At 42.2% G+C, this 131,246-nt stretch overlaps 1 protein-coding gene across 2 annotated transcripts; it reads left to right on the top strand.

Moving 5' to 3' along the window:
• Positions 1–11,740: 11,740 nt before the first annotated feature.
• On the top strand, positions 11,741–102,557 carry LOC140906084 (sodium channel protein type 5 subunit alpha). 2 transcript variants are annotated; one of them, XM_073329592.1, is made up of 27 exons: positions 11,741–11,983; positions 13,739–13,857; positions 15,854–15,970; positions 18,472–18,600; positions 21,703–21,794; positions 22,724–22,945; positions 27,081–27,144; positions 29,040–29,181; positions 33,844–34,041; positions 35,045–35,227; positions 36,895–37,296; positions 38,805–38,934; positions 42,972–43,210; positions 43,640–43,831; positions 45,472–45,825; positions 49,419–49,865; positions 51,796–51,939; positions 54,384–54,507; positions 66,017–66,171; positions 70,470–70,643; positions 71,165–71,287; positions 89,850–90,128; positions 90,859–90,916; positions 96,403–96,540; positions 97,204–97,304; positions 98,833–99,103; positions 101,329–102,557. In XM_073329592.1, the coding sequence occupies exons 1-27, from the start codon at positions 11,741–11,743 to the stop codon at positions 102,555–102,557; spliced, it is 6,069 nt and encodes a 2,022-aa protein (XP_073185693.1). The 2 variants fall into 2 exon arrangements, with proteins under 2 accessions (XP_073185693.1, XP_073185694.1); XM_073329593.1 differs by having other exon boundaries at positions 49,419–49,876; positions 51,819–51,939.
• Positions 102,558–131,246: the final 28,689 nt, after the last annotated feature.

The raw sequence follows: 131,246 nt of genomic DNA, 5'->3' as shown, positions 1-131,246 counted from the left end.
TTGTGATTTTCTAATTAAGCTAGAAAGACGGTTACATTTTAGCTTGATAATATTTATCATATTTTGTTCAGACTGAAACAAAATTAAAGTGGATAAATGCATATGCAAATTTCCTGCACCCCTAAGGTTTCTGGTCATTTGCCAGTGTGGCCTTAAATGTTGCAAAGATTGCTCTTCACGGTCTTCTACAGTTCATGATTTTAACCACTTTGTCTAGTCCAAAGGATTTGTGTATCCTTAAACAATGAAAAATAATAATTGCATGATAAATAATTGAGAGTGCCAGAGACAGAAGTCCTGTCCTCATTAAAATTACAGCATGGGCATTGAGGCATTGAAGGTTTAAGCGTCCTCATACCAACCTGCCAGTGTTCGTCAAACCTGTCTCAAAGGGAGCACAGCTAGTAGCAAGAGTGTAATTTGCTTCCATACACATTCAGTCCTTAGTCTCTCTGCTAAGACCATCAACAGTGGTCCAAATTGTGATGGTCTCTTTGTGATTTAGGCAGCAGTCAGCTTGGAATTGGACTCAGACCACCAATGAATTTCAAATAAGACACTGAACAACTGTCAGGTGGTAATAACTTTTAGTCAGTACTAACCAGGACTGTATTAAAACTGCTTTGCTAGATCCAAAATGTTCCAAATACTATTATCAACCCTCTTACTCATCCAGTGCCTTCAATGGAATATTCTCTGAACCACTGTGGTGTCACTGCAAGTGGTTATATCTGAAAGATTCTGAACATCCAAGGAGTGCTTAGCACAGATCAGCTCAGAAGGGGGATCATAGAATCCTAGAATATCAGGATTGGAAGGGACCTCAGGAAGTCATCTAGTCCAACCCCCTGCTCAAAGGAGCACCAATCCCCAGCTAAACCATCCCAGCCAGGGCTTTGTCAAGCCTGACCTTAAAAACCTCTAAGGAAGGAGATTCCACCACCTCCCTAGGTAACCCATTCCAGTGCTTCACCACCCTCCTAATGAAAAAGTTTTTCCTAATATCCAACCTAAACCTCCCCCACTGCAACTTGAGACCATTACTCCTTGTTCTGTCATCTGCTACCACTGAGAACAGTCTGGATCCATCCTCTTTGGAACCCCCTTTCAGGTAGTTGAAAGCAGCTATCAAATCCCCCCTCATTCTTCTCTTCTGCAGACTAAATAATGCCAGTTCCCACAGCCTCACCTCATAAATCATTTGCTCCAGCCCCCTAATAATTTTTGTTGCCCTCCACTGGACATTTTCCAATTTTTCCACATCCTTCTTGTAGTGTGGGGCCCAAAACTGGACACAGTACTCCAGATGAGGCCTCACCAGTGTCGAGTAGAGGGGAACGATCACGTCCCTCGATCTGCTGGCAATGCCCCTACATATACATCCCAAAATGCCATTGGCCCTCTTGGCAACAAGGGCACACTGTTGACTCATATCCAACTTCTCATCCACTGTAACCCCTGGTTCCTTTTCTACAGAACTGCTGTGTAGCCGCTCGGTCCCTAGTCTGTAGCAGTGCATGGGATTCTTCCATCTTAAGTGCAGGACTCTGCACTTGTCCTTGTTGAACCTCATCAGATTTCTTTTGCCCCAGTCCTCTAATTATCATGATGGTGATGGGATGGTGATGCAAAGGTGGCTTTAAACCACCTTGTCACTTTCCTGATATTAAGCCAATATACAATGGGTACCTCCCTTTGCACAGAGTAGCATCAGGGCTAAGGACAGTGAGAAATCTTTCACACATATAATAGATACAGATTTAAGACACACAAGTGTAAATCCAGAGTAACTCCATAGAGTATACAATAGAGTTACACTGGGTTTATATTTTAGCGTAAATAAGATCAGAAGCAAACTTCTTGTAAACTGCTATAAATAGGTAGGCAAAATGAGGTATGATATTTTCGACTCTTAGTTTCTTTGTTTTTTCATCTTACTTTATACCTTTCAAATTATTATAAAATGTTTTTGCATTACACTTTCATTTTTTAAGAAACGGAAGTACAAAATACGTCTTTACACATTTCATTGTTTTCTTTAAAATATATTTTTAAAATTCACCAATATCGTGTCTGTTTGATATGTTCATTTAAAATTATCAGAGTTTCATGGAATATAACAACACATTTGAGAAAACAAAGGGCCTGATCTGCAGCAGCTTTGAACTGTTCTACCAGCCCCAATGCTGTCTTACCCAGCTCCCAGAAAATTCCTGTCAGTTGGCTTAGACCTACCATAGTGACTCCCCTGAAGCTAGAGCAAAGGGCATGACTAGGGTGGTCCTATACCATTCTATGCTGGCTGCTAGAATGGCCCCCTAGGGCCTAGGGCCTAGTCAGTGCAACTTAGAGCAGTCACCTTTGCAGTTGGTTTTCTCCATGGGCTGGATAAAATCAATATGTCTAGGAGAAAACAAAGGTGAAATCTTGGTCACATTGAAGTTGGTGATAAAACTAAAATTGACTTCAGTAGGGCTAGGATTTTCACTTCAAATCTTTAAACAACACTTAATTCCAGTTACTTACAATATAACATATGAACATATTATACAAAAGTCCTTAACTGATCAGAAGAAAAGTTTAAAAGGGTCAGGAGAAAATGACCCAAGAATTAAGAAATGTAATTCACTAGTGACAAAATTGGTCACTAACATTAATTATCTATCCTGTCCCTCTCCTCCACCCCAGTATCAGCCTAATGGGTCTCAAACCACAGTTCTGACCTCTGTTAAATGGATGTACTTCCACTGATTCAATGGCAGACAGAATTCAGACCATAGTCACTACAAGAAAAAGAGAGAGAAAATCTCTTCTACGATAATTTAGTTTATACATCAGAAGTAACATCCCTGAAAAAGAAAAATTGTGAGGGAAAACACCTTTACTGTAATATTTTAGGTACACATTTGGGTAATCATCTGATAGGTAATAATTTACAAAAATTATACCAAAAAGTTAAAATCTCAGCTCATCAATCATATATTTGGTGGTTTGCTCATTATTTTGACTCTTGATCTCAGTTTGAGCATTCAGGACTTGAAACTGTCTCCAACAAGAAAACTCTTCATTTTAAACACCAGCAAAGTATTTTATGAAAGGCCATAATATTTTCTATGTGCTGTTGTTGCCTCCATAATATCAGGGGGAAAAAGTTCTTTCTGGCCTTGGATTAACAATTTAATCCACAGATGGTCACATTGCTAAATCTACCCTTGATCCAATACAAATTCAAAAATAACCACAAGTGTACCTTTTAGATAACATAAATGACTTCATGGGATACTACTGAAGAGTTCTGAATAAACAAGGAACATTTTTCTTGAATCCTGTATATTAAATAATTATAAAGGTTAATTAGCAAAAGTTTAGGTACCTCACAACTCTCAGTGGTTGAAAAGTGTATTTTAGAAATACTTCTGTTCCCATTTAAGTCAATGGGAATTTTGCCATTGACATCTGTGACAGCAGGATCAAGCCTTTATTTCCTGTGTAGCACCTAACCATTGTCCACAGGTCAAGACAGTTGCACAAATATTTAGACCAGAAAGCACACTCTGGCTCTGAATCCCAGCTCTGGCCAAGGAGTGCTTGGTAAAGTCACCATCAGAAGGGATTCTAGAGTGCCTTGTGTACCCTACAGCCAAATTTGGGCCAGCCAGGCTCCACCCCAGTCCCTGCCTATATATTAGAGTAACTTTGGCACCAGCTACTAATAGTTCTTAGGAGAGGATGACATTGCTAAATCTAGCCTTGATTGGATACAAATGCAAAAATAATCACAAGTGCACCATTTAGGTAACATAAATTACTTCATGGGATATTATTGAAGAGTTTTGAATAAACAAGGAACATTTCACTTAAATTTGAAGAACTTTTATATTTTGAAGGATTTTTTTGATGCAGGAGAAGAGAGAAATCTGTAACAAAGTCTTCAACAAAACAATATGAATGGTGAGATCTGGGGAGGAAGTGTTTTAAATTATTTTTTTAATATCTTGAGTTTTTGAGGTTGGTAGTCTTTTATGGAAGCATTTTTGCTGATGAGCACCTGTGTAACATTTGGCAGATAGCACAGCAGAGCAATTATTGTATTCCCTCTGTGCACTGCACAGAAAGGGTATCATTTCATCCATCATTCACAGCTCTCATTATCAATACCACAACATCTGAATTATCCCAAACAACAAAAAAACAAATATTTGTTTGGACTTTCATACATTAGAGCAGATTTCATTTTAATTTCACGACAATATTATGAGCTGCACTGATTTCAAAGTCACATGCATGTAATATCAAGATGCAAAGAATGAAATATTGCAAAGATATATTGGTCCTGATTCAAGAAAGCACTGAAGGACATGTTTTCCAGAATAGGGATGTATTGACTCATGTACTCAAGTATTTTCTTAAACTGGGGTCAAAAGCACAAACTCATCCCTTTCTACTAAAAAAAAGTGATATCAACTACCAAACAAATTTTACTTCCCAGAATTCATTATTTTCTCCTTTTTTTTTGGTATTGTGACTCATTCTGAGCAGTCTTCTCTTCCTAGCCTGGTGTTACAGGCTCCAGTTTTAGAACATAACTCAGTCAAAATTCAAAGACATTGAAAATAAAAAATGGGAAGTTAAGAATGACCATACGCACTATTCTGCATTCTGCCTTCCTGGCCTCTGAAGTTTCTTCACCAAAGCAATCTGGCAACACCATGAGGAGTGTCTTGGTGAATATTCAGAGAATCATAGAATATCAGGGTTGGAAGGGACCTCAGGAGGTCATTTAGTCCAACCCCCTGCTCAAAGGAGCACCAATCCCCAACTAAATCATCCCAGCCAAGGCTTTGTCAAGCCTGACCTTAAAAACCTCTAAGGAAGGAAATTCCACCACCTCCCTAGGTAACCCATTCCAGTGCTTCACCACCCTCCTAGTGAAATTTTTTTTCCTAATATCCAACCTAAACCTCCCCCACTGCAACTTGAGACCATTACTCCTTGTTCTGTCATCTACTACCACTGAGAACAGTCTGGATCCATTCTCTTTGAAACCCCCTTTCAGGTAGTTGAAAGCAGCTATCAACCCTCCCCCTCCCCATTCTTCTCTTCTGCAGACTAAATAATCCCAGTTCCCACAGCCTCGCCTCATAAGTCATGTGCTCCAGCCCCCTAATAATTTTTGTTGCCCTCCGCTGGACGTTTTCCAATTTTTCCACAACCTTCTTGTAGTGTGGGGCCCAAAACTGGACACAGTACTCCAGATGAGGCCTCACCAATGCCAAATAGCGCAAAATGATCACGTTCCTTGATCTGCTATCAATGTTCCTACTTATACAGCCCAAAATGCTGTTAGCCTTCTTGGCAACAAGGGCACACTGTTGACTCATATCCAGGTTCTCGTCCACTGTAACCCCTAGGTCTTTTTCTGCAGAACTGCTGTCTAGCCACTCGGTCCCTAGTCTGTAGCAGTGCATGGGATTCTTCCATCCTAATATTGCCACCTTATACTTAATAACATTAAGGCAAGTGGCGAGCCTTGACTACTGCTCATTTTGCTACAATATGTTTTGTCTTGTCTTCTGAATAAAAGCTCTTGCTAATTGTTCCCATATTCCTGTGAGCCAGAATGCAAGCCTACAACAAGGGTTAAGAAAAGTAATAAGCAGGTAAGAAGACTATCTTTATCCTTCATTAACATGTTGACCAGTCTGGAGACACAGTAAACTGTAAGAGTACAAAGCTCCCTTCTGTCCATTTCATACATTTCATGTGTCTTGAATCACATTCCTCCAAATATTTCTATACTTCTCTGAGCTTAAAATATGTACTGTCATTGTGGGTAACATTTTTGTAAAGCACCTACGTCCCATTTTCAGATGTTATTTAGATATTTAGGAGCCCAAGAATAATTTAAAGTCAATGGAAATTAGGTTCCTAGATGCCCAAGTCCTTTTTGAAAAAAAATGGGACATAGGCTCCTAAATCACTTAGGTACTGTCAAAAATTTTGCCTTCTGTGTATAGTCGATTGATCGATTCTTTGCTCACGTAATCTAATTAAGCAAAACGCCATAAAATATGTGTGCAAGCAGAGTTTGGATGAGCTTTCCTCTGACATCTAGTGGTGAGCTGTGGAAAAAGACTTCAGAAGCTGATTTCGTTTGCATGGACATACCCACCCGGCCTAGGTGCTCAGCATGATGGGACTGCTTGCCCAAATGATCACTTGTGGCTGGTGTTGGATCCCCAGTCTCTTTGTTATTGGGGCAGGAGTAATAAAGGTTGTTATCCTTGTTGTGTGAACCAAGGGCAGCAGAACTGTACCTGGCATACCCCAATGGAGGGACTCACCCTCAACTGAACAGCACTCACTATGCAGGGGACATGGGTTCCAAAGCTCAATGAGTTGAGAGAGGGTAGGGACAGTACTTGTACCTAGTGGTGTGGGCCCTGTTTAAGGGTCCTAGACACCATTTGACCCTTTCTCTCTCCATGGTATAAGAAACGAGTTAATTTAGACTCAATTGAGAGTCTTGTTACATGCTGCAGAGCTGAAATCACTGATACCTAGGTCTAAGTATTAGACTTATTTTGGGACAGTGTCTCTATTGCAAGAGACTGCCCAATGTGCACCAGCAGTGAGGGTCCCCCACTAACAGCTGAAATCACAGAGAGCTGTGTTGTGTGTGTAGAGAGGGGGGCTGATGACATCTTGGTGAGTGGGCAGCCGGTGGAGAGGCGTGGCAAGTGGCTAGTAGCGTGGCTGGTGGAGAGGGTCAGAGCAGAGCCCCGCAGAGGCATGGCAATCAGCTGTTGGGGTGATGAGCGAGTGCCTGAGACATGCAGCATGTAAGGTGCCTCCTTACCCATCGTGCCTTCCACACTGGGTGGGAGGAGAACTCTGAGGATGAACCTCTGAACTCTGGGGCTGCACTGGCCAAGGACAGCAATTGAGAGTGGGGTACAGAGAAGGGACGGGCATGCTAAAGGGACTTTTGGGTTGTTTGACTTAAGATCCTGAGGGGAAAAGGACACTGCCCAACTTACTTGGGGGTGGGTCTTTTGCTCATGGTTTGTGTTTATGAACCCTAGTTGCAGTGTTTTCCCAAATTAATGCTGAGTTAATTCTCTCCTTTTATTAAAAGTTTTTGCTACACTCAGACTCTGTGCTTTCAAGAGGGGAAGTATTGCTTCTTAGAGGCACCCGGGGGTGGTGTGTAATTGTCCCAGGTCACTGGGTGGGGGCTCAAGACAGTTTTGTGTTGTATTGTTGAAAAGGAACCCCTAGATACTGAACCCCCTTGTTGCTGCTGGCTCCACCTGGCAGAAGGGTTACATGTGTATTGTCCAGCTATTGGTTCATAAATCAGAGGCACAGTGTGTTAAACAGCTTCCAATTTAGCTTTTAGAATACAAAGTAATACTTGAGAGTGCCTTCATATTTGTATGACCAGCATTGACAGAGGTTGTGTGTATAATATTTTGTATTGAACATGTTTGTTCTAGTTTTAATATATTTTCTGATATATCTTTATCTCTGTTACTGTTACCACAAATCATGGTTTGTGATTGGTTTTGTAGTTGTTGTTTTGTTTTAAGTGCCTGGAAGGTTAAAATTGATACTGAAAGGATAGCTGGATGTGTGGAGTGAAAATGCCCTCTTTTCCCCCTTAAGCGCAGCCCTTTTCCCTCCATAAGAACAGCCATACTGGCTCAGATCAATGGTCCATCTAGTCCAGTATCCTGTCTTCCAACAATAGCTGGTCCCAGATGCTTCAGAGGGAATGAGCAGAACAGGACAATTATCAAGTGATCCATCCCCTGTTGTCCAGTCCCAGCTTCTGGCAGTCACAGGTTTAGGGATACTCAGAGCATAGGGTTGCATCCTGACCATCTTGGCTAATATCCATTGATTAACTTATCCTCAATGAATTTATCTAATTCTTTTTTGAACTAAGCTCTACTTTTTGCCTTCACAACATCCCCTGGCAATGAGTTCCACAGGTAGACAATGCACTATGTGAGCAAGTACTTCCTTATGTTTGTTTTAAACTTGCTGACTATTCATTTCAGAGGGTGGTCCCTGGTTCTTGTGTTATGTGAATGGGTAAATAACACGTCCTTATTCACTTTCTCCCCATCATTCATGATTTTTTTAGATCTCTGTCATCTTCCCCACAGTCATCTCTTTTGCAAATTTAACAGGTCCAGTCTTTTTAATCTCTCCTCATATGGAAGCTGTTCCATACCCCTAATCATTTCTGTTGTCGTTCTCTGTACTTTCCCCAAATCTAATATATATTGTGACAAAGCTCTGTCCTTGCCTCCGTGGGTCGCGTGTTTCCTGGTGGATTTCGCTAGCCTCAGAGGCTCACTGTGACCTTCCATGTAACCCTTCTCTCTCTAGAGACAAGGGTCACAGTCTACTGAGCCATTTTCATCATAAGCCAGTGAGGGAGGTGAGGAGAAGTTATCCTTCCTTGCACAGTCTCTGTTGTCTCCCAGTCTCAGTGATTAAACAGGGGGCAAAAGGGGGGGGGGGGAGGGAGCCCGGGCCCACCCTCTACTCCGGGCTCCAGCCCAGGGACCCTAATAGTATCAGCTATGGTAGCTGACCTTTTAGAAACATGACATGTGCAATTCCCTGGGCTACTTCCCCCACAGCAGCCCTCACTTCCTCAAGCTCCACTTCACCCTTACCTCAGGGCCTCCTTCCTAGTGCCTGATATGGTGTGTACTACTCAGCCTCTCCAACAGCGCAACTTCCTCCCACAGCTCCTGACATGCACACCCACCTGACTAACTGGGAGGCTTTTAACTAGTTTCAGCCAGCCCCTGATTGGCTTCAGGTGTCCCAATCAACCTAGCATTCTCCCTGCCTTCTGAAAAGTTCTTAATTGGCCCCAGGTGTCTTAACTGACCTGGAGCAGCTGCCATTTCACTTATCCTGGTACCAGGGATTTGTTTAGCCTGGAGCTAATATATCTATCTCCCACTACTTTTCTATAGCCATCTGGCCTTGCCCCATCACAATATATATATATTTTGAGATAGCATTCAAGGTATGGGTGAACTATGGATTTTACAGTGGCATTATGATATTTTCTGCTTTATTATCTATCCCTTTTCTAGCTGTTCCTATCATTCTGTTAGCTTTTTTGACTGCTGCACATTGAGCAGATGTTTTCAGAGAACTATCCATGATGACTTGAAAATTTCTTTCTTGAGTGGTAACAACAAATGTAGACCCCATAATTTTGTATGTATATTTGGGATTATGCTTTACAATGAGTTAAAGGTCCTTTCTGTTTTCCTCAGTATGATTTGATTTCCAATTTTTAAAGGATGTCGTTTTGTCTACCTACCCCTTTTACTCTATTGTTTACTATGATGGCATTTTTTGGTAGTCTTAGTGTTTTTTTATTTGAGGTATATCTATAATTTGAGCCACTGTTCTTGTGTTTTTAAAAAGCTTCCATGAAGCTTGCAAGCATTTCACTCAAGACTGTTCCTTTTAATTTCCATTAAGGTAGTCTTCTCAGTTTTGTGGAGTTCCCTGTAATAGTGTGCACTCACCGCTTAGTGTTTCTTGGTGGCCATGTCTGGTGATTTGCTGCCCTCATGTCTGATACGCCCCCTTCTTCCCATTGCTCACACTGCATCCCCTCTCATTCTCCAGACATACAGTGTTCCCTTTTTGTGATTCATCTGCTCCTTCTTCGTGTGTTGGCCCTCTGGCCAGATCATTATATGTTTTCCCCTTCCTGTGGTGACAAAATCCCACAGGATAAACCATCCCAGGCACTCTTCATATCGACTGCCCTGACTGTGCCACTTTCCCAGTCGCTGGGAGGGTAACCTAGGCCTACCCTCTACTCTGGTTTCCAGCCCAGGGATCCTCTACTCAGTGGCCAAGGTCTGCAATGTCCCACTTTGCTGCTGTTTCCTTGAATCTTTTCCCACACCTTCTCTCAGGCTTCCACCCCACCACCTTCTGTGTAAAGTCTTCCTACAGGGCTTGGATTCCTGCGGTTTCTACTCTCCTCCAATAGGTTTCCTCCTTTAAATATCTAATCCCTAGAGAGTGACTGCAGGCTTACTCACTACAGCCCTTTTTTGCTGTCATCTTCCTGGCTTTATACTGGCCTCTACTGTTCCTTTTCAGCTGGGCTCCATTATCAATCAGGGGTTACTTAGGCCACCTAATTCCCCTCAGATGTAGCCCAGCTACTTAACTGGCCCTTCTCACCCTCATTAACACTTTCCAGTCTAGTGTGGGGTGAACACCCCATCACATTCACCTTTTTGAAGTTAAATGCTACTGTGTTGGGTTTCTTTGGTATTTTTCTCCCTACAAGGATGTTAAATTAAATTACATTATGGTTGTGATGACCAAATGGTTCAGCTATATTCACCTCTTGGACCTGATTCTGTGTGCCACTGAGGACTAAATCAAGAATTGCCTCTCCCCTTGAGGGTTCCAGGACTAGCTGCTCCAAGAAGCCGTCATCCAGCAGGGCTCCTATTCTCGGCAGGCAGCTTAAGTTGCTTTTACATTTTTGCTTTGCATGCCCCTTTTACAGGAGCTGGAGATAGAACACTGGTATCAACTGGTTCCATGGCAGTTGGAGTTTGGCAGTTGAGCTCCAATGCTTAGTTCTTAGAATGGTGGACCCCTGCTGTCCATCCATTTGGGGGCAAGTGGAATCTTACTGATTGGAGGGAGGGGACAGCAAGGGGGAACTTCCAGGCTTCAAGAAAGGAATCTGTTATCTCCTTTTTCAAGAGAAGGAGTACTTGTGGCACCTTAGAGACTAACAAATTTATTTGAGCATAAGCTTTGGTGACCTACAGCTCACTGTAACTCACGAAAGCTTATGCTCAAATAAATTTGTTTGTCTCTAAGGTGCCACAAGTCCTCCTTTTCTTTTTGCGAATACTCTGAAACCTGTCATTTTTCAAGACAGCAAATTTGCTACTCTTTGATGGAATTAATGAAGAGAAAGAAACAAATGTGGCAGGGCACCTCCTCCGTTTCGCTGGGCTTAGCACTTCCTCCTCTTGCAGTGGGAGGGGGGTACTGGAGTAAATCACTCCGACTTTGCAGAGTGTTTGTTTTCTCATGTGGGATTTCTCTAGCCATATTTTCAAGGTTCAAGGAGTATTCCTCCATCAAACAAAAGAAACAAATTCACAACACAAAATAAAAGGGATATCTTTTCCTACCCCCCTCTTTGAGGGAGGGTGCTGCCTTGTAATTGGCTCTGGTGTGCAAGTCCTTCCCCTAAACAGGGAGGAAAGCAGCCTCTCACTCTGGAGAAGCCTCTCTCCCTGCTGCCACTGACCCTGCAGCAGCTTGTCTCTCCTCCCACTCTCTCACCAGAAGAGAGTTTTGTAAAGGTCTCCAGAAGCCCCTGATTGACCTGAGATAAACTCTTGTCAGTTTACAGGGGGAAAGGCTAAAATATCTGTCTTCCACCACTCTCTTACAGCTGTCCAGCCTGACTTTGTCACATAAGACATCTCATTTAATAAGTAATGCAAGTTCTGTTTGGTGGTGGTTGTTTTGTTTTGTTTCCCTAGGAGATTGACAGCTACAAAAGCATGTGCAGTTATAAGACAACTGCAAAGCCAACTGTGGTTGGTTGTATTTGACAGGTTTTTGGTAGTCACTTACGTTGATACCTTTTGTTAGCTGTTTCCACTACTAGGGATACAATCTATCACAGGAGGAAAAGGATGAAAAGATGGCTGACTTCTCACTACCATGTTCTAACAATTTCTGCAAGTTCACACGTGAATCCTTGGCTGCTATTGAGAAGCGAATCGCTGCCAAGAAGGAATGTGTAGGTCAGAAGCCTGAAGAGAAACCTCGGCCCCAGCTTGATTTGCAGGCTTTCCAGAAGCTGCCTGCTCTCTATGGAACTCCCCCTCAGGAGCTCATTGGGGAACCACTGGAGGATCTTGACCCTTACTACAGTGATCACAAGGTTAGAGCCATCAAAAAAGTTTGTTGTTTTAACTTTGCTTTATTAAGAAGTTCAGAGAAGAAATGCTAATGCCGAGGGGTATGATTTTTATGCCTCCTTGACCAGTTATCAGTAGAGAGCCTTTTCTGGTTTAGGGGTCAGAAAGCTAAATTTGGCAGTGCTTCCTTTGAATGATTATATTAAGATAGCTGTATTAAATCAGGTTATAATAAAACAGGTACCTAACATACTTGGAGTACTAAGTGATAATATAATAAAACCTTAACTTTATAATCTACTAATCAAACAGAATGAAATTAATCAGCACGAGGCATATGCATCACTTATTTTCTGCTTAAGCCGTCCAAATAGGGTTCAAGTGGGACTTTGGTGGTGTATGTTAGCCCTCTTCACAAAGATGAATTTCACCCACACTGAATATAACATGGGACACAATATAAAAATCTATTACTACACGATGACAGAAAACTGAGTTATTGGTTTATCTAAAGTATCTTGTAGCCTACTAGACCTATGTGTAGGCTGATCAAAGACACTACATTACATGTAGCCTCTCTCTAAAGGCTGCTAATAGTCAGAATCACTTAATACAGTCTATTTTCCTATGTTACAAAGTTTAATAAGGAAATACAGAAAATAAATATATATATTTTTACAAAACCACCAGTTCTTTGACAATGTTTTCTATAGAATATATTTTAGCCTTTAAAATATACATGAAATTCTGAGACTTGAACCCACGTCTCCCACACTCTGGTTAGAGACCTATCCCCCAAGCTAATGGGATGGGTTTCTCCAAGTCTTTCCTGTTGCAGTTGTTACATCTTGTATAAATAATTAAATATTCATTGGCACAGGGACTTGAGCCCCGGTCTCCCATATCCCCAGGTGAGTGCCAAACAACTGAGCAATAGAGTCAGTCTCTCTCTGATCCAAAGAATATTTAGTTATTTATTCAAAGTGGAAGACCTCCAACTGGAGAAATTGAGAAAGGGAAGAAGAGCGGGAAAGAAATTGAGAAAGGGAAGTATATCCCAGTTGTTAGGGCACTCCCCTTTTCCAGTTTTTAGCGGAAATTCCAGGGTCCCTGTTTTTTCAGAAATTCCACCCTGGACCTGAGAAACCTTCCCGATTAAAATTTCAGCAAAACCAAACCAAAACCATCTCTTTTGTGGGAAAAGTTTCAGGTTTGACAAATCAGTATTTTTTGATGAAAAACTTTTATTGAAAAATTCTGGACCAGTTCTAATGTCAATATTAGTGAATTCTGAGAAAGTGGTTCAGTAAATAAAGGTCCTGATCCTGCAAATGCTTACAGGCGTATGTAGATTGACTCTCACATGAGTTGTCCCATTTATGAATATTGACATGAGTAAAATGACTTCTTTGGACATTCTTTTTAAGACCAGGGCTAAAGAAGAAAGTTTCCTACTGAGATCTTTCAACTGATTAATTAATAGCCTAAATTTTCCTTGGGAAAAAAAGGACATGTAATGTGTTCTCCATAGTACACAATATTTCTTATTGATTCATTGAAAATTGTGTGGTATAAATATATAAGAAATCAAAAGGAATAGACAAGATTTACAAAAAAGTCTTTCAGTTTAAACAAACAAAGTGCAAGTCCAGACATCAGACTTTTGCGTATAATCTGCAGCTCTGGCCATAAATACAAACCATTAACATCCTCAATTCAATTTCTGTAAAAGTTTAATTTATTTAATATTATCTCTCATTTTTTTGTTTTCTTTAAAGACATTTATGGTACTGAACAAAGGAAAAACAATCTTCCGATTTACTGCCACACGTGCCTTGTGTATATTTAGTCCTTTTCATTCAATCAGAAGAGCAGTGATTAAAATTTTGGTTCACAAATATCCTTTCAGTTGGCTTTACTCATTCTATTTTTTAAATAATAATACAAGATAATGATAGTTATACTGTGCTTGTTATATTTTAGAACATATGTTGGCTCTAGCCTTTTTCTAAAAGCAATAATACATGTGCTCCAGATAGCGCACAGATAATTTTGAATTATTTTAGAAATGACTATTATTAGTATATGAAACTGGAAAGTACAGGGATAGATAGATCTGTACAGAGGAAGGATGGCCATGGAAACCAGGTAACAGAGGGCCCAATTCTGATCTCATTATACCTGTGTAAATTGGGAGTAATGTCATTAAAGTCAATGTGCTTGGTTCACTAGAATGTTTCACCAGTTTTACATTGTGAAGTTACACTGGAGTACCACAGTGATACTTAGACCCCAAAGAGGGCATGATCCTGCCACTGTACAGCTCTCAGAGTGCCACCAATCACATGGAGCCCTTCAAAGGTGTTATGAGCACCCTGAGGAGAAGTATGTTCTGTAATCCAAAGCCCACCCTAGCAGCAGGGGACAGGCTCCGATGGAGGGGTGCTGCATATGGCTCTGCAATGGTACAGGGAGGGTGATTTTTGTCTAGGGTCACCTCTCCAGCATGCTGAAGTGTGGTCGCTTGGGCTGGCAAGCCTAGTTCTCCAGCAGGGCTGCCTGCGTTCAGGTCCATGGTGCTTTTGGTGCAGCTGTTGAGTCTCTGGAGGTCCCTGTCTGAAAGGATGGCTCCTAAACTTGTAGCTGGTAGGCATAGGGGAATTTGAGGAGGGAAGATCTTCTGCACACAACCGTGCTTCCTGGATTGCATGTCCACAGAGAGTGTGGTGTCCCACCCCTTCTGCCCTCTGCCCACTCCTCCAGAGCTGGGTGCACATGGATCACATCTGTGATGTGGTGACTATATCTGCTTCGCTTTCTGCACCAGTTGCAAGTGGGGATCTGCTCCAGTGATGCCATTGAGCTGTGCTCAGCACTTTTGTAGATCCCGTGTGTGTGGTAGTGGAAACCCCTGGCACCGCTTTCAGGCTCACACCCATAATTACTACAGTGTAAAATCAGTGTCAGTGATATCAGAATCAGCTCTCTGGATTATGTTCCTGGCTTTTTCTTTGTGATCTTGGATGAGTGACTTAATCACTCTGTTTCTTCATCTGTAAAAAGGGCATAATGTAATACATGCCTCAGAGTTTCATGAGGAATTCACTTGTTATTACCTTTACTTTTATTGCATTAGTGCCCAAGGACACCAGCCAGAAGCAGTATAAACACATACAAAGTCATGGTTCCTGCCCTAGAGAGCTTATAATACAATTTAAGATGGAGACTCCACAAATGAGTGTAACAAATTATATGAGGGAAGAGGAAGGGTAGAAGGAGAGTAGTGCCAAGCAGTGATCTATTTTCTACACATATCTTTTTGAACAAAAGGTTTGTGTGTGAGGCAGGATGGTCTTGTGGCTAAGGCACTGACCTGGGGCATTGACATCTGGCTTCAATTCCCACCTGTCACAACTATCTGTGTCACCCTGGGCGAGTCACTTCAGCCCAGTTCCACAAAGCTACTTAGACTCCTAACTTCCACTGAAATCTAAATACTTTTGTGGATCTGGGGCCTTTATCTCTTTGCACATCAGTTTCTCATTTGTAAAATGAGGATAAAAATACATCCCTTTCCCCTCTCTTTGTCATTCTTACCTATTTAGACCATGAGCCCTTTGAGGTAGGAACTGTTTCTTACTAAGTTTTACATGTGATGCCTAGTGCAATGAAGTCCCAATCTTAGTTGCTTAGATGGAACTGTATTTTAAATAATGTTAATAATAGTGTATTATGAGGTGACATTAATTAAAATGAATAACATCAAATTGTATGACATGCTTAACAATTTTATTTTGAAGTCAAATATTAAATTCACAACTGTTAAAACACTTTGTGTAGTGACATTTTCTGATTATACAATAATGTTCTTTACCTTAACTCCTGTTACTTACATTGTTCACTATGTTTATTATGTGCACTATTTTAACCAATTGTGTCTTCATGGCTATATCAGAGACTCCTGGGAAGTCTAAGTCACCTGAATCTCCTGTATGGAACAAGTATGTTGAGTAAGTATTTCTGTAGGAATTTATTTTTCCTAATTCTCTAGTTCTAATTAGTTAATTGGCCTAATCTTGTAGTCCTCTCACAAGGTAATGTCATATTGGGGTCAGTAGGAATTTTGCTTGTGTTAGACCTTCAGGATTATTGCTTTGTGGAAATAGGGCCATCATCTATTTTCACTTGCTCCATTGTCAATCCAGAGTAACTCATTGGAGAGCAGAATCTGAGCCATGAAGGAAAAAAAAGTGCTAAATTTCTTTTATTGTTTACCTTTCCTCCACCTTTCATTGCTCTAAGCCCTGAAGTCCTTCCTCAGTTTTTACTCAATGCTTACCCAGACAAGTCTCCCACCAATGTCAATATTGAATAAGGATTTCAAGAAGTTGTCCTTTGTCTTTTTAAAATTCTTTCAGTAATGTTGATTTGTGCACTATTTGCTCTAGTAAAATATTCTGTTAGATGCTTTTTGCTTTTGGAACTCTGTCAGTAAGTAAGGCCCTTGTCTTCAGCATTGCCAATTCTCGCAATTTTATCACTTTCACTAAATAGCACAATATTTAGTATTTTGTCTTAAAGCCCCAGCTTCTGGAGTCATGTTAAAACCTGAAAATCTCAGATTTCAGAAAAAAGGTACAATTCTAGCCCTCACAGTTGTAGAGGAAAACTTGAAAATGTGAACCCTAATGGCCTCAACAACAGAAGGCAAAGAAAAAGAACCCCAAATGTATTATTTCTAAAACATCATTATTTTTAGGCCAGTCGTGTGACTTTTTCGGGCCTTGCTTATGAGTTTTGAGCACTTGCTGCTGGCAATCCTGTAATGAACTCTATGTAGCTGGATCCCTGCACCTGCACAGATCCCATTAACATCACTGCATCTCCTGCTCTTTTGGAGCACATTGCAGGATCAGCATCTAAATTAACAACTTTCAGTCTATCACAGGGGTGGGCAAACATTTTGGCTTGAGGGCCACATCTGGGTGGGGAAATTGCATGTAGGGCCATGAATGTAGGGCTGGGGCAGGGGATTGGGGTGCAGGAGGGAGTGCGGGGTGTGCAGGAAGGGGCTCGGGGCAAGGGGTTGTGGCACAGGAGGGGTGCGAGTGTACACAGGGGCTCAGGGCACGGGGTTGGGGTGCAGGAGGGGTGCAAGATATGGTGGGGTTGGGGTGCAGGAAGAGTGCGGGGTGTGCCAGGGGGCTCAGGACAGGGGGTTGGGGTGCAGGGTGCAGGAGAGGTTTGGGGTGCAGGCTCTGGCCCGACGCCGCTTACCTGGAGCGGCTCTGGGGTGGTAGCGGTGCACACCAGGGCCAGGGCAGGCTCCCTGCCTGCCTGCCCTGGCCCTGGACCCGGACCCATGCCACTCTGGGAATTAGCCTGCACAAACATCCCTGTGGCCCCTGGCGGAGGGGGGCAGAGGGCTCTGTGCACTGCCCTTGCCTGTAGGTACCTCCCCAAAGCTCCCATTGGCTGGGAATGGAGAACCACGGCCAATGGGAGCTTAGGGGGGAGGTACCCACAGGCAAGGGCAGATCACAGAGCCCTCTGCCCCCCTCCCCCAGGGGCCGCAGGGACATGGTGCTGGCCGCTTCCCGGAGCAGCGCAGGGCTCATGGCACCACGGAGGTGGCAATCCTGTGGGCCGGATCCAAAGCTCTGAGGTTCCAGATCTGGCCCGCATGCCATAATTTGCCCACCCCTAGTCTATCAGCTCATCCACTTTGCTAACTGTAATATCTGAATAAAATTGTGGCATGATTTTAATATGCATCTCCATTTGTAATAGTGTGGCTCCCTAAGTTTCTATGTAAGGGAGTCAGAATTTAGACAGAATATTATATGCTGTGAGAATTGAAAATGCTGTTTGAATGAATTCAGACAGTATTTTCAGAATATTTTTTCTCAGTGAAAAGGGCTACATTACTGTTAAATAATTTCTGAACATATTTTCTGTGTATCAGATGCTTTTAGAATCCCCGCAGGAGACCTCGTTCTTGCTGAAGTGACAAGTGCACTCAGAAAAGCCAGCAGAGCATTTACTGACAATTTCCATTTAAAACAATGCTGCCTTTAAAATGAAGATCCTGTTACCAGATTCACAAACTGACCAACATACAGCTATTTTGGCACATTGACAAGTGATTATATGAATTACGTTCACAAATTTTAAAAGTGGCCTGTGATTTTGGTTACCTCAAATTTGGATTGCCCAAACCGAGACACCTTAAAATTTTAGCAAAGAAAACTGTCAGAGGTAAGTCAATATGCTGCAGACACAGATGTTGGTAACTGAATCCAGACTGCTGTCAGCTAATATCTCAAATTGCCTATGAGATAGATCCTGATCGAACACCCATCGAAACCGATGGAGCCTTTCCATTATCGTCAGCGGGGCCATTGGACTAGCTCCTGGGGGCTCTAAGGCAGCTCACAGAGTGCGTACGCTGAATGTGCCTCCTCCATTAATTGCTAATGTTCTCGCATTTCTTGAACACTTTACTCCCCAGGTACACTTTCACTGGCATTTACACTTTTGAATCATTGATAAAAATATTGGCAAGAGGATTCTGTCTGAATGAATTCACTTTCCTTCGAGATCCATGGAACTGGTTGGATTTCAGTGTCATTGTTCTGGCGTAAGTAAGAGTGTATATATATATTAAGGACAGGTGTGAAAGTAAGTCGAGTGACTTACCGGTACTCTGGGGCCAGCTCTGGCCCCCAGAAGGGGCGGGGCCTAGGGCGGAAGAGGCGGGGTTGAGGGGGTCAGAGCCAGCCCCAGCCCATCCTGTCAGGTAAGTGCCCCCCCCCACCGGGGTAGCAGCAGCAGCCCAGGGCTCCAGGGGCTATTTAAAGGGCCCAGGGCTCCCCTCTTCTACCTCCCTGGCCCTTTAAAGAGCTGCCGGAGCCCTGGGGAAGCAGCGGGGCTCCAGCGGCTATTTAAAGGACCGGGGCGGCAGAAGCAGCTGGAGCCCTGGCCCTTTAAATAGCCCCTGGAGCCCCTGCTACCCCAGGGCTCTGGGGGCTATTTAAAGGGTCCGCGGCTCCCCTGCTTCTACCGCTCTGGACCTTTAAATAGCCGCTGGAGCCCTGGAGTAGCTGCAGTGGGGCTCCAGCGGCTATTTAAAGGGCCTGGGCCCTTTAAATAGCTGCTGGAGCCCTGCAGCCACTACCCCAGGGCTCCAGCAGCGGGGCTCTAGAGGCAATTTAAAGGGTCTAGGTCTCCAGCCACTGCTGGGAGCCCCAGGCCCTTTAAATTGCCCCCTGGGGAAGCCGGGCTGCCCCTGTACGGTGCACCGGCTCTTACCGGTATGCTGTACTGGGGCGTACCGGCTTACTTTCACATCTGATTAAGGGATATCATGCCATTAAAGTATTTTTGCTTGTTTTGATTTTTTCCTCTAACTTTTCACTGAAGTGGCTAAATTGTTCTACTTTGCACCCACGACACAAAATCATTTTAAGGAACAATAACTGTATCTGGAAAAGCTATCTAGTGCTCCTGAATCCCCTTCGTTGTAGGGTGTAGAGGATAGCAACAGTATACCAATCCCTCAAAAAAGGATAAAAGGGACTGTACAGAGGGCAAAGACAGCAGTAAGATATGCTGTATTCCATCACATAGAAACCAGCAACCCCTTTATTTGAAATAGGAAAAGGATCTGACCTGACAGGCAGTGAGATTTAATATCTGTAGTGTCATGAAGTGTGTGTGTGTGTGTGTGTGAATGCATGTGTATGAAGGCACTATGGCCACGTACGTACAGACACCATTGTAGTCAGTGAATCAAATCTGGGATTTTGTCACCAGAAACACAATTTGAGCTTGAACTACTGAAGTTAGAAAGCTATTACAGTGGCAGCCACAAGAGGGAAATAAAATCAAACCCATTAAGCCACTGTATTATATACTCTTCCGACTGTTACACAAGCATGTCAAGAATATTTGCAATCCACAGCTCAAGACTCACAGGGGATATACATTTTTATGTTAGCTTCCTTTCAAATATAAGTACCAACCAGAGGTAGAACCTGTTAGTCCAGGTTTTATTTGATTACTCCAAACATTCCAGAGTGTTGTGAGTTCCAAAGATACTGGGTCTTTTAAAAACAACAAGGAGTCCGGTGGCACTGTAAAGACTAACAGATTTATTTGGGTATAAGCTTCTGTGGGTAAAAAACCCACTTCTTCAGATGCATGGAAGAAGTGCATGTCTCCATGCACCTGAAGGAGTGGGGTTTTTACCCACGAAAGCTTATGCCCAAATAAATCTGTTAGTCTTTAAGGTGCCCAAATAAATCTGTTGTTTTTGTGGATACAGACTAACACGGCTACCCCCTGATACTGGGTCTTTTAGTTCCTTCTGTCTTGGTTTCTTTTTATCACAGTAAGTCAATAAACAGGCAATACTATCATCCATAGCATTTCCAAATATTTCATTGTAGTAGATAGTACGAAGTGTACTCCATACCAACAGTGGCTGGAGCTACTCCCTACAGTGTTCCACTGAGCTGTCTGCACGGACAGCTTCTCACTCACTGTGCTCCCAGTGGCAGCACACTGACTGCAGCCCAGTCAATGAAGAGGAGATGAGGAACTTCCTACCACACACATATATATTTCAATATATATATTGAAACACATATATATTTCAATATAGTTGAATATATTCTGAACTTACACAAAAAGAAAAGGAGTACTTGTGGCACCTTAGAGACTAAACACAGCCATGGACTTTAGAGTTCCATCTTATCCAAAGGTCCCTTTTTGTTACTAGTTCACGTGGCACTATTGTTCTAAGGAAAAGAATATCAAAATGATACCATTAAAGGAAGAAAGAAATGTGGAGTTACACGTGCCTCTGTTAGTGTGTGTATGTGAAGCTTTGCTGTGGTCTTTTCCATCTTTGCTCCAAAAAAACCAGATTGCATGTAAAATAAACTAGGAGAAACATTCTGAGTCACCTCATTAATATCTCTGCCCGTGAAGTCGTGACTCGCTCAAAGTCTCACCCCTGACCTCCTGCTTGGCCAAAAGAACTGTGTGTGTGTGTGTCTGTCTGTGTCTGTATGTGTGCCTGCGTGTGTGTGTGGGGCGGGGGGAGGAAGGGCTAATATCAGATAGAGCTGAGAAGCAGAGAAGAGGAAAGGTTGTAGTTGATAGCTATTGGGGACTCTGTGTTATGGGAGGATGTTAGGCTTCTTTTGTGGAATGGGGCTATTTGGGGGGAGAACTGATTGGTTTGCATTATGGGAATATGGAATACAGTTCTAAAGGATAGATTTGATTCATTTTGTTTTAGTGAGGAAAATAGACTGATTTTTTTTTTTAGGAGGTAGGCCTGTGGCACAGGGGGAATTGAGAGCTTTATTGTGGGGTTAGGGAGGAGGCATACTTTGAAGTTTTACTTGAGGATCTGGTCAAAAAGAAATTATTTTCTTCTTCCTCAGCTTGAAATACATAATTTTGAATAATTTCTGTATTATTTTAGTTTAAATTTAAAAGTGTATTGTAGGAAGTTGGCAACATGCATAATCAAGCACTACCATGTAAATAGTTTCTATTGAAGTAACCAAGAAATAGATTTATAACACTTAGGATGAGAACTTGACATGCGGTTTACTAATGCACAAGATATTATATACTCAGAAGGGTTAGCAGTTGGGAAAACGCATATAAAGTAGTTGCTTTGTTCATTCAATTCAATAGCATGTTGTGTCACGTCTTGATTTTACAGATATGCAGGGGCGTTTAGTGATCTAGGCAGTGTTTCAGTCCTTCGCACATTCAGGGTTCTGAGAGCTTTAAAAACTATTTCAATAGTCCCAGGTAAGAAGCCCAGATCTTTGAATATTTTCTGCCAACTACAAGTGATTTTCTCCTCCAACTACTTCATTATTGGTTTGTTTGTTTTTTTCAGGTCTTTTGTCTTTTTTTATCTGTATAACTTTCAGCTGCTACAGATACCACTGAATTTGTGGGCATGGATGGTGTCTCAGGATTGTTGGCCCAGTCATTTAAGCACTGGAAACAATTTGCCATCTAATTTATTTTGTTTATTTATGTCTTTGAGGATTTTGTTTGATCTTTATAATGACTATTACACAAAAAGCCCTTCTAATTGTTCTTGTTTATCATTGTTTTGACTGTGCAATGTCAATACATCAACAGACTTGTGCTTTATAATTAATATTTATTATTATTGGTTCAGATCCTATTCAGTTTTTACTTATTCCTTAATCAGGAAAGTCAATTAGGTATTGCCTGATTAAGGAAGGGCTGTCTAAAACTTGAATAAGGTTGATGAATTTGGTCCATTGGTCTCTTTCTGGTCCGTCTGTATTATTTTCTGTATGTCTCTAGTGTTCACAGGTCCTCCCTAGGTAGCATCACTGTAAATTTTATTAGCATGATGCTTATTCCACTTTCTAGATTATGAAAGACAAACTATCCTGATCCTTGCATGGAAGAGGGTGCAATACATGGGGGAAGAACATAAGAAGTCTTCTGCCCTCCAGACAACTTGCTTTCCCTGCAAAAGTGCTAGGGATAAATGTGTGTAGGGGAAAAAACTACATTTCTCATGTTGATCACTTCTCTCTCATCTGGGCTTTGCTTGTATTGCAAAGATGCATGTAACACTGGCCTAGTAAATATGAAACGATGGCTGCTGTATCTTGTTTTAAATCTCAAAAAAATGGTATATTGTATGTGTATCAGTTTCTCAGTCCATACACTGTTGAATTTTATCTCTCTAGGACTGAAGGTCATTGTAGGTGCACTGATCCAGTCTGTTAAGAAACTTACTGATGTGATGATCCTGACTGTTTTCTGCTTGAGTGTCTTTGCCCTCATAGGCCTCCAGCTCTTTAAGGGCAATTTGAGACATAAGTGTGTCAGGGATTTTAACTACACCAACGGAACTATTACTTCAGATGATAAGTCATGGGACTCCTTTGACTTGTTTACTAATGATTCAGGTAAACTGTCCTCTTATTTCTTTTTAAAATGGTAGTATATATATGGAGAATCCTGCCCTGCAAATGATATTGAAAATACCAATGAACTGCTACCACAACACATTAGTCATCAAAATGCAAGAGCAGTTTGCAAATGTCCTGGGATAATTTCTTCTATTCATGATACAATTCTGTCTCTCTCTCTCTTCCCCCCACTCCCCATCAAAAGTATTGGAAATAATGTTCCCAACGTTTCTGATAATATTCATCTGTGTTTCCCAGTATGATAGCATAATAACTGAAATGCACATTAGCTCATTCTTTGATGTAATTCCCAGAAGTTCTGCCCTGTACAGTGTGCTGAACAGTTATAATTATTCAGAAAACTGTATGTTTAAGTAGGCTACACATTTATGTGTTCTGAAGTGGACTGAACAGTTTTATTAAAGATTCAGCTAAATTGCTTGCTTTTTTCCTTGAAATACATTCTATATTTCTTTATTCCATATGTATGTCATGACCACAGTTAGTGCTGAAAGTATGGATGAGAACAGAGGTATGTGAAAACACATCAAAGCATTCTCAGAGGACAGGCACTAGTTAGATGCACCAAGGGAAGAAAGAGGTTTATGCAGAAGAAATACCCCAAAATACACAAGAGGAACCATACCAGAAAAAATGTTTGCATGTGTGATGGGTTCCCCCCAGGGTGCCACTTGGAGCTGGGGTACCACTGAGCCCTCTGACTCACCAGCTTGGGCTCCCTCTCACACTGTGTTGCTGTGTCAAGCTGCAGAGTCCTCCAAGCTTGCACTTTCACTTTCACACAGGTAGGGACACACCCAGCTGCAGTTACATGCAGGCTCTCTAACCACCAGCCTCCTACCTAGGACCCCAGAGCAATACTGTCCTGCACTGGTCAAAATCTGGCCAGTATATGGATTTAATACCTGGTCCGCCTGATATTTCAATGTGAAGAGGACCATACACACTTGTGATAACCAAGCTGAGATTTTCCCCAGACACTTTAAAAAGACACACTCATTTGTATTAAAACATAAAATAAGTTTATTAACTACAAAAGGGTAGATTTTAAGTGATTATAAGTGATAGCAAACAGATCAAAGCAGATTACCTAGTAAATAAACAAAACTGCAAACTGAGCTTAACATACTAGATACATAGAATATGAATTAGTAAATTCTCACCCTGAGTGATAAACATGCTGGTAGATTCTTAATGTACAAGCTGTCTTTGCTTTGCAACTTGGGTTTCCCAGGTTTGCATTCACAGGCTAGAAATCCCTTTAGCCTGGGACCATCAGTTCCCCCAGTTCAGTCTTTGTTCTTCAGGTGTTTCCAGGTGTGTTGTTTTAGGGAGAGTGAGGTACCATCATGATGTCAGTTCCCTCTTTTATATCTTCTTCCCACTTGCTGGAAAGCTCTTTTGCTGTGACCTGGGTCAAACAGTTCCCATTGTGTAATGCTATCTGTGAGAGGTTTCTATGGTACACAGTTCCTGGAGTAAGCCTTGTGCTTGTGTGCTTTTCCTCAATGAGCCATGAACATTGTTTCATCTTTTTACTGTTGTACCTGAAAGGCTACTTGTGTGTGTTTTCAACCTCACATCATTTTTCAGTAACACATACATAGCCAAACTTCATAACTTCACATAGGATGATAGCACATACAATCCAATGAGATATTAATGTCTAGCACAGGGGTGGGCAAATGTTTTGGCCTGAGGGCCACATCTGGGTGAGGAAATTGCATGCAGGGCCATGAATGTAGGACTGGGGCAGGGGGTTCAGGTGTGGGAGGGAGTGTGGTGTGCAGGAAGGGACTCAGGGCAAGGGGTTGGGGTACAGGAGGGGTGCAGGGTGTATGAGGGGGCTTAGGGCAGGGGGTTAGGGTGCAGGAGTGGGTGCGGAGTATGGCAGGGGGCTCAGGGTGGGGGGTTGGGGTGCGGGAGGGGTGCAGAGTGTGTGGGGGACTCAGAGCAGGGGGTTGGGGGTTCAGGGCAGGGGTTGGGGTGCAGGAGGGATGCAGGGTGTGGCAGGGGGCTCAGGGCAGGGGGTTGGGGTGCAGGAGGGGTGCGGCAGGGGACTCAGTGCAGAGGGTTGGGGCGCTTACCTGGAGTGGCTCCGTGGTGGCAGTGGCATACAGTGGGACTAAGGCAGGCTCCCTGCCTGCCCTGGCCCCACGCCGCTCCTGGAAGTGGCCAGCACCACGTCCCTGTGGCCCGAGGTACCTCTCCCAGCAGTTCACCTTCTAGATCTGCAGAACACTCTGGCAGATAATTTGAGAAGACATTTCTCATCAGATCATGAGTGGACAAAGACTGTGATTCACACATTTTTCCAGGAATGGGACCATCCTTCAATACATCTGTTTGTGACAGAAAAAACCAAGTATCTCACCTTTTGTTCCAGACGGTTTCAGAGCCCACGATCCGTCAGATACATTCCTCATGCGGTGATCCTTGACACTGATGTACGCTTACTCACCATTTCTTTTAATTCCCAGGGTACACAGGAAAATCGAGCAAGATGCTGACAGGGTCATCTTGATAGCTACCACTAGGCCAACATCGGTTTATTACTCCAAGCCCCTTACCTGTAACACCAGACTTGATATCCCAGGACACTGGGAGCATCCTTCATCCGAACCCATCCCCCCTCCATCTCACTGTCCAGAGACAGTCCGACTTGTTTTTCAGATATCAAGACTATTCTGATAAATAGTAGGAAAGATTCCACCAGAGAAGCCTACACGGCTAAGTGGAAAAAATTTACAACTAGGTACATACAATACCCAGTTACATCCTGTTAACATACAGCTATCTACTATCTTGGACTATTTACAATATCTAAAGAAATCTGGACTTTCAATTATTTCTGTTAAAGTATGCCTTACAGCCACCACTTCATATCATTCTCCTATTGAAGTCTGTACAGTCTCTTCCTACCATACTATGTCTGAATTCCTCAGAGACCTAACTAGGATTTTCCCTCTCCCTGGACCTCAACACAGTGTTTGCAGGTCTAATGGACCCTCCATTTGAACCCCTAGCAACATGTTCACTATTAAACTTATCTATGACACCTCCTTTATGGTAGCAATTGCATCAACTAGGAGAACTGGGGAAATACAGAGATTCATGACAGGAAGTCTGTATTCAGTTTTTCATATTTCTAAGGTATCTCTTACACCAAACTCCAAGTCCCTGTCCAAGGTAGTTTCAGACTTCTGTTTAAATGAATAATATTGGTCATCTACCAATATTCTTTCCCAAACCACATTTCTAATCAGAGAGAATTCAGATTGCATACCCTCAATGTTTGTAGGTCCCTAGCCTTTTATCTGCAAAGGACTAAACCCTTCAGAGCTTCCCTGAGACAGTCTATATCATTTGTTGAGACAATGAAGGGCCAATCATTTTCTGCCCAGAGATTATCTAAAGAGGCTTCCTTGCAAACCATCTCCATTTTGGGTATGTTTAAATCAGCTCCTCGAGGTTCAGCATAGACTATTACCAAGCATTTTTCCGTAATGGAAGCATTCAAGTTGGACACTTCTTTTCGCAGATTGCTGCAATCTCTATTTAGATAGACTCTGAGCACCTACCTCGTCATATCTGATCACTGCTTGGGAGTTATCAAGAATGCAATATATATATATATATATAGAGAGAGAGAGAGAACAATTCAAAGACAGAAAAATTACTTACCTATACAGTAACTGGAATTCTTCGAGATATGTTGCCCATATATATGTATTCCATGACCTGCCCTTGTTCCCCACAACTATAGAGTCCTGTTATATATGGATTCTGCAGTGGCAAAGGAACTGAGTGGCAGTTGGGCATGCACCATGTTTTTATGCCCTTAGTATGGAAGCATAAGGACATTCAGGGTACATGCAGGGACACAATGGACATTGCTGGCCAAAAGATTCTAATCTCTAGTGCATAGGGTGCATCGAGTGGAAAGAACAACAACATCTTAAAGAACTCCAGCTACTCTACACATGAATAACTATTTTTAATAATCAAATGCCAATTTTATCTGTGTGTGTGTGTATTACAATTCATATTCATCTAGTGGGTTGATGTTTAAAAGTATTTTTGATTTACTCTGCTTTCATTTTTATTGTAGAAAATGTTCTCAAGAAGAATGGCACCAGTGATAGCTTGTTGTGTGGCAATGGCTCAGATGCTGGGTAAGTGCAATCTACAATCTTTCTTGATTCTTTTCTTTCTTTGCTCCATATCTTTTGGCTTAACTCAGTCCACCAGTGACTAATGTAAAAAAGCAGATTTCAGGTTCCTAACAACAACAGTAATTGGAAGAAGGATAATGAAAATATATACAAATAATAAAACAGTTTAATGAAGGATAGGGGATAAAGTTCAACCCTGTGGTTTCCTTACTCAGGTCTAAATTATTTCCAGGCCTCCTGGCAGATGTTCTTGCAATTACTTTAACTTTCTTCTCAGGAATGCATTTAATATACCTTTCCATTTAGTGAATTATATTTTAAGAGAATGAGCTGTGGAGAAGGAAGAAGGATTAACTTCAGTGTTTCTAATAAGGATGGGTGCATCATTTCAGACATAAAAAATCTAACCCAAACGTTTCCCCTCCCCAGTGGTGTAGGAAGAGAAGACTGAGAAAAAGGCTAGGGAGTTTCAGATGCGAGTGGGCTTGTGAACCCAAGGCTTCACCTATTCCCTGCCTGCTTTCAAGGCCTGAGTATGGCAGGGGAAAGTACCAAACATGTAGCCCCAGATTCCTTCTCTACCCAGTGCCCTGTCCCTGCAGTTGAGATACAGGAAGGCTGTGCAAGAGAGTTTCGGGAGTGAGGATCTTTATTCCCCTTTTGTTTTTGTGTGGCTGAATAAGCCTGGGCCACAGTCTGGCAAGTGCTCTGCTCTGTGAAAGACACAGAAAAGTCAGCCTCTGCCTTGAAGGTCTTATAATTCACAATCAAAAAATCATCTTAGCTCACAGTGCCAGAAATAGATGTAGAGATCGATCCTCTAAACAGTTACTCCTGCACCCATATTCCCTTTGATTTCAGTCAGACTATGTTTTAAGACAGGATACACTGGAAGACTCAGAGAAAGTGTTAATTTAGAATAGGAAATATTATATAGAATACACACACACATACATACATATACATAATTAAAAATGCACTTGTGTGCATCTGTTTTTGTATTACTGTCTCTACCCTTCCACTCTGTGTCCCTCTTCCCCACCAAACTATCGCAGGGCTTTGGAGAACATTTGCATAGCATGGGATACTGTTTGCAGGTCTCACAGAAGAAGTGAGTCCCTATATTTGAGTTTCAATATAGTTGAATATATTCTGAACTTACACAAAAAGAAAAGGAGTACTTGTGGCACCTTAGAGACTAACTAATTTATTTGATCATAGGCTTTTGTGAGCTACAGCTCACTTCATCGGATGCATAAAAGTGGAAAATGCAGTGAGGATGTTTTTATACACACAGACCATGAAAAAATGGGTGTTTATCACTTCAAAAGGTTTTCTCCCCCCACCCCACTCTCCTGCTGGTAATAGCTTATCTAAAGTGATCACTCTCCTTACAATGTGTATGATAATCAAGGTGGGCCATTTCATACACATTGTAAGGAGAGTGATTACTTTAGATAAGCTATTACCAGCAGGAGAGTGGGGTGGGGGGAGAGAAAACCTGGATTTGTGCTGGAAATGGCCCACCTTGATTATCATACACATTGTAAGGAGAGTGATCACTTTAGATAAGCTATTACCAGCAGGAGAGTGGGGTGGGGGGAGAAAACCTTTTAAAGTGATAAACACCCATTTTTTCATGGTCTGTGTGTATAAAAATATCTTCACTGCATTTTCCACTTTTATGCATTCGATGAAGTGAGCTGTAGCTCACGAAAGCTTATGCTCAAATAAATGTGTTAGTCTCTAAGGTGCCACAAGTACTCATTTTCTTTTTGTGAATACAGACTAACACGGCTGCTACTCTGAAACCTGAACTTACACATGAATTGAAGCTGCTTCCCTTTAAATTTGCACATTTTAAGCTTTCATCACTTTTCTGTTATCATCTGTAGCACCTGTCCAGATAAATATATATGTCTCAAAGTCGGGGAAAATCCTGATTATGGTTACACAAGTTTTGATACATTTGGCTGGGCATTTCTTTCCTTGTTCCGCCTGATGACACAGGATTACTGGGAGCGTCTCTATCAACAGGTATAAGATTTACTTATTTCAAATACAGTAACTCCTCACTTAAAGTCATCCCGGTTAACGTTGTTTCGTTGTTACATTGCTGATCAATTAGGGAACATGCTCGTTTAAAGTTGCGCAGTGCTCCCCTATAACGTTGTTTGGCAGCCGCCTGCTTTGCCCACTGCTTGCAGGAAGAGCAGCCTGTCGGAGCTAGCTGGTAGGGGCTTGGAACTAGGGTGGACCAGCAGCTCCCCTATTAGCTCCCTGCTCCCCTAAGTTCCCTGTGCGGCAGCAGCCCAGCAGGTTGTCAATTGCTGGGCAGTAAAGCTGTCCCTCTCACCACTGCCATGTGCTGCTCCTGCCATCTGCCTTGGAGCTGCTCCCGGGAGCCTCCTGCTTGCTGTGCAGGGGAGGGGAAAAGGGGTGCTAATGTCAGGATGTCCCCCCCCCCCGCTTCTGTATCTTATCTCCACAGAGGAGGGGGGGCACCACAGGGTTTAGGACGGAGGGAGCTTGCTGGCAGCAGCTGCTCTCGCAACTTGCTAATCTACTTAAAGAGGAAATGTACTTAGAGTGGGGTCAGCGTACTTTAAGGCGCAATGTGTGTGTCTCTCTCACACACATGGTGTATGTCTCTGTCTCTCTCTGCCATGCTGTCTCCCCTCCCTGCATTCGTGCTGCCTTGTAGAGTGTGAGGCTACATTAACAACATGTTAACCCTTGAGGGCTCAGCTGATTGCTAGTTCATCATTTAGCAGTAAGGCATTCCCTGGGAAATATCCCACCCTCTACCACCCTCTGACTCCACCATCTCAACCAAGCTTCACAACCATCATTGCTGTGTACAGTATTAAATTGTTTATTTAAAACTTATACTGTGTATACGTGTGTGTATATATATATATATATATATAGTCTTTTGTCTGGCGAAAAAAAATTTCCCTGGAGCCTTAACCCCCTCTATTTACATTAATTCTTATGGGGAAATTGGATTCACTTAACATCATTTAGCTTAAAGTAGCATTTTTCAGGAACATAACTACAATGGTAACTGAGGAGTTACTGTACTAAGTAAAGCAGTAACCTAACTGGATAAATGTATAAAGTATTTAAAATTTAAAGAGAGAAAAAGAAGTTCTCCTTCAAGTGATTGTGCACATTTACATGCCACTATAGATGTGTGCGCGCCCAGTGCCCTCAAGTCAGAGACTTTTGCCGGTAATACCATTAGGTGGCACATGAACCCCTACTCCCCTCATGCTATCAGGGGGGGCATAAAGGGTGTGACTGCTGTTTCTCTCTCAGTTCCTTTTAACTGCCCAAGGTGACAGTTGGAGCTCCCCATTGCTTTGGTTCAGTTAACCATCTTTCTGAGTCTTAGTATATATAGTTAGTTAGTGTCTTAATAGTTTAATAGTTCAGTTAGTTAGTCATTGTAGTTTTACAAGTTCCTGGGAGATTTTTTATAAAAATTCCCCAGAATTTAATCAGTGTGCAAGGTGTAGGGCTGTTTTTCCTGTCTTGGATAGGCACATCAGTTTAGGTGTTTAGATGAGGGACATGTGAATGACAAATGCTCCATTTGTAACTCCTTCCCCACCAGGACTAAAAAACAAACAGTAGTTTGAAGTTTCACCTCATAAAGGAGGTAATGCAGTGTGCATCTGAACTGGGCCCTGACCGTTACACAGTGGATTCTGATTAAACCTGCAGTACACCTCCAGCCATTTCTCACCCAAAGCACAAGTTGGGTGAGAAACCTCATGCTTTGTCTTCTTTATCATATTTGAAGCATTCCAGACTCTGACTTTGTCAAAAACTCATATAAGTCCTCTGATATTGTTTCTTTACCATACAAATCTAAGCGTTCCCCAGTACTGTCTGAGGAAGCACGCTTGACTCTGGCTCTGTTATGGCTTCCAAAACCGATGTCTTCCCCCATGCTGGATCCGTCTTCCTCTCCACTGGTTTAGTCTATTTCAGCACCATCCTTGGCTTTTCCTTACCTGACACCCCGTTGGTGTAGCTGAATCCTCAGCTTGCCCCATCAATGCAACAGATGCCATCAATGCACACTGTGGCTATCTCAGCTCTGCTAACTCCCTTGATGCCCTCTGTAGTCATGCCAGCTCTGTTTATGCTCTCACTGATTACGCCAGCACCAGCCATGCATCCAGCACTGCTGATGTATTCTGCAGCTATGCTGGCTCCACTGACAATGATGATGCATGTGGCATTGTTGATGCACTCTCTGGATTTACTGGCACCACTGGCACTGACAAGTTTTTCTGCCTGCTTTTGAACCTCATCTGTCTCCAATACCCAGACCTCCTAGAACTCTGACTGGAACTGCTCCTCCCTATCCTGAGGATGTTTCTGTTTCTTCTTTGGACTCTGAGAGAGAGGACTCTGTTTCTTCCTCCAGATCTTTTAGATTACCCTACAGGTCTTCAAATACCAGGCCAAAAGAATAGGGTTGTATTCCCTACAGGGGAGTTTCAGCTTGGAGTCCCTCACCATAGATGTCTCAGGTCATGCCTTTTCCTCCTTGGCCTTTGGATGCTCCAAAAGATTCTAGACCTCCATCTCATGCACCTTCTAGGAGAAAGTCTCCTCTTTCCATAGTGCAGGAGTCCTTCTTCTATGGAGGAGGGGGAATAATTGGAGGGGTCACCAGATGTTCCTCTACCCTCGTCACATTTCTTCATGTTTGCCAGATGAAGCTTAGACTCTGGAGTCAACTTCTCTCCCCACATGACCCAGAAGATTTCAGTGTTTTTCAGGACCTCATGAGGAGCATGGCTACCTCTGTAGAGGTCCAGGTGGAGATTGTGCAGGAGAACCTGCTCACTCTCCTGGACAATTTATAGACTCCTGTTGTAGGAAGGGTCGCCCTTCCTATCAGCAAAGTTTACTAAACCCAGAGAAGGCTCTTTGGCAGACTCCAGTCTATATACCTCCTAAGAGAAGGTCAAGATTTTCTCAAAGACACCAGCCATCTTCAACTGTGGCAGGCCCTTCTCACCAGATGACTGCATCCTTGAAGCAATCATTTTGATTCTTCACTTGAAGAGAGTGCACTGATAATATTGCCTCCTTTCAGACAATGCCTATCCCTCTTTTACTGTGCTTGATTACCTTTGACAAATGGGTACTCAGAACAGTGAAGGAGGAATCTGTCATCCAATTTACATCTCTCCCTTTTCCCAACCCACCTTCCCCAACCATTTTTGAGGACTCCTATCACAAGACCATGTTACTTCAAGAGCTGTGGTCCCTTCTAGAATTGGGAGTGATAGAGGAAATTCATTACCAGCACAGAGGAAAAGGCTTCTATTCTCAGTACTTCCTGGTCCTCGAGAAATCTGGGCGTCTGCATTCCATTCTATATCTAAGAAACCTTAACTATTTCATCCAAAAAATCAGATTCAGGATGGTTACCCTCACTTCTATTATCCTTTCCGGAGATTGCTCTGCTACCCTTGATTTACAAGACACATACTTTCATATGGTGATGCATCCTTTTCACAGGAAGAATCTTCAATTTGTGGTAAGCACCAACCATGACCAGTATGCAGTACTTCTCTTCAGTCTCTCATCTGCCCCGAGGATCTTTCCCAAATTCATGTCAGTGATAGCAGCCCATCTCCATCATACAGGCATTTAATATTGCCTTATCTGGATGACTGTCTAGTCTGGGCAGCATCAAGTGCTCGGGTCCAAAATGATACCCTAGACATCAAACATTCTCCCATTTGGGCTTGAAATTAAATTTGGACAAATCTCAATTAAAACTGACTCAATGACTGACTTTCATAGGAGCAGGCCTCGATGCCAGAACAGCCATTGTCAGACTGTGGGCTCTAGGCAGTCAGGCCTCGTGATTGGAGCAGTGCCCAAGAACAAATACCAGGTGTCAAAGTTGGATGGACAGCCAGGACCAGGCTGAGGGCAGTGCTGAAACTGGGGTCCAGGGAAAGGCTCAGGGTCAGAACCGGGGCCAGAGTCCATAGAAAAGCCAAATCAGGATCATAGAGTCCGAAAGCCGGCGAAAGGCTGGAATCAGTCCAAGGGTCTGGGGATCAAGAGGTGGGTGCATGGCTGAAGGAGGTCAGGAACAGGGCTGGAGCAGGGTCAGAATAGGACACAGACAAGGTGGGAGTGGGCTGGAACAAGGCTTGGGCAAAGCTGGGGCTGGAATAGGGACAGGATCGACTGTAGTCTGGAAGCCTAGGAAATCTGAAACACAGCAAGGCAGCAGGAGGGTCCCTAGCTGAGTGGTGCTATTGGACAGATGAACTTACAGCTTTGGTAGTTGGAGTGAAATATCTGTGCCTGGACTCATCTGACTTGGACCCTGTCCAAGGATAAGTATGTCACTGCAGGCTCTTCTGGAGGGGTGAGTCATACCTGAGTGACCAGCCTTGGTCCAGCTGTGGGTTTGCCTTATCGCCATGGCTTAACTCCCAAAGGAGAGGGCAGGGTTCTTTTAAGGTTCTTTCCAAGAATTTTATTCAGGAATATGGATATGTGACCAAGCTTTAAAAAAATAAATTAGAATAATGTTTACTACTTTCATATAGTGCTTTACATCTTCAATGTGCTTTTCAATATTAATTAATCTAATTAGACTTGAAATGTCATTTCAGACTTCTTACTTTAGTGTGTACTTTGTGCTTACAGACTCTCAGAGCTTCTGGGAAGATCTACATGCTCTTTTTTATGCTGGTCATCTTTCTGGGCTCATTTTATCTGGTCAACTTGATCCTGGCTGTAGTAACAATGGCATATGAAGAGCAGAACAAAGCTACTATTGCTGAAACTGAGGCAAAGGAAAGGAAGTTTCGGGAAGCCATGGAACTGTTAAAAAAAGAGCAAGAGGTCCATGAACTATTCCCTTGTTAAAATTAGGCAGTTTCCACCAACTGTATATAATATTGATAGTGAAATGTATCATTCATTCCCTATCTTTGAGTGTGTATTAACAATGACACTGTGGTCACTGATGAGAAGAGGTGCCAACTACTATCTTATTTAAAATTATCAGACTGCTGCCGAGAGTAATAGGAATGTTTCCTTATTGGTTGGTAAATTGTAGCTGTGAGGAGTGAACAGCAGAACATAACATTAGTCCATGGTACTGTAAGCAAATTGATATTATAAAGTATGTCTAAAATTCCACCAATCTATAGTTTCCACAGACATGAACATTTTTTGTATTCCTCTGCTGTGCTGTTCTATGCTTGTGAGAAGGCTGGATTGAATATATATTGAAATATACAATATTTTTTTGTATTGAAATATTTAATATTGTATTGAAATATACAATAAATTTTGTTCTTTGACGGCTTTAGAGTTAGATCCAAAGCCCACTGGAGTAAATGAAAAGACTCTAGTTGACTTCAATGGATCAAGCACCTGGAGAGCAGAATTCTTGTAGAAAAATATCACTGAAAACTTAACACAAATTGTGATTTTCAGTGTTTAAGCCCTCATATTGGGAAGTGGATAGATTATGCAGAATCAGGTTAAAAATTGAGTATTTTTACAGTAAGCAAATATGTAGTGAGTATACAAAAATGGAAGTTGAACCACATGAATGGTCCAGACTGTTATATTTTGTCTCTGCTAGGGACTAGTACCTGTTTGCACATAAACACAGCATGTAACTTCTTGTTCAGTGCTCTATGTGGAGTGGGAAATCCTTCCTAATTTCTGCTGTGATCAGCTTGCACCAAAAGCAAGGAGTGTTGGTATTTAACCATCTATATGAAATGATAATTGTTAACAAGAAAGAATTACAGAGCACAGCAATCTTTTCCCTTACTGAGATGCTAATTGTGCAGTGATAATATCAGCTATGGTTTTGTTTGTTTAATTTTAGGCATTGGCTGATAAAGGAAATGATACAATGTCACTTTGCTCTTTTGAAATCTCGCCTTTACCTTCAAAAGAAGTCAAAGATAGAAGCAACAGGAGAAAGAAAAATAAGTCCTTAGAGACAGAAGATTATGGGGAAGATAAAAAAATACACGAATCACAGTCCAGTGACGATCAACGAAAGTCGGTAATTCATTGTGTAAATTCAAGAATTGCTCAAAAACACAAATACAACCCCATTAAGAAACAGTAGGCTGTATTTATAGATAAAAGCTAACATCCACTTTTTCAATCTTTAAAAAAAAATCTCTTTTGAGTTGGGAAGGAAGCATATAATGCAAAAGTTAAACTTTTGAGAAAGTTATGTGTGAAAGAGAAGGTATAATGAAAGTGAGGTGTCACCCTTCATTGCAGAATTTTCTGTAAGAGAAGTAGTTTCATGAACATTTAAAAATATAAATAAAAAAAGCATTTCTTGCCATATTAGGAAGTGAAACAAAACTGCATTGGAACTAGAATTCAGTTAAAATTCCATAAACAGTCTTTTGCAAAAATAAAATCAATATTTAGTGAAATGAAGTTACAAGGATTACCAGAGATTCCTGCTTCAGCTGATAGGATTTCAATAACTGTCATTTAAAATCTAAATTAAATCCTTTTTGAGTAACTTTAAACACCTTCCCTCTCTCTAACCCTCCTAGAAAGTTGGGGATTGGAGGGGGGAATAAATATTACCTGCTTTTCGTAGATCCCCTAAGGGGGGAGGATGAAGGCGGCAAGCAGTGGACTCCTGGTGCCCCCATCCTGGTGGTGTATCTCTGGGAGGGTTAGAGATGGGGGAGGCCCATCTGAATTTTCTCCTTGTCCTGTGGGAAGGAGGGGGAGATAGGGGCCACATTCACCTTTCCAAGGAGGTGGCAGTGATGGGGGGTCAGGTACTCCTTTGTTCTTCGTTCTGTTTTGTTTAACGGGGCGTGTCTTGGGTACCTGACCCTTCAGTGTCAAAATAGCTTTATCTGGCTTGAGTGAAGCTCCCTCACTTCTTGATTGTAGTCCTCTGAGTTCCCTTCTTTGTCCCATTCTTGGTTTGATTTTGTGTCATTAAGACGGACTAGGGCTTAAGGAGCATGAACTATCAAATCAGGTCAGCTTCTCCATTACAAGGCTGTCTTTGTTCGGAATCACTTATGCTCTTAGGTGTCTAAATATTTACCTCCTTGGAGACTTGGCCATGAAGGTGCAGAAACTTGGAATCCTAGCTGCTCCTTAGTGAGGAAGAGAGAGAGAGCTCTCTGAGGGAGGCTCAAACTGGAAATTTGCTGTTCCCTCCCCAAAATAAATAATTTTTCAGATTCAAGTACTTGGTAGAAGCCTTTACAATACAATGTATTGATACAGGCATGGTTAGAGTCATATCCTTGTGGTATTCTTAGCTGATAACAAAGGGAACCTCTCCATGTCCGCTTATATAAAACATACCATGATGCATATATGTGCTGTGACTTCTGAAATCTGCAGAGTTTTTTAAGAAATATGCCTCGTGAATATTAAATTCGGGGGGGGGGAATAGCTCAGTGGTTTGAGCAATGGCCTGCTAAACCCAGGGTTGTCAGTTCAATCCTTGAAGGGGCCATTTAGGAATCTGGGGCAAAAATTGGGTATTGGCCCTGCTTTGAGCAGGGGGTTGGACTAGATGACCTCCTGAGTTCCCTTCCAACCCTGATATTCTATGATTCTAAAGTGGGACTTATGGATCTTCCATGGTTGATGGGAGAACTCAAACTCTTTATCATTCCCAAGAAATGTATTGCTTGATGTGCCATTTCCGCCTTTTTCCTTTTTTGGGACTTTTAGGCTCTTCTTGGTCTTACTTATGGTGCCAGTGCAAATCAAATGAAGCGCAGGCTCAGCCATGGAAGCATATTCAATTTCCAGATATCTGGCAAAGACGTTGGCTCCAAAGCTTATCTTGGTTATGATGAGGTCAGCAGTGCTGGGGAAAATGAAATCCAGCGTGGGTCACTGTTGGTTGCACGGACTGGAAGACAACTGAGTGTGCAAAGTCAAATGAGCCATAGTTCTTATCCTGCTTCTCCAAACTACATGCAGAATGGCAAGTGCAACAACACAGATGGTTACAATGGCGTGGTTTCATTAATGGGAGGAGGAAGCACCAGGGCATACAGTCTAGAACCATCTGCTCCTGAAGGGTTATTGCTCCCCCCAGTTATGGAAAACCCTAGAATAGGTGATTTGGTAAGAAAAATGCAATTTTAAAAACATGTACTTCATATTATGTTTTCCTCCAGAAGCATAAGGTTTTCTGTGGTTTCTTTACGTACTTTAACATATTGAACATCCACAAAAACACAGTAGGGCAGGATCTATTGAGGAAAATCTGCTCTCTGCTATGCTATTTTAAATCTTGAGTAACTCCAGTGGAGTTGAGAACAGAATCTGAACCAGTGTGAGCATCGTGGATCAAATTCATCACTTGAATAAGAAGATAAAACTTCACTGATGTAAATGGATCTGCATTTGCTTACTCCAGCAGAAAAAGTGGCCACATGAGTTTAACACAGTTCTCATGCTACTGACAAGTGTTGTAAAAGTGGTCGAAGTATTTCCATTCTAAACTGCTTTTTTCACCTGTTTGGAACTTTTGCAAACTTACTTTTCAGGAACCTGAAAGTTTCTAGGTCTGGTCTCTTCCAAGTGGTGAAAAATTTGAGCAAAATGAGTTCAGCTATATTTTAATATGAAAAATAATTTTTATGATCTTTTTTGAGCAGCTCTTGTGCTGAAATGGTTTGCAATAGAAAGATATAACTTGGCATGAAAATGCTCCTTAGTGAAAATAAGTGATCCTTGGTATCCCCATGGAAATCCACTTTTGTTTGGAGAATTTATAATGGTTTGAAAATTGTAGTCTGCCTGTAATATAACCATTTTTAATAATCTCTCATTGTACTAAAGCAAAGAGCTGCACTGTACATGGATGTGTGTTAGATTTTAGATCCTTTGAAAAAGTTTTATGTGGGATTTCAGAAATTTTGGAGAGTGTGTGAAAATTTTCCCAGTGGGGATGAGATGAATATGCAGGACATAGGAAGAAGCAATAAAACAGGCTGAGGAGAGCTGGCGCTGTAAAAAGAAAATCATATATGCACAATGGGAGATCTGCAACCTGTTGATCCTTCTGTAGGATAAAAGAGTTGAGAAGATAGGGAGTGGGAAAAATGTGCAAAATGTTAGGACTTATGGGTGGTCATTGCATTTATCTAGCCCTGGTTGAAAGCATACAGACCCATTAAATTTTTATATAATTCCAACCCAAATCCATGAAGAGAGGGAAGGAGAGGGAGGTCATGATAGCAAAATTAATAGAATATTATAGCACAGACTATCTGCTTGGGCACATGTGTGCAACATGCCAGGTGTTTCATGATGTGCAGAAACACTACAGATAAATTCAGGATAGGAAATTCAGAAGGCTCAATAAAAGAGGAATTGTAGCAAGGCAGAATCTCTTTAACCAAACTGAAATTTGTGCAGAAGACTTAATGCAAATACTCTGGGAACTAGAATGGCCACAATGGATTAGGGCCTTCATTTTACATCTCATTCTAAATGGCTATTTCCTGCAGAAGAGACCCATTTATTCACTGCATGTCTTCATTCATATTAACCTCCACAGCTACCCCAACTGCCTGATACTTCACTTTGTTTTGTGGTATTTTACTAACCATGTTTACTTCTTTAAGCAGAGCCCTTTATGTGATGAGGGGAGCAAGATGTATTTGGCCCCTCGTCTGTCAGTGGATTATTTTAATGAGCCACTTCAAAGACAAAGGGCAGCAAGTGCAGTCAGTGTCATTACCAGTGTCCTGGAGGGTAAGTCATTTCTCATCATTTTTTAATTCAAACCTAAGCATATGTTGATGTGAAAGATCAGAATGTCATCAAAATGTCAAGAGTAAAAAATTTAAAGTTGCTAATAGAGCCTTTTAGATGCTATAGTTAGGAAATTCCAGAATTAATGTTGCCTATGCAGCCTTAATTTGGCTATCTTGTGAATATGTGTTATAAAACAGTCTTTAATTACATGATCAGACTTTTTATTCTACAGGACTCTTACCTCATTCAGTGCACAGGATGGACAGGGAATGAACTAGGAGTAACAGAAGGAGAAAGGACATTCTTTTGTGTTTAAGGCATTGGACCTGGATACAAGAGAGCTGAGTTCTATTTCTTGACTTTGCCATAGACTGTGATATTGGGAAAGACTATCACAGGCACATGCCCAAGGGAGCCAAATAAAGATTGTACAAGCAAAATTAATTCTGTCATTTCCAGACTTTTCTGTACTTGTCTTTGCCATCTTAAAATTCCTTTAATTTAGTTTTTATACATAATTATAGATGGGTCTGCTAGTGTCACCTATTATTAAGGTTACCTGACACATCTCATTATAAGATTCAGAGTAGCAGCCTTGTTAGTCTGTATCCGCAAAAAGAAAAGGAGGCCTTGTGGCACCTTAGAGACTAACAAATTTATTAGAGCATAAGCTTTCGTGGGCCACAGCCCACTTCATCGGATGCATAGAATGGAACATATAATAGGAAGATATATATATACACATACAGAGAAGGTGGAAATTGCCATACAAACTGTAAGAGGCTAATTAATTAAGATGAGCTATTATCAGCAGGAGAAAAAATCTCATTATAAGATTCTGTTCCAGCTGCTTATAACTTTGCCAAACATTAATCTTTTGGGCTGAAATCCTATATATTGGGTGTCTACCTCAGACTGATCAATTTTGGAAAATTTTAGCTGTAACAGTTTAGCCATTTCTGAAAAAAAATGGTTAGGGAAAAAAACCTTTTGTTTTGCCCATGTTAAAAAATTCTGGAGACCTTTTATTTGAGAAGCTCTAGTGCCCTCCATTCATTGAACAGAGATTTCAAATTTGGCAGGGGATATGTAGGTTATATGAAAAAAACAGGTGTGGGGATAAGAGGTGGCCTGGATTTTAGGATTAATTTCCAACTGACTGGGCTGAGTACATTTGTAACAATTTTGTACCCATTCTTTGTTAGTTGTCATACTGTAGCATTAGCAAGAGCTTGAAATATAGTGGCTCTCCCCCACTACATGAGGCATTCTATTCCCTCCATTGTTCTACCAGTCTTTTAAATCACTTTTTGATAGGTTATCAGAGATAGTAAATAAATAACATTAAGAAAAGCATTGGGAGGGGTGAAAATTTGAAGCAGTACCTGCAAAGCAACTGTCATGACCTGTCCTTCCGTGGCATACTTTGTTCAACATCAGCATCTCTAGGTTGCTAGTATGGCCTTTCACCCAGGGGTGCTGGAACAATTTGTATAGTGTGTGTGCTAAGAGCCATTCAACCAAACTATAAACTCTAGTTCCTGCACCTATGCTTTTATCTCTCTAATCTTCCTCTCAGACATTTGCCTGTAAATATCAGGTGATCCCTCTATTTCAGGGGACCTGCAGGTCTCTTCAGAATCCCCCAGTTGACTACACCTCCAACTTTTGGATTTGAAAAACCGCTAAACTTTTATTTCACCAGACTAAACATAACAAACATAACAATAGCTTTCAGAACCATCCTGCTTCTTACTCCACTAGGGGAAACCTATTCTTATAGGAGTCTGGCTGTGTGCTTCCTTGCCTGACCACAGTCTAGCTCTATGACCCCACTGTGATCCTGCTCCTTCTGACCCCCAGTAACCAAATGAACATCCTTCAAATTCAACCCCCCAAAGTTCCAAATGGTGGAACTTCCATCCAGGAGCCAAGCTTCTATGTCTACAACAGCATATGTGCTTTCTGGTCTTTGTCCCACCTGTAAAATGTGGATATAATACCTCCTCATCTTGCAAAAATCAATTGTTTGTGAAACACTCAGATACTATAATGATGAGAGCCATAGACAAGCCCACAAGGAATTTAATAATTTTGTCTTCCTAGCAGGGTTTGAATGTGTGCAGTAAACAAGGCATGGGGCCACACTTTGATCAATGAGGAGAAAACAAAATATTGAATAGCTGCTAATTAGGTGAGAACCATCCATCCTGTGCACTGAATGAGGCACGGGTGCTATGGGAAAAAAGCGTGTAATCATAGAATTAAAAACTATGCATATGTTTAAAGTTGCCAAATTAAAGTTTCACAGATAACTTTAATTCTGGCATTTCCTAACTTTTGCTTCACGTTGCAAACTTTAATAATGCTTTTTAAATATAGGGTTTTGTTGGTTATTGTTTTTGTTTGTTTTGTTGGTGTGTGTAATCTCTATAATAAAATCCCAAGAATGTCATTCTGTTGTTACTCTGAAGCCTAGAATATCTATACAGTCAGTGTGAGCATGGCTGAGCACCCTTTTTTGTTCAGAATATCACCAGGTTGAATCATCACTGGGTTTTGCAGTCTCTTGCTGTAAACTTTTAAAGTTTTCAGTCATTTTGACTTTATGAATTATACCCATGCTGTGTTTGGCGACAGTAAGGCATGTATCTATGCCATGCCAAGAGTCCTAGACCATTGTGATATCAGAGGTAATTCAGAAAATCACCCTTACTTTACAGCTAGTTTACATTCAACAATTTCATTGGTGCTATCAGGGAGACTGCATAGATGGCGGATTTCTTGGCCCAGCTACCAAACCTGTGTGCCTAACTAGCACCCACACAAATCCACAAAACTCTCCCAGCACAGTACAACAGACACAGAGATGAACAGAACCACCCACCCAGCCCACACAACAACCCCAAACGTGATTCTGAAGCCTAGAATGTCTGTGGAGTCAGTGTGGAACACAGTGTGGAAAAATGGAAACAGCTACAAGCATGGTTGAGAGCTTTTTTTGTTTGGAATATCACCAGGCTCAATCATCACTTGGATTTGCAGTCTGTCACTGTCTAGTTTTTAAGTTCTCAGCCATTTTCGTCTTTTTTTACATACACGATTTTACGAATTACACCTATGCAACAGCACAGACTGTCAGCTACTACTGTAAATAGTTTACAAGTATCCAGAATGATCAGTTGCTGCAGAGGTAATACACTCACTGCCCAGTCTTCCCCAAAATAATGTAAATTACATGGTTTTAGTCAAATAAATTCTATACACCAGATGGAAGAATCACACCACTTTTTTCATCACTCTCAGATCCTTGAAAATAGCTGTTAACCTTCCGTACAGTTTCCACCAGCATTGTCCAGATCCACTGACAATTTTGAGCCTAAAAAATGTTACCTATGTGTATGTACTGAGTTTTGCCTCTACTGAGATTTGGCTTTATGTGAATCTAAAACTTTCCCAAGATTCAGGTGTGATATCAGGCGAAGTGGATCTAATCAAAATTTAAGTGTAGTACAGGCATTTCACTTCAGCATTAATCAGTCTCAGAGCTATTTATTGCATGCAGCATGGTCACTGGTAATGTGGCACACAAGATTTATAACATGTAAGTGGGGAGAAAGCACAAAAGTAGTTTTAAGTTTTATATTCCTTGGTGCATCTGGAGCAAGGTTTTACCCCAGTCATATTTTTAAGGGTGTTGACAGTAGAAATGTATGTCTCACGAATAAAGGCCTGATCCAATGCCTGCTGAAGTTCAGTGGGTTTTGAATGAAACCTTATCTGAAGAGAACGAGTTAAAATACTAATTCTCCGGTCTAGGAAGTGTATTTAAAATGATTGCAGAGTGACGGAGTGCCTCTGTAGAAAATGAGTGATATGATTTCAGAAAGTATCCAGAAGAGTTCCCTGATCACTTGTGAAGTGATGGAATTTGGGGGGTTTTTCCTGTGCTTTCATTAGTTGCAGTTCTTCTTTTGCCACTTGGCTCACCACTGATTACCTGGTTATTGCTTTGTTTTTTGTTTGTCATTAAGAACTTGAAGAATCACAACAGAAATACCCTCCATGCTTGAAAGATTTTGCCCTAAAGTATCTTGTATGGGACTGTTGTCCGGTATGGTTGAGAATCAAGAACAAAGTGACAATTTTAGTAATGGATCCATTTACTGACCTTGCTATCACTGTTTGCATTGTGATGAATACTATCTTCATGGCATTAGAGCACTATAACATGACAAACACATTTAAATTCATGCTTCGCGTAGGCAACATGGTAAGTGAATTGTCACATTCTATATCAAGAATGAATTTATGGATATTTCTACCCAGAATACAAAGAATGCTGATAAGAAAGAAAGTTTCTCTTTCTTTCTTTCTTTCTTTCTTTCTTTCTTTCTTTCTTTCTTTCTTTCTTTCTTTCTTTCTTTCTTTCTTTCTTTCTTTCTTTCTTTCTTTCTTTCTACTTCAGGGATATGGGGTTCCCAGATGTTACTTTTGGTTTTCAGACATTCTAAACATCAATTAGAATGCAGCAGAAAAGCTTAGAGTTTTTATTGACAATGCATTATATGAATACATGATAAAAGTAGGATCTGCTGTTCAGATTTCATTGACCTATCTATAGCTATGCTATTATATTTGAAGGAAGGTAGTCTAAAGAGTACCCTTTTGGCTGACATGACTTACTGTTTCTTTGTCACAGGTCTTTACTGGCATTTTTACTGCAGAAATGATCTTGAAGATCATTGCTCTAGATCCTTATTACTATTTTCAGCAGCGCTGGAATATTTTTGACAGCTTAATTGTCACCCTCAGCTTAATTGAATTGGGTTTACCCAGAACTAAAGGCAGTAAAGGAGGAGGAACCCTATCAGTTTTACGTTCTTTCAGACTGGTAATGTCTCATACTGATTCAATCTCATAAAACCTTTTGCATGAATATAATAGAGGATGTCAGTGCCCCCCATTCAGTGCAAGGAAAATTAATTTGTAAACCCTCAGTACTAGAAATGGGAAAGACATTTTGCCAGATTTCAAACCCATTTGGATTTGACTGAAACTAATACAGCATTAGTATTTCAACTTGGAGATGGTTAAAAACATATGGAGTGAATGAGATAGAAAACACCCCCAACATTAATATACAGTGAAAGCTGGAGCAGAGAATGAACAGATGAAAAGCAAAAGCAGAGAAACTGAGAAAGAAGAAGCAGAGCTGGAGATGGAGAAAAATTGTAATAAAATAGGCATCATTTACATTATATAATCGCTAGGCACATCTACTAGCCTGAGTTTTAGAGAGGTGGCTGGTTTATCTATCCATATAATATATATCAGTCTTTTTTTTAGCTAGAAACTTTGGCATCAATAGGACTATTCACATGTTCAAAATTAAGCAGGTTATGTGCCCTGTATAGTATGGTGATGGATGGCATAAAAAACTCAAGATAGATATGTGGCCTGATTTCTAGAGGTGCTGAACACCCATAACTCCTAATAACTTGGAGTTGTGGGTCTAAAATTTAGACCATCTGCATATAAAAGTTTGATTAATGTAAATGCAAATCAAGTACAAATTAGGTTAATCAGGAAGGTTATTAAAGTTTTGTTTCTAGGAGACATGGAAATATTGGAAGAATGAAATCTGCCAATGTGCTGTCCCCCAAGATTATTTCCTGAGAAATTCAAATTGCAAGTTGGTAATTTATGTTTATGGAAGTGTGCAAAGACAACAACCAGGATTGGGGCCTCATTGGACTGGACTGTCTATAAAGATAGATAAGAAACAGTCATTACCCTGCAGGGCCTGTGAGCAAAAAGACACAAACAGATAAAGAACAGGGGATAGTGATATAACACATGTGCAAATCAGTATGTCTATATTGCATTGATCATATATAGACTTTAAAATATCCTACATTTCAGAAAAAAGAAAAGGAGTACTTGTGGCACCTTAGAGACTAACCAATTTATTTGAGCATGAGCTTTCGTGAGCTACAGCTCACTTCATCGGATGCATACCGTGGAAACTGCAGCAGACTTTATATACACACAGAGATCATGAAACAATACCTCCTCCCACCCCACTGTCCTGCTGGTAATAGCTTATCTAAAGTGAACATCAGGTTGGGCCATTTCCAGCACAAATCCAGGTTTTCTATTTGTGCTGGAAATGGCCCAACCTGATGATCACTTTAGATAAGCTATTACCAGCAGGACAGTGAGGAGGTATTGTTTCATATTCTCTGTGTGTATATAAAGTCTGCTGCAGTTTCCACGGTATGCATCCGATGAAGTGAGCTGTAGCTCACGAAAGCTCATGCTCAAATAAATTGGTTAGTCTCTAAGGTGCCACAAGTACTCCTTTTCTTTTTGCGAATACAGACTAACACGGCTGTTACTCTGAAACCTACATTTCAGAGTGTTTGAATAGTTTAAAATGTATGTATAATGTTTTTAACCATTTTTAAATGATGCAATGTGAGGAATATCTAATCTTCTGTTATCTAATGCTATGTTTTATTTTTTACACAGCTGAGGGTCTTCAAGCTGGCAAAGTCCTGGCCAACTTTAAATACCCTCATTAAAATCATTGGTAACTCAGTGGGTGCCCTGGGTAACCTCACCCTGGTTCTGGCAATCATAGTCTTTATTTTCGCCGTGGTAGGAATGCAACTTTTTGGGAAAAACTATGGTGAAAATTGCCATAAAATAAGTGAGGATTGCAAGCCACGTTGGCATTTTATGGATTTTTTCCACTCATTCCTTATTATATTCCGAATTCTGTGTGGAGAATGGATTGAGACCATGTGGGGTTGTATGGTGGTAGCTGAGCAAACACTATGCCTTCTAGTCTTCTTGCTCGTCATGGTGATAGGAAACCTAGTGGTGAGTTTCCAGCTATTTTTCTATTCTTATTGCATATATAGTATACAATATACTGACTTGTCTTTTTATCACTCAATGGTAAGTCCCTCAAAGATGTTGATAAAGAGGCCACACTATGTTGTGCTCTAGAAAATCCCATTTGTCTTTCACCTTTAGAACTCCTATTAATATTTAAAGTAAGACACTTTCAGTAGTGTAGCAATGAACTCTTTCACATGATAGTGTTCATTCCAGGGAGGAATAATTTTCTAACAGGAAAAAAAATACTGGCAATAATTTATTTTCTTATCAGGAGTTTGGTGTAAATTATCACTAAGTGTATGATTATCAAAACTTGTGTCTGCACCGCGTTCTTTGCAATCAGCCCCTGAACCCATATGTAGCCACACTGAAATCAGAATTCTGTCAGTACATAACTCAATGCAGGCTCGTAGTTCAGGTCTCTTTAGATGCCAGACATTGGCTCTACTTCTCCTCTCTTTTACACTAGGCTAAATCAGGAGTAACTACATGGAAATCAGTGTAATTACACTACTGTATAAGTAGCGTATCTAAAAGAAAATGCTGGCCCATTAACTCTGAGATGACATTTTCATTGCCAACTTGCTTTCGGCATATTAGTGGAATTTAAAAAAAGCCAAACAAATAAATATTAAGATGTGAATAAAAATTAAGTTCAGTTGGAGTTAAGGTTAAAAGCACTTAAGAGTAGCTTAAGGGTACCAAACATTACAGGGATGTTGTAATTATCCCTAAAACAAACATTGCAAACCCAGGACATTCAGAGTTAATCAAAAACATCAGCTTGTGATGTTTACATAGCACACCCCCCTCCCAGTCTCATATTTCAAAACACAATGCAAAATTAAATATATACAGTGAAAGACTCATGGGGTACAAGATCCAATTCTTCTCTTGCTTACACCAGTATAAATCCGGAATATCTGAATTGGAGTTAACAGAGTTACACGGTGCAAATGATAAGAGTCTCAGGACCAAAGATTCTCCTTATATGTGTTATTTTAAATTTGTAGGTTGGAGCTGGCAGTGATCTCTTATAGTAAGAAGCTTAGTGCAATAAAACGAAAAAATTTAAAGCAGTCAAAACCTTTGTGTGGCAGGAGACAGGGTAGCCATCTGGGGATAACTATCTTGTCCAATACGAAGCATCGTAAATGATCATGGACTCCTACCGCCTTGATCTTGTGACAAAAGAGCTGAACAGTCCGCATACAGTGAGGTAGTTGGCCAATGAGACTACCACCCTAGGAGACGAGCTGCCAGTAGCTGGCCTGAACCTGCCAACCTCTTTGAGAGGGGGTTTTTACCTGAATCCTGTTGCTCTTCCTCTGCTGCTGGGTTTCCTGAATCAAAGTTTCACCCAGAACTGGCACTTTTCAGGGGAGAGTTTGAGGAAAGTCACAGAAGTAGAGTCAGTGGATTTGTCTACAAGAACATTTAGTCTGTTTCAAAGCAGGTTAGATCAAAGCTCACTATGGACCTTTTAGTATGCAGTTACATGGTCCACATGGACATTTAAAGAGCAGCAAGCTAATGTGGGGTAGATTTACACCCCAGCTTGTTGTGAACTAACTGTTCATGTAGACCAGTCCAGTGATACTAAACCAAACTAGCCTTGCAGCATTCCCTGATGAGTGTTCCCTTCTCACTGCACAAAACACAGAACCCTTCCATTGTGTCCCAGGCCTGTCCCCCAGCATACCCTGCTACTCCAAATCCCTATCCCAATGCCGCCACCCTACCCAACCCATCTTGTGATTGTGATTTAGTGGTGAGTGAAGGCAAAGAGACAGGAAATTTGGATTCTATTTCTAGCTGAATCACTGATTCACACTAAAGGAGTACTTGTGGCACCTTAGAGACTAACCAATTTATTTGAGCATGAGCTTTCGTGAGCTACAGCTCACTTCATCGGATGCATACCGTGGAAACTGCAGCAGACTTTATATACACACAGAGAATATGAAACAATACCTCCTCCCAGCCCACTGTCCTGCTGGTAATAGCTTATCTAAAGTGATCATCAGGTTGGGCCATTTCCAGCACAAATCCAGGTTTTCTCACCCTCCACCCCCCCACACAAATTCACTCTCCTGCTGGTGATAGCCCATCCAAAGTGACAACTCTTTACACAATGTGCATGATAATCAAGTTGGGCCATTTCCTGCAGAAATAAGAAATAAGGAATGGCCCAACTTGATGATCACTTTAGATAAGCTATTACCAGCAGGACAGTGGGGTGGGAGGAGGTATTGTTTCATGGTCTCTGTGTGTATATAATGTCTTCTGCAGTTTCCACGGTATGCATCCGATGAAGTGAGCTGTAGCTCACGAAAGCTCATGCTCAAAAAAATTGGTTAGTCTCTAAGGTGCCACAAGTACTCCTTTTCTTTTTAAGATCAGAATAGTGTTTCCATTTTTCCTCTCCCACCTTCCCTGCTACAACAGCCTTATAGCATTAGGATTCTGTATTGGCGAAGGAATTGAGGGGCAGTTGGGGTCGCTCCACACTTTATGCTCTCATTTGGAGGCATGAGAACACTCAGAGCACAGTTGTGACCCCCAATGGACACTGCAGGCCAAAAGAATCTAGACTTGAATGCAAAGGGCATGTGCACACCATCTGTGGAATGTAAATAGACAGCTCATCTCAAAGAACCACAGTTACTTTAAGGTAAGTACCGATTTCATCCCTCTTTTATCTTAAAATGAATATAAAAATAGGTTTTCTTCCCAAATTTCTGACCCCCTCCTTTGGAAAAGCCTGGAGGAAAAACACCATGATTCTATAACTGCTGATTCAATCATCTCCACCACTGTATTTGAAGCAATATATTCAACATCTAACTGGATATACACTTTATAGTTCCACCTGCAATCAAATTGACTCTTCCTAAGGGAAGCCAGTCCTAGAATATTCTTCATTACAATGCTACAAAGTTGATAGACACACTGAGCCTGATTCTGATCTCATATCCATGCAAATCAGAAGCAGTTCCACTCAGGTCTGGTGTAATTACACCCAGGTAAAACTGTTGTGAGACTAGTATCAGACCTTCATTATCCTGTACAAGGCCCAGACTGTGCCCTTACTCTAAAATCCAGGCTGATAGTTCTATTGCACAAATCTCTCCAACACTGTTTTAACAATATTGTCCTGTTAAAGGAACAGCACCCCCATAATCAGTGTATCTGTAATTTTATGTAATTGTCTCCTCCTTGTGGGATTGATGGAGTACTGTGATACACCAATTTTTTTTATTAATCTTTTTTGTGTTTCAGTTAAATTGTGTGATCTTTATACATATCCCTGTATTGGCAATAAGATCGTCATTTTATGCTACACAAAATCTACTATTTTTTTATTTTTTTTGAGGGTCATGGAAACATATACCTTTGTGAGAGCCAAATATGCTACATGAAAAATAACTTGCTAAATAATCATTTCATTTTGTCTTGTTAAGGTTGGTGCATTAAGAACAAATTGTTTAGAAACCAGCTAATCTTCAAGCCGTTATTTACATTTCAAAATTATATTGCCATGATTTTCTTTTTATTCCAATTATTTTCAGGTTCTCAACCTGTTCATTGCATTACTGCTGAACTCCTTCAGTGCTGACAACCTCCAAGCACCCGAAGATGATGGAGAGATGAACAATCTTAAAATTGCATTTGCTCGGATCCACAGGGGACTTCACCTGGTGAAACACGCAACATGGGATTACTGTTGTGGCCAGTGCCAGCATCCAAAGAAAGCTGCCAAAAAGAAAAATAAATTGGCTGCCAAGAACACATGTGTGGAAGCTGGAAAAGAAGGGCAAAATTGTAAAGAAAATCACAGTAACAATGGAACTGAGAAAACTGGGGACAAATGCTCAGTTAGCATTCTTGAAGATTTTATCACCAACCCCAACATGTTTGTCTGTGTCCCTATTGCTGAGGCAGATTCTGATAGTGAGGATTATGAAGAAGATGATGATAAGCCAACCACATTCTCAAAAACTGAGTACAGTAAACAGGTAAGAAGCATGTACAGGGAGAATATGTTTGATACTAATGGGATTTTTAATTTAGCAGACAAAGGCAAAGCATGATCCAGCTGCAGGAAGTTTAAGTTTAAAAAGTTCCATCTGGAAATAAGGTTTAGATTTTTTAAAGTTAGGGTGATCAACCATTAGAAGAACCATTACCAAGGATTAGGTAAATTCTCCATCACATGGAATCTTTAAATCAAGATTGGATGTATTTGTGAAATACAGATCACAAGTTGTTGGGCTTGATGCAGGAATTACTGGGTGAAATTCTACGGCCTGAGTTATGGACGAATTTATACTAGCTAATCACATTGGTCCATTCTGACCTTGAAATATATGTTTGGCACCAGTAACCAGGCAGAGAGGAAATAGTGTCAAGGGCTCAAGCTGTGAACTCTTAACAACGAGACCTCTCTTTCTCTTCTGTCATCTCAGCAAAAAGAAGGATGGATTAAGAATGGAATGGCTCTTTCAAAGTTATATTTATTATATTATAGTGCATAGAAACACATTTTTAAGTTTGTCTGAATTTTTGCAGTTCCCCTTTAACTAGAGTTGTGATCCATAGGGACGTCTGGATGCCAACTGGCAGAGGGCATGGGTGGTTCATAGAGTTTTACAGGGATCCCTTGGGTCAGTTATATGCATAATGATTCACTAAATGGTGGCATGTGAGGTTTCTGGACATCATAATCACTGGAAAATATGTGCGCTGGTAATATTTAAGAAGTTATGTGTTTATACTGAAAATTAGGTTCTCAAGGCAGGTAACCCAGCGGTGACATACCTCAGGAATGTTTCTTTCAAGCAGCAAGTAATGGCATTTATCCCTCTGTCTGGTCAGTATCCCTTGTATACTGAGTCAAATGCTAATGAAGAGATTGCAAAATCTTCAAAAGAGGAAATTTACAGGGAAAAATAAACAGTAGCAGGGAATCCTGTTCATGAGTAAAAAACAATGGATGGTGGGATATACTTGGAGGTGCAGAGGTATACCCTGCATCTTTCCCCTCGGAGGCAATCTGACAGCAAGACTTGTCTCCTGAACAGATTACAGCCATGTCTGGTAGTAAAACTCTGGAAGAACTTTGGGTAGGCATTGCTCGATAAGTTTATGAAAGTAACTAGTTCAGTAAGTCCAGGCTCTAGAACGCATGTAATGATTTTCTTTTATATGTAGCCATTTGTTTCTAATACTTCAGCTTGCTATCACTTGAAGCTCTATAGTTTGTTGAATTAACTTTTACTTGTTTTCACTATGAATGTATCTAAGTGCTGAGTATTGAACGGAGTTCTGATCTGAGGTATAACTGGTGAATCTTGGGTGTAATGCGCCTTTGGGAGCTGCAAATCTGTGAATACAGCAATTGTACAGTGGAACAGGGCCTGGACACTCAGGGAGATACTAGGAGGGTTTGGGGGTTAGAGGATGCCTATTGCTAAGCCAGAGAGAGAGTGTGGGGCCTGCATAGGTGTAGAGGGCAGTGCTTGTGTTGTCCGTGGGCGGTGGAGTTGGTGAGCTGACCCACAGCAGGGTCTGACAAGGCTTTCTCTTCCTAAGGGCATGTGGTAGCGAAGTGCCTCAGAAACCTGGGTACCCATGGGAACGTCACGGGAGTCATGACTAACTATGAATCTAAAATCTCCCCTTCAGGTCCTGAGTTTTTCACTTCGTTCTGATTAAAAGATTCTCATTGATTTCAGTGGGCTTTGGATCAGGCCTTAATTTATTTTAGGTAACCAAGGCAAACTTTTCCCACTTTGTATCTCTCTGTAAAGATCAAGACTATAAGTGAGTAGTTCAAGGTGCTTTGTGTTCCATTTAGAGTGTTCTACTTTGAAATTAAGTGTGCCATCCTTCTGGCACAAAAAAGAAAAGAGAAAATAAAATATACCCATCTAAGATTATCTTCAGCAGGAAAACCACCTGAGACAGAGGGGAGAGCAATGTAGAAGCCCAGAAACTTGGAGTAAAGGATCTGAGGTTTTCTCTGAAGACTTAAGTGAGTTTAACATATGTAAACAAAGGAAGGATGAACCATCACAAGGACAAAAAGAGGTAACACCATGTTCTTACCTAACCTGAAATCACCAACATTGGCCAATCTCTGTATGTTCTGTTTCTGTTTTTTGGAATCTAATAAAGATAATGACTCAAAAATAATGTTGTACAATAAAATTTATCTTTATTATTCTATTTTGTGTTTAAAGCACGAGAACTCTCTTTCTTCAAGTATTGGGAAGGCCTCAGATATCTTAGCCATGCAGGTGTTCATCATAGTTCCATTTTGGATTAATACTTGCATCATGACATGACTGATAAATTTACTTGGCTCAGTTATATTTAGCTTGAAGTATTCTGTGTCATTGGTTCAGGGTGGAATAGTTGGATCTCTATGAATGGAAATGGCAAAATGCTGTATTTATAAATATTAATTAAAAACTTTATTAGGAAGAGAAACTGGGTTCTGAGTTGCCTTTGATTCAGAAAGATTACCAAAAAATTAACATTGTCTACTTGACATCTGAATTAGCAAAAATGTTTTGTCCCAGAAAATGGTTTCAGGGACCATTCTGGTGTGTCCAGTCTTTTTTCTGTATAATTTCAAAACACATTAAATGAATTTTGTATATGTAATCTTAAAAACAATTTTCCAAGCTGAATATATAAGGGTTATACTCCTCTAGTCAGGGAGTGGACACATACAACGTTGTCTATATGTCCAATCAAAACAGCTCAGATTTCAAATACAAAATATTTTAAATGAATTGCTCACAAAAAGTAAAAAATAAAATCCCATGATTATTTACACAAGTCTTTGGAGAATAATTTTAATAAGGAACATATTCAAGAAAATCACAAATTGTTCATCAGCAATTTGGAAACAGAAAAAGTGGCAGAATTCACTGAATAAATAATTTGTTATGAATTATTCACACATCTCTAATGGTGTGAAGTGTGAAATATGCTGGAATACAAGGAAGTCTAAGCCAGTGGAGAATACATTATGTTTTATGTGATTACATGTTCTAATTCATGTAAATTGTTGAGGGCATTTTACCGTACTTTCATTCTGAACAGAAATTTGTAAAGCTCTACCAAACAGGACTCTGAATAAACTATATTTTCATTTCTCTGTCTGTCTCTCTCTCACTCTCTTTTTCCCCAGGTGGGGTGCTCTGGTTTTAATTGTTTTCAGCTCTAACTAGTTAAATGTTTTAAAGCCTGTCTGTGTTTGAGAACTATATACACTTAATTCAAGAAAAGTTGGAATCATTCCCATATGCAAGTTTTATTACAGTGATTAATCTGGTGCCTTTAAATTTAGCTTTGGCTTTAAATTGATGTGGAGATATTTCAGGGGAGAAAGTCCATTCCACCAGAATGTTGCCAATTTAGCTATTTTGTCACTAGATTTAGAGACTTTTTGGTTTCCCTAGTGAGAAAATAAGTGTCAAAGTGACCAGTGACAAATTGAGTGACTTTCACTGCCAATTACAGTGACATTCAGAGAAAGAAGTCACCAATATGTATAGTTACAAAATCATTCACAAGCAGCTCAATAGTGTTAATAAAATCCATTCTATGCTCTTCTTACTACATTCTGTTGTATACCAAGTCAATGTCATTACGTCTCAATTGAACATGTCCACAGAAGGAATCACATTCCAGGGCTTCTTGGGCTGATATCACTATAATCTGCAGGTGAGGAAAAGAAATTTGTGGAGGCTAATTAAATACTTTGCTAAAGCCTGGTGTACTTTAGAGAGAGCAGCACATTAGCCAGGGCTTGTTTTTACTCAAATGTGTTCTTTCTCGCTGTTCCATAGTAGGTAGCACATCCTATGATGCAGGGAAAGATGGCGAATGAAGCGGGCTGGGCAGGGGAGGCAAGTTAGCCAGTGAGGAGAGCCGCACGGATGGAAGGTGGGGTGGGATAAGACAGGGCCATGTGCCCCAATGGGGTGGGGAGGGGAGGCACCATGCCTCCAGGGATGAAGCCCTTACTACAGGATCAAAGATGGAGCTAGCTTGACTTTGTTTCCCCTTTACTCCTTCCCCTGGCTTGGCCTGAGGTTACCTGCCCAGCTGTTTTCAGAAATGAAACCCTAGAAACGGGGGGAAGGGGTACGGCTAGCGGATTTTTGGTTTTAAATCTACTTTCTTGGCTCCCTGCAGTGCCAAGCTCAGGTGAGAGGAATGCCCTCTTCCCCCTGGTTCTGGGTTCTCCCTTTCACTAACCAGTCCGCTCAAGTCCAGGCTAGCGAGAAATTAACCAACCCCAGCCAACCTGGGCTGCAGTGTACAGAGCACCCTTACCAATGAGCAGAGGGCTGCAGTTTCCTTCCCAACGAGCAGAAGGCACCCTCCTGATGATGACAGTGTAATGTTGTAGTTGCTTCTGGTGTGCAACAGAATGTAATAAGAAGAGCATTCAGTTTATTTTAAAGCACAGTGACCACTCTAAACAAAAAAATGATACATTGTCTTCTCTTGTGTAGCACCTGGATTACATCAGCTGTTCTGAAGGCAGCACAGTGGATCTGACAAATCCTGAGGAGCTTCTGAAACAGATCCCTGAGCTGGCTGAAGACTTAAAAGAACCTGATAACTGTTTCCCAGAAGGTAAGGATCTGCTAATTTCACGATGACTAGGAAGTGAGACAAACAATCCAAAGGTTTCAGAGTAACAGCTGTGTTAGTCTGTATTCGCAAAAAGAAAAGGAGTACTTGTGGCACCTTAGAGACTAACCAATTTATTTGAGCATAAGCTTTCGTGAGCTACAGCTCACTTCATCAGATGCATACTGTGGAAAATACAGAAGATGTTCTTATAATACAAAACGTGAAAAAATGGGTGTTTACCACTACAAAAGGTTTTCTCTCCCCCCACCCCACTCTCCTGTTGGTAATAGCTTATCTAAAGTGATCACTCTCCTTACAATGTGTATGATAATCAAGGTGGGCCATTTCCAGCACAAATCCAGGGTTTAACAAGAACGTCTGAGGATACAACCGCATTTGCTCCAACCCCTCAGACAGAGACAAACACCTACAAGATCTCTATCAAGCATTCTTACAACTACAATACCCACCTGCGGAAGTGAAGAAACCGATTGATAGAGCCAGAAGAGTTCCCAGAAGTCAACTACTACAGGACAGGCCTAACAAAGAAAATAACAGAACGCCACTAGCCATCACCTTCAGCCCCCAACTAAAACCCCTCCAACGCATTATTAAGGATCTACAACCTATCCTGAAGGATGACCCAACACTCTCACAAATCTTGGGAGACAGGCCAGTCCTTGCCTGCAGACAGCCCCCCAACCTAAAGTGAGTACTCACCAGCAACCACATACTACACAACAGAACCACTAACCCAGGAGCCTATCCTTGCAACAAAGCCTGTTGCCAACTATGCCCACATATCTATTCAGGGGACACCATCACAGGGCCTAATCACATCAGCCACACTATCAGAGGCTCGTTCACCTGCGCATCTACCAATGTGATATATGCCATCATGTGCCAGCAATGCCCCTCTGCCATGTACATTGGTCAAACTGGACAGTCTCTACGTAAAAGAATAAATGGACACAAATTAGATGTCAAGAATTATAACATTCATAAACCAGTCGGAGAACAATTCAATCTCTCTGGTCACACGATTACAGACATGAAAGTTGCGATATTACAACAGAAAACTTCAAAACCAGACTCCAGTGAGAGACTGTTGAATTGGAATTCATTTGCAAATTGGATACAATTAACTTAGGCTTGAATAGAGACTGGGAGTGGCTAAGTCATTATGCAAGGTAACCTATTTCCCCCTGTTTTTTCCTACTCCCCTCCTCCCCGGTTCCTCAGACGTTCTTGTTAAACCCTGGATTTGTGCTGGAAATGACCCACCTTAATTATCATACACATTGTAAGGTGAGTGATCACTTTAGATAAGCTATTACCAGCAGGAGAGTGGGGTGGGGGAGAGAGAAAACCTTTTGTAATGGTAAACACCCATTTTTTCATGGTTTGTATGTATAAGAACATCTTCTGTATTTTCCACAGTATGCATCCGATGAAGTGAGCTGTAGCTCACAAAAGCTTATGCTCAAATAAATTGGTTAGTTTCTAAGGTGCCACAAGTAAACCATCCAAAGTAGCCTCTTCTCCTACTTAATGTTGAGACACTCAGGCACTCAACACCAAGGCACTCTGTCTACTTGCACAGTATTTAATAACAATATAATTACTGAGTAGTTGCATAGAACTTTTGATCCATAGATCTCTATAATAGTCAAACACACATGAAACAGGCAGAGAGAACTTGTTAGTATTCAGCTGAATTTCTGTAGGATGGTAAGTCCAGAAGCCCAATTTAAATTGCTGCACAGCTTTACAAGTTTACTTCATACCAATATTTGTACTCAGTGCTTATTTTAATTTTCACAGCTGTCTCCTTCTAGCCAAAATTAAGAATACTATGGTTTTCACTAGAGAAAAATTTAAATTTATTAACATTTCATCCAACCCCTACTTTATATCAGTTATTTCTCAGAGCAAACAGTAGTCTTCCTGAACTGTCTGTAGTAGAAGTAACAGGTAAAACATGTCATCAGGGTCAGTTCACAATTAGATTAATTTCCACTTTGGTTATGATTCCTTATGATTATAAAAGACCAGTGTTCCTGGAGAACTAACTGATTTTAGAAAGCTGGACAGTATTCAGATTCCTTTCCCACAATGCTACTCCCGTCAGCTGACATGCTCTTTCCTCCTACCAGCTGGCTCACAAGACATAAAGTCTCCTCCCTTCTGCCCTTCCACTAGCCATTAGCTGTTGCAGTTTGAGTCTAGTGTTCAACTGGCCACGCTTCTTCTAAGTTTTCCCTTTATCTCTTGTACCCATCCACCTTGTGACCTCAGTTATCTGTGGCAGATCTGCATCTGCCATCCAGCTTCTTCCTTCACTTACTAACCCTGCCTGACTGCCTCTTCCCCACTGTTCCTCACTGCCCCAGCTATCTCTCTCCTGATTCTGTCCTGCTCCCCATTCCTGCTACTTTCTTTCATTATAACAACATTCTAGATTCCCACAGGCCCTCCTTACCATAATCTCTCCTGCCATCTACTTCTCCACACTTTTCCTTACCTTCACTGTTCAGGGTCCTTTCTATCATTTCACCTAGCCTCTCCCCCTGCAGCCCACCTATATTTCCTTCCCAATTACTTCCGATTCCCCGACTCTTCCATTTCTGAATTTTGAGCAAAAATTCAGAATGAGGCAGGTTCATTGTATCTGCTAGTACTAAATTACTGTGGCTTTTAACAAAGGCTCCATAAACTAGCCCTGGAGTAGATACAAGTGAAGCAGATAACCACTGTGGTGCCATGCATGTGTTTTAGGCTGTAAATTACTATATTAATTGTAATACAGTTGAAATAGCTGTAATGGAGACACTTGCTGTAGAATGTGCAAGGGAGATGAGGTTGTATGTGAAAGATGCATAAAAAATGAGGGCTGAAGAAACTGTTGAAGGGACAGTTTTACACTGGAATAACTGAAAACAAGAAAGAAAATACAATATTTAGACAAAGTCAATAGTTTGATGTGCTAGTCTGATATATTTGGAAATGTTCCTACTCCCCAAAGCTGCTTTAAATGGGAATTGATACGCCCTGTTTGGCTATGAATTGCAAATGTATGGCCAGATCTTTGGCCCTGGTCAGGTTCCTTTATGTCAATCTCTAACAGAGAAGCTGGGGATTTCCCCAGATTAGAGGAACCCTGTCTCCTGCAGCAGTGACATAGCCAGCTCTGCACCATCTCATCCTGCCCCCATCACCTGGGACAGGTATAAGGAGTAGGAGGAGTGCTTTGCACTCCAGTAATCTCCAGACAGCAGAATAGTGCCTTGGCGGAATAGTGCCTTCGAGGCTATTGCTGCTGGCATAGATTAAAGCAGCCTGCAGATTAGAACAAATTAGAAACCAGTCTAATTTACATCAAGGTAGAACTGGCCCCTGGCTACCACCAGGACAGCCACCTTTTCTTGTTTATCTAAGGTCCTGTGCTGAGAGTAACTTAGCTGGACCTAAGGATCTGGTTTGTAATAATTTTCTGTTTTCAAGCTGAAATTGATTAGATACCAGGGATACAGCTTCTGTTGAATTAGTTCATTCTATAAATATCATTGCTAAATTCCAATGGAATTACAGGTTTCAGAGTAGCGGCTGTGTTAGTCTGTATTCGCAAAAAGAAAAGGAGTACTTGTGGCACCTTAGAGACTAACAAATCTATTTGAGCATAAGCTTTCGTGAGCTACAGCTCACTTCATCAGATACATTCAGTGGAAAATACAGTGGGGAGATTTATGTACATAAAGAACATGAAACAATGGGTGTTACCATACACACTGTAATGAGAGTGTGTATACATAAATCCACAGCAATCCATCATCAATAATGTTATTACAAGGAATTCCTAAGAGATTGATCTAGTAGACATGAAATCCTACTTGGAATGTTAATTTCAATGCCATGGTATATGAGATCACATGGATTAAAAACTTGTTGAAGGATCATAAAGTTCACTGATCAACTTAATAGCTAAGTTTCAGAGTAACAGCCGTGTTAGTCTGTATTCGCAAAAAGAAAAGGAGTACTTGTGGCACCTTAGAGACTAACCAATTTATTTGAGCATGAGCTTTCGTGAGCTACAGCTCACTTCATCGGATGCATCCGATTAAGTGAGTTGTAGCTCACGAAAACTCATGCTCAAATAAATTGGTTAGTCTCTAAGGTGCCACAAGTACTCCTTTTCTTAATAGCTAAATAAATTCCGCACAAAAAATCCAATGAATATTATGATTATTCATTATTGATTTGTATTCTGGACATGCCAACAGTATGCTAGATACTTTGTACACACAAGGCAGATGTAGATCTTGAGATCTTGCATTGCAAAGTTTACCATCTAAGATCATAAGAACTTATGAATGAGTTTAATTTGATGTAGGGGAGTAGCTCCCTTGAAGCCTACTTACCTGCTTACAGTTAAGAATGTATGAAGGTGTTTGCAGGATTGGGGCCAAAGCAGCATACAAAGGTTGTCAGGAAGAGGGCTAGAGTCAAACTAAGAACTGTTTTATTTATCTATTTTATGCATTCTATTGTTTCATTTTCTAGCAAATATCCTAGAAGATCAGTTTAATGGCAGGAATGTTTGTTGAAACAATGACATTTAAGTGAATATTAGAAAATGTTGGCAGAAATAAAACGTTGAACTCATAAATATGAGTAATTATACCAGATACTGCGAATGTTTGAAATACTTGCATTCATTTAACTAGGGACCTATTCACCTTGTGAAGCCAATACAGTTTGAATTTTGAATAGTGAATGCTCACAATAGCCTGCTCACAAACAATCTGTAGACCAAGAATTATTGCTGTAAGTGATTCAGCTAGTAGTTTTGAATAGCAAATACGTTTACAAAAACTGGAAGCTGCTTGTGAACAATTCATAAACAGGGGATATTGAAGAGATCAGCTTTGGGTCTGGTGCTATTTAATACCTTCACTAATGATTTTGAAATGAAGAAAAACACCATGTTAACTAAACATGTATATGTTTGTATATGTCACTAAACTGGGAAGTGTTGCAAATACCAATGCTGACAAAGAAATAATAAAAAGGAGATTTAAAACACAGGGGCAAGTAATACAATGAAATTCATCTTAGAAAATACAAGCTGAGATACTTGGGTAAAAATAATCCAAAATAAAGATAACTTTGGAAGCAGTCATTTCAAAAAGAAAAGGAGTACTTGTGGCACCTTAGAGACTAACCAATTTATTTGAGCATGAGCTTTCGTGTGCTCAAATAAATTGGTTAGTCTCTAAGGTGCCACAAGTACTCCTTTTCTTTTTGCGAATACAGACTAACACGGCTGTTACTCTGAAACCAGTCATTTCAAAAGAGAATAAAGCAAGGTATTGGACAAAAAATAACATTTAACTTGTAATGCAATGTGAGTGTGATCCAAACCCACTGAAGCCAGTGGAAAGTCTCCAATTGTTTTCAGTGGGCTTTGGCTAAGACCCTGTATCAAGCACAATGTGTAATGCACTTTTGGACCTATATATGAGCTGTAACTGGTTATAGATCAGGGAAAGTAATGGCCCCTCTCTTTATGGTGAAACTGTTCTTAGAACACTGCTTTCATTTCTTGTTGACAAACTAGACAGAATTCAAAGGAGAAAAACAAACATGGTTAAAGGTCTGTAGGGATGAGTTTATGGGACAAGATTTTAAAGAGTGTTTATTAACACACTGAAATGGGGTGTCAGAGTAACAGTCGTGTTAGTCTGTATTCGCAAAAAGAAAAGGAGTACTTGTGGCACCTTAGAGACTAACCAATTTATTTGAGCATAAGCTTTCGTGAGCTACAGCTCACTTCATCGGATGCATACTGTGGAAACTGCAGAAGACATTATATACACAGAGACCATGAAACAATACCTCCTCCCACCCCACTCTCCTACTGGTAATAGCTTATCCAAAGTGATCACTCTCCTTACAATGTGTATGATAATCAAGTTGGGCCATTTCCAGCACAAATCCAGGTTTTCTCACCCTCCGCCCCCCCCCCCCCCCCAACACACACACAAACTCACTCTCCTGCTGGTAATAGCCCATCCAAAGCGACCACTCTCTTTACAATGTGTATGATAATCAAGGTGGGCCATTTCCAGCACAAATCCAGGTTTTCTCACCCCCCCACCCCTCCACCCTTTTTTTTTTTCCCCAAAAACCACACACACAAACTCACTCTCCTGCTGGTAATAGCTTATCCAAAGTGACCACTCTCCTTACAATGTGTATGATAATCAAGGTGGGCCATTTCCAGCATAAATCCAAGTTTAACCAGCATGCCTGACTGGGGGGAGGGGGTAGGAAAAAACAAGGGGAAATAGGCTACCTTGCATAATGACTTAGCCACTCCCAGTCTCTATTTAAGCCTAAATTAATAGTATCCAATTTGCAAATGAATTCCAATTCAGCAGTTTCTCGCTGGAGTCTGGATTTGAAGTTTTTTTGTTTTAAGATAGCGACCTTCATGTCTGTAATTGTGTGACCAGAGAGACTGAAGTGTTCTCTGACTGGTTTATGAATGTTATAATTCTTGTCATCTGATTTGTGTCCATTTATTCTTTTACGTAGAGACTGTCCAGTTTGACCAATGTACATGGCAGAAGGGCATTGCTGACACATGATGGCATATATCACATTGGTGGATGTGCAGGTGAACGAGCCTCTGATAGTGTGGCTGATGTTATTAGGCCCTGTGATGGTGTCCCCTGAATAGATATGTGGGCATAGTTGGCAACGGGCTTTGTTGCAAGGATAGGTTCCTGGGTTAGTGGTTGTGTGGTATGTGGTTGTTGGTGAGTATTTGCTTCAGGTTGGGGGGCTGTCTGTAGGCAAGGACTGGCCTGTCTCCCAAGATTTGTGAGAGTGTTGGGTCATCCTTCAGGATAGGTTGTAGATCCTTAATAATGCGTTGGAGGGGTTTTAGTTGGGGGCTGAATGTGACGGCTAGTGGCGTTCTGTTATTTTCTTTGTTAGGCCTGTCCTGTAGTAGGTGACTTCTGGGAACTCTTCTGGCTCTATCAATCGGTTTCTTCACTTCCGCAGGTGGGTATTGTAGTTGTAAGAATGCTTGATAGAGATCTTGTAGGTGTTTGTCTCTGTCTGAGGGGTTGGAGCAAATGCGATTGTATCGCAGAGCTTGGCTGTAGACAATGGATCGTGTGGTGTGGTCAGGGTGAAAGCTGGAGGCATGTAGGTAGGAATAGCGGTCAGTAGGTTTCCGGTATAGGGTGGTGTTTATGTGACCATTGTTTATTAGCACTGTAGTGTCCAGGAAGTGGATCTCTTGTGTGGACTGGACCAGGCTGAGGTTGATGGTGGGATGGAAATTGTTGAAATCATGGTGGAATTCCTCAAGGGCTTCTTTTCCATGGGTCCAGATGATGAAGATGTCATCAATATAGCGCAAATAGAGTAGGGGCTTTAGGGGACGAGAGCTGAGGAAGCGTTGTTCTAAATCAGCCATAAAAATGTTGGCATACTGTGGGGCCATGCGGGTACCCATAGCAGTGCCGCTGATCTGAAGGTATACATTGTCCCCAAATGTAAAATAGTTATGGATAAGGACAAAGTCACAAAGTTCAGCCACCAGGTTAGCCGTGACATTATCGGGGATAGTGTTCTTGACGGCTTGTAGTCCATCTTTGTGTGGAATGTTGGTGTAAAGGGCTTCTACATCCATAGTGGCCAGGATGGTGTTATCAGGAAGATCACCGATGGATTGTAGTTTCCTCAGGAAGTCAGTGGTGTCTCGAAGGTAGCTGGGAGTGCTGGTAGCGTAGGGCCTGAGGAGGGAGTCTACATAGCCAGACAATCCTGCTGTCAGGGTGTCAATGCCTGAGATGATGGGGCGCCCAGGATTTCCAGGTTTATGGATCTTAGGTAGTAGATAGAATATCCCAGGTCGGGGTTCCAGGGGTGTGTCTGTGCGGATTTGATCTTGTGCTTTTTCAGGAAGTTTCTTGAGCAAATGCTGTAGTTGCTTTTGGTAACTCTCAGTGGGATCAGAGGGTAATGGCTTGTAGAAACTCGTGTTGGAGAGCTGCCGAGCAGCCTCTTTTTCATATTCCGACCTATTCATGATGACAACAGCACCTCCTTTGTCAGCCTTTTTTATTATGATGTCAGAGTTGTTTCTGAGGCTGTGGATGGCATTGTGTTCTGCACGGCTGAGGTTATGGGGCAAGTGATGCTGCTTTTCCACAATTTCAGCCCGTGCATGTCGGCGGAAGCATTCTATGTAGAAGTCCAGTCTGCTGTTTCGACCTTCAGGAGGAGTCCACCTAGAATCCTTCTTTTTGTAATGTTGGTAGGGAGGCCTCTGTGGATTAGTATGTTGTTCAGAGGTATTTGGGAAATATTCCTTGAGTCGGAAACGTCGAAAATAGGATTCTAGGTCACCACAGAACAGTATCATGTTCGTGGGGGTGGAGGGGCAGAAGGAGAGGCCCCGAGATAGGACAGCTTCTTCTGCTGGGCTGAGAGTATAGTTGGATAGGTTAACAATATTGCTGGGTGGGTTGAGGGAACCATTGCTGTGGCCCCTTGTAGCATGTAGTAGTTTAAAAAGTTTAGTGTCCTTTTTCTTTTGTAGAGAAGCAAAGTGTGGATTGTAAATGGCTTGTCTAGTTTTAGTAAATTCCAGCCACGAGGAAGTTTGTGTGGAAGGTTGGTTTTTTATGAGAGTATCCAGTTTTGAGAGCTCATTCTTAATCTTTCCCTGTTTGCTGTAGAGGATGTTGATCAGGTGATTCCGCAGTTTCTTAGAGAGCGTGTGGCACAAGCTGTCAGCATAGTCTGTGTGGTATGTAGATTGTAATGGATTTTTTACCTTCAGTCCTTTTGGTACGATGTCCATCTGTTTGCATTTGGAAAGGAAGATGATTAAAAAAAGGGGGGGGGTGAGAAAACCTGGATTTGTGCTGGAAATGGCCCACCTTGATTATCATACACATTGTAAAGAGAGTGGTTGCTTTGGATGGGCTATTACCAGCAGGAGAGTGAGTTGGGGGGGGGGGGCGGAGGGTGAAAAAACCTGGATTTGTGCTGAAAATGGCCCAACTTGATTATCATACACATTGTAAGGAGAATGATCACTTTAATAAGCTATTACCAGTAGGAGAGTGGGGTGGGAGGAGGTATTGTTTCATGGTCTCTGTGTATATAATGTCTTCTGCAGTTTCCACAGTATGCATCCGATGAAGTGAGCTGTAGCTCACGAAAGCTTATGCTCAAATAAATTGGTTAGTCTCTAAGGTGCCACAAGTACTCCTTTTCTTTTTGAAATAAGGTGGTGTTATGTATTTTGCTGTTTACACAACAAAAATAATATGAAGAAACTGCACTGGCAGTTCAGTCCCAAATAACCACATTTATTAAATACTTATAAATGTGTAAGATCTAGCTACACATATTCCTGCTCTGCTTAGTCCTGGTGGCTCCTCAAAACATAAAACACAGTGAATACCACTACAGGACTCTCAAACTATTTAAAAGTATACTACCCTCTTCCTACGCACTAGAAGTAGGTATGTGGTAATCATCTCAAAGTATTTGAAGTTTGTAAACAATAAGGACTTCCTCAAGGCTATACACACATATCCATGACATGCACACCTAGGACATTATATATGCATGTTATATAATAATTACACACAAAAAACGATGTTAAAATAACATTATTAAAGTTTCAAAGTGAAGCACTCAAAAGTTAGGACATGGCAGAGCTAAAGTTGTCTGTGCAACCTTAACTTGGCCCCTTTGTGTATATGCATTATAATACATTCTTTAATTACATGATTACATACTATTTTTCTATAGCACTCCTGCATCCTTCAGTGCACAGAATGGATGATTCTCACTTGATAAGCAGCTATTCAATATTTTGTTTTCTCTTTGTTGATCAGTGTGTGGTCCCATGCCTTATTTACTGTACACTATTCAAAATCTCCTATGAAGACAGCCTTATTAAATTCCTCATGGGCTTTTCTCTGGTGCTTACAACTATAGTACATGAGTGCTTCACAAAAGTAGTTAATGTGTCCCCACAATACCTCTGTAAGGTGAGGGGATGGTATTTTCCCCATCTCACAGATAGGAAACTGAGACTCAGGGAGATTAAGTTAAAAAATATCCACTAATTTTGGGTGCCTAATTTGAGACACTTACGACCTGATTTTTCAGAGTATTTAGCACTATATAGCACTTCATATGTTCAAAGCACAGATCACATTAATTTCAGTTACTGGCTGTGTGTGCTCAGCACTTCTGCTCATGAGACCCACAGAGTCTTCAGTTAGGCACCCAGAGAATGAGGAGCATATAATTAGTGACCACCTGTGAAAAGTTTGGTTTAAGTGGCTTGACTAGCATCACATAAGAAGTCTGTGGCAGAGACAGAGGTATAGTCGAATTCCCCAGGCATCATTCACCTGCCTTAACCATGAGGCCATCCTTTCTCTTCCTGCAGTCCACTGCCTCATGCACTATACAACATTTGGCTTTTGGAATAAATGAGGCAAGGATCCTACAGATAACACTTTTCTTCATTACCACAACCCTTATTCATGCCCAGAGCAGGTCCATCCTTATGCAGTGAATGAGGCAGGGGTCCCGGGGGGAAAAAAAGTATGTGATTGTGTAATTAAAGACTGTATCGTAGTCCATATGCACAAAGGGCCAAAGTAAGGTTGCAGAGGCTTGTGACAGACACCCAGCAAGGAAAATTTCAGCCCAAATGGTTAAAGTTTGGCAAAATTATAAGGGAACTGAAAACATGGTTTTATAATGGGACGTGTTCGGCAACCTTAATAATAGGCAGTTCTACCTGCCCCAGCTATAATTAAATAAGTACTAAAAAGTATATGAGTAATGTGCTGAGATTGAAAGAGAACTTTTCCTGATATTCAACCTAACTTTTCCTAAATTGTAAGATCAACTAGACAGTTGACTATTCTTACAAGTTATGTTGTGGAAACCCAGTCAGTTTGTACATTTGAACATAGAATGGATAAATGACTAGAAATTAAAAGGTAGGGAACAATCCTGCTGTCAAAGGGGATGGACTAGATGACCCTACAGATTATCTTTATCTCTAATTTCTAAGATACAATGACTCCTTGTGCCAGTTGTGCTATTCTTCCATCTCTCAATGCTTGTCATGGCTTTGAGATAGCTGGTAAATCTGCAATGCCATAGGGTCCATCCTGTTGTGTTGCCTTTGTTCTGTAAACCCAGCCATCAGCATTCCGAGAGCATTCCCAATGTTCTTACCAATTTCCAGTGAGCTGGAAGGTAGCTCACCAATGGGTGCAAGATATTCCTAATTGCTTAAAAATAATTTTGTAGTTTGCTTTCAAATAATAAAGGACTGAGAAAGAGGAAACAGGAGACAGACAAGTTTGAGGGACTAACGACTTTCCCTTGAACCCAGAAATTTCCATGGCTGCCCTGGGTACTAATGTAACCCATGTCCCTCTTTCAGGTTGTGTTCGACATTTCCCTTGCTGTGTGATGAATACCACAAAGTTTCCAGGCAAAACGTGGTGGAACCTGAGGAAAACCTGCTTCAAAGTTGTTGAACATAGCTGGTTTGAAAGCTTTATCATATTCATGATCCTGCTGAGCAGCGGTGCACTGGTAAATTTTTACTTAATCTCATCTCAGGTTGAATTATAATTGTATGCAGAGGTGTTACATAGCTTTAATTTCAGATCCAAGATATGACTTTTTTGCTTAGGGCAGAAGGATGTATTTTCAGACTGGTTGGTAGACGTTTCAGACTGTGTTGGGAGAGGGTAAAATTACTTAGCATGGGGTAACTTCTTTTTTATAATGACTATAAAGTACTGTAAGTCACATGACAGATGATTTCCATTCTGCTTGTGTATTGGTTTTGCTGTGGCTTTTCTGTGGCAGTTATTTCAAATGTATAGATTAGCATTTTTAGATGCTTCATTAAAATCAAACATAAAAACATACGAACGGCCATATTGGTTCAGACCAAAGGTCCATCTAGCCCAGTATCCTGTCTTCCGACAGTGGCCGATGCCAGGTGCCCCAGAGGGAATGAACAGAACAGGCAAACATCAAGTGATCCATCCCCTGTTGCCCATTCCCAACTTCTGGCAAACGGAGGCTAGGGCCACCATCCCTGTGCATCCTGGCTAATAACCATTGATGGACCTATCCTCCATGAACTTATCTAGTTCTTTTTTGAACCCTGTTATAATCTTGGCCTTCACAACATCCTCTGGCAAGGAGTTCCACAGGTTGACTGAGCATTGTGTGAAAAAAATAGTAACAGGGGATGAATCACTTGATGATTACCTGTTCTGTTCATTCCCTCTGGGGCACCTGACATTAGCCACTGTGGGAAGACAGGATACTGGGCTAGATGGAACTTTGGTCTGACCCGCTATGGCCGTTCTTATGTTCCAAGTGGGTCCAAAAGGGTTAACACTGCTCATGGAACAGTGCAGGAGGCAGGAGGTGTATGGGTGTGTGTCCCCTTGCTGTCTGCGGAGGAATGAATACAGTCATTAAAAAACTGGCCCAAACTGACCCAAATCAACAGAGGGTCCAGCGAGACAAAGAGATACCCCAGTGACTGAACAATCATATCTAACAAAAGGAAACCCCAGCAGGCAGGACTTGTGAGCTGAGCTGGAGAACAATGTGTCAGCTGACTGGTAGAAGGGGGCTTTTTGGAGGGACTTGGGAGCCCAGATCTGCAGGACAAAGAGGGGAGAGATCCAGAGATGGGGTTCATCACAACTTGGCTGGCTCATCAAGGCACTGGCTTGGTCAGGATGGACTATGGCTTAACTTCTACCTCTCTATGTTCAGCAAAGGATTTTCAGATTCTGTAGCCAGTGACTAATAAATGGTTACCTTGTTTTGAAAAGGCTGCCTGTGTCACTGTAAATACTCACTGAGAGCATCGTGTCCTGAAGGGGCACAGTACAAGCCTCCCACAGAACTCTGGTTTGGCTGGATTCACTGCAGGGATCCTTGGAGAGAGACAGGAGATGCTGGTGCCAAAGGGCCAGTCTTGGAGGTCATGGGCCTGCCTCTGTGGAACTGTGTAGGTCCTTGGGGCCTGGCACACAGAAGGGGTCACACCCAGGAAACTGGGACAGGCTGGGGGGATAGACCTGACTCTGTGATAGTCTCTCTCACCAACATAAGTTGGTCCAGTAAAAGATATTACCTCATTCACGTTATCTCTCTAATATCCTGAGATCAACATGGTTACAACAATACTGCAAAAAGAAAAGGAGTACTTGTGGCACCTTAGAGACTAACCAATTTATTAGAGCATAAGCTTTTGTGAGCTACAGCTCACTTCATCAGATGCATATCGTGGAAACTGCAGCAGACTTTATATATACACAGAGAATATGAACCAATACCTCCTCCCACCCCACTGTCCTGCTGGTAATAGCTTATCTAAAGTGATCATCAGGTGGGCCATTTCCAGCACAAATCCAGGTTTTCTCACCCTCCACCCCCCGACACAAATTCACTCTCCTGCTGGTGATAGCCCATCCAAAGTGACAACTCTTTACACAATGTGCATGACAATCAAGTTGGGCTATTTCCTGCACAAATCCAGGTTTTCTCACATCCCCCCCACCCCCATACACACACAAACTCACTCTCCTGCTGGTAATAGCTCATCCAAACTGACCACTCTTCAAGTTTAAATCCAAGTTAAACCAGAACATAATTTTGTGCCTATCTGACAATATATTCTTCACCTAGAGTCCACCAAAAATAAAATTCCTTGGGACAGAAATGATGTGTGTATGTGTATGGGTCATTGTAAGCTACAAGTTGGTAAATTGGTGCAAGTCTGAATGGGTTTAGTGTGAGTCTAAGTTTCTGTAACTTACATATTGAGGGGCCTTTAAGTAGCTTTAACTAACTTAATTTTCCTCTAGGATTACATTTTCTTAGACGCACCTTGGAATTTTACTGTTTGTTTCACAGATTGTATCTAGGAAATTTCTAGGCCTGTAATGAAACTTTGTGATAGTCATCTAGGTCTGTAGTTGACTGAGTCTATGGCGTTGTCTTCACTATGGGATACATCAGTGTTGCTGTGATTGATGTAGCGGGCATCAATTTAGCTGGTTTGATGAAGACATGATAAGTCGATGCGAATGCACTCTCCCGTTGACTTCAGGACTACACCTCCCCAAAAGGCTGAAGCTATGTCAGTGGGAGAGCATCTCCCATTGACATAGCGCTGTGAACATAACACTGTAAATTGATCTAAGCTATGTTGACTTAAATTACATTTCTTACATAACTTAACTCGCATAATTTAGATTGATTTACCGTGTTAGTGCAGAACAGGGCTATATTTGTAACAGGGACACCTGTTTGTACTTGTATTAGGATTTTCACAGAGAGAGATGATGCAACTCCCAAACTTCCACATGTAACATGTAAAGCAGCTGAGGAACATCACATCTGCTGCTGATCTCTCTCAAAATTCTGCTTGTAAGATCCTGATTTCTTTGATGTTCTTCCCTAAGTGAAGAACCATGTCAGCTCTCCAGGAAGGTTCCTAGAGCTGAAGTGCATACACAATTCTAAATAAGAACCTGCTGTTCCCTTCTTAAAACAAGCAACAAATTGTAAGATTATTTCATCATTAAAACAATGACCACATACCAAGTCCTTTCAGCTTTGATACTTAGAGGACTTATTTATGCTGATGCAGGATTTGGGGAAGCATAAGAGATATCAGAGTTGGCATTTCCACCATCCATCTTTACATTTTCTCATCCCACATCTCACCGCTTGTAACCACTTTGTTTGCCACAAACAGATTTTTGTGTCACAAAATACAGCTTTAATGAAGATTGACTATATATGGAGCAAGGATTGTTCCTTGCATATGGTAATATTTTGTAGCTCTTCCACAGTATCTAATATGTTCTTTTCACTATTATCACTACAGCTGGTGGAAAAAATGTTTGACAAAACTTGTTTTCTCCAAAAAAATTAATTTTAGGGAACCCAAAATTTTTTACAGCATTGTGCCCAGAATCAGGGCTGTGGCCTCAGCCTGCCCTCAAACGAACTCCTCCCTCTGCTGCTCCAGCTGAGCATGGTGGTGTTCTCAGGCCTCCATTGGTAGCTCCTGTGCTGCAAGAGCATGTTCCCAGTCCCCAAGCACCATAACCTCAGCCTGCAACTGCTGTTTCTTCTGAGCACTGCTCACAGGCATACTATGCCTGGTCCCACTCCTCCAAAGTAGGAGCTGGTTAAGGTGGTGTAAACTTCACTTGCAAGAGAGTGGGTACTAGGTTGCTGGCCCGATGTTGGGAAGAGCAGCAACTCTGGGTGCTGCCATCTCAGGTGGGATCACAAAGGTGGTCCCCAACTCCCTCTCTCGCTTCTAAGGAGTCACTGTCACAGTGGTGATAGGGAGCCACATCCAGTTGCCGTGCCACCACAATGAAGTACTCCAGTATGACAGAGGTTGGCAGCAACTTTGGGAATGCTGAGGGGATCCCTTCTCTCCTCCACTTACCCTCCCCACCTCCATCCCTGAATGATGCAGTGAAAATCTGAATAAATGAACAGTAGGACATTTGCTGTTCTGGATCAAAAAATGTCTTAGCAAAGCATTTTGGCATTTTTTCAAATGAAACTTTTTCTGGATTCCATTCTGTGAAACAATAAAACTTTTCCGAAATCATGGAAAACAAATTCTGTATTTTCAGCCATCTGTAATGATCACCTTCATTGGGACTATTCACATGTGTAAAGTTAAGCTGATGTGTAACTGTTTGCAGGATGAACGTCCAGGTTTCATGTGGTTTCATAATGAAAAGTGCATACATCTCTCATCTCAGTACATTAAAATATTCCACTGAAACTCTGTAGAGTGGGATTATATTTAATCTTTATTATTCCAGGCATTTGAAGATATTCATCTTCAAAAAAGAGAAAACATTAAAACCATGTTGGAATTTCTTGATAAAGTCTTCACTTATATCTTTGTCTTCGAAATGTTTCTGAAATGGCTGGCTTATGGCTTCAGGAAGTATTTCACCAATGCCTGGTGTTGGCTTGATTTCCTAATTGTAGATGTAAGTATTGCATTTGAACAATTCTGTGAACCGGATACAGCAACAAAATGTTCACTCTTCTTTTTTGGATGTACTTTGAAGGGGAACTGATTTTTAGAAAGTGCTGAGCGCCCATCATCTGAAAATCAGGACTCTTCAAGTTGTCTGAATTTGGGCAATGAAAATCATTAGTCTGTTAAAATGTTGGACTCAAAATTCCTCCATCTTTAATAATCTCAGGTAGCATTAATAACTCAGGTAAGTACGTTTGTTTTGTTAAAATGTATTGGGTGAAATCTTGGCACCACTAAAGAGAATGGGTATTTTACTATTAACTTCAATAGGACCAAGATTTCACCTATTATTTTGTAATTGTCAGTGTCCATTTAAGGTGCATTTCTACTTGTGCTATACAGGCTGTTTATTCACACTTCCACTGGTAAGATTTTTTAAGCAAGAGTTAAAAAAAAGAAGAAGAGGAGAAGGAACAGATGGTAGGATTGCACTAATATTTTGGACTTTTACTTTGTGTCTTCATTCAGGTCTCTTTAGTAACTCTCATAGCTAACTCACTTGGATATTCCGATATGGGAGCCATGAAATCCCTTAGGACTCTCCGAGCTTTGAGACCATTAAGAGCACTGTCACGGTTTGAAGGGATGAGGGTAAGAGTAAATAAAGCAACCATCTAGTGTGAATATTAAAGATGTAAAGTGACAATATTTTATATGGTTTTGTTTTCATTATGTTGCACAGCACCATAGTTAAGGTTACATTTAAGAGTTCAGTTTTAACAGGAGCTTTAACTACCTGTTTTGTAAAAGTCTCATTGAAATGGCACCAAATGAAACATAAACTGTGCTCATAGTTTATATTCTGATTTTTTTTGTGGTGGATTGATGAAAAATGAGTTGATACAGAGAGAATAATAAAAGTTTTAAACTCATCCCTTTTGGCAATTTTTCACTAGATTCTCTCACTTTTTTTTGTACTCCTTTTAGCAAGAACTCTACTAGGGGGGAGGGATAGCTCAGTGGTTTGAGCATTGGCCTGCTAAACCCAGGGTTGTGAGTTTAATCCTTGAGGGGGCCATTTAGGGATCTGGGGCAAAAATTGGGGATTGGTCTTGCTTTGAGCAGGGGGTTGGACTAGATGACCTCCTGAGGTCCATTCCAACCCTGATATTCTATGATACAATCTGGGACCTTTCTTTTCTCTACATTGTTGCTCCTCATGTGCTGATCATTAAAATACCAGTTGTACATTAGGAGTGTTTGTCAATAGAGCATTTTATAACTTTTAAGCCATACTGGCAAATTTAAGCACACTTGTATATGTTTTAAACTTGGGTAGCTCAGTCTTTTGTAAATAGCTTTTTTTTGTCAGTTAGCTTTAGAGTAGGTCTTCTGTTACTATTTTAGTATTAGTTTTAACATTTAGTTAGGTATTGGTACTGGATGACAAGCAGCTATGTTGGTTCCTAAATCATCCAGTTTCAAAACATGCCGTTCATGTATTGTTGCTATACCAGCCACATGAAAAGTGTCTTTACTATCTAGATGGGTGGAATATTCCTAGTAAATGTGCAATCTGCTGTTCTTTCAGCCACTGGTTTCAAATGACCTGGGAGATTAAACTCAGTATATATCTCCAGGGCAGATCCATGAGACCTGATTCCGATTCTGGTCATTCGGACCAGTTTATTTCCAGTATTCCCTCAACAAGAAGTGCTCCTGTGGTTAGAAAATCTTTGGCTGTGCTACTGTGGTTGTTAAAAGATCTTTGGCTGAAGAGAGCCACAGATTTCATTCTCCTGGTCCTTCAAGAAAAAAGAAGGCAAGATCACCTCAAGCTTCAAAAGGGACTTCAAGACATAGAAAAGTGCCCTTAGAAGCCCTGAATCATACTACTAAGAGCTCAGAATTGTTAAAGAGAAAATCTTCTGATCGTTCTGAGGCTTCAGTACCACCTCTGAATGTTATGGTACCATCTACTGTATGTGCTCCATCAGGGTGCATGGATTCAGTACCAAGTGCCCAGGTGCCATTTAAGGTCAAGGATGCTGCATCCAGGTCTCTTTTCTCTGTAATACTGCATGTACTGATACAGCTCCAGCTTTGGTACCAGTTATTTCAGGTCCTTCATTCACCATAGCATCAGATTTAGTTGTATCTGATCATCCAAAATCACCTCCAGTGGCTTATGCTGAAAATCCACTATTGGTACTGTATATGGGTGAATCATAAATACCATCTATTGAACTTCTAACTTTAGGGTCTGAAACTCAATTAATGAAGACTCCTCAAAGTCCTTATTCAGAAGAATGTGTATTATTTTCATCAGCTTCTGAGGCAAGTTTGGAGGGATCTCCTTCTTCCTCACCTGTCTATTTCTCATCAGAGGTTCATTCTCAAACCAGACTGCAGCAATCTTCTTGTAATTATTATGAACCTTTCCTTGCTTCTGGTTTCCTTCTCCTTGGGCAGCCATGCAGTTTCCTTATGGACAAAGATGTGGCTGTATTGGTACCCTTGGATTCTTCATCAGAGCTATAGGACCCCAACTTCATCTAATTCAAGGCAAAGGTCACCATCACCCGAGCAGTCAGAGAGTGTCACCCTGATGAGCAACCTCATACATTTCCTATGATACAGCAGCAGGTTTCCTCTGATACATTTCTCCAGGTACCAGAGACCCATCAAACCCCGGAGAAAGAAGCATAGGTTCCAGCGGAAGAGAAACACAAACCCATCTGGTTCAAGTACACAACCAGCTTCATCATCAAAGTATCAGTTTTGAAGAGACGGTTAAGGGTTTGAAGCCTCCCCATTCTTTAGCCTGCCAGCTACAACAGTTTTCCCATCTCCCCATTCTGACACACATGGGAGTGAATTATCACAGAAAAATGAGTTTTGGAGATTGTCAAATCCCCACTCTTCAAGGACCCTTCTCATGAGCTCATACTAAGACTGGGAATAAACTACCTCCTTTGCTTGGGAGTAACAGAGCCTGTCCCAGCTCTACACAGGGGAAGGGTTTCTACTCAAGTTACTTCCTCTTACCAAAGAAAAATGGAGGGTGGAGACTGATTTTAGATCTAAGACTCCTAAACAAATTTGTGAAGTGCTAAAAATTCAGGATGGTGACTCTGGCAGCAATAGATTGAGGGGATTGATTTTCAGCCCTTGACTTACAAGACACATATTTCCATACACCCAGCTCACAGATAATACTTGCATTTTGTGATAGGTCAAGATCACTTCCAATATCATATATTTCCTTTTGGTCAAGAGGCAATTGTGGTATTGCCATACCTCAGCAACTGGCTGTTCAAGTGTCAGTCTTACGGGGAAGTGCTGTTGACCTCCCAGAGGGCTCTCTCACTGTTCCTGAGATTAGGCTTCCAGCCCAATGTCAGGAAGTCTGTGTTGACCCTTATTCAGAAAATACACTTAGTTGGGGCATCTTTGGATTCACTGACTGCCAGGGCCTATCTTCCCATAATCTTAACAAACCTCATTAGGACTATTCAAGTGAGCCGTCAGTCCTCAGTGAGGTTCTGTTTGCAGCTCCCTGGGTTACATGGTGGCTTGCACTTTCATCACAGATTGTGCAAGATTACACCTTTGGTACTTTCAGGGGTGCCTCAGGACAGTGTATTCACCACACAGACACAGCTTAGCCAAACAAGTTTGTGTTCCATGCCAGATGAAAGATGCCCTAGACCGGTGGAAGGATCACCACAATGTTGGGGTTGGCATTGCCTTCCTTCAGTCAATGCTGATGGTCACCATAATGACAGATGCATCACTACTCAAATGGGGGAGGGAAACATCTCAATGTTCATACAGTCCAGGGCAGATGATCACCTCAGGAGACCAGTCTCCACAACCACCTGCTGGAACTAAGGGCAGTCAGAAATGTCTGTCTCCTTTCTTCCTCTGATCAGAGGGAAGTCAATCAAGATTTTGACAAAGTAGCCTGCATGTTTTATATCAACTGACAGGGTGGCATGAGATCCCCTCTCTCTGTGTTGAAGCAATAAAGTTATAGAATGGGTGCATAGCCTATCATATTCACATTTTGGCAATGTGCATTCCTGGAATACAAAACTCCACAGCTGATGTTCTCAACAGACACTTCTCCCAGGACTATGAATGGGAGCTGCACCCTTGGATCCTAGATGACATATTTTGAATGTGGGGACCTCTGGAGGTGGATCTCTTTGTCTCAGCCACAAACAGGAAGTGTTGTCTGTTCTGCTCAATGGAGGGCCTAGGCTTTCAGTCTTCAGGAGATGACTTTCTCCTTCCTTGGACAAAGGGCTTGTGTTACACATTTCCCCCAGCACCTCTCATTCTTTGAAGAAGATTTGGCAGGACAAGGATAAGGTAATCATGATAATCCCTACTTGACTGAGAAAAGCATGGTTTGATTGTTTCTTTGTCTGATGATCAATCTTCCATGTTTCCCTCATCTTCTCTCTCAAGATGAGGGATAAATGCTTCATTTCAACCTAAAGATTCTCCACCTCAGGGCATAGTTCCTCAGTGGTTCATGGACATAGAGTCTACCTGTTCAGTAGAGGTACAGCAGGAAAGCACCTATCCATAGTACTTCAGAAGTGGAACAGATTTAGCTGTTGGTGTGAATACAGCAAATTGCACCGGAATCTTCCTCACTTTCACTTATCCTGGATTGCCTGCTACAAGTGAAGAAAGAAAACAGGCTTAACAAGTAATTCTATTAAGATTAATCTAGCTGCAATATCAGTCTTCCATTCTCTAGTGGAAGGGTTCTCAGTATTCTCTCACCCCACAACTGTAAGGTTCATTAAAGGACTGGGGAACCTCATCCCTCAAGTAAAAGCCCCTGCTCCAGTCTGGGATCTTAATCTAGTTCTCAGAGGTCTCATAGGGCCTCCTTTTTAACCTATGGTGACCTGCTCATTACTATACCTATCCATGAAGATGGCCTTTTTAATAGCCATTGCATTGGCATGAAGGGCCTTAATGGCAGATGCTGTCTTTATAGTATTCTTCAAGGATAAAGTTTCCCTATGTCCACATGCCAAATTCCTTCCTAAAGTACCATCTGGGAATGAACGACAGGGGATGGATCATTTGATGATTTCCTGTTCTGTTCATTCCCTCTGAAGCACCTGGCATTAGCCATGTCAGAAGACAGGATATTGGGCTAGATGGACCTTTGGTCTGACCCAGTATGGCCGTTCTTATGTTCTTATCTGAGTTTAATATGACCTAGACCATACATTTACCATTTTCCCCCAAAACCACATAACTCGGGTCAGGAAGCTTCTTTCCATACCTTAGATGTCAAAAGAGCACTGTCTTTCTATCTTGATAGGATCAAACGATTTCAGAAGTCTCCTAGATGAGTAGTTCTTAACCAAGGGTGCAAGTACCCCTGGGGTACTCAGATGTCTTCCAGAGATCTATTCATCTAGATATTTGCCAAGTTTTACAACAGGCTACATAAAAAAAGCACTAGCAAAGTCAGTACAAACTAAAATGTCATACAGACAATGACTTGTTTGTACTGCTCTATGTACTATACACTGAAATGTAAGTACAATATTTAGATTCCAATTGATTTATTTTATAATTATATGGTAAAAATTAGAACGTAAGCAATTTTTCAGTAATATTGTGCTGTGACACTTTTGTATTTTATGTCTGAGTTTGTAAGCAAGTAGTTTTTAAGTGAGGTGAAACTTGGAGGTACACAAGACAAAGTGAGCTGTAGCTCACGAAAGCTTATGCTCTAATAAATTGGTTAGTCTCTAAGGTGCCACAAGTCCTCCTTTTCTTTTTGCGAATACAGACTAACACGGCTGCTACTCTGAAACAAGACAAATCAGACTCCTGAAAGGGGTACAATAGTCTGGAAAAGTTGAGAGTCACTGTCCTAGACTATTTGTCTCCACTGAAGACAGATCTAAGGGTTTCACTGTTTCTACCCAAATACTATCAAGGTGGATTTTGGGATATATCATCACTTGCTATGAGGTTGCCAATACCTAGTCTCCTGCTTGGGTTCTGGTCCACACTAATAGGTCAAAATCAACATCTATGGCCTTACTTAAGAACGTTCCAGTACTTGAAATTTGGAAGGCCACTACATGATCTTCAGTACATACTTTCTCCAAACACTATATCATGCCTCTAGATCTGATGTGGCAATGGGCAGCCCAATTCTTTCATCTGTACTAGACTTTATTCCAAAGCTGCCTCTTCCTGGGGATACTGCTTGGAAATCACCTGAAGCGGAGTGTACATAGGGACATTACTCAAAGAAGACGGAACCCCCGCTGTGCAGTAACTGTAGTTCTTCAAGAAGTGTATCCCTATTGCGTGTCCAACTATCTGCCCTCCTTCCCCTCTGCTTTGAAGTTTTCTTGGTGGGACTTTGTGCTAGAGAAGGAACACAGGGTAGTTCACCTGTGCAGCTCTATATAGCCTCGGCATGGGCCACAAAGATGTGTAGGGCATAAGAATAGGTTGAATGGAAACTGCTAATGAAAATCTCCAGTTGACGGTGCATGGGACTCTTGCACACCTGAAGTGGAGAACCCATAGGAACACACATCTTGAAGAACTACAGTTGCTGCACAGGGTGAGTAACCTTTCCTTATAGACTTGTGGATCTTTACACAAAGCATAGATATGATACTCAGAGTTCCCCATTGAGTTCTGATGCCCCTTCGTTAGTGGTTAAATCCTTCTGAGGTTTGCAAGGGCCTTCCGTTTGTATCTCTTCAACCAACTGTAATGAGGATAATGGATGCCTCCAAACTGGGTTGAGATGTGAACTTCCTACATCATCAGACTCAAGCATTATGGTCTCAGAAAGAGTCTCTTCTACATATAAACATGTTGGAACTGTGAGCAATTCATCTTTCTTTTCTTTTCTTTTCTTTTCTTTTCTTTTCTTTTCTTTTCTTTGATCCGGCCAGGACAAGGTTGTTCAAGTCATCATCAACAATACCACCACCATTTTACATAAAATCATAGAATAGAATCATAGAATTGTAGGACTGGATGGGACCTCGAGAGGTCATCTAGTCCAGTCCTCTGCATTCATAGCATGACTAAGTATTATCTAGACCATCCCTGACAGGTGTTTGTCTAACCTGCTCTTAAAAATCTCCAATGATGGAGATTCCACAGCCTTCCTGGGCAATTTGTTCCAGTGCTGAACCAACCTGACAGGAAGTTTTTCCTAATGTCCAACCTAAACCACCCTTGCTGCAATTTGAGCTTATTGCCTCTTGTCCTATCCTCAGAGGTCAAGGAGAACTATCTTTTTCCCTCCTTGTAAAAACCTTTTATATACTTGAAAACTATTTTCATGTGCCCCCTCAATCTTCTCTTCTCCAGACTAAACAAACACAGTGTTTTCAATCTTCCCTCATAGGTCATGTTTTCTAGACCTTCAGTCATTTTTGTTGCTCTTCTCTGGACTTTCTCCAATTTGTCCACATCTTTCCTGAAATGTAGCCACCAGAATTGGATACAGTACTCAAGTTGAGGCCTAATCAGCATGGAGTATAGTAGAAGAAATATTTTTTGTGTCTTGCTTACAACACTCCTACTAATACATCCCAGCATGTTTGCTTTTTTTGCAATAGTATTACATAGTTGACTCATATTTGGCTTATGACCCACTGTGACCCCTAGATCACTTTCTGCAGTACTCCTTCCTAAGCAGTCATTTCCCATTTTGTATGATGCAACTGATTGTTCCTTCCTAAGTGGAGTACTTTGCATTTATCCTTATTGAATTTTATCCTATTTTCTTCACTCCATTTCTCCTGGTTGTGCAGATCATTTTGAATTTTAATCCTATCCTCCAAAACTCTTGCAACCCCTCCCAACTTGGCATTGTCCACAAACTTTAGCAGTGTACTCTCTATGCCATTATCTAAATAATTGATGAAGATATTGAACAGAACTAGACCCAGAACTGATTCCTGCAGCACCTCACTCAATATGTCCTTCCAGCTTGACTGTGAACTACTGATAACTACTCTCTGGGAATGGTTTTCCAACCAGTTATGCACCCATCTTATAATAGCTCCATCTAGGTTGTATTTCCCTAGTTTGTTTATGAGAAGGTCATGTGAGGCTGTAACAAAAGCCTTACTCAAGTCAATATATACAACATCTACTGCTTCCTCCCGATCATTTCAATTTATATTCTGGTTATTTAATAGAATTTGGGTTGAATTTAGGGAAATGCTGCTAACAGAAAGAAAGTTATGAGGTAAGAAATTTCTCATTCTGTTGTACAGCTTCTCTCCTCATTCACTGGTAATTCATTCCTTATTACCCTGTCAAAGAAACATAAACAGTCAAGGGAAACAAGGTCAGAACTCTTATGTCAAGAAGTGCATCTACTTTGGGAATGGTGTATACAATATCAGGTGTCCCTGAAAACAGTTCATCTACCAGGTCTTTTGAATGCTCATACAGACCAGCTAAGCAGTTTTCATCAGACCATGACTGGTCTCTGAAGAGATCTGTGGCTCTTATGAATTCCAGAATTGAGGTCAGCCTCATGTGGATCTGCTTGCTACAAAAAGTATCAGAGGTATTGCACAAAAGCAGGGATCAGTCCAGGCTCTATAACTGACATGTTCATTATCTAATGGTCTGTAGGCCTTCATTTTGCCTATCCTCTGCTGACTCCAAGAACTTTAATGAAGTTTAATGAAGATTCCACTGATTCCAAGAACTTCAGTGAAGCTCAAGCAAGACTCAGCTTACTCATTGACTCAGCTTACTCATTGACTCATTGACTCATTACTCAAGACTCAGCTGATTCTCATTGCACCAGCATGGCCAAGACAGTACTGGTTTCTGGAACTGTTCAGATTGTCCATACTGTGGCAAATTGCCAGCACTAGTATGATGGGTCCCGCGCTTTCTCTTCTTGTGGGTGGGGGTTCAGGGCACTGTTTCTCACCCCTGATCTGAGGTATCACCTGTCCCACTAGTATCCCAGAGAAGGAGAGTGGAGAGGGAGGGACCCGGGCCCTAGGGATAGCATCAAACCACTTGAACTAGTGATTCCTTCCCCTGGCCTACTTCCCTCTCTGGCCCTTCAGCTTGTGGGGCTTCCTGCCCTCTCTTTGCTTGGGCCAGGTTTCTCCCAATCCCTTGTGTCTGTGGAGTCCCTCTGCTCTGCACAAGCCAGGTTTCCCTTTACCTAGGGTCTTGGTCTTCTTGCCCACCACAGTGCTTCTCCAAACTGTCCTCTACTTCCCTCTAAACTGCTCTCTGCTCCAACACCAAACCACTCTGCTTCAACTCCTCCAAACTGCTCTCCTCCAAACTGCTCTCTGCTCCAACACCAACCCACTCTGCTTCAGCTCCTCCAACTGACTGATTGAAGCAGGGGGGTTTTATCAGGTGACTGGCTTCAGGTGCTGTAATTGGCTTCAGGTGCTCTAATTAATCTACAGCAACCTCTCTTCTCTCTACAGGGAATAAGGCTCTCATCATCCTGGGGCTTACATATCTCCCCTCTAAAGCTTGCTATCCAGCGATGGGGGGATTTTCATCAAATTCTCCAGGCCGCAAGGGCCCTTATTGGGGAGGGTAAAAGGTCCGGCAAGCAGGCCGCCGCAGCCTACCAGCAGGTCTGCCGCTTCTGTGACTCCTTGCTCACCTACAGAGTAGGTCACAGTTTACTGCAAGGCCCAATAGGGGCTGCAAGCATCCCTGCTGGCAAGGATCCCCCCCAGCCCTCCTCATGGCATCTATCATCATCGCAATGTTGAACACCTGGGGCTGTAGGATGGGTCTCCGCAGGTCCCAGGTGCTCTCCTTCCTTCGGGAAGGGGTGTACTTTGTGGTTTTTCTGAAGGAGACCCATACTGATCCGGCCTCCGAAGACAGCTGACGGCTGGAATGGGGGGACAGCGTCTACTTTAGCCATCTCACAGTTCGTACGGCTGGAGTGGTGACCCTGTTCTCCCCTGACCTACGGCCCGAGGTGCTGGGGGTCGCCGAGGCTATGCCGGGCCACCTGCTGCACCTCCGGGTCTATATGGAGGGGCTCGTAGTCAACCTCGTTAACGTCTATGCCCCGACATCGGGCCTGGAGTGGCTGTGTTTCTATCAGCAGGCATCCGCCTTCCTCGGCACCTTGGATCCTCGCGAGTGCCTGGTCCTGCGTGAGGACTTTAACACCACCCTCGAGGAGCGGCACCGCTCAAGGACTGAGCAGTGCCCGGCCGCTGCGGACGTCCTCTTGGAGATAGTCAAACACCACTCCCTGGTGGAAGTCTGACGTGACCACCACCCGGACGACATCTTGATGTTCACCTTTGTCCGGGTGGAAGTCCATCGGTCTTGCCACTCCTGGTTGGACCACATCTATTTATCACATTTCCACCTTTCACGGGCCCACTCCTCCAGCTTCCGGCCGGCCCCATTCTCTGATAATCATTTAGCCACCGTGACGGCTTCTGTCTGCATGGAGAGGCCAGGGCCAGCCTATTGGCATTTCAACAACAGCTTGTTGGAGGATGTGGGCTTTGTGGTGTCCTCCCAGGAGTTCTGGCTGGCCTGGTGAGGGCAGCGGCATGCCTTTCCCTCGGCACAGCAGTGGTGGGACCTGGGGAAGGTGCACGCCCGGCTCTTCTGCCGTGAGTACACCCAGGGCGCCAGCCAATGGAGGAATGTGGCGATAGAGCAGTTGGAACGTGAGGTCTTAGAGTTGGAGAGGCATCTGGCTGCCAGCGCCAAGGATCCATCCCTCTGCAGAGTGTGCCAGGAGAAGCGGAAGGAGCTCCGGGCCCTCGAAGACCATCGGGCCCGGGGCGCCTTTATTCAATCCCGCATCCATCTCCTTCGGGAGATGGATCGCGGCTCCCACTTCTTCTACGCCCTGGAGAAAAGGAGGGGGGCCAAGAAGCACGTCACCTGCCTTCTGGCAGAGGACGGCACCCCCTTCATGGATCCTGTGGAGATGTGCGGGAGGGCCAGGGCTTTCTACGCAAGCCTTTTCTCCCCAGATCCGACCGATCCTAATGCTTGCAGAGTGCTCTGGGACGAACTCCCTACGGTCAGTGCGGGCGACCAAGACTGGCTAGAGTTGCCTCTTACTCTGGCCGAGTTCTCAGAAGCCCTCTGCTGCATGCCCACCAATAAATCTCTGGGCATGGACAGGCTGACCGTGGAGTTCTACTGCTTGTTCTGGGACGTCCTTGGCCCAGATCTAGTCACGATCTGGGCTAAATCTTTGCAGAGCGGGGTCCTCCCTCTTTCATGCAGGCAAGCCGCGCTCACCTTATTGCCGAAGAAGGGGGACCTCCACGATTTATGAAATTGATATATATTCTGTTGATAAGAGTACCTTTGTCTCTGGGGCTATCAGTCCTGACCTTTTCGCTAGCAGTTAATTCACTAATTAATAATCATAATTAATATATACACCTTACTTGCCATATACAGGTAATAGTTTGTGGAATGCCATTTCTGCAACATTTTTTCCTTCCTTTCCCCTTGTGAAAGCTTCTCCCACTGATGCTGGGCTGCCAACGGGCTAGGATGGGAAGAAAAAAGCCTCAGAATCCATCTAGAGGCACAGGACCCCCTTGTGGACAGATAAATGTGCTGCGGGAGCCGGAGCTGCAGCTCGTGGTCCAGAACCAGGTGACTTGGTGCGGGTGGAGGCTTGCTAGACCATCTATTCGGCAGCCTCCTCCGCCCAGGTCAGCTGGGTCAAGAGCTCTGGCCTGGTGGTCGGGGATGGGTGGCAGGCGAGCTCCCTCCCACCCGCGCTTCAGGCCATCCAGTGGAGCGCAGGTCCGCTGCTCTATCTCGGGGTTTACCTTTCTGCCACTCATCCATCTCTGCCAGAGAACTGGCACAATTTAGAGGGCAGGGTGACAGAGCAGCTCCAGAAATGGACAGGACTACTCTGGTGCCTCTCCCTTCGAGGGAGAGCGCTGGTGCTTAATCAGCTAGTCCTGTCCATGCTCTGGTACCGCCTCAACACCCTGGTCCCGGCCCCAGATTTTCTGGCCAACCTCTGGACATCGATTCTGGAGTTCTTCTGGTCAGGACTGCACTGGGTCTCTGCGGGGGTTCTCCATCTACCCCTGGAGCAGGGAGGGCAGGGCCTAAAGTGTCTCCACACTCAGGTCCATGTCTTCTGCCTCCAGGCCCTGCAGAGGCTCCTTTATGGTGCAGGTAGTCCAGAATGGAGCGTACCGGCACACGCCTTCCTGTGCCGCTTCCGAGGGCTCTGATACGACCGGCAGCTCCTTTCTCTCCATCCGAGAGGTCTTCCGCGAGACCTCTCCAGGCTGCTGGTCTTCTACCAGGACCCCCTCCAGACCTGGAAACTGTTCTCAGCGACCAAGCCATGGCAGCTACCGTGGGGACAGATCTCCTCGCGGAGCCCTTGCTACACAATCCCCAGCTCCATGTGCAGGTGGCGGAGTCCCACTCGGTGCGCCAGAGGTTTGTCTTGGCAGAAGTCACAAGAGTCGGAGACCTCCTGGACTACGACCAGGGAGACTGGCTGGATACCCTGATGCTCGCTCAGCGCATGGGGCTCTCCAGGCCTTGTACTCCCTGGCACGTACTTCAGGAGGTGAGGGCCGCTTTGCCACCCGCTGCTTGGGTTTACCTCGACCGGGTCCTGCACAAGGGCACACCCTGCCCACCCTCCACCCCAGGCCCTCTGAACCTTTTTATTGGGCCCCTACCCTGTGGACCCAACCAACCCCCCCGCCCCTTCACTGTGAGCCGGCTGCACGATCTGCAGCCAGTCTGCTTCCAGACCACGCCAACGAAACAACTATACACACTCGTGCTCCACACCCTTCACATCCTCACCCTCGCGTCCCACCCCGACACAAAGTGGCGGGACCTCCTTGCCACCTCTAGAGGGTGAGGAGCCCCGGTGGGCAAGCCTATACTCCACCCTGGTCCTGAGGCCCACCAGGGATATCAGTTGGTGGCTCCTTCATGGGGCCGTGAGCACAGGCGTGTACTTGGCACGGTTCACCCCTATCCCAGACACCTGCCCCTTTTGCGGCATGAAGGAACCCCTGGCACACATTTACTTGGAGTGCGCCAGGTTGCAGCCTCTATTCTGGCTCCTCACGGATATTTTGTTACGTTTTTGGTTGTACTTTTCCCCTCACGTCCTCATCTATGCACTCCCTATCCGTGGCCCCACAAACCCTAACCTCCTCCTGGCCCTGGCTAAAGTGGCCATCTATAAAACCAGGGTTAGAAGGTTGGCCGATGGAGTCTCCTGTGACTGTGGGGCCCATTTCTGATCCTCTGTCCGTTCACGTATCCGGGCAGAGTTCCTCTGGGTGGCATCCACTGATTCCCTTGACGCCTTCGAGGAGCAGTGGGCTCTGTCCGGGGTTCTCTCCTCAGTGTCCTCATCTGGTTCCCTTCGTTTGACCCTTTGACCGCACTCCTGTCCCTGTTATTTCATTAGTTGTCCCCCCTATTTTTTTGGCTTCCAGGTCCTGTGGATCCCCCTCTTAGGCTGGGGGGGGGATCCTTTAGCAGTGGATCCTGCCCACTTCCTGGACCCCAATAGGATCACCCTCCTGCTGCCCTCTGGCCATGCTGTATCACAATACATTCACCAATCACCCTTCCTCTACTTCCCAACTTGATATCACAGAGCAAAGAGAAAATTCTTTGTCTGGACATGTCATTGCTACATCTGAAGAACAACAGTTACAGAACAGGTTAATAACCATTTTTTCCTGTCTATTATTCTACTATAATAATTAAACTCTGTTTTATCCTTTCCCCCCTACTTCTGGGATTCACTGCTTGCTACTTCCCATTAGCAATGAATGAGGAGAGAAGCTGTACAACAGAACAGTGGGGTGGGAATAGGTATTGTTTCATATTCTCTGTGTATATATAAAGCCTGCTGCAGTTTCCACGATATGCATCTGAAGAAGTGAGCTGTAGCTCACGAAAGCTTATGCTCTAATAAATTGGTTAGTCTCTAAGGTGCCACAAGTCCTCCTTTTCTCTTTGCGAATACAGACTAACACGGCTGTTACTCTGAAACAGAATGAGAAATTTCTTACCTCATAATTTTCTTTCTGTTAGCAGCTTTTCCCCAAATTCAACCCAAATGCTGTTAAATGACCAGAATATAAACTGAAGTCTTTCTCTGAAAGGAGACTTAGGCATATATTGTGTTCAGGCTAATTTCATACATTATAGCAAGTCTCTTAATGATAATAATCAATTCCTGGAGTGTTTCCACAGCTGTGGAAGAACTCTTGTTATGGCCTGGGGTGAAGGGCGGAGCTTAGTCCTGGAGCCTCTAGCAACAACACTGGACTGCCTCCAGATTCCCTGGGGGGCATTAAGCCATTAATAATTAGTTTGGAGAGAAACAGCTAAGAGAAAGAAGTTTTGTACCTGACAGTTTTTTCAATCCTTGTCACAAATTCAATGTAGGTTTCTATGAACTAAAAGTTACTACAATCTATTGGGTGTTCAGAGGCCCATGATATAAATTGGTTGCCTCACTCCAGTTTCTAAAGGATACCTGTATACATTCAGAAAACAAAACACCACCAGCACATTTGGAACCCTTTCCTCAAAATTTGCTATAGGTGGGCTTTGGTTTAGACTAATGAAAACTGGATAATCCCCTCTGTTACCATCCCCTGATAGCAATTGCTTTCCAAGCATGAGACATATTTGTTGGGCGCTGTGAGGAAATTTATGCTGCAATTAACGAATATATATATATATATATATATTCTGTTGATAGAGTACATTGGTCTCTGGGGATATCCGTCCTGACCTTTTTGCTAGCACTTAATTCACTAATTAATAATCATAATTAATAATGAAATAAATTTTGCCTTCACTCACAGTATGATATTGTACACACTAGTGACAGAAAAAGCCTCTGAGGATTCAGCTTACTTCCCAAATTCAAACTTTGCCCCCTGCTTCTCATATGTTGACCTAACTAATGCAATCCGTGCACTCAGCACATCCAGATTACATTGCTATAACTTGCACGAGCTGAGGCTAGGTGTGAAGGCCATACTACACTGATTTAGAGTAGCTCAGGATTTGGTTCTTCTCATGACCTTCACAATTATCTATTGCAAATATGTAAAATCACTTTTCCATGCTGCCTTTGTAACCTGTAGACCAATATAAAAGAAACTGAGAAATGCAATATTAGTAGCTTAGAAGAAAATGAAAATGCTGTGCTCTGGTGGAAAATAAGAATAGGCGTTTCCACAATCAGATTCAAAACTAGATAAATTTTCATTTTTGTGGATCTGTATCACTTTATCTCAGAGTCAGAATGTAAGCGAAAAAGAGTAAAGGCTTGTGTCAGCAAAGATCCTAATTTTGCATGCGTGAAAGAATTGAGGAGCAAACACATTCAAATATAGACTCAAGTCAGTAGACAGACTGTTAGATCATTATATATAAGTATTAATTTGAGTTATTGACACCTAGTAGTGGATTTGAAAGGAAAAGATAGTAATATAGTGGGGAAACAATTACTTCTTGTGATTTACAGTGCGTGTAAATGCATTTTAAATGTCTTTTCTGTTGTTTGATATACATTGTATTTTATGTGGTAATTAGAATTTGAATCCTGGATAACTGGTCCAAGTCTGCCCTCAAATAAAACTGTGTGCAACCCCTATTGAATTCCATGGGAGCTGCACAGATGTAGCTGGGGCAGATTTGTGACTAACATATCTACTGCTTTCCTCTATTCTGTTAAGTATTATCCAAAACCATCACCTATGTGGGAAACCCTGCATAGGGAATTTGCCACAGTTCCTCCTGTGGAAGAAGCAGGGATCAGTCTCAGGTCTTGGAAGATCCAATAAAGGTAGTGTCTGTGCACAACAGGGTCTGGTGCCTCTAGACGGATTCTGAGGCTTCTTTCTTCCCGTCCCAGCCTGTTGGCAGCCCAGCATCAGTGGGTGAGGCTTTCACAAGATAAGGGGAAAGGAAGGAAAAAATGTTGCAGAAGTGGCATTCCACATACTATTACCTGTATATGGCAAGTAAGGTGTATATAATAAGCTGTACTCTCTGTATATTACAAATCAGATGTAATATCCTTGTGGTTTATTGACCTTAGAGAAAAATTGATATGAGGGATGGTCAACTATCTGAACTGTCTATGGAGAATATGAAGTAAGATGTTGCTGTCTTTGATCATAGAATCATAGGACTGTAAGAGACCTCAAGAGGTCTTCTAGTCCAGTCCCCTGCACTCAAGGCAGGACCAAGCATTACCTAGACCATCCCTGACAGGTGTCTGTCTGACCTGCACTTAAAAATTGCAATGATGGAGATTCCACAGCCTCCCTCAGCAATTTATTCCAGTGCTTAACCACTGTGACAGTTAGGAAGTTTTTCCTAATGTCCAGCCTATACCGCCTTTGCTGCAATTTAAGCCTATAGTCTTCTGATCCCATCCTCGGAGGTTACTGAGAAAAATTTCCTCTCTCTTTGTAAAAACCTCTTATATACTTGAAAACTGTTATCAAGTCCTCCCTCAGACTTCTCTTCTCTAGACTAAACAAACCCAGTGTTTTAAATCTTCCCTCATAGGTCATGTTTTCTAGACCTTTAATAGTTTTTGTTGCTCTTCTCTGGACTTTCTCCAATTTGTCCACATCTTTTCTGAAATGTATTGCCCAGAATTGGACACAATACTCTAGTTGAGGCCTAATCTGCGCAGAGTGGAAGAATTACTTCTTGTGTCTTGATTACAATACTCTTGCTAATACATCCCAGAATAATGTTTGCTTTTTTTGCAACAGCATTACAATTGTAACCCATTATGACTCCCAGATCCCTTTTTGCAGTACTCCTTCCTAGACAGTCTATTCCCATTTTGCATATGTGCAACTGATTGTTTTTTCCTAAGTGGAGTACTTCACATTTGTCCTTATTGAATTTCATCCTATTTACTTCAGACCATTTTTCCAGGTTGTCCAGATCGTTTTGAATTTTAATCCTATCCTCCAAAGCACTTGCAACCTGTCCCAGCTTGGTTTTGTCTGCAAACTTTATGTGTACTCTCTATGACATTATCTAAATGATTGATTAAGAGATTGAACTGACCCGGATCCAGACCTGATCCTTGCGGGACCTCACTTGATATGCCTTTCCAGCTTGACTGTGAACCTCTGATGACTACTCCCTGTGTTCCAACCAGTTATACCCTCATCTTATAATAGCTCCATCTAGGTTGTATTTCCCTGATGTATAAAGAGGAAGTGAATTGAAAGGTGATCTACAATTAGACTGTAGGCTACTTGTGGTTAATAATTGGTTGGTTCATGGTGCTTTGTAGCCCATACTGGAAATTATATGAAGTAGGACAAGTAGATGTAAGAGGGTTTCTGAGTGGGGATATGGGGTAGAATTAAGATTGTAGAACCATAACTACATATTTCGTCCGTGTTTTTATAATCACCATGTTCTAAAATGTTGTTTTGAATTAAGATATTTAATTACAACTTTAATACAATCTTAAAGATTTTGTCTCGGAAATTCCTTAGTTTCTACAGAAGCTATATAGAACTTAAAAGTTCTTCCCCCCATGTCATTGGAGCATTTCACCCCAGCAAGTGCAAACTTGAATAGTACAATATTTGAGGTTTCTTTCCATTTTTCCTGATGTGATGAAAGGTGTCTGAAACCTGTAAAGAAACAAATATAAGAAAAACTTGCCTGGGTTTGGAATTTATTATGAATCTTAAATGTGCTCACCCAAATATAGCGTAAGTTTCATACTACATCTGTAGTCAGTTTAAGACACTCCCCTACTCCTCCCAAAGAAGTCCAGCCTCCCACTTTATCTTTAGATATTTCTTGGGTGTAACACCCAGTGGCCTGCATGACCCCTCTCTTGCAAAATGTCACGTATGGGAAGCCAGCTCATCCTGTTGGCTGTGACCTGTGTGAAGGTAAATATCACCCATATCTTAATTGTTTGGGGTACAGGGTTCCACTCTGAAGTCCATGCCTGCCCTTTATTGGAGAGTAAAATTGGGACCAGCAATGAGTAGAAGTTCCATGTCCTAATCAGGAAGTGATAGCTTTGTATTTGCTGACTCTCGAGATCATTAGTAGAGACTGAAGCAAGCAATTGAAGCACCTAGCCAGATGTAATAAGATCCACAGTGGAAGTTAAAATCTCCATTAAGCATGAGTCAGAATGAGTTATGGTGTTTTTATCTTTTATCATTTTCCTGTGTGAGTTCATTGGAGAGAGTAGTAATTGTCTGGTTTCACCCACACAATTGTTGTTGGGGCATTTCTGTATTGAAGCAGGTTCTCTCGGGTATTTGGGTGGCCCATTCCATGATGCAATCTTCTCCTGTGCCACAATGATCAACACCCCCGCACAACATACCTTTCAAGGTCCATGGGTCCTACCTAGGCCTGTCATAACATGTGGTGTACCTCATGAATGTCCAAATATCTACTATCTGGGTAATACCAGACAATTACTACACTCTCGAATGAACACACACAGGAAAATGATAAAAGACAAAAACACTGTATCACCTGTGGGTGAACACTTTTCACAAAGTGATCACTTTATTTCTGACCTATCAGTCCTCATTCTCAAAGGAAATCTGCACAATACTTTCAAAAGAGAAATCTGGGAGTTTAAATTCATAACATACTAAACATTTATAATCATGGACTGAGAGACACTGTATTTATTCTTATTACAACAATCTGTAACCCACTAAGAACCCCCACCCTAGCTGCTTCCCTCTGTCTTCCTTTGTCCCCTGTGGCTGGAAGGATGTTAATGGGCCACTTCACCTTGAATGGTCCACTGAAATATATGTTAATTACTTATGCTAAACACTCTGTTACACCTTGTATTTAGCTGTGACATTCTGAGTATGTTTCCCAGACCTGAAGAAGAGCTCTGTATTAGCTCAAAAGCTTGTCTCTCTCACCAACAGAAGTTGGTTCAATAAAATATATTACCTCATATTACCTTGTCCAATAAAACATATTACCTTGTCTCTTTTAATATCCCGGGACCAGTAATGAATAAAACAACATTGCATACAAGGGTTTGCTTAGTTTTTCAAAACAGTTTAATGTAGTGAATAGCTATTTAGGGCCATGCTCATGTGAATGCCTATAATAACTTTTCTTTCATTTCACTTTTAAGGTGGTTGTAAATGCCTTGATAGGTGCCATCCCTTCCATCATGAATGTTCTGCTTGTCTGCCTCATTTTCTGGCTCATTTTTAGTATCATGGGAGTGACCCTATTGGCAGGAAAATTTGGAAAATGCGTTAACTTGACTGAAGAAAAATCAGAATTAAATAAAAATATTAGGAACAAATTGGATTGCACAACCTATAACGACACACAAAAAATATATTGGACAAATGTTAAAGTCAACTTTGATAATGTTGGTTCTGGTTATCTGGCTCTTCTTCAGGTGGTAAGTTCTGTTTTCTTTTGCTGGTTGGCTATGGGGTGGTGTCATGGTGCTGATTTCTCACCCACCTCTGTGCAAGGTGGGGAATAGTGGCCTTGCAGAGCCTTCTCTGCCCCTCCAGCTCATGTTCATACTGGCAATGTGGTTAGGCCATGTGGGGCCTCTTACTCTAGTGAACAGACATGTAGGGCCTAGGGGTGATCTACAAACTGATGATGTAACCGTTTGAACATATGCTACTCTATGATACTATGCTATTCTATGATACTCTGATTTACAGCTCCTGGGAAGATGGTGTGTTTGTTTTAATTTCATGAAACTCAAGGCAAAACTCTCTCTCTGCCAGAAATAGGAAGGGGGAAGACAGCATTAGTGGGCTAGTTCCAATTCCCTGAATCTTGGCTCAACCCCTGGCCCAACACAATTTATACCTGGTGTCAGGCAGCTTTGATCTGCCACTGAATTAAGGTCCTTAATGGGTCATACACAAGTGGAGGACTGCTATGGCAGAATATAACTGCAGTCTGCATCCTCCCTCTCCTGACATGCCCTCTATGCAAGAAGATGGTGGTCATCAGGTAGATCCCCTACACCAGAAGTAAATCTACTGGGCATTTATGGACAGACTGCAGTCCCTTTGCACCAACTCAGTGGCACAAAGATGTTGTAAACAGGCTAAAATATCTGTCCCTGAAAGTTGAATATGATTTTAATAATTTGTCTTTTATTCTAGGCGACATTTAAAGGTTGGATGGACATTATGTATGCAGCAGTAGATTCACGAGGGGTAGGTCACGAAAATTAACTATTCTCCTTGATGACTATCTCTCCAGTTCTTTATTGTGTTTGATAATTTTCATACTTGTTAGTTTTAGGTGATACAATGTTATAAGTCTTTTCTGTTCATTGTTTTCTTGGTGTTGTCCACTTATGATAAAACTCCCTGATCTTTATTTTCAGCGTCTGATATGCACATTGCAATACCATAAATACAGTTAATTGCTACAGTGGATGTTTTAAAGGGAAGCTGCTTTCTGTCAAATTCAAAGCCTTCAAAATTATAACTAGGAGCAATTCAGGGTTGAACTAAAGTGGATGACAACCATTTAAAATAAATGGTCAAATATTATTATTTTATTTAATATTTATATTACTGTAACATCCAGAGGCCCAAATCAGAATCAGGGCTCTATTGTGTTAGGTTATATGAACACAGAAGTCTTGTGTACACAGAGGGTGGGAGGGCAGTTCATGCACAATGTATTTTTGTGCACTAAGAAGTGCATATTAGATAGTACACACTGATGGCATACAGACTGTAAACTGCTTTCTGATTCAATATGTATCCATGTGTGTAAATAGCTGGGAGTAAGCGGTCAGCATTCTGAGTGGTTTCAGAGTAACAGCTGTGTTAGTCTGTATTCGCAAAAAGAAAAGGAGTACTTGTGGCACCTTAGAGACTAACCAATTTATTTGAGCATAAGCTTTTGTGAGCTACAGCTCACTTCATCGGATGCATACTGTGGAAAGTGTAGAAGATCTTTTTATACACACAAAGCATAAAAAAATACCTCCCCCCACCCCACTCTCCTGCTGGTAATAGCTTATCTAAAGTGATCACTCTCCTTACAACTCCTTTCTCTGCATGAAAAAACTTGTACAGATACAGACAGTATGCATCCGATGAAGTGAACTGTAGCTCACGAAAGCTTATGCTCAAATAAATTGGTTAGTCTCTAAGGTGCCACAAGTACTCCTTTTCTTTTTGCCAATACAGACTAACACGGCTGTTACTCTGAAACCTGTCATTATGCAAGGCACTGCATTTAGCCGTATGGAGTGGAAATCTATCAACTGCATGAAAAAACTTGTACAGATACAGACATTGTAAGGAGAGTGATCACTTTAGATAAGCTATTACCAGCAGGAGAGTGGGGTGGGGAGAGATATTTTTTCATGCTTTGTGTGTATAAAAAGATCTTCTACACTTTCCACAGTATGCATCCGATGAAGTGAGCTGTAGCTCACGAAAGCTTATGTTCAAATAAATTGGTTAGTCTCTAAGGTGCCACAAGTACTCCTTTTCTTCATTCTGAGTAGGTATCCAATGGTGCTTTGCTTCACTGCTGGGCTCTATACATTCTGGGGCTTTTCTTGCTGCACATTTTGAGATACATAGCAGAAGTCAGTCAGAAGTAACTGGAATTCTGGTACTTGGGGTAGGGTTGCCAAATTTCTACTTGCAGAAAACCGAATATTCCTGCCCCGCCCCTTTCCCTCCCCTCCCCCAAGGTCACGCCCCTGTCACACGCCCTGCTCACTGCATCCCCCCTCCCTCTGTTGCTTGCTGTCCCCCACCCTCCCTTAATCACTCATTTTCACTGGGCTGGGGAAAGGGATTGGGGTGCGGGCGCTGTCTGAGGTGCAGGCTCTGAGATGAAGCCAGGGATGAGGGGTTTGGGGTGTAGGAGGGGCCTCTGGGCTGGAGGGGTGAGGGGTTCAGAGTGTGGGAGGGGGCTCTGGGCTGGGGCTGGGGCAGGGGGTTGGGGTGTGGGAGGGGGTATAGGCTCTGGGCTGGGGTTGCAGGCTTTGGGGTAGGGCCAGAAATGATGAGTTGTTACCAGATGTGCCCTTTACTTTGGGGTATACTCATTTATTAGGGTTACTCTTCTGGGGGGAGGAATTTCTGTAATTCTATTGATGTACTGCAGCCCTAGAACCAGATGAACACATGCGTGGACGTGCACACACACACACACACACACACAGCAAGTCTGAGCAGACTGGGTCAATCAGCAGTCTCAAGCTGACCCCCTTATATGTCCCTGTACTCAATGGGCTGCCACCCTTATGTGCCACATGTTTAACACAGCCCTATCCCCACTTTCATGTCACAATTATACTGGTAGTAACCCACTTGATGAGCAAACCCCATAGTATTTTGGGCACTGCAGGGATCTTTAGCTTAGGTAAAAGAAGCATGGCTGCAGAGTACATGGGGGAAGCTAAAAACACAAAAAAGTAAAGTTCAGAGAGAGAGAGAGAGAGAATCAATCAGCTTAATCATAAAAGTTATTTATTGAATAATAGTGATAACTACACAAGGAGAGCCTAAACCAACATAACAGTTATATTATTAAAGGTTAATACCTGAGGTAGAAAAGAAAACAGAGAGACAGAAGAGAAAGAGAGGGGGGGATCTCACCCACTCCATGAGGCTTGAACTGGTTGGGGTTCCCAGGTGATGGTGGGAGCTCAGGGTCCTGAGTGCTGGAGACAGGCAGAGCCCCCAGCATGATCATTCAGGAGATGGAGTCGCAGTGGAACTGATTCAGAGTTTGGGTCCGTGCATCAGAACACTTACTTGGGCATAGGTAGGGGTTTTTGTAGAGAAAATACAATGGTTCAAGGGAGAACACTAGATTTGTTTATGGGTAAGCTGATGACTCAAGGATTTTCTTTAGGCTAGGCAATAGGAATTGATCACTCTTGGCTATGGGTTGTGTTTTCTTCCAGGGAGCTCACAATGCAATTGGGCTGCTTCAGTATTTTGGATATCAATGAAGGATTCATTACTAGAATTGATCTGATAACTGCTGAGCTGGCTGTGTGCAGGCGTAGGTTCATTAACATCTGGAGCAGAGATCCCCCATGATGCAGTGCTTCCCCGCTTTTCTGGTCCCAGATATCAGTGCAGTTCTCTGTTCTCCATTCTGTATGCAAATGGAGATGTCTCCCTGTCCTATCTTTCTCTCTGTTCTTCATTCTGTATGCTAATGGAGATGTCTTAATCTTGTCACCCTTGTCAGGAGGGGTCTAGGTGTGTCTTCCAATGCCCTTCACTGCTCTCTGCAAGCCTTTTCTCTGACTGGTTTTGGTTCAAGCAGAGAATGGCGAGGGGGGGTGTCTTTTATGAGTCAGACAGGCTAGATACTGTGCCCTGGTTTCCCAAAAAGACAGAGCTGACTGGTATCAGAGTTCAGGATATGGGAGGGGGCTCCGGGCTGGGTCAGGGGGTGGGAATGCGGGAGGGAGTTTGGGTGCGGGATACATGCATGCAAATATTAGTCCTCTCTAAGTTGATTTGCAATGAAATTAATATGCTTTCAAAGTGGGTTATAGAATACATATCAACTGGCCAGATAGTACACATCAAGATTTTCATCATATTGACACAGGTGGTTAATGAGAAATATTTTTTTGCTTATTCCACACTGCGTCATTTGCGTGTACGAAAACATCTAGGCCAAGATTTTCAAAAGCAGGAGAACTTGAAGTTAGGCTTCTCTAGCCTGATTTTCAAGTACTGAGTACTCAACAGATCCCACTGACCTCAGTGAAAACTGTTGATCGTTTGACACCTTTGAAAATCATGCCAAGAAAGTCTGATTCAACTCTCACTGAAGTCAATAATGACTCCATTGACCTCAGTGAGAGTTGATTCAGGCTTATATTTAGTTATGATGGATAGTATTTTAAACAAATGCATAAAAAGAGAAACATTATCTTATGTAAAAAGGGATCATCCTTCAGGATACGTTGTAGATCCTTGATGATGTGCCGGAGAGGTTTTAGTTGGGGGCTGAAGGTGACGGCTAGTGGCGTTCTGTTACTTTCTTTGTTGGGCCTGTCCTGTAGTAGGTGACTTCTGGGTACTTTTCTGGCTCTGTCAATCTGTTTCTTCACTTCAGCAGGTGGGTATTGTAGTTGTAAGAACTCTTGATAAAGATCTTGTAGGTGTTTGTCTCTGTCTGAGAGGTTGGAGCAAATGCAGTTGTATCTTAGAACTTGGCTGTAGACAATGGATCTTGTGGTGTGGTCTGGATGAAAGCTGGAGGCATGTAGGTAAGTATAGCGGTCAGTAGGTTTCCGGTATTGGGTGGTCTTTATGTGACCATCGCTTATTAGCACCATAGTGTCCAGGAAGTGGATCTCTTGTGTGGACTGGTCCAGGCTGAGGTTGATGGTGGGATGGAAATTGTTGAAATCATGGTGGAATTCCTCAAGGGCTTCTTTTCCATGGGTCCAGATGATGAAGATGTCATCAATATAGCACAAGTAGAGTAGGGGCATTAGGGGACGAAAGCTGAGGAAGCATTGTACTAAGTCAGCCATAAAAATGTTGGCATACTGTGGGGCTATGCGGATATCCATAGCAGTGCCGCTGACTTGAAGGTATACATTGTCCACATTTTTTCATGTTCTCTGTATATATATATATATATATATATATATATATATATATATATATATATATATATATATATATACATCTTCCTACTGTATTTTCCACTGCATGCATCTGATGAAATGGGCTTTAGCCCACGAAAGCTTATGCTCAAATAAATTTGTTAGTGTCTAAGGTGCCACAAGTACTCCTCGTTCTTTTTGCTGATACAGACTAACACGGCTACCACTCTGAAACGTATTATCTTATGTGTCCTTGTGTGAATACTAAAGTGCAAAAAACCCTAAATTCAATCTTTTAATTTCTTAGTCTTCAGTTAGTGGAATGGGAGATTTTGCCCTACAGGTTTCTGAGCGTAAGTTTAATCAATATCAGTGCCAATTACAGGAATCTGTTCTGCACAGAACAATCTTAACAAAGATTGCAGAGGAAATCAAAACAACAAATAGTAGTTATACTATTAATAGACATTGGGCCAAATTCTCTTTCCAATTACTTCAATGGAAACATGCCAACAGAGAATTTGGCATATTATTTTCAGAACATATTTTCAGCTTATCAGGAAGGATAATCAAATTCTAGGCAAAACATTGTTCCTTGTTAAATTGTTATCCACATTGTCTGTGGTGTCCTTGGATTTAACTTTAATCACACTGCAAACTTTATCTCCGCTTCCCTTTCTCCCCACCACCACAGAAATGCAAGACCTATGGCTTGTCTACAGTGAGTTAGTGCACAGCAAGACAGGGTGTGAAACTAGAGTGCAGCAGCTTACTGCGCATCATTCACCATGTGTTCACTGCTACAGCAGAACGGAAGTCCCAGAGTGTGGTTTAGCTGCCTCAAGCAGGTGCACTGTAGATTTCCACCCTGGCTTGCTGCATACTAACTCACTGGGTAGATAGTCCCTTATTCTTGTGCATTACAGACAGGTTTGGGTTTTTTTCGCATTTCTAGTGATGAAGCAAGTTTGATATCCTGCAAGGATCTCTGTGCGGGAGGACTCCTGCACCTATACAGAGCTCATTCCATGACCAGGGCCATACTATTCTCAGCCAATTTCATCTTGCTTTTCATTTTTGCAGAAAGAATTGCAGCCACAAATGGAAAAGAGTCTATCCATGTACCTCTATTTTGTGGTTTTCATAATCTTTGGATCTTTCTTCACACTGAATCTCTTTGTCGGTGTCATTATTGACAATTTTAATCAACAAAAGAAAAAGATAAGTACACTGGATATGTTCCCAGGCCCCGATATATTCCTTATGTGTTGTCTTCAAACTAGAACATGCCAGCAGTACACTGAAGCTCTGAAACATCTATATACATTTATTACATGGAGCAGCATCAGTACTGGATTTAATAGAGGCAGCATTACAAGTGAAGTGCTTCCCCGTCTCTATTCCATTCCCCTATATCCCAACCATGTAACTCTTGGCTCTTGGGGCTGCATTGATTCATAAGAGTCTATGAAGCCAGTTACATTGTTTCATGAATGCTACTTCCCCTGCCCTGGAGCTGAGCACTGTGGGACAGGGTCTGAGAGCAGCTCTGGGATTGGGCAGTGGGCCTTAGATGGAGGAAGCAGCAAGATGAGTTGGAGGGGCAGGGAGAAACTTGCTCCTTCCCTCAGATGCCTGGGCTCTTAGCAACCTAATCATTTTCCTGCTTTCTGAGCCACTAGATTGTCACCACAGAACTGCTGCTCTGGGAGATCTGGTTAACTTGCTGCACTGTTTTGGGCCTAATAAGGTACTGGGAGAAGGGTTAGCAAGAGATGAAAGGATAGAAAAAGAAAGAAATGTTGGATTCCAATAATTTAGATGCTTGCACAGCAGTAATGCTTCTTTCTCACCAAAAATAACAGTAGCATTGTCTCCATATACTTAGGTGGACAAGACATCTTTATGACAGAAGAACAGAGAAAATATTATAATGCAATGAAAAAACTGGGATCCAAGAAACCCCAAAAACCCATCCCAAGGCCATTGGTGAGACCACCTGAGTTCTTCCAACTCAAATATTTCTAATAAATGAAAATCCATAGTAAAATTCACTTAATCCACTGAAAAAAACTACTATATATACAATATACCTGTTTCTTTCCATTACTTCATAGTCTTAACTCTGCACCAAGAAATTGTCATTGATTATAAAGATTATAAGGACTAAATGTTTATGAAGGTCAATGCAAAAATATTGTTTTGTATATTTATCCTGAAATTGATTATCCTTCAGGATTTGTATACTCTGATACAAATATATAATCTACCTATTATGAAATTAAATAACATTGTAACATATAAAAATTGGAGCTGTCCACTAATGAGTATGTACATTTATTTTACATGGTTACTAAGGATGATTAGGGAGCCGGGGGAAATAATAGACGTGATTTCTTGATTTTAGTAAGGCTTTTGATACAGTCCCACATGACGTTCTAATAAGCAAACTTGGGAAATGTATGGTCTAGATGGAATTGCTATAAAGTGGGTGCAAAACTGGTTGAAAAACCATGCCCTAAGAGTGGTTATCAATGGTTCGCTGTCAAATTGGATGGATGTATCTGGTAGGATCCCAGAAGGATCTGTCCTATATCTAGTATTATTCAACATTTTCATTAATGACTTGGATAATGGAGTGGAGAGCACTTATAAAATTTGCAGATAATAACAATCTGGGTGGGATTGCAAGTACTTTGGAGGACAGGAATAAAATTCAAAATAAATTAAACAATTGGTCTGAAATCAACACAGTGAAATTCAGTAAGTAAAAGTGAAAAGTAGGAAAGAAAAATGAAATGCACAAATACAAAATGGGGAATAACTGTCTAGGCAGTAGAGCTGCGGAAAAGGGTCTGGGGATGACAGTGGATCACACGCAGAATATGAACCAATAGTGTGATATTGTTTGTGAAAAAGGATAATATTCAGGTTATATTGTTTTGCTTTGCTTGGCACTCGTGAGGCCTCAGTGGAAGTGTTGTGTCCAGGTTTGGATGCCACACTTGAAGAAAGATGTCTGGAGGAGATCAACAAAAATTATTAAAGGTTTAGAAAACTGACCTATGGGGAAAGCTTTAAAAAACTGGGCATGTTTAATCTTGAGAAAAGAAGAGTGAGGTGGGACCTGATAACAGTTTTCAAATATGTTAAGGGCTCTTATAAATAGGACTGTGATCAAATGTTCTCAATGTCCACAGAAGGCAGACAAGTAATAAACAGCTTAATATGAAGCAAGGAAGATTTAGGTGAGATATTAGAAAAATCTTTCTATCAGGCTAGTTAAGTATGGAATACGTTACCATGGGAGGTTGTGGAATCCCCGTCATTGGAGATTTTTAATAACAGGTTAGACAAACACCTGTCAGGGATGGTCTAGGTATACTTGGTCCTGCCTCAGTGCAGGGGGATGGACTGTATGACTTCTTGAGGTCCCTTCCAGTCCTACATTTCTATTATTCTATGCATGCCTACATTCTCATAATGAATAGTAAATAGTCTTTTTTTTCTCCTACAGAACAAATACCAAGGGTTTTTATTTGACATCGTGACAAGCCAAGCCTTTGATGTTATCATCATGATTCTCATCTGCCTTAACATGATCACTATGATGGTAGAAACTGATGATCAAAGTACAGAGAAGACTTACATTCTTCACAAAATCAACATGCTCTTTGTTGCCATCTTTACTGCAGAGTGCATCATGAAATTATTGGCCCTAAGACACTACTACTTCACCAATGGCTGGAACATATTTGATTTAAGTGTTGTCATCATGTCCATTGTTGGTAGGTAAAAATACAGAAGCATTTTCTTCACTATCCCATATTTAGTTTTCATAAAAGAAAGTGAGTTGAATTGGCTACTTGGCCAAAAACTGTTGCTGAAATGGGACCCAGGATGTTAGAAATGAAGTGTTGGGGAAAGTAGTCAAAATAGATTTTTTTAAAAAAGAGAGAAAGAAAAGAAAGGTCAGAAGAATAAATGCCAACAAATATATTCAAAGTAGCACAGAACAGGAATTTATAAACTTTTCCTATTGTTTTATCTTATCTTTTAAAAGGAACTACTTTTTATAGTGGAAGGATACATTGTATACAATCTCTGATTGTGTTTTTTTTCTTACTGTTTGAAAAGTTGTAAATGTAACGTTCCAGGTTATAATAAGTATTATACGTTGGTCTCATAACACTGGAAAGAGAATTCAGATGATAAAGTTAATAATTTTCTGTGTTAATTAGGGGTTATTTTAGGGATGTGAAACATTTTAAATTTTACTAAAATTCAGATTATTTTTTTCAGAACTCAGTGATTGTATAATCTTTTATCATATGATATCATGACCTGTAATAATTTTGGTTCATGAAGAAATATTTTGCCAATTTTTAAAGCATATACAATACATTCACATTGTAAAGGAGACTCAGCTGCAAAAATTGAAATTAAAATATAGCAACTTTAGTTGATAAATCCTGAATAACAATAGATATGGTAATATCCAAAATCCAAAAATATTTGTGGTTCACTGTTCCCGGCCAATGGGAGCTGCAGGAAGCGGCGGCCAGGCCCACGCCGCTTCCCGCAACTCCCATTGGTCAGGAATGGCAAACCACGGCCACAGGGAGCTGCAGGCGGCCATGCAAGTGTAAACAAATGATCTGGCGGCCCGCCAGTGGCTTACCCTGATGAACCATGTACGGTCTGCGGGCCGCAGGTTGCCCATCACTGTACTAGAGTAACAGAGAGGAGAATCAGGCCCAAATATGTTGTTTAGTTTGAAGGGATTTTAATGCAGACATGGAGTGAAGAACTGGAATAAAATTTCTGTTCTGCTAATTTAACTACTTCTAAAGCAGATACAGGCAAAAGTGATTGCAGAAGGTATACAGGTAAGGAAAATATCTGCTCTCCATATAATTAGTACCATTTAGTGCGGCAGTATGAGTATTGAGAGAAATGTATCCAAACCTCTTCCTGATTCCACTTTGGTGACAGTGGTGAAAAATGAGGCACAAAGAAGTGGGTCCCCATAAAGATTAGAGATTTAAGAAAAAATCTCCCTTAAAAGAGAAGTATTTCTCTATAGTGCACCTCATCACAAGGAATTCCTAGAAAATAGCAAAAATAAATAGACCTAAAGGGAGAGCAAGAGAAAGAAAACCCTTTTTGCATTATGGGGAAAAAAAGAGTATAGATATTTACATCAAGCGTTGACCTGCTGATGTCTGGAAGATTACCTTTCTTTCTGTTGTCATATGAGACTACTTGCGGTTGCAATGGGACACTTTAGGAAGCCCTGAATGAATTTAGTCTTTCCTTGTGTAACACCACCTCTGGCCTCCTCATCTGCAGTGACTGAACCTTGGACCCCTGGATCTAAAAGAATAGACTCCACTTTTAGTGCAAATAGACCTTGTCCCTTAGCTTAGAGTAACCAGACTAATAAACCTCTATGTGTGATCATGCCACTAGAAAGGGACCAAAAGCCTCATTGTTAGCATGGATTACACTGTTGTTTACTCTGTTGTTTTTCTCTGTCTGGTTTATTTGGCCCTCATCACCACAGTATCTAAGCATTGAATGCCTCTGACTCTGGTGTCATGTTTTGTTTTTTTATATGAGCTTTGTTTTTTCAACATTTAGAGCCAAATGTTAAAATACACTTACATAACCTGCCCCTACAAAAAATACACATGTACCAGTGGTCGTGCAAAATGCTGCACATAAAACACCTACTTGTATGTTTCCCATGTGCAATAGTTCATATACAGATTTTAGGGGCGCAACATACATACTACTCCAATGTTTGAAAAATATTGTCCATTGGGTCCGTTCTTGTTTTAATTTCAAAACTTTTACAGATAAGCCATTTAACTTTTTTAAAATGTGTACCTTTTCCTTTAAGAATCAAGATCCATCAGGGCTAGCACATTTTTACTGATACTATTATTTCTTTCAGTTAATAATTAGCAAAAATTAGAAATTCTAACTGATTATTCATTTTTGTTTTTAGGCACAGTGCTCTCTGGCATTGTTAAAGTATTTGAAAATTATTTTTCACCTACACTCTTCAGAGTCATTCGCTTGGCTCGAATTGGACGAATATTAAGACTCATCCGAGCTGCCAAAGGAATTAGAACTCTCCTTTTTGCCTTAATGATGTCCCTTCCTGCTCTGTTCAACATTGGCCTCTTACTTTTTCTGGTCATGTTTATTTATGCCATTTTTGGCATGGCTAACTTTGCTTATGTTCAGTGGGAGAGTGGGATTGATGACATGTTCAACTTCCAAACCTTTGCTAACAGCATGCTCTGTCTCTTCCAAATCACAACATCTGCTGGCTGGGATGGTCTTCTCAGTCCTATTTTAAACACTGGACCTCCATTTTGTGATCCTAACATACGAGGTGCTGTGGGAGAATGTGGTAAACCTGCTGTGGGTATTATTTTCTTTGTAAGTTACATCACTATATCATTTCTCATTGTTGTAAACATGTATATAGCTGTTATTTTAGAGAACTTCAATGTTGCCACTGAGGAAAGTACAGATCCTCTAGGTGAAGATGACTTTGATATGTTTTATGAAGTCTGGGAGAAATTTGATCCTGGGGCAACTCAGTTTATTGAGTATTCGGCACTTTCAGACTTTGCAGATGCTCTGGCAGAACCTTTACGTGTAGCCAAACCAAACAAAATTGAGCTCATAGCAATGGATCTTCCCTTGGTCAGTGGAGATAGGATCCACTGTTTGGATATTTTGTTTGCTTTCACTAAACGGGTGCTAGGTGAATCTGGGGAGATGGATACTCTAAAAGTACAGATGGAGGAAAAGTTTATGGCTGCCAATCCATCCAAGCTTTCTTATGAACCAATCACAACCACAATCAGACACAAACAAGAGGAAGTTTCTGCCATTATTATCCAGAGGGTTTACAGGAGTCATTTGATTCAACGTTCCATGAAGCAGGCCTCTTTTTTATACCGTCATAGAACCTCTGATGGTGACATCCTTGAAGATGCTCCAGAGAAAGAAGGCCTCATTGCATTCATGGTGAATGAAAATTATAGTAGAAATTTAGACAAATCAGAAACTGTGTCCTCAACCTCTTTCCCTCCATCCTATGACAGTGTCACTGGGACCACTAACGAGCACCTTGAGGTGAAGATGGCAGACTCTCCGCAAAGTGATGAACCTATAGATTGTCCACTATCTGCAGAGAGAGAAAAGGAATCCATTGTTTAAATTTTTGTTAAGAATGCTTTAAAATTTTGTTCCCATCATGTAATGATGTAAATATACAGCAATTAAACATTCGTATTAAACATTAGTTGCAAAAGAAACAGTGGTGGTTTTACCCTTAACTGCAGAAGTTGGTAAGGTATAACCTTTGACCCTGCTACATTCAACTTTGCTTAATGTTTATATTTATATATGAACAGGAAGAATCTGTGTATGGTTTCAGCTATTATATCAGTGGCAGTACCAAGTTAAGGCAGAATCCTTAGTATGTGGTTACTGTGGCCCAGACATAGTGTTTATAGAGCTGTATTCCACTTCTGCTAACCAGACATCTACTTCTTTAGATTGGTTTGCTTTGTTGGGGAGCAAGTTCAAGGAAGATAAGTTTCATGGTGTCTGAAAATAAATGTCTGCCCAGGGTAAAGGGTGGGCTGTGACAAAGTTTAAGGTTTGGGGTTTTTGGAAGTAGGGAGGGGGTTGAAATGTAGCCTTAATTCATTCCTAATTAACTTTTTGATTATAAACCCGGTAGATTTATGATTCAAAATCTGTTCAATCCTGTGATTCACATATCACAAGCATAATCATTGCATGACTCACTGATATGACATAGTGTACTGGAACTCCCCCAATATGATGAATTTAAACAGAATAGCCATGGTGTATATACTATTGTAGTCATGTTACTGCAGTATAATGAAATAATAAATGTAACATTTAACATTCCAGAAACAGTAATGAACTGAGTAAGAACTTTCTTTTGTTTTTAAACAAACCTGAATCTTTTCCCTTTGTAGTTATGGCATTCATCATGTTATGTTCACCATGTTTTCTTTCTTAAGGTCTTTGCTACTCTTGTGGCATCATGCTCTCACAAAAATCCCACAAAGACGTCTACTCCTGGACCTAGGTTCAGTCTCTTTTCCCATGCATGTAAATACTTATTGGAGATATATATATATGTGTGTGTGTGTTTAAACTCTCAGTATGAACCATTTCATTTTTCAGTGGCTGATTTGTCTTCCTTTGGGTCATATTTTCAGGAAGTTATAGCCACAACATTGCCAGGCCCCTTTTTTCCACTCCATTTGTTTAAATATCACTCAATTTTCTATGCAGGTCAGTTTTCCAGATACGATTTTTTAAAAGTTGCAAGATTTATGCGATTATCAAGGGTTGTTGGTCCACGAGAGACCTACAGCTTTCCTTTCTTCACCACAGTTATTTCAGACTGAGAGGAAGCTTGACATTATGGCTCTAGCACTAGACTAGGACTCTGATCTGGGTTCAGTTTCTTGCTTGGCTACAGACTTCCCACGTGACCACATGCAAATCACCTCTGATTGCAGTGTAGACATACCCTTAATCTCTCTTTCACTCAGTGCCCCACGTATAAAATGGGAATAATAATTATTATTATTCCTTTCTCCTTCTCCCTCACTTTTGTCTGTCTCTCTGTTTAGACTGTGAACTCTCTGGGCAGGGACTGTCTCTTACTATGCATATGTACAGTGCCTTGCACAATGGGGCTGCAATCTGAGCTGGAGCTTCTAGGTACTATCTGAATACAAGAAATAATAATATTTGTAATGCCTTTTAACTTCCTTTCTCTGTGTTGTATTTCCCCTGCTTCCCCTAATCCACATGGTCTCTCACTGTGGAGTTTTGGAGGCATACTATTATTTTCTTCCTATAATTTGAAGCTAGACACAGTGGGCGATATCCTTTGTTGGTGTGAATCAGTGTCATTGACGTCAGTGACACTGTACAATGGAAATCAATTGAGCTATGCTGATTTGCACCAGCTGAAGATCTGGAAAAACGACTAAATAAAATACTTCTTTTTTATGTAGTTTTTGTTATTACACAATTTAAAAAAATCCTATTTGCGACCCAGCAAAAACCAGGTGGTGACACAAAATGAATTGCACTTGCCCATTTGTTGGGAATCATTCTGCTAGGCTATTCACCAGTAAACACAATGCATCTCCGTCCATAGATAAAGCCTAATCCTATAGATTTAAAATCTTACTCATATTAGGGTGAAACTCATCTCTCCCTGCATAGAGACTAAGTAATTCATCTTTATGCAGAGTACTAAAATGCAGGTAGGAAAAATGAATTCATGAATTCATCTTTCAACCACAGACAGGCCATGGAGCTACAATACAGTCCTTTCATGGACACTGTTCCAATCTAAGAGCTGAAAAATCCATCACTGCACCTTCACTCCCCCTGTGCAGGTGTTTGGGGACTGGATCTACACAACAGGTTGGTTCTTATGTGTCTTGCAAAATGATTTTGCTTGAGGAGTGTGCTAAAGAAATCACTGAATGATCACAATTACCTTTAAAAACATTTGGGTGGTTAATGGAAAATTAAATCCAGATTTTCAAAGTTTTTAAATCATATGGGTGTGTTGATGAAATTATCTTGTCTAAAGAGATTCAGCAATGAGACCTTTTTACAATGAAATTATCATGTGACTAATTTGTGTACACAAAATTGAGTTAAATATGTAAAAAGTAAAAATAGAACAATGTATATTTAATATATTCTCTTTATGAAGAGAGCACAGTTTCAGGCATCGAAATGTGTGCTTTGTATTTTCTGTCCCATTGGTCTTGTCCACAGGGCATAAACCATGGGACCTTTCTTCTTAAGATTTTTCTACTGAGTAAAATTTTCTAGGCATGAGCAGGTATATCAGAAGTGACAAAGTTAATATATAGTACAATCAACTGCCCATCTAGGTTAGCCTTCTGTACTCTGTGTCCATTTACTAGTAGTAGTCATGATTGATTTGGTAGTGGTTTCCCACATAGAATCATAGAACTGGAAGGGACTGGTCCAGAGGTCATCTGGTCCAGTCCCCTGCACTCAAGGCAGAACTAAGTATTGTCTAGATCATCTCTGACAGGTTTGTCCAACCTGCTCTTAAAAATCCCCAATGATGGAGATTCCACAACCTCCCTAGGCAATTTATTCCAGTGCTTAACCACTCTGATAGGAAGTTTTCCTAATGTCCAACCTAAACCGAACTTGCTGCAATTTAAGCCCATTTCTTTTTGTGCTATCCTCAGAGGTTAAGAAGAACAATTTTTCTCTCTCCGCCTTGTAACAACCTTTTATGTACTTGAAAACTGTTATCATGTCCCTTCTCAGTCTTCTCTTCTCCAGACTAACCAAACCCATTTTTTTTCAATCTTCTCTCATAGGCAATGTTTTCTAGACCTTTAATCATTTTTGTTGCTCTTCTCTGGACTTTCTTCAATTTGTCCACATCTTTCCTGAAATGTGGCTCCCAGAACTGGACACAATACTCCAGTTGAGGCCTAATCAGTGCAGAGCAGAGCAGAAGAATTACTTCTTGTGTCTTGCTTTCAATACTCCTGCTAATACATCCCAGAATGATGTTTGCTTTTTTGCAACAGCATTACACTGTTGACTCATATTTAGCTTGTGATCCACTATGACCCCCCAGATTCCTTTTCCGCAGTACTCCTTCCTAGGCAGTCATTTCCCATATTGTGAGGCTATTCCTCATTCTTTGAATCTAAGCCCTGGTCTACACTAGGACTTTAGGTCGAATTTAGCAGCGTTAAATCGATGTAAACCTGCACCCGTCCACATGATGAAGCCCTTCAATTCGACTTAAAGGGCTCTTAAAATCGATTTCCTTACTCCAACCCTGACAAGTGGATTAGCGCTTAAATTGGCCTTGCCGAGTCGAATTTGGGGTACTGTGGACACAATTCGACGGTATCGGCCTCCGGGAGCTATCCCAGAGTGCTCCATTGTGACCACTCTGGACAGCACTCTCAACTCAGACACACTGGCCAGGTAGACAGGAAAAGAATCGCGAACTTTTGAATCTCATTCCCTGTTCGGTCAGCGTGGCAAGCTGCAGGTGACCATGCAGAGCTCATCAGCAGAGGTGACCATGCAGAGCTCATCAGCAGAGTTGACCATGATGGAGTCCCAGAATCGCAAAAGAGCTCCAGCATAGACTGAACGGGAGGTATGGGATCTGATCGCTGTATGGGGAGAGGAATCCGTGCTATCAGAACTCTGTTCCAGTTTTCGAAATGCCAAAACCTTTGTCAAAATCTCCCAGGACATGAAGGACAGAGGCCATAACAGGGACCCGAAGTAGTGCCGCGTGAAACTTAAGGAGCTGAGGCAAGCCTACCAGAAAACCAGAGAGGCGAACAGCCACTCCGGATCAGAGCCCCAAACATGCCACTTCTATGATGAGCTGCATGCCATTTTAGGGGGTTCAGCCACCACTACCCCAGCCGTGTTGTTTGACTCCTTCAATGGAGATGGAGGCAACACGGAAGCAGGTTTTGGGGACGACGAAGTTAGCTCACAGCAAGCAAGCGGAGAAACCGGTTTTCCCGACAGCCAGGAACTGTTTCTCACCCTGGACCTGGAGCCAGTACCCCCCGAACCCACCCAAGGCTGCCTCCTGGACCCGGCAGGTGGAGAAGGGACCTCCGGTGAGTGTACCTTTTAAAATACTATACTATAAAATACTATATAAAACTATGGTTTAAAAGCAAGCATGTGAAAGGTTTAATTTGCCCTGGCATTCGCGGCTCTCCTGGATGTACTCCCAAAGCCTTTGCAAAAGGTTTCTGGGGAGGGCAGCCTTATTGCGTCCTTCATGGTAGGACACTTTACCACTCCAGGCCAGTAACACGTACTAGGGAATCATTGTACAACAAAGCATTGCAGTGTATGTTTGCTGGAGTTCAAACAACATCTGTTCTTTATCTCTCTGTGTTATCCTCAGGAGAGTGAGATATCATTCATGGTCACCTGGTTGAAATAGGGTGCTTTTCTTCAGGGGACACTCAGAGGTGCCCGTTCCTGCTGGGCTATTTGTCTGTGGCTGAAGAGAAATATTCCCCGCTGTTAGCCATGGGGAGGGGGGAAGGTTGAGGGGGTAGCCACGCGGTGGGGAGAGGCAAAATGCGACCTTGTAACGAAAGCATATGTGCTATGTATGTAATGTTAAAGGCAAGGTTTACCCTGAAAGAGTGTAGCCACTGTTTTATAAAATGTGTCTTTTTAAATACCACTGTCCCTTTTTTTTTCTCCACCAGCTGCATGTGTTTCAATGATCACAGGATCTTCTCCTTCCCAGAGGCTAGTGAAGATTAGAAAGAAAAAAAAACGCACTCGTCATGAAAGGTTCTCTGAGCTCATGCTGTCCTCCCACACTGACAGAGCACAGACGAATGCGTGGAGGCAAATAATGTCAGAGTACAGGAAAGCACAAAATGACCATGAGGAGAGGTGGCGGGCTGAAGAGAGTAAGTGGTGGGCTGAAGAGAGTAAGTGGCGGGCTGAAGACAGGGCTGAAGCTCAAATGTGGCGGCAGCGTGATGAGAGGAGGCAGGATTCAATGCTGAGGCTCCTGGAGGATCAAACCAGTATGCTCCAGTGTATGGTTGAGCTGCAGCAAAGGCAGCTGGAACACAGACTGCCACTGCAGCCCCTCTGTAACCAATCGCCCTCCTCCCCAAGTTCCATAGCCTCCACACCCAGACGCCCAAGAACGCGGTGGGGGGGCCTCTGGCCAACCAGCCACTCCACCACAGAGGATTGCCCAAAAAACAGAAGGCTGTCATTCAATAAATTTTAAAGTTGTAAACTTTTAAAGTGCCTTGTGGTATTTTCCTTCCCTCCTCCACCACCCCTCCTGGGCTACCTTGGTAGTCATCCCCCTATTTGTGTGATGAATGAATAAAGAACGCATGAATGTGAAGCAACAATGACTTTATTGCCTCTGCAAGTGGTGATCGAAGGGAGGAGGGGAGGGTGGTTAGCTTACAGGGAAGTAGAGTGAACCAAGGGGCGGGGGGTTTCATCAAGGAGAAACAAACAGAACTTTCACACCGTAGCCTGGCCAGTTATGAAACTGGTTTTCAAAGCTTCTCTGATGCGTACCGCGCCCTCCTGTGCTCTTCTAACTGCCCTGGTGTCTGGCTGCATGTAACCAGCAGCCAGGCAATTTGCCTCAACCTCCCACCCCGCCATAAACGTCTCCCCCTTACTCTCACAGATATTGTGGAGCGCACAGCAAGCAGTAATAACAGTGGGAATATTGGTTTCGCTGAGGTCTAAGCGAGTCAGTAAACTGCGCCAGCGCGCCTTTAAACGTCCAAATGCACATTCTACCACCATTCTGCACTTGCTCAGCCTGTAGTTGAACAGCTCCTGACTAGTTTCAGAGTAACAGCCGTGTTAGTCTGTATTCGCAAAAAGAAAAGGAGGACTTGTGGCACCTTAGAGACTAACCAATTTATTTGAGCATGAGCTTTCGTGAGCTACAGCTCACTTCATCGGATGCATACTGTGGAAACTGCAGAAGACATTATATACACACAGAGACCATGAAACAATACCTCCTCCCACCCCACTGTCCTGCTGGTAATAGCTGTCCAGGCTGCCTGTGTATGGCTTCATGAGCCATGGCATTAAGGGGTAGGCTGGGTCCCCAAGGATAACTAAAGGCATTTCAACATCCCCAACAGTTATTTTCTGGTCTGGGAATAAAGTCCCTTCCTGCAGCTTTTGAAACAGACCAGAGTTCCTGAAAATGTGAGCATCGTGTACCTTTCCCGGCCATCCCATGATGATGTTGGTGAAACGTCCCTTGTGATCCACCAGAGCTTGCAGCACTATCGAAAAGTACCCCTTGCAGTTTATGTACTCGGCGGCTTGGTGCTCCGGTGCCAAGATAGGGATATGGGTTCCGTCTATAGCCCCACCACAGTTAGGGAATCCCATTGCTCCTGGCCACGTCGGCTGGGAGCGCCTGGGCAGACATGGGCGCAGGGACTAAATTTGGAGTGACTTGACCAGGTCATTCTCTTTAGTCCTGCAGTCAGTCCTATTTAACCGTCTTATGGTGAGCGGGCAGGCGATACAGACTGCTAGCAGTAGTACTGTACCATCTTCTGCCGAGCAGCCATGAGATGTGGATGGCATGCAGTCTTTCTGCACCGTCTGCTGCCTGCCAAAGATGTAAAAGATAGATGGAGTGGATCAAAACAAGAAATAGACCAGATTTGTTTTGTACTCATTTGCTTCCCCCCCTCCCCTGTCTAGGGGACTCATTCTTCTAGGTCACACTGCAGTCACTCACAGGAAGGTGCAGCGAGGTAAATCTAGCCATGTATCAATCAGAGGCCAGGCTAACCTCCTTGTTCCAATAAGAACGATAACTTAGGTGCATCATTTCTTATTGGAACCCTCCGTGAAGTCCTGCCTGAAATACTCCTTGATGTACAGACACCCCCTTTGTTGATTTTAGCTCCCTGAAGCCAACCCTGTAAGCCGTGTCGTCAGTCGCCCCTCCCTCCGTCAGAGCAACGGCAGACAATCGTTCCGCGCCTTTTTCCTGTGCGGACGCCATACCAAGGCAAGCATGGAGGCTGCTCAGCTCACTTTGGCAATTAGGAGCACATTAAACACCACACGCATTATCCAGCAGTATATGCAGCACCAGAACCTGGCAAAGCGATACCGGGCGAGGAGGCGATGTCAGCGCGGTCACGTGAGTGATCAGGACATGGACAAAGATTTCTCTGAAAGCATGGGCCCTGCCAAGGCATGCATCATGGTGCTAATGTGGCAGGTTCATGCTGTGGAACGCCGATTCTGGGTTCGGGAAACAAGCACAGACTGGTGGGACTGCATAGTGTTGCAGGTCTGGGACGATTCCCAGTGGCTGCAAAACTTTCGCATGTGTAAGGGCACTTTCATGGAACTTTGTGACTTGCTTGCCCCTGCCCTGAGGCGCATGAATACCAAGATAAGAGCAGCCCTCACAGTTGAGAAGCGAGTGGCGATAGCCCTGTGGAAGCTTGCAACGCCAGACAGCTACTGGTCAGTTGGGAATCAATTTGGAGTGGGCAAATCTACTGTGGGGGCTGCTGTGATGCAAGTAGCCCATGCAATCAAAGATCTGCTGATATCAAGGGTAGTGACCCTGGGAAATGTGCAGGTCATAGTGGATGGCTTTGCTGCAATGGGATTCCCTAACTGTGGTGGGGCTATAGACGGAACCCATATCCCTATCTTGGCACCGGAGCACCAAGCCGCCGAGTACATAAACTGCAAGGGGTACTTTTCGATAGTGCTGCAAGCTCTGGTGGATTACAAGGGACGTTTCACCAACATCAACGTGGGATGGCCGGGAAAGGTGCATGATGCTCGCATCTTCAGGAACTCTGGACTGTTTCAAAAGCTGCAGGAAGGGACTTTATTCCCAGACCAGAAAATAACTGTTGGGGATGTTGAAATGCCTATATGTATCCTTGGGGACCCAGTCTACCCCTTAATGCCATAGCTCATGAAGCCGTACACAGGCAGCCTGGACAGTAGGCAGGAGCTGTTCAACTACAGGCTGAGCAAGTGCAGAATGGTGGTAGAATGTGCATTTGGACGTTTAAAGGCGCGCTGGCGCAGTTTACTGACTCGCTTAGACCTCAGCAAAACCAATATTCCCACTGTTATTACTGCTTGCTGTGTGCTCCACAATATCTGTGAGAGTAAGGGGGAGACGTTTATGGCGGGGTGGGAGGTTGAGGCAAATCGCCTGGCTGCTGGTTACACGCAGCCAGACACCAGGGCGGTTAGAAGAGCACAGGAGGGCGCGGTACGCATCAGAGAAACTTTGAAAACCAGTTTCATGACTGGCCACGCTACGGTGTGAAAGCTCTGTTTGTTTCTCCTTGATGAAACCCCCCGCCCCTTGGTTCACTCTACTTCCCTGTAAGCTAACCACCCACCCCTCCTCCCTTCAATCACCGCTTGCAGAGGCAATAAAGTCATTGTTGCTTCACATTCATGCATTCTTTATTCATTCATCACACAAATAGGGGGATGACTACCAAGGTAGCCCAGGACGGGTGGTGGAGGAGGGAAGGAAAATGCCACACAGCACTTTAAGCACAGCACTTTAAAATTTTACAACTTTAAAATTTATTGAATGACAGCCTTCTTTTTTTTGAGCAATCCTCTGTGGTGGAGTGGCTGGTTGGCCGGAGGCCCCCCCACCGCGTTCTTGGGCATCTGGGTGTGGAGGCTATGGAACTTGGGGAGGAGGGCGATTGGTTACAGAGGGGCTGCAGTGGCAGTCTGTGCTCCAGCTGCCTTTGCTGCAGCTCAACCATACACTGGAGCATACTGGTTTGGTCCTGCAGCAGCCTCAGCATTGAATCCTGCCTCCTCTCATCACGCTGCCGCCACATTTGAGCTTCAGCCCTGTCTTCAGCCCGCCACTTACTCTCTTCAGCCCGCCACTTACTCTCTTCAGCCTGCCACCTCTCCTTCCGGTCATTTTGTGCTTTCCTGTACTCTGACATTATTTGCCTCCACGCATTCGTCTGTGCTCTGTCAGTGTGGGAGGACAGCATGAGCTCAGAGAACATTTCATCGTGAGTGCGTTTTTTTTTCTTTCTAAGCTTCACTAGCCTCTGGGAAGGAGAAGATCCTGCGATCATTGAAACACATGCAGCTGGTGGAGAAAAAAAAAGGGACAGTGGTATTTAAAAAGACACATTTTATAAAACAGTGGCTATACTCTTTCAGGGTAAACCTTGCTGTTAACATTACATACATAGCACATGTGCTTTCGTTACAAGGTCGCATTTTGCCTCCTCCCACCGCGTGACTACCCCCTCAACCTTCCCCCCTCCCCGTGGCTAACAGCGGGGAACATTTCTGTTTAGCCACAGGCAAACAACCCAGCAGGAATGGGCTCCTCTGAGTGTCCCCTGAAGAAAAGCACTCTATTTCAACCAGGTGACCATGAATGATATCTCACTCTCCTGAGGATAACACAGAGAGATAAAGAACGGATGTTGTTTGAATGCCAGCAAACATACACTGCAATGCTTTGTTGTACAATGATTCCCGAGTACGTGTTACTGGCCTGGAGTGGTAAAGTGTCCTACCATGAAGGACGCAATAAGGCTGCCCTCCCCAGAAACCTTTTGCAAAGGCTTTAGGACTACATCTAGGAGAACCGCAAATACCAGGGCAAAGTAATCCTTTCACATGCTTGCTTTTAAACCATGTATAGTATTTTAAAAGGTACACTCACCAGAGGTCCCTTCTCCGCCTGCTGGGTCCAGGAGGCAGCCTTGGGTGGGTTCGATGGGTACTGGCTCCAGGTCTAGGGTGAGAAACAGTTCCTGGCTGTCGGGAAAACCGGTTTCTCCGCTTGCTTGCTGTGAGCTATCTACAACCTCCTCCTCATCATCATCTTCTTCGTCCCCAAAACCTGCTTCCGTATTGCCTCCATCTCCATTGAAGGAGTCAAACAACACGGCTGGGGTAGTGGTGGCTGAACCCCCTAAAATGGCATGCAGCTCATCATAGAAGCGGCATGTTTGGGGCTCTGACCCAGAGTGGCTGTTCGCCTCTCTGGTTTTCTGGTAGGCTTGCCTCAGCTCCTTCAGTTTCACGCGGCACTGCTTCGGGTCCCTGTTATGGCCTCTGTCCTTCATGCCCTGGGAGATTTTGACAAAGGTTTTGGCATTTCGAAAACTGGAACGGAGTTCTGATAGCACGGATTCCTCTCCCCAAACAGCGATCAGATCCCGTACCTCCCGTTCGGTCCATGCTGGAGCTCTTTTGCGATTCTGGGACTCCATCATGGTCAACTCTGCTGATGAGCTCTGCATGGTCACCTGCAGCTTGCCACGCTGGCCAAACAGGAAATGAGATTCAAAAGTTCGCGGTTCTTTTCCTGTCTACCTGGCCAGTGCATCTGAGTTGAGAGTGCTGTCCAGAGCGGTCATAATGGAGCACTCTGGGATAGCTCCCAGAGGCCAATACCATCGAATTGTGTCCACAATACCCCAAATTCGAGCCGGCAACGTCGATTTAAGCACTAATCCACTTGTCAGGGGTGGAGTAAAGAAATCGATTTTAAGAGCCCTTTAAGTCGAAATAAAGGGCTTCATTGTGTGGACGGGTGCAGGTTTACATCGATTTAACGCTGCTAAATTCGACCTAAAGTCCTAGTGTAGACCAGGGCTAAGAAATGTTGCACCTAAGTAATTGTTCTTATTGGAACAAGCAGGTTGGTCTGGCATCTGATTGATACATGGCTAGATTTACCTCGCTGCACCTTCTCTGTGAGTGACTGCAGTCTGACCTAGAGGAATAAGTCCCCTAGACGGGGGAGAGGGGGAAGCAAATGAGTACAAAACAAATCTGGTCTATTTCTTGTTTTGATACACTCCATCTATCTTTTACATCTTTGGCTGGTAGCAGACAGTGCAGAAGGACTTCAAGCCATCCTCATCTCATGGATGCTCAGCTGAAGATGGTACAATAGGACTGCTAGCCATCCTCATCTCTTGCCTGCCTGGCAGAAGATGGTACAGTACGACTGCTAGCAATCCGTATCGCCTGCCTGCTCACCATAAGATGGTTCAATAGGACTGACTGCAGGACTAAAGAGAATGACCTGGTCAAGTCACTTCTAATGTAGTCCCTGCACCCATGTCTGCCCAGGCACTCCTGGCCGATGTGGCCAGGAGCACCTCGGACATGATGATGACGGCTACCAGTCCTATTGTACCATCTGCTGCCACAAGGTAATGGGTTGCTGCTGCTGTGTAGCAATGCAGTACCATGTCTGCCAGCACCCGGGAGACATACGGTGACAGTGAGCTGAGTGGGCTCCATGCTTGCCATGGTATGGCATCTGCACAGGTAACTCAGGAAAAAAGGCGTGAAACGATTGTCTGCTGCTGCTTTCACGGAGGGAGGGAGGGAACGGGGGGCCTGACGATATGTACCCAGAACCACCCGCGACAATGTTTTAGCCCCATCAGGCATTGGGATCTCAACCCAGAATTCCAATGGGCAGCGGAGACTGCGGGAACTGTGGGATAGCTACCCACAGTGCAACACTCCGGAAGTCGATGATTGCATCGGTACTGTGGAAGCACTCCGCCAAGTTAATGCACTTAATGCACTTAGAGCATTTTCTGTGGGGACACACACACTCGAATATATAAAACCGATTTCTAAAAAAACGACTTCTATAAATTTGACCTAATTTCGTAGTGTAGATATACCCTAATAGGGCATTTGGTTCCAGCTAAAGGACACTACCTCAGGCATATTCCTCAGATTGGAAATTATATTTTTATCAGTGAATTTTACTTAAAACTTTTCAAACTAGGATCTGTATGTATATTAACCAATCTACGGTATTGAGTTATATCCTGATTGTACATATGCAGCCAGCTCATCAGCTGGTAGAGTAAATATGCATTGACTTCAGTGATGCTATGTTGATTTATATCATCTGAGAATGTTGCTGTGACTCTAGAGGATCCCAATGCCAACAGGCAAGGGGCTCCCTAGTATGTAGCAGTAAGTCTCAGATGGCCTGACCAGTTCCGTGTACGCCAACTCACTGTTGTCATAATCTGTACCTAAAAGGTGTCATGTAAGCTATCATATGTGATCTGGTAACATGCTGGTCATTAATATTATTGTATGGTATACATATGGGTGACATATGAAAAATTATAAATGTGCTGGAAATATGATGTTAAAATGTGTTTGGCAGGTATGGCTTAAGTCACCCCGCCCTAGACAAAGGAATGTAGTCAAGCCTCCTTGAATGTGTCTCCAGTGTAAATCGAACAGAGAGACAATGAAAGTACATTTACATAAAAGGTAAACAAAACCATCCTACCGCGTGGGAAGATAACTACTTAATTATCATGACAGGGGAGGAGATTACAAAAATTAACAAGGTGTCAGCTCCCTGGGGGACCTGGAGAGTAATTCTGACTTTGAAAAGAAAAATAAAATGCTCAAAGAGAAAAAGACATTCTGGAATCCTTCATGTGAAAAGACAAAGAAACCAAGTGTTTTGAGCTCTTTGTTGGATTCTGGCTAAGAACTGGCCAGCCACACCAGAAATACAACTGTGGTGAGAAATCTACTTTGAACATAAGGCTTTAGTTTCTTAAATTAGGTTTTAATCTTAGGAGAGTATTTTTACTTTTGTTTGTAACCATTTCTATCTTAAGACCTTCTACTTGGCATCACTTAAATATCTGTTTGTTAATAACCTTAATTTTGTTTTATTACACTGCCATCTTGGTGTAGCATTTCAAACTGAAGAGTAAAATCCTCAGCCAAACTAACAGGCTGGTGCTGTGTACTGCCTCTTTAAAGGAGAAGTGAACTTGATAAGCGTTGTGACTGCTACAGTGAGAGGGGCTGAGCACTGCAGAGAAGATGGTTTTGAGGAGATTGGGGGCTGGAAGTGTTGTTGAGGTCCCACTGCAAAGCGTAATTGGGCAGTGGAAGCCAGTGAGACCTTCTTGTTTGTGTGCTAGCTGTTGGTGTCAAGGCTGAGAGCTGCAACAGGATAGCATTTAAGGCACCCAGAGTTGTAAAGCAGGTATTGACTGAATCCCTTACTAGCCTGGGTGAACGCTAAAGCACACTGGCTTCTATGTTTGACAGAGCCATTGCCTCTGGATAGCTAGTGGCAAAATCCACTATGACCAAGATATGGCTTCCTTCTTTGGGTAGGATGTGGCTTAGGGCCCACAATGTCTAATGTGACCTTAAAAATGCCTCTTTTATCACAGGCAAGTGGTATAGAGGAACTTTTGGGGGTCCTGCAGTTCTCTTTCTCTTCTGGCATAAGTCACAAGATCTGCAATAGTCTTTTACATTATGCTGTATCCCTGGCTAGTAAAAATTCCCTTTTAACCTAGCGTAGGTGCTCTGTGCCTCTGACTGACCAGCAAAAAGGTAGTCATGGGCTAGCAACATTGAGTCCCCTTAATGCTGGGCAGGCACAACTAGTTGCTTGGAAGGTTTCCCAACATTTTTATCTTTATCCACTGGCGCTTTCCTGTACAACATTCCTCCCTCTTCAAAAAAATCTTCCCCTATTCCCCCTCACTGAGGTTCCCTCCAGTCTAGGATGTGTCCCCTTATGCTTTCTAGCATAGGGTCTTCCCTATGCTCATCTGCAAAATGCTAGTAGCTGACAGTTGCTTCAGCTACAGGAGTTAATTCCTCCAAAGATCCAAAGGCATGCTAATTTTCTCTGCTACATAAGAGTTGGTATCAACTCCTCCCACACCTGAAAGCACACTGCTTCCTTCTGCTGAGCTGGAGCTGGAAGAGTCTTCCTGATACCAGAGAAATTCCCCAAATTTTATATAAGAATGGCCCTACTGGGTCAGACCAAGGGTCCATCTAGCCCAGTATCCTGTCTTCCGGCAGTGGCCAGTGCCAGGTGCCCCAGAGGGAATGAACAGAACAGATAATCATCAAGTGATCCATCCCCTGTCGCTCATTCCCAGCTTCTGGCAAACAGAGGCTAGGGACACCATCCCTGCCCATCCTGGCTAATAGCCATTGATGGACTATTTTGTATCCCTGGCTTCCATTTTAAATAGGCAAGAGTCACTCCACCATTAGAAGCTGCAGGTCACATAGCACTAAAAATAAAATTGGCAGGAAAACCAAAGTAAGGGAAAGGTCAACAAATCATAACTCTGAGGTAAAAAGGGTTGCAGGCTAAAAATAGAACTGACAGTTTGGAATGATTGGAATGTTTGGCATGTGGGCAGTTGGCATGCTTCCAAGAAAGATCTGACAGGAAGATATTAGCAGAAGGGTCTAGAAAGTTCTGACAGGACAGTGTAAGTTTGTGTGTCAGTGGGCAGCCAAGGGGTTAGGACAGAGGTGGGCAAACTACGGCCCGCGGGACACTCCTGCCTGGCTCCTGAGCCCCTGGCCCGGGAGGCCAGCCCCTGGCCCCTCCCCCGCTGTTCCCCCTCGCCCGCAGCCTCAGCTAACTGCCGGCGACGCAATGCTCCAGGTGGCGCGGCGGGGCTGTGAGCTCCTGGGGCAGCGCAGCTGCAGAGCCTGGCCTGACCCGGTGCTCTGTGCTGGGCGGTAAGGGGGCAGGGAGCAGGGTGGGTTGGATAGAGGACAGGGGAGTTCGGGGGGGATGGTCAGGGGTGGCGGGGTGGGTAGGGGTCCGGGCGGTCAGAGGGCGGGGAACAGGGGGGTTGAACAGGGGCAGGGGTTCTGGGGGGGGCAGTCAGGAAGGAGGGGGGGATTGGACGGGGCGGTGAGGGGCAGGGGTTCCGGGGGCAGTCAGGGGACAGGGAGAAGGGGTTGTTGGATGGAGCACGGGTCTGGGGGGGGCAGTCAGGAAGGAGGGGGAGGGTTGGATGGGACGGCGGGGGGGGCAGTTGGGACAGGGGTTCTGGGGGTGGTCAGGGGACAAAGAGAACGGGTGGTTCGATGAGGCAGGGGTCCTGGGCGGGCCGTCAGGGGGCAAGAAGCAGGAGGTGGGGGGGAGTGGATAGGGGGTGGAGGCCGGGCTACGTCCCCCTCCCCTAACCGGCCCTCTGTATAATTTCCGAAACCCGATGCAGCCCTCAGGCCAAAAAGTTTGCCCGCCCTGGGTTAGGAGCTGACAATAAAAAAGCAGCAGAAGGACAGCAGCAGAGGGAGTCCTGCCCTGCCACTGGAATGCAGACACACAGACTGGGACACAGAGGGAGAAAAGGCAGAGACCTGAGCAGAAGGCAGTGAGGCCAGTAGACAGAGTAAGCCTGTCAGTCATAATCATAGCATGGTATAGTGCAGTGTTAGTATGCATGTGTGTGTGCTTGTGTTAATGAAGATGTGTGAATGTCTGTTAACTGTAAAAGGAATGTATATATGTAAAAGTTAAGAAACATTTAAAAGCTGCTGTCAGTGTCCTGTGGAAGATTGGCCATCTGAAGCAGGGTGCAGCCCCTTAGAAGCATAGAAGTATGTTATTGCGGTTTAGAGTGCTCTTTAACTTGCAAGGGATTTGTGTTTTAGGTTATTATTGTATTAGGGATTGTTATTTGAACCAATAAAAAGGTGCCTTGTTTTGGAAAGACTATTGTTTTGTGTCAATCATTTTTCGGAAGGCTCTATCTGTGTTTTCCAGGTATTTCCGTAGCCATCCAGGAGACCCATACCTTAGGAGAACAGATTGGTCAAATAATGGGCTCTTTTGAGGAAACACTTGGTAAACCTGGGAGGGGGCAATAGGTGAGATAATCTGTGGATACCCTAATTCTGTTTTTATGGTAACACTCCCATCCCCCCACAGCAGTTTCTTTTGCTTTACCATTTCCTTCTCGGATTACAGAACAATATTCCTTTTTCTATTGGTTACAATATTTACTACTTTGGACATGTTCAAAATATCATTTCCCACCACCATTTCCACTGCAATACAGTCCAACTCCCCTACTTTTAAGGGGCCCTCAAAATCTTCCTATTCCCAATGCACATTAGCTAAATGCAGAGGAGTTTTATATTTTTCCAGTCCCAGGAGTTCTACACCTTCACTCTGCAGCACATCAGACCCCTTGACCATACTTTCCCTGCAGTTAGGCTGATTGGCCTAGAGTTCTCTGGGTCCTTTTTGTCCCCCTTATTTAAGACACGTACTATGTTTGCTCTTCTCCAGTCCTCTGGGACCTCACCTGTACACCAGAAGTTCCTGAAGATAATTGCTTAGGGTTCTGAGATTGCTACAGATAGATCCTTAAGTACCCTTTTACTTGTAGTTGAACCAGACAGAGCATGTCTTTTAGAAATACATTCAACCTTGCTTTAAATTTGACTCAAATACATTTGACTATGATTACAAGGCAAATAGGAGATACGACATAATTTATAACCTGAGACCATTGACAACTCGTGGCATGAAAGTAGAACTGTATGGTAGCCAAACAATAGTGGTTTGGGATTAATATAACGAAGTGAAACAAACACTTTCAACTCAATAACATAGAATCTAAGGATTTATAGTATATGTTTAATGTTTTTGGTTAATTAAATAACAATGTGAAGTAGGTATTAAACAGTACAGCCAAATGATATGTGATTATATGATGTACTTTTTATTGATTTGGTTCAGGGCTTACTGGGGAGATAGACAAGTCAATGGGATTTAAACTCCTAAATCACCTTGAAAATGGGACTTAAGCTCCTCAGTCACTTAGGTGCTTTTCAGTATTTCATCCAAGATTTTAAAGGCCGCAGGGTAGAAAAGGATTGTTTTTAATGTGGCCCAAGTCCACAATCAAAGTTACTGAGTATCTGAGGTCTATCCAATTACTGTCTCCTGCCAGGTTTTATGTAACTGAGTCATTGACTCACTAGAAAATTCTGACTACTTTTAAAACCCTGTTATCAGGAACAGGACAGGGAGTCAGGAGACCTGGGCACTGTTGGATTCAGATTCAACACTCAGCAGATGGGTCTCACAAATCTTAATAAAGGCAAAACACTAGTAAATAATGATTAGTTACTCATAAGTGAGAAGCTTACCCGGACAACACCACACGGTCACCTCCAGCACCAGACAATTCACAGATTCAGCTTCCCTTTATCTAGAATGACAGGTTTCAGAGTAGCAGCCGTGTTTGTCTGTATTCGCAAAAAGAAAAGTACTTGTGACACCTTAGAGACTAACAAATTTATTTGAGCATAAGCTTTCGATGAAGTGAACTGTAGCTTATGCTCAAATAAATTTGTTAGTCTCTAAGGTGCCATAAGTACTCCTTTTCTCTTTGTCTAGGATGACATTTAAAACGTTGGGGTTTTTTATGTATGTATTAGTTTTTTTATTTTTAATATTTTTACCCCTGTGTAAGGTTTTTTTTGTGCTAACTCAAACCAGTTATTTTTAGCTTTGATTGCTGTATTTTTTGTTTCCACAAACATAATTACTTTCCTTTTCTAAAAAACATATGCTCAACACTAAAAATTACTCTGTACTTTTTACACCCGCACAGTTCTGCTCACAATTAAGCTGTTAAACATTATCAAAACAAACTCTGTCACTTTCTGATAGAAATCAACACTAAATTTTGTTTTGTTGCTCTTTCACAGGCCAGTCCAACTTTCTATCTCCCTCTGTTCTTGTTCTGGTGCTGTTGGGAAGAGTGATCTAACAATGAAGAATCAAGCAAGATGGGGACATTTATTTCAGTGTTGCCTTTATACTAACTTTGTATTAGGTCCTTGAAATGTAAAGAAGCATCACTAGCCATTTTCAAACCTTGGGTCAGGGGCTGAAACCATATTTGAATGACAAAACAGCAAATTATGAAGGAATCTAAGGTGGAGATATTTGAGTATGTCAGGATGTAGGACAACCAGACACGACTGTACAATTTATGGAATTTTCTAGGGTCCTTTCATATCTGCATACTGCCCAGACAATGAATTTATCCCCCCCAAATCCTTGTGAAATAGGGAAATCCTATTGTCCTTTGTGGCAAGTGTTAGGTAATATGTTAAGTTAATGTTATTTTATGTAGGGGGATTTGGGAAATTAAACTTGTGGTTGAACATGTGACAGAGATTTATCATCTGAGAACTCTGTAATGGCCCATTTGGTTTCTAGGAGACATCATGGAATGTGTGTTCAAATTCCAGCAGTTGGGTGAGGACTCTTGGGAAGGAAGAGCTGAGGCTTGCCAGCTGGAGGTGAGTCTAGCCAGGATCTCAATGAAGGTTGCCAAGAATGGATTCACTAGACATCAGAGACTAGTCCATTGGGGATTGTATGGGCTCAGGCTACTGGGAAAGTGGTACTGAGCCCAAGTTCAGAGGATGTCAGATCCAGCAGCTTCTGAGACGGAAGTCTGAACTGGGTTCTGGTAATAAGACTTGCCTGTGCTTGAGAATGTAGCTGTTGAAGGGTAACTGAGTTTGTTCATGGGTTTACTTGTAATTGATAAAGTAAGAGTTCATTAAACGACTCTGGAATGGATCTGTGGTGACTGGGTTTTCCTCCAGTGGCCATTGAAGACCACCTACCATACTTATCCATGAGCACCTTGCTCCTGGAGACCGAGTCCTTGGAATGAGGGAGCAGAGTGAGAGGTGACACAATATAATATTTGCAAGTGCGAAGCTTGGTGGTGGCAAAAGTTAACGGAGTCCAGAGCGTAGAAAACCTGGGGTCATGACACCCCCATACTACAGATGAGGAACTGAGATATTAAGTGACTTGCTCAAAATCACACATAGTCTTTGACAAAGCTAGGAATTGTTATAACATGATCCAATGGCTGGAAGTTGAAACTAGACAAATTAAGTCTGGAAATAAGATGTAAATTTGTAACATGAAGTAATAAACCACTGGAACAATTTTAAAATATAAAGTATTGCTCATGATGAAAGGAAACTTTAAAAAAAACTTATACTTTTTAATGTAATGTCCCGTTTAAAGGTGAACTGAACACACAATGAAAAGTATTTTTGCTTGTGCCCTGTACTGCGCCTGTATTATGTTTGATCTTAAAAATATTTATTTTTGGCTTTGTAGTTTTCTGTAGAAATATTAGGGATAGCAAGCTTTGAATCTTCTGCTTTTGCTTCTAAACCATGTGAAAAGACTAAGTCCTTCTGCCAGCTACAATACTGTGCACAGATCCAGAGTTATGTCCTGATCCTGCAAAGACTTACTAACATACTGAAATTTAAGTTAAACATATGCATAAATCTTTGCAGGATTGCATTTGTGTCTAAATTGACCCTTCCTGAGGTTGGGTTTTACTTCCAACTCAAAGAAAGAAGAAGAAAGAAGCTCAATTTAAAGTTTTTCATAATTCCCCCCCTCCTGGCTATTATTTTTTACCTCCAGGATCTTCTCTGGCTCAAAGAAACATGACCACTCCTTGCAGTTCACCTTTATTTTAAAGTAAAACAAGGAGTTCTCGTGGCACTTTAGACTAACACATTTATATGGTCATAAGCTTTCGTAGGCTAACACCCACTTCATCAGATGCATGGAGTGAAAAATACAGTAAGCAGAATATATATTCTAGCACATGAAAAGCCTTACCAAAAGGGTGTGTGGGGGGGTGGTGGTGTCCGTGCTAATGAGCCAATTCAGTTAAGGTGGAAGTGGAAATTATTTTAAAGGTAATTGTGGTCAGAAGTAGCATTATTCTCTTTAGCCACTAGAGGGAGGGGGATATTGGCTAAACTCAGAATTATAAAGAAATAAATATTGCATCAGACTTAATATTAAGAAGGTTCTTAAATAGTTTATATTTCAAGGTGATAGCAAACTTCATGTAAAACCTTTGTGTTAGGCCTACACAATAAAAAATAAGATCTATATTGTGCTTCACTGAATAGCTGATGATTCATTTTCAACATGAATTTGTCTGTGTGTGTGTGAGAGAGATAGAGAGAGAAAGAGAAAGCTCTGACATTTTTTATTAAATTAATTTTTAAGAAAATGTTTGAATAATTTCAGGATAATTTCATTTTTGAAGACATTTTCCAGTTTTCCATTAAAAAGCTAGAAACCAAAGCCCATTTTTACCGAAATCATTCTCAATCTCCCCTGGATTTTTTTTTTAACCAAGAATATTTTTCAAAAAGTGAACATTTTTCACTTGTGGATTCAGTTTTTCCTTGGGAGGGAAAAACAACAAAAATAAGGGAAAATTTACACACAACTATTTTTTCTACATAAATAATTGGAATGTTTGGACCTGCACTGCTTTCCACTAATCCTTCTAGAATAGCTATGATTGCTTAGGACAAAAACAGAGGCCCATTTCTGGAGAAGAGGATGTGGGGCAAAGGGGAGGTAGCAATTGATCCAATAGTTGGTTGGTACTCACCGCACTCCCACCCACCCCAACACACACATTTTGTTTGTTTCAGCTGATTGTTTTGAGCCTTTTTAACTTGTGTTCAAAACTTGCCACAGAATGTGTCTCTTAAACAGAAAGTTTTTGGAGTGGCAGAAAATATCTCCTTTGTCTGTTGTGTTTTATCTATCTGATCTGTCTGTTTGTTTTAGTTAATGTGTCATCTTTTATTATGTATTATTGGTATTACAGTAGCACATATGAGCTGTAGTTATGGACCAGGACCCCCTGGTGCTAGGCACTGTACAAACACTGCTGCCCTAGAGAACTGACAATCTAAGTAAGGTTTACAGTCTCAGTAACTGCCTTCAGTGCTCTTTCATGATGGAACATTCTCCATGTGCTGACATGATGTACAAAAGGGAAGAAAATTTTTAAAAACTACTCAAGTAGCATGTACATTTTTATAGAAAAAGTGTATGAAACATGTAAGGAGGATGTTTTATTGGATAGGGCCATTGGCTTGGGAGGCAGGAGACTAGGGTTCTATTCCCTGCTTTGTAGCCTTGGGCAAATCACTTCAATTCTCTGTGACCTTTTATTGGTCTTGTCTATTTACAAGTAAGTAAATATTTGAACTTTTGTATTTCCTACCTATTTTGGTCAGTCTGAACAAAAGAATTAATTTCATTACACTAAATAAATAAAAATAGCATTGGGGGGATTGGAGGAATTCCCCAGACTTTAATGAAAAATGAATTAAAGATTGTTCCTCTTCTTGCTCCCCATATTCTCCTGCAGGTATTGTACCACCACATCGCTTGGCTTTCACAGGTAGATGAATTTAACATTTACAGCAGTGCAATTCAGTGCTCTGATACAGGGCACCAGATTGATTGCAGACTGCAAGGAAAAGCTAGGGAAGATTAGCCCACAGCTGGGGTGGGTGTAAGCAGTGGTGAGCTGGAGCCGGTTCGCGCGAACTGGTTGTTAAATTTTGAAGCCGGTTTAGAACCGGTTGTTAAAGGGGTGGGGAAGCTCAGGCGGGACGGACAGGATGTGGCCCCTGGGACCGTCCTTTCCGCCCCGCCTGAGCTCTGGGCTGGGGAGGCTCCCATGTGACTTTTTACTGACCGGGTGGCACTCCGAGCCTTCGGCGGCATACAGACCCGGAGGGACTGAAGGACATGCCACCGAAGTACCACCGAAGACCCGGTGCAAGTGAAGGAACCGGTTCTTGAGCTTCTGGCTGCTCATCACTAGGCTTAAGTGCAAAACCTTCACCGCCAGGCCTCTCCTATTTTACCCATTGAGAAGCGGCCAGTTGCCAGCAGGGGGCGCTGCCGGGCAGCGCTCGCGCTGGGAGACGCGCTGGGAGAGTCCGGCGCTGGCAGGTAGCGGGCAGAGAGCGCGGGGCTGGGGCTGGGGCGGGCGCGGGCGCGGGCGCGGGGCGGCGCCTGCTAACGCCTCCCCTGGGCTGGACGGGCCGGGAGCTGCGCGTCCCCACACATGCAGGCGGGGCGCGAACAAATCATGCCGCCTGTGGCGCGGGCGCCGTCCAGGACGGGGAGGAAGCGCTGCGGGGGGACAGAGCCGCCGCAATGAGCTGGAGTTTCCGCCCCCGGGGAGTTCCCGAGCTGGGAGTCAGACTCTGTGGATACAATGCTGGGGCGCTGGGTTTAGCAGGAAATAGCGAATAAAGCCAGTAAGTGTCTCGCCTTGGGTTGTTCGTGGTGAGGGGAGAATGAGCCCTGTTCTGGATGGGGCCGAGAAGGAGAGAGCTGTCACTGGGGGGGGGGCGACCCTTCCCGCGCTGGGGCCCCGCTTTCACTGCTGGTGAATGGTTCCGACAGGAGAGTTGGGCGACACCGGGACCGCCCCAGAGCCCCCCGCTGCCCGCCCCTCTCCCCCCTGCGCCCGCTGCCCGTGGCCGCCTTCGCGCGGGGCTGTTGAGTTAGGCGTTTGAAGGTGCTGCTGCTGCTTTGGGGGCACATTGCTGCCAAGAGATGCTGGCTCCAGGAAAGCTGGGAGGACCTGATTCAGGATGAGATGGAGGAGTTGTCTGTCTCATTGTGAATGGTCTCCATCGGCAGAGCCTTAACAGATGGCAAGCGTAGGAGAAAGACCTTCAGAAATGCAGGCTGTTTGGGGGAAACAGTTTTCTTTTGGGAAGCAGCCCAACCATGAAGTAATTTTAATGTTGGCCTGTTATACACGTTGTGATATATTTAGATTTAGTGGCCAAAAGGTTTCAGCTTTAAGAAGTGAGTTTACATAATATTTTCTAGATGACCGATCAAAGTTAATGCTAACAATAGTCATATACAAACATGACACCAAACTCGTACCTCATTGGGGGCTCCAGGCTGTGGTGTGTGGTTTTATTCTGGTTCTTGATATCTACTTTTAGGCAAACAATAATAAAACTTTGCATTTCTGTAGCATCTGAAATCTGAAGATCTTGAAGCACTTTGCAAACATAGGGGTCAGATTCTGCCTCCCTTTTTCATGCGAAGTATTTTTCTCCATGAATAGTCCCACTGATTTAACACATAAAACAACCCTGTAAAATAGGGAAGTATTATCATCCCTATTTTACAGAAGGGAAAACTGAGTATCTTGCTGGAGGTCTGTGCTTCGCATAGCTTCACACTTACTGCTATGCTTTTTGGCCAGAAAACTTCCTTTTTAAAATTGTGGCTCTTTAATTAGGAGTAAATATCTGTGTTGTGTTGCCTCCTTTCTTAACACCTCTACCTTAGGAAGGCCTTAATTTGGGCCAATATTTAGAAGTAGTTATTTTGCAAATCTTCCATGTGCAGCAAGGTGGATTTGATTTAAATCAAATTGATTTAAATTGTTAGTCAGGAAGACTTGATTTAATCATGGATTTCTACATAAAATTGCATTCTTGTTGGTTGTTATAACCTTAATACATATTCTTCGCAACTCAGAGATAGATATAGGTTTCATTTTTAGAAGATACTATACCTTTTAAAAATGATTTATTTTGAAAACTTTTCAGATTAGTTTTACAGCTATATCAGAATGATATATGAATATATGTTTTGTTATTTCATTTACCAAAGGCAACTGAAGCAGATAATTATGAAGTCATTGGATGGTGAACTATGGCCAATTCAACAGGTTATCATTAATATTTGGAGGATTTTCTTGCCATGCTGTATTAGGAGGGGAACATCATCAGACAGACATTTACATTGTTTTATTTAACTAAAACAACGTTATTTATTTTGAATTTTTTTCTTCAACTGCAAATATATAATTTTAAAAAACAAGCATATTAATTTTTGAATTTAAACATTCAACTTTTTTAAAATCAGGTTTGTTTTTGTTAAAATTGTTTTTAACTAAAATAGTTAAATGAAATATTAAAAAAAATTAAATCGACTGTCAGCCAGCTCAACATGAGAAACTTAAAATATTGGCTTCTGCAGCTAACTCAGTCATCTTCACCTTCTTTTTCCTGTTTGTTCATAATCTGGAAAAGAAAAACAAGTTTTCCTGCTTTTTCAGGTTCCAAACGAGTTCTCAATTTGGAATGAATTAGTCCAAAGGAAGAAAATATTCTTTCTACACCTGCAGAAGAAGCTACTGTTATTAAAGTGAGATTATCACTTCAACAGTCTCTGAATCCATGTGCTTAAGTGATTTCCACAAGTTCACTGGTGTGATTTTTCTTTAAAACATCATCAGCAAACATATATTTCTTGAATGGTTCTTATTCCCAAATTGGGTCTCTTTTATGGCCTGCTGCCATTATTGGCTTTCCCTTCTAGTGAGAGAATGGTATAGTAGATCTCAAATCAATGAAGGCTACGCTCAGAAAGACCTTAAGCCTTCTGGAATATGCTGCTCGAACAGTTTCACTTTTGTTTCTACTGCCTGTCCTTCCCTTCTCACATTTATCTCCAGACTTCTTCTCCCAGTCCAGATCTATTCCGCCCCCAATAATCTTCTATTCGTTGAACTTTTTGAAACTTTGCACTTGTAGAGAGAGGTAAGGGATTGACCCTGTGTATACAAATTTGCAGAGGGACAGTAGGGTTGAGGTCTGTTATTTCTCACCTCTGTATATTTATTTAAAAACACTTTTGCTGTTAACAAGCATGTTATCTCTGGAGACACAAATGCACAGTTTGAGAACTGCAAACCTAAGCATCTCTGATGGTATCTTCTAGACTGAGCACTGAGTCCCATTAGGTAGATAGAAAGATTAACCTAAATAATCTATACAGAAGCCCCTGGAATCCCATAAGATTGGGTCCCTAATCCATGAAGTATTGGAACTCATTTGCAAAACTTTTCTTAAACATTACTTGAATATATTGTCTCATACTTTAGAATTTATAATCCCTATTCCATGATGAGATATCTTTGAGCTATAATGTATCTTAATTAAAACTATCTTTAGATAGGTTTTTTTCCCCTCAAAAAGCATTTTATTAAAAAAATCCGATTTAAATAAAAAATCCGATTTTTAATTTTTTTTTTTTTTTAAAAATCGTTGACTTCTATCCACTCTGATGTGCAAAAATCTCATTGTTATCAGAGGGTCCCTAAACTTTAACGGTGAAAGAATATTATCCTGATTGTGATGGGAAAATAAAGGCAATAGTCTTTTTTATCTCAAATCTGTTTGACAAAAACTAAGTTAATCCTGCAGAATCTTTGTAAAATTTGAAATGCCATGCAGCAAATAATAAAATAGCACCAAGACTTTTGTTTGAATTGACAAACTTAGAGATTGTCTGGTAAGATTTACCCCCTTAAGTTGCCCTTCATTTGCTTTTGTTCCCATACATAATCTAAAACTCGTCAGACTTTAAAAACATTATAATTTGTAAAACTATAATAACAAAACATTGTTTCTCTGCTGAAATATAAACACATCAGTTCGTAGCTCAAATTGAATTTTTCTGGTTCCCTAATAAACACTTCCAAAAGGAGTTTTCATTGTAAATGCTGACATGCTACAGCCATACCAGACTGTGCTACTATCACATATAGAAGTCTTCTAAAGATTGTCAAAATCGTATAGTTCTAAAAATACTCTAAATCCAGGTTATAATTTGAAAATTATCTATAGCATGTGCTTTAACTTTGTAATTTAACTCCATGTGAATATGGTACATTTTAAAAATAGTTATACACATTCAAACTCGCATACTTAATATTAGGCACCTACCTTTAGGTAGCTAATCTTAAACACCCCAGTGTCTAATGTTCAGAAGAGCTGAGTATTCCTCAAGATTATTGGAAGTGGCAGACTGGATCGCCCATTTAGGGGTTCATTTAGTTCCCCATTCTGCTAGTTTCAGATGCTTCAGAGGAAGATTTAACACCCCCACCTCCCACCTGCAGTAGGAAGTTATGGCGTAACTTGCCCCCAGAGGAAGTTTCTTTCCAAACCCGTTAGAGGTTTATCTTATGTCCTGAAGAAAAAGTTTATAATCCTTCAAAACACTTTTTTTTTTAAAAATTCTCTATTATTGTAACTGAATATTCTTGTTATCCAGCTAAATGTCTGATATTTTGAGTCCTGGTGTTTCGGTATATCAACATTTTTACAGGTTTCAGAGTAACAGCCGTGTTAGTCTGTATTCGCAAAAAGAAAAGGAGTACTTGTGGCACCTTAGAGACTAACCAATTTATTAGAGCATAAGCTTTCGTGAGCTACAGCTCACTTCATCAGATGCATATCGTGGAAACTGCAGCAGACTTTATATATACACAGAGAATATGAACCAATACCTCCTCCCACCCCACTGTCCTGCTGGTAATAGCTTATCTAAAGTGATCATCAGGTGGGCCATTTCCAGCACAAATCCAGGTTTTCTCACCCTCCACCCCCCCACACAAATTCACTCTCCTGCTGGTGATAGCCCATCCAAAGTGACAACTCTTTACACAATGTGCATGACAATCAAGTTGGGCTATTTCCTGCACAAATCCAGGTTCTCTCACATCCCCCCCACCCCCATACACACACAAACTCACTCTCCTGCTGGTAATAGCTCATCCAAACTGACCACTCTTCAAGTTTAAATCCAAGTTAAACCAGAACATCGGGGGGGGGGTAGGAAAAAACAAGAGGAAACAGGCTATTAATTTAGGCTTAAATAGAGACTTGGAGTGGCTAAGTCATTATGCAGGGTACCTGTTTCCTCTTGTTTTTTCCTACCCCCCCCCCCAGATGTTCTGGTTTAACTTGGATTTAAACTTGAAGAGTGGTCAGTTTGGATGAGCTATTACCAGCAGGAGAGTGAGTTTGTGTGTGTATGGGGGTGGGGGGGGATGTGAGAAAACCTGGATTTGTGCAGGAAATAGCCCAACTTGATTGTCATGCACATTGTGTAAAGAGTTGTCACTTTGGATGGGCTATCACCAGCAGGAGAGTGAATTTGTGTGTGGGGGGTGGAGGGTGAGAAAACCTGGATTTGTGCTGGAAATGGCCCACCTGATGATCACTTTAGATAAGCTATTACCAGCAGGACAGTGGGGTGGGAGGAGGTATTGGTTCATATTCTCTCTGTATATATAAAGTCTGCTGCAGTTTCCACGATATGCATCTGATGAAGTGAGCTGTAGCTCACGAAAGCTTATGCTCTAATAAATTGGTTAGTCTCTAAGGTGCCACAAGTACTCCTTTTCTTTTTGCAACATTTTTACAGTCTGTTAACATGCAGCCTGGGGATGTAATCCTACAAGCATTCCATGTGTCAAACCCTATTTACTTCAGGGCTTGCAGAATCAAGTCCTGAAGTGGTTCACTGTAACCTGCAAAATAAAACACAACTAGAAAAGGAGTACTTGTGGCACCTTAGAGACTAACCAATTTATTTGAGCATGAGCTTTGGTGAGCTACAGATTTTCTACTGGTATGGTAGATCTCAAATCACTCAGAAAGACCTCAAGACTTCTGGAATACGCTGCTCAAACAGTTTCACTTTTGTTTCTACTGCCTGTCCCTCCCTTCTCACATTTATCTCCAGACTTCTTCTCCTTGTCCAAATGTATTCTTCCCCCAACAATCTTCTATTCATTGAACTTTTTGAAACTTCGCACATCTAGAAAGAGATAAGGGATTTACTCTAGGGACAATAGGGTTGAGGACTGTTATTTCTCACCTCTATATATTATTGATTTAAAAACATTTTTGCTGTTAACAAACATGTTATATTCTTTCTGGAGAGACAAATGCAGTTTGAGAACTGCATACCTAAGCATCTCTGATGGCATCTTCTAGACTGAGCCCCATTGGGTAGTTAGAAAGATTAACCTGAATCTATACAGAAGCCCCTGGAACCCCACAAGATTGGGTCCCTAATCCATGAAGTATTGGAACTCATTTACAAAACTTTTCTTAAATATTACATGAATATATTGTCTATACTTTAGAATTCAAACCTTGCAGAAGAGGAGGCAGTTCTGTAGTTAGAACTTGGAGGTCAGGTACCTGTATCCTTTAGGATCTGCAGATTTGGGTTGCAAATGGGTCATCAGGGAGCAGATGGAGGATATCAGGCTGCTGTTGATTGTCCCATTGACAAAGTTGGATGCCTTGAGCTCAGTGGCAGAGTGCTAATTGCCAGTTTTAAGATATTCATCTTTGCAGGATAGGATATCAGTCTTTCCATTTCTTGTCCCTGGATCATAGGTTACAACAAAGTAAAAGCGAATGAAGAAGAGAGAGGAGTGGATCTGCTGTTGGTTAAGATATCTAGAAGTTCACCAGTACTACAGGTTCTTGTGGTCCATCAAGCCTTAGACAGGGAACTAAGCTCCTTATAGTAAGTGCTGCTACTCTGCAAAAGCCACCTTAGCTCAAAAGCTCCTTGTCCCAAATATTGTAATTTGTTTCTGCCAAGCTTCACTTCTGAGAATAAAAGGCACAGGGGTGGAATTGGTTGCGGGGCTCTGCATGTTGAGATAGTACTGTACTTATGATGTAGTTCAAAGCATTGTCCATGAC

This window comes from Lepidochelys kempii, chromosome 2 (genome assembly GCF_965140285.1).
Source record: "Lepidochelys kempii isolate rLepKem1 chromosome 2, rLepKem1.hap1, whole genome shotgun sequence".
NCBI lineage: Eukaryota > Metazoa > Chordata > Testudines > Cheloniidae > Lepidochelys > Lepidochelys kempii.
The sequence above is the reverse complement of the archived record's forward strand: the minus strand, read 5'-3'. Positions and strand labels throughout refer to the sequence as shown.

What these genes read in the sequence shown, in the direction of transcription:
- LOC140906084 (XM_073329592.1), top strand. Translation starts at nt 11,741, where the DNA reads ATGGCTGACTTCTCACTACCATGTTCTAACAATTTCTGCAAGTTCACA. An exon ending in GTATGGAACAAGTATGTTGA is followed by an intron (nt 15,971 to 18,471) that starts GTAAGTATTTCT and finishes TTTACTCCCCAG; the next exon opens with GTACACTTTCACTGGCATTT. An exon ending in TCAACAAAAGAAAAAGATAA is followed by an intron (nt 96,541 to 97,203) that starts GTACACTGGATA and finishes CCATATACTTAG; the next exon opens with GTGGACAAGACATCTTTATG.